The sequence below is a fragment of the Amblyomma americanum genome, chromosome 8 (assembly GCF_052857255.1).
Source record: "Amblyomma americanum isolate KBUSLIRL-KWMA chromosome 8, ASM5285725v1, whole genome shotgun sequence".
Classification (NCBI taxonomy): Eukaryota; Metazoa; Arthropoda; class Arachnida; order Ixodida; family Ixodidae; genus Amblyomma; species Amblyomma americanum.
The window spans coordinates 61,532,277-61,638,527 of NC_135504.1; the positions used below are offsets into that span (position 1 = coordinate 61,532,277).

The 106,251-nt window shown below is 46.7% G+C and overlaps 2 protein-coding genes across 3 annotated transcripts; both read right to left on the reverse strand.

Annotated features, from left to right (window-relative positions):
• Positions 1 to 6,469: 6,469 nt before the first annotated feature.
• Positions 6,470 to 45,147, reverse strand: LOC144101765 (angiotensin-converting enzyme-like). Of its 2 annotated transcripts, none has more exons than XM_077634953.1 (14): positions 45,014 to 45,147; positions 35,433 to 35,675; positions 27,304 to 27,462; positions 26,971 to 27,079; positions 26,173 to 26,316; positions 22,093 to 22,284; positions 20,633 to 20,730; positions 9,928 to 10,097; positions 9,254 to 9,378; positions 8,575 to 8,673; positions 8,213 to 8,357; positions 7,795 to 7,893; positions 7,607 to 7,729; positions 6,470 to 6,767 (listed from the first exon to the last, which is right to left on the reverse strand). In XM_077634953.1, the coding sequence occupies exons 2-14, from the start codon at positions 35,649 to 35,651 to the stop codon at positions 6,560 to 6,562; spliced, it is 1,890 nt and encodes a 629-aa protein (XP_077491079.1). In that variant the 5' UTR covers positions 35,652 to 35,675; positions 45,014 to 45,147; the 3' UTR covers positions 6,470 to 6,559. The 2 variants fall into 2 exon arrangements, with proteins under 2 accessions (XP_077491079.1, XP_077491080.1); XM_077634954.1 differs by lacking the exon at positions 45,014 to 45,147 and adding an exon at positions 44,892 to 44,996.
• Positions 45,148 to 60,387: 15,240 nt separating this feature from the next.
• Positions 60,388 to 89,642, reverse strand: LOC144102426 (ATP-binding cassette sub-family A member 17-like). Its single transcript, XM_077635704.1, has 13 exons — positions 89,571 to 89,642; positions 87,934 to 88,144; positions 83,983 to 84,235; positions 83,465 to 83,517; positions 81,746 to 82,232; positions 79,172 to 79,593; positions 77,291 to 77,416; positions 73,094 to 73,267; positions 69,715 to 70,181; positions 65,550 to 65,737; positions 65,025 to 65,198; positions 63,394 to 63,607; positions 60,388 to 60,700 (listed from the first exon to the last, which is right to left on the reverse strand). Exons 1-13 carry the CDS (start codon positions 89,640 to 89,642, stop codon positions 60,452 to 60,454), a joined length of 3,090 nt encoding a protein of 1,029 aa, XP_077491830.1. The 3' UTR covers positions 60,388 to 60,451.
• Positions 89,643 to 106,251: the final 16,609 nt, after the last annotated feature.

The following is a 106,251-nucleotide window of genomic DNA, read 5'->3' on the forward strand; positions in this document are numbered from 1 at the left end:
ACCCCTTTCTAACAACTATCCTGTCTCCTACTCACTTCTTCGTTTTTCCTTTTTCCTGGAGGCGAGGGTTAACCGTCTGTGGCCAACCACCCTGAGTTGCGTCATATTTGGTTATGGTTAAGGTGTACAGCTGGCGTAGGTAGGCCTTCCTTGCAAGTTCCTGTCCCGTCCCCTTGTTGGGCTCCATGGTGGGTGACTGGCACCATGACCAAAAAACTTAATTTTTTAAACCAGATCGCTCTCTCAAAAGAGGGTGGAACGAGGCAGATGAGTTATTTCAAAAAAGAAAAGTAACGTTTCCAAAATATCACGTGATTCACAGTGAAGAACAAGGTAAACAGGCAAGAATAATATCCCCCTTCCTTGTGTCAAAGTGCTTGACAGAAACATCAGGCTCTCAAAAATGGCCAGCGGCGATTTATTGCTCGAACTGTGCGACAATGTCCAACACTCTAAGCTCTCGAACCTAACGTCCATAGGAGAAATGCCTGTCTCCGTGACTCCCCATCGATCACTTAACACTGTCCGAGGCGTAATATCCGAAAATGATTTTGTTCACATCACGGAAAAAGAAACTCTCGAAAGGCTCACCGACGAAGACGGCATAGATGTCCACCGAATCAAAATCCGGAAGGACAATACGGAAATAGACACCAAACACTTGATCCTCACGTTCAACACCAGCACATTGCCCGACAGAATTGACGTGGGATATTTTAAAGTTAATGCCACACCATACGTACCCGACCCTCGCAGATGTTTCAATTGTCAAAGGTTCGGCCACGGCTCACAGAGTTGCCGTGGTCGCAAAACTTGCGCAAAATATGCTTGGAATGATCACCAGTCTGATGGATGTGACGCAGCCACACGCTGTGCAAATTGTGAAGGAGACCATGCTGCATACTTCAGGGCGTGTCCGTCGTCCTGGAAGAAAGAAAAAGAGATAATCACCAATTAGACAAAGGAAAACATTTCATTTAAAAAAGCGAGAAGGCGTTTTGCCCTTATATACACATTCTCCTTCACAGCAAAACAAAACTTCGTTGATGTGGTGCGCAGGGCCGTGGCACCAGACAGCAATCCGGCACCTGCCAAGGCCGCTTTCACAGAGCCTACGGCAGGGCCATCCACGCCTCAGGCAGGATCAGCAAAAACTGCCCTGTCATTGCCAAAGCCGGGAGCTCTGGTCCATGGGTCAGCATCCCGCAGGACCTTCCCCCGTCCGGAGAGGCCTGAAACTAACACAACCGCAGCTGCGCGGTCCTCCAGCACCTCCGGCGAGGTGATGCATATAACTCCCAGTCCGCCCGCTTTGCAGCGGCGGAACAGCTCTCTTGAGCGGAAAAAAGACAGGCCCCTCATAACGGACCCACCATCTAAGTAAATCATATTTCATTTGCTCTCAAAAGCATGAACATGGCTGTTTTAATTCAGTGGAATTGTAGAGGACTTATGCGGAATTACAGTGACATAACACATAATAATTTAGGGTCAATGTTATCCATAGTTTTATGTCTTCAGGAGACAAATCTTGGTCCACAACATGTGCATATCCTGAGACATAAAAATTTTAGACACGATCGAGAGCATGCAAATCGACTCTCGGGAGGCGTCGCGATTGTCGTTCAAAGCGGCATCCTTGCTCAAGAAATCAAGCTAAGTACAAGACTTGAGGCGGCTGCAGTCAGCATCGTCAGCTATAAAACACTAACAATCTGTTCCGTATACATTCCTCCACATTTTACATTAACAGTCCAGGATCTACAAGAACTGATAGATGAACTCCTAGAGCCATATCTGGTAGTTGGGATTTTAACGCTCACTCCCCTTTTTGGCGAAGCGAGCGCTGCGACTCTAGGTGGAAAACAATCGAATATATGTCTTTTAAACACGGAAAAGGCCACATACTGCTTTTCAACCTCGGGCAATATGAGCTGTTTAGATTTGTCTTTTAGTTCACCGTCTGTTTTTAACGATTTTAAAAGGAACGTTATCGACAACCCATATGGCAGCGGTCACCTTCCTCTATTAATAAGTTTGACATGTGCACCAGAAATCATCCCAACTAAACCCAACTAAACCCAGAAATCATCCCAACTAGAACATATAGTTTTAGAAAACCTCAGCATCGATGAGATAAAGGAAATGTTCCCGAATTGTATAATTACTGCCGCAAACTTAGCTATTACTCAGTCTTCAGGAGTGCTGGGGCAAAAACACAATGTGTGGTGGACAACGAAATTAAAGGAAACAAAAGACCAACAATATAGAGCTTGGGGCAAATTTCGCATGTACCCTACACATGAGAACCTCGTACGTTTTAAAAAGGCAAGAGCAAATGCTTCTTACATCCGTCGCAGTGCCAAGAAAGCCTCATGGCAGAGTTACATTCCATCTATAAGCTGTCAAATAACATAAAAAAATGTGGGAACAGGTTCGGAAATTAAATGGCAACTTCCCACTGTTCACGATTCCTCTTTTGACAACACCTGGCATACAAACAAGCACAAGGGAACAGGCAGGCATTTTGGGGGAACATTTCGCTCTAGTTTCTAGTTTATCTCAGTATACGCAGTCATTCCTGAAATACAAAAGTATTGCCAAAAAACAAAGACTTGCAACAAGTGGAGGTGCAAACCAACATTATAACAGTTTAATCACTCTCCAAGAAATCAACACTGTACTTTCAGCCGGCAAAAAAAAAAACAGCTCCAGGACCCGACCAGATACGCTATCAAATGCTTGCCCATCTTTCCCAGCCTGCCATAGAGGCACTCTTGAATTTCCTTAAGAATATATTCACAGAAGGAAAAATACCTGAAGAGTGGAAGAAAGCCGTCATGGTGCCATTCCTGAAACCTGGAAAACCACCGACTTCCCTAAGTAGCTATAGGCCGATAGCCCTCACAAGCTGTCTCGCGAAATCTTTTGAAAGTGTCCTTAATATAAGATTAACATTTGTCCTTGAATTCCGTGAACTTCTTGATGCCGATCAATGCGGTTATAAAAAGGAATGCTCAACAACAGACCATTTAGTTCGCCTCGAAAACACAATAAGAGAAGCTTTTATACACAAACAGCACTGTCGCCGTTTTCTTCGATATGGAGAAAGCGTATGATACCAGTTGGAGGTTTGGGATCCTCCGCGACCTGGGCTTCCTAAATATACACGGTAGGATGTTAAATTGCCTCACTGACTTCCTTTCCGACCGCTCATTTCAAGTACGCCTGGGTTCAATCCTGTCCAGGAGCTTTGTTCAAGAGAACGGGGTCCCCCACGGGTGTATTTTAAGCACAACAATTTTTATCGTAAAGGTGAATTCCATAAGTAAAATAATCCCAAAGTCCTTCCTGTATTCAGTGTACGTTGATGATCTTCAAATAGCCTGCACATCCTCAAACGTAGCAACATGAGAGACAAGTACAGTTGACAATGAACAAATTAGTCACATAGGCAGATCAGGACGGTTTCCAGTTTTCCACACAGAAAACAGTCACTATCCTTTTTCTCGCTGAAACGAGGCATAGAAGCTGACCCATTCATACACCTGAACGGAACACTGATACCCGTGTAAAATGAGCACAAATTTCTAGGGGTAACTTTTGACAAAATATCAAATTTCCTGCTCATATAAACGCACTGAAAAAGAAAACCTCCCGATCCCTAAACATAGAAGAACCTTGCTCACATGCTCGTACGTTTTAAAAATCCGTTCACTGCTCAGACACCTATGTTACCCAATAGTCATAAAGTGCCCATCTAGAACATTGTTTAACAATGAACCGCTCGCTATCAGGCCACTCCTCCTGCGTTTTGAAGAGATGTGGCAAAGCCTCGGCGTACTAGATACATTACCTGACATTGCTCGGAGACGAGATTCACTACCTCCTTGGTACAGTTTTCCTGCAATCTGTGATCTCACTCTTACTCAGTTCCATACAAAACAAGCTCCGCAACAATATATACTACAAGATTTCCTTGCAATGGAAGAAAAATACAGTAGTTTTACGCAGTTTTATACAGATGGTTCAAAAACGGACTTTTACGTAGGAAGCGCAGTCGTCCGAGGGAAGTCGGAGAAAACGGTACGACTTCCACAGTGCTCATCCATCTTCACTGCAGAATGTTACGCAGTGTGTGTGACCGTAGTAAAAATAGAAAACGAAAACCTCACCAACAGTATTATTTACAGATTCCCTCAGTATACTTACAGCCCTGCACTCTGGAAATGCTGGCTCTCCGATTCTTGGTGACATCATACACAATATAGTAACAGCCACAGCTCGAGGACAAAACATAAAATTCTGCTGGGTGCCAGTCATGTCGGAATAAGAGGCAACGAGTGGGCAGATTTCTGCGCTGATAAAGCTCGTGGCAAGGAAATAAAAAGTAAATACACCTTTTAAGGATTGCATAAACTTAGTACAGCGTAAATTAAGAGAAAAATCGCAGTCAGCATAGAACAGCGAAGTGAATAATAATCTACACATCACATTTTAGTGTCACGTGTGAAACTTGAAACAGCATGAAAAAAGTATGTTATTAAAGTTTATAATGAATGCATTCCTTTTCATCCAGCACTGCTCTTAGATGATAATGCCATTGTTAACATACCTTCCGTTTTTAGCGTTTTAAAAGAAGCAGGGGTACTTGAGAAACTGTAAGTTTCAACCACTTTCTCATTCCTGAGAAGGCTGAGGCTTTTTATTTGATTAGTTGGGTGCCTCAGAATCCTTGCCCAGCCAAGGATAGCCGCTGAGGCTACCTTCCCTTCTCTGGGGCTTTTACCATTAGCTACTTCCAGATTTCTTCTCTGTTTTTTATTAGGCAGTTCAATATTTTTAGGCCATCTACACCATCGACGATTTTTCATATTCCTAAACATTCTACAGAAAACCAATTCTATACCTTGAGCTTGGCGCATGATGGCCTTAGCTGCCTATTTGCCATAAAACCCAACACAACACAATAAGCTACACTTAGTAAAACCCATCATAGAAAAATGGAAGTCATGCTCACACCAAAAACGTTTCATCGAAGGTATTTTATGCCGTCTCCGTATTGGACACACACACTTAACTCATAACTTTCTAATGACAAAACAAGACAGACCTTTATGTGAGAAATGCGGAGATGAGCTCACAGTAAATCACATCCTATTCTCGTGCACACAACTCAAACGGCTAAGGAAACAATATTTTACTGTATTTTACAATACGGTTTATGCTTTTATATGAGGTTAGTTTAAGAAAGATGGAGGCAGTAATTGTCAACAGTCTGGGCGGATGCGTGACACCCCGAAGGAAGCATTGAAAGAGTTGAAAGCATGGAGCCGGAAAGGAGTGTGGGAGTAGGTACAAGGCGCGCAGTGGTATGTGGACGGCGCATGTACTTAACAGTTTTTGTTTTGTTTGAGTATTGCAGGGCGTTATTCAATAAAATTAAAAATGAAGCTCGCCTGCCTGCGCTATTTAAGTGTAACGGGATTTCACGAATTAAAAATGAGATAAAAGCGATAGATCCATACAGTCATTTTGCATTCCAGAAAACAAATTCATAAAACAAAGGAAATTGAAAAGTAGATTGGTAAATATGACTGCAGGGTTTTTGTTGCTGGGCTAGCTATTCACAATAGATTGTACCTGGTCTGTCATCTAAACTGTTCTTCAAGTTAAAATACGAAATTATTGTTAGAAGAGCGCCTTTTCCTGTATGCTGTTGTCAGCGGTGTAGCGCATCAGAGTAGAGGTACGACATGCTAACTACTAGGCTCGTTAGCTATTATTGAATAGGTTTAACTGTTACTGTTGCATGTCGCCAAATTGGTTTTTAGAATTTTGAAAACATAGTTACTTTCGGCGCGACCGATTTTGCCTATATCATGGCGAAATACATCCGCTTTCGAAAAGCTTGCAAGCAAATGAACCTCCGATGTACGTAACCTCTCGAAATAGCAAAATTTGTTAGGCCACAGCGCCGAGGGTAAATGCATTTGCAAAATTCCTAAAGCTGATATGAATATTACTGTGTGGCTACACTCCTACCAATAAGTAAGGAGACCAAACAAATAGTTAAAAATTAAAACTTAATTGCTAGTTAGCCACCCTATCAGTAACCCATCTTAGCTGTATTCTGATGCTGAAAGCAGTGTAGCGCATCAGAATACAGCTTAAGCACAATTAAAAATCGCAGTTAAAAAGCACAGTTTTAACTCAAAAAGCCTCTCTTTAAAATATGCCTAACATCTTGGGTGAAATCCTCGGTATACTGAAGATTATAAAGAGCCCGGGCTCACAGTTTGTTGGTCCTAGTGGCCTACACTGCGGGGATCTTGAAAGTGTCCAGAGAGGGCCCTTACCTCCTGAGGTGACCTGGTATGAATTTTCTGCTGCAGATTATAAATAATCTGCAATACTAGTTAAGTAAATATTCCCCAGTAATCTTAATGGGGCGAACACCTTTGAAGGATTTTGTTAGATGCTGAAAGAGTTTATTGTTTCCAAGTGGGAAGCCGCAGTGACCTCAAGCCTTTATTTTCCGGCATCTTTTTCGTGTTATTCATTTGTATCCCGTATGTTTTGGGCAGGCGGTTGGGTCGTTGCTCCTCCAGCCAATGTAGCGCCTCTTGTTGCGCTCTCGAAGCCATTTGTACAAAGGTTCAAAGTACTCGAGCAGCGGGCCAGCATCCATATCTCTTGTCTTTCCTCTGGTCAGTATGGCCAAGGCTTGAGGCCAGGGCTTTGAAGATCCTAGGGCCATCACACGTCTGCAACGAAAAAGTTAAATAAATGCATCATCCTTGTTACTTTTTTTCATTACATATAACCCAACCAAAGGAGCACACTCGTATCACCACTTTTTTGAAGCGAAAAGCTTCACTAAGCTAGGTAAAGTAGTCGCGTAGGCAGGACAATGACCTTGAGCATTCAGCCCTGCCACGTTAGGCGTTTATGACCATATGTGGTACAGTTATGGTGTCGACCCCTGACCTTGACACATAGCCTCTAGCTGACCTTTGACATTGGTTGACCTTTGACCTTAAGAACATCCGTTAGAGTGATGTGAAGCCACGTCATAAAATCCGATAGTGTCGTAAGACCATGTGATATCACGTCATAGCCACGTAATTGTGACTATATGTAGAACGGCTGTCGCGAGCGTGTAGCATAGCTTCCATGGACGAGGCTCAGACACTTAGCAAGCGTCTTTGCTTTTCGCTGAATTCAAGTGTTAGTCAAGTCAAGCGACTCTCAATTTTTTTTCGTAGTCCTACACTATCCTGCATGTTGTCCCACCTGAATCCATACAATATCTGGAGCTAGAGTTTTTACTCCATCTGTTAGGGTATTGCATAAATGGTCTTCGTGTAGCGGACATGCGTTGATTCTAACTCAGTTAACCCAAGCTTGGGTTTAATCTAACTGACCCTTTCGCGTCGTAGATATCCATCGCATTAAAGACACGCCTCTTAATTCGAATCTACGTAATTTGAAGTTATTTTTGGTCCACTTATGAACAGTTTATGGACAGTTTATTTTACTTGAACTATAATATATCGGCCAAATAAATTATTTCTTAATCCGGTAAGGACGTTTCGAAACCTACCCGAACAGCTTTCCCGCTGGTTTTGACTGGTAGAAATCACACTTGTACAGTGGGCCAACGTGCTTTGCTTCGTCACACAGAGCCTTGTAGAACTGAAACTGGAGTACTGTGCTCACGAAGTACCTGCATTCAAGGCAGGGAGCAGATCAGATAACTTTAGTTTTTCAGAAATGACAAAGAATACTTACCTTATGTAGGGGACGTCTGCGGATAAATGGAATTTTGCTGGTGGGTCAAAGTCCTCCTTAGAGCGACGTACGCCCGGGCAGATGCCTTGGTATTTAAGCCTGAAATGCATGCCCGGATTCACAGTTTTTCATTCATGTCAACCTCCGAGAAAAAGAAAAGAACTCTTGAACCGTTCGAGAGAGGAATACTCAATTTTGCAGGCCGTAACAGACTTCGGTCAGCATTATGGCGCACGCAAAGCGAGCAGCAGCCGCTCTGCATCGCCTCTTGACGTTTAGGTCACCTGTTACTGCAGCCGTGGTGTCTATGGGTTGTAATGCGTATAATCGATTGGTTTACTAGTAAATTGCAAAAATTATCGATAGGCTTTCATGTGTTCCAGTAGCGTATGCACAGTTTCAGTACATTTATACTTACAGCAGCTTCCACCAAGCTCTGTTGTAGTTTTGTGGTTGGTAGATTCCTTTGAATACATTCCACCTCCAAAGATCGTACACATAAGTGGAAGGGATGATGGCCACTTTATCGAGAGCAATACTGAAGAGGTAGTTAATATCCCTCTCTGAAAAAACATCATTCCAGGATGTGAAAATGACTTTCTACTGCAAATTCATGAGGCGAGCTATTCATAAACAAGTTTGAAATTTCCCTGTACCGCATAAAGAATTTTAGGCAAGAAACACAAACGCGTGGCTCCAAGAGCAGTTTTGTTATCAGAACTATATGCTGAATACATTTCAGATGAAAGCAAATAATAAGGAGAAATGATGTTTGCTTACCATAATCGTCCGATGGATCTTTCAGCAGACCTACTGCTCGGAGATGCTTGGGGGTAGACACAGATAGAGCAATTGTGTCTCCGATAGCCTCATGGAAGCCTGACAGAAGGTGAAAAATGTTTAGTGCTGTGTACTGTTGTTCTACTTTAGTATGACACTACGCACCTCGAATTTTTAGCTTTCAGTGCATTTTTTTGTAGGGTCCTTATGAGTAAAAGGCTTTTGGGTGAAGCCGTTTAATACTTAACTGAGAGCAGATGAGTGGACGTACTAATTTGTTGACATTTCGTCACCGCAACCTGATATAACCGAAGTGAAAAAGGAAAATTTTGGGCTTTTTGTACATGAGAAGGGGAATGATGGTTTTTCGTATTATACCGTTCAACATCGGTAAACGTTAGAAGTAGCTGATGGTCGTGTACACTGTTCAGGGAAGCTGTCACAGCCAGAATCTGTGTTTGAGAGAGTACTCTGTAGATGGTTTTCACCCACGTATGAGGTCCTGTTCATACTGTCTGTGTAGGTTGCCGCAAATAGCACTTACAAATATACCTACCATCGTGTTAATCGAACCGATTTAATTGATGTATTTAAACGCAACATGGCAGTTGTAATTCCTGTTTATACACAGAATGGGGAAACTCGAAAGTCTGCTTAGAACACTACTTAAAAGGCTTACCGGGGTTAGCACCGTCGCGGAACGAGATCGGCTGCTTAGCGTACTTTAGGAAGTATTCCACGTGGCCCATTTCATGGTGGACGGTCAGAAAGTCATCCATATTCACTTGAGTGCATTGCTTGATCCTGAACATACATACGTATATAAAATAGGGCATGGTATTCAAACCGACACAATAGAGATTTGTGCTCATGCTTTACGCTTATATATATCAAGGGTTTCGAGAACGGAGTTCTCGTCATCAGAACAGGCGAGTACAAGTCGGTTGATGATTTTAAGTTGTAGTGCGCGCGAGTCGTGCACACTCCGCACCCTAAGTCCACTTGAAGGAGAAAAAGGGGTCGTATACAAGACCACAACTAGTCCTTGCTACTATGATGACCCGGCAATAATGCAAAACAAAGGAAGGCCCATGTAAAATGAGGAAGGGCAAGAATAACTCTGAAAAAAAAGATTCATAATTAGATCGGGGTTGAAGGTGTAGGTGCCGATGCACGACGGCGAGAAAGAGGGAGAGATCGATATATGCAGAATTCCAATATTACTGTTGAGTTGCGTCAGTTTAGTTGTGAAGTTGATCTAAGACAAGGTACTGACTACTCAGCAAAACGACGAAATTTGTGTTTCCAAGAGTAATAATTTTATTTTTTAAGGCTAAGGTCTTCGCTTCATACCTCACGTCTTTGTCGACGTAGAAATCCCAGGCAGAAGGGTGGCACACGATGCTCCTGCCTTGGGGCTTTGTCAACACAGATCGATTCCAGAATGTTTCCGGCATTGGGGGAAGGCCCATTGACGTGAAAAAGTTTTCAGCCTGCTTGAATACATCCAGTACAGACATGTTCTGCAGATAGGATAGCAGGTTGCAAATGAATATTGGGTTTGCATAAAATATAGTGCACATTGAAAATTAAATAAAGTTTACAATACTGGTGAAACACACAAGTTCTAATATCCATTAGTTCAACTGCGTGCAGATCGATGCGCATAAAATGTTATAACCTTCAGAAGACGAAATTTATTGGTGTTTCTTCAACTATTTTTTTTAACTCTGGTTTTGCAGCAGATGTGAAACGATGATCTCAAGGCTTTGTGTCCTATTTTTACGCAGCTTTAGTGCGGGAGGTGGTGCCTGAAATAATCGTTTGAAACCTATAAAATTGTGGTTCTGCTAGCAGCGCCATTTAAGGCATCGGTTGCGTCCAAAAGTAGATGCAGTGCTACTCTACGGTCGAACCGCTATTGTTCAAACTGCTTGAGACTTTGGGTCGCGACGTATCCGTGCTGAAGTTTGGCGCACTGAGAGGCCGAAACGCGTGTGATAAATGGTGGCTTATCCCAAATGGCTACGAATCAATGTACCTGCGTCTTGTTCGCATATGTCAATTTTACCGCCTATGGAAGCAATGGAGATGTAGTGTTACATGACTAGCGCTGCTAGGAAATTCTGTTCAGTTTTTCAGTCTGTGGCTGATATTGTTGCGGGAAAGAATATATTTACAGTTATTTACAAAAACGAATGAACAGCAACGGGCGGCACTCAGAACACAGCCAGAGATGAGTTCTCGTCTTCTTCCTCGTCCACTCGTTCACTCGCTCAATGTCGTCGTCGTCGTCTACCCGCTGCAGGACCCCCGGCTGATGAAACGCCGTCTCGGCGTTAGAGTGGTGGCGTAGGAGCGTCGTGATAAGGTTTGAGGCGGCATACATGGACGACGTCGGTAGAGGGGCCAGAGGACGATGGCGAGGACGCAAGGGGAGCAATTTCATAGTTCACGTCGGTGACTCGGCGCACCACACGGTAAGGGCCACGGTAGTGAGAAAGGAGCTTCTCGGAGAGACCAACGCTGCGCGACGGCGTCCAGAGAAGGACGAGTGATCCGGGGTGATATTCGACGGCCCGGTGCCGGCGGTCGTAGGCGGACTTCTGGGAAGCTTGAGAGGCACGGAGCCGACTACGGGCTATTTGGCGAGCCAGCGTGGCCTGGGCGATGGCGTCCTGAGCGTAAGCAGTTGTGGGGACTGAAGAAGGCGGCATGAGTGTGTCCAAAGGCAATAGGGGGTGCCTACCAAACAAAAGGTAGAAAGGGGAATAGCCTGTTGTGTCATGCCGTGAAGAGTTGTACGCAAATGTCACATAAGGCAAGGCTGCGTCCCAATCGCGGTGGTCCGCTGAGACGTACATTGCTAACATATCGGTGAGCGTGCGGTTGAACCGTTCCGTAAGCCCGTTGGTTTGTGGATGGTAAGCTGTCGCGAGCTGGTGCTGCGTGGCACACGAACGAAGAATGTCATCAATCACTCTGGACAGAAAATAGCGACCGCGGTCGGTGAGCAGTTGACGAGGGGCGCCATGGTGAAGAATTACGTCTTGGAGAAGAAAATCGGCGACATCGGTAGCGCAGCCGGCGGGCAAAGCACGCGTGATGGCGTACCGACTCGTATAATCAGTTGCGACAGCGATCCACTTGTTACCGGAGAGGGACGTGGGAAAAGGGCCAAGAAGGTTGAGGCCAACACGGTGAAAAGGTTCCGGAGGTACGTCGATGGGTTGTAGAAGACCGGCAGGCAAAGTGGAGGGCCTTTTCCGGCGTTGACACAGGTCGCAAGCGGCAACGTAACGCTTTACGGAACGATACAGACCAGGCCAAAAGAAGCGGTGCCGCATTCGAGCGTACGTGCGGGACACACCAAGGTGGCCGGCTGTCGGCAGATCGTGGAATTCCTCAAGGACAGAAGAACGTAGATGTTGGGGTATGACGAGGAGCAGCGGAGGACCGTCGGAGCGTAGGTTGCGGCGATACAAAATGCCATTCTGGAGCACATAAAGTTGCAGAGACGGAGATCGGTTTGCAGAGCGGAGGCCATCAAAGATAGGTTGTAAAGATGAGTTGTTGCGCTGTTCGTTGGCGATATCGGTGAGAGCAGTGATGGCTAAGAGGCAGGGTAGGGTCTCAGCGTCTTCGAGGTCAGGTGGCTCCACAGGGTATCGGGATAAACAGTCAGCATCCTGGTGGTGACGACCGGACTTGTACACGACAGAGTATGTATACTCTTGAAGGCGCAAAGCCCAGCGACCAAGGCGACCGGTGGGATCTTTTAGTGAAGACAGCCAACAGAGAGCGTGGTGATCAGTGACGACAGTGAATGAGCGGCCGAACAGGTACGGGCGGAATTTAGCGACAGCCCAGACAAGGGCGAGACACTCGCGCTCAGTAATGGAGTAATTTTGCTCTGCGGCGGAAAGTAGGCGGCTGGCATAAGCGATGACGCGATTTTGGCCCTGTTGACGTTGGGCTAGCACGGCACCGATCCCATATCCGGAGCCGTCGGTGCGAATCTCTGTGGGAGACGACGGGTCAAATAGGGCTAAGATGGGCAGAGAGGTTAGCAAATGAACGAGGGAGGAAAATTAGTTTTCTTGAGCAGGGCCCCAGATAAAGGGGGTGTCGTTCTTAAGAAGGTCGGTGAGGGGGCGAGCGATGCCGGCGAAATCTTTGATAAAACGTCGAAAATACGAGCACAAGCCGACAAAGCTGCGCACATCTTTCGACGACCTAGGAAGAGGAAACTCCTTCACGGCTTGAATTTTGACTGGATCTGGGCGTACACCAGAAGCATCAACCAGGTGTCCGAGAATAGTGAGTTGGCGGCGACCGAATTTGCATTTCGATGAGTTCAGCTGGAGTCCGGCGTTACGAAACACTGTCAAAATACTGGAGAGGCGTTCGAGGTGCGTGGCAAAAGTAGGCGAGAAAACCACAACATCGTCTAGGTAGCAGAGGCAGGTAGACCACTTAAAGCCGCGAAGAAGGGAGTCCATCATTCGTTCAAAGGTAGCCGGCGCGTTACAGAGTCCGAATGGCATGACTTTAAATTGGTATAAGCCATCAGGCGTCACGAAGGCGGTCTTTTCACGGTCCTTTTCATCTACGGCAATTTGCCAGTAGCCCGATCGAAGATCAATTGAAGAGAAATATTTGGCGCCGTGGAGGCAATCTAATGCATCATCGATCCTCGGGAGAGGATATACGTCTTTTTTTGTGATGCGGTTTAGGTGCCGGTAATCAACGCAGAAGCGTCAGCTGCCGTCCTTCTTTTTTACCAGGACAACTGGAGAAGCCCAAGGGCTTGACGAGGGCTCGATGATGTCTTTTGCGAGCATCTTATCGACCTCTTGATTTATGACGGGGTGTTCAGCGCTGGACACGCGGTACGGACGTCTGTGGAGAGGAGCGGCATCACCGGTGTTTATCCGATGCGTCACCACAGAGGTACGAATCAAAACACGGGCATCAAAGTCGAAGATGTCGCGAAAAGATGATAAGAGGCACCTAAGATCGTGAGCTTGCATCGCTGGTAGGTCAGAACAGATCATGTCGGCGTAGTCATCCGTTGGTTTCTCTGGTGATGTTGCCGCAGGCAACAGGCATTGATGAGTGGAAGGTAAGCAGCTGTCCACCACTGATATGACACATTCGGCAGCAGGGCACAGCGTCGCGAGTGAGATGCCTTGCGGGAGCGGTTGGATAGACGAGCCAAAGTTCAGAACCAGAAGGTACGCACGGTTTGCCGACATTGTAAAGACAGTGTGCGCAAGCGCAATATTTCGCGTGAGGGCAACGTCAAGGTCCGGAGTGACTACGTCGTGGCCATCAGGGACAGGGGGAACAGATGAGAAAGAAATGTAAGTTGCGGCTTGAGGCGGTAGACGGACAAAGTCGACAGCACAAAGACGAGGTACAACTGGGGACGGCGACTCAGCAGAAAAAGGAAGGTCAAGCTGGACAACACTGGTGGCGCAGTTGATGAGGGCTGAATGCTCAGACAGGAAGTCGAGGCCAAGAATGACGTCATGAGGGCACTGGTCCAGAACAGAGAATAGAACGGATGTATGGCGGCTGGATATGGTCACACGGGCTGTGCATAGTACAACCACAGGAGGCGTTCCGCCGTCGGCAACGCGGAGAACGGCTGTGGGTGCAGGGGTCAGTACCTTTCTGAGGCGGCGTCGTAGGGTGGAACTCATGACGGACACGTGCGCGCCCGTGTCGATCAGGGCTCTCACAGGGACTCCATCGACATGAATAGCGAGCAAATTTTGGTGCGGGCGAAGGGCTAAGCGAGGATTTTGGGACTGTGGCTGTACTGCAGCATCACCTCCAGACACTGCAGCATCGTTTTCCGCTTGCGAGCGTCCGTAGGGGCCAGGAGAGGAGCGACGGCGTAGGGGCGAACGAGACTGCCGACGCAGGGGGGACGGGGAGCGGCTGGAGCGGGAAATCTGGCCGCCAACGGTAGCACTCTGCTGGGCTGGAGGGGGCGTGAAGTGGCGGGGCTGGTCATCGTTGCGGTGAGAGCTTAGATGACTGTATGTGCTACGACGAGACCAATAATTGCGACAGTGACGGGAGATGTGGCCAATGCGGTGGCAGAGGAAACAAATGGGTCTGTCGTCGGGTGTCCGCCAGTCGTTAGGGTTACGGCGACGTGGAGCGAAGTAGGAAGAAGGTCGTTCAGGAGCAATCGCAGTGATGTCGGGTGGTGATGAAGGACGCATAGGGCTGACGGGCTGGAGACCAAGGTTTGCAAGCTCTTGACGGACGACGGCTTGTACCATCAAGATGGTGGGCAAGTGGTTGTCGCCATCACGTAGAGGCAGGGAGACAGGGGACATAGCTTCGAGTTCGCGTCGAATGATGCGGGTCACATTTTCCTGGAGGCGCAGGAGTTTGCCGGTGCAGCAGGTCTTCACATGAGGAAGTCGCAGCCGTGTTGGGGAGGCGTGTGTACGGCTGACTAATACGTCTGCTTTTAGCTTCCTCGAAGCGGCGACATTCCTTAATAATGCCGTCGACTGTAGTGCAGTTCTTGCAGACGAGCAGGTTGAAGGCGTCGTCGGCGATCCCCTTCAACACGTGACCCACTTTGTCAGATTCGGGCATGTTATTGTGAACTTTGTGGCAGAGGGCCAACACGTCCTGAATGTAGGAAACAGGATTCCGTAGACGTTTGAGCTCTGGACGCAAGCTCCCTCTTAGCGGCGAGTGTTCGGCCGAGCGGCCGTCCAAACAGCTCGCGCAGTTTGTGCTTGCAGACGTCCCAGCTGGTCAAATCATCTTCGTGAGTCTCGTACCAGACGCGGGCGGTGTCTTTTAGATAGAAGATGACATTCGCGAGCATAACAGTCGGATCCCAGCAGTTGTACGTACTCACGCGTTCATACATGTTGATCCAGTCGTCCACGTCAACGTTGTCGGTGCCAGAAAATGTCCCAGGGTCACAAGGGGAAGAAAGAACGAGCGATGGCATTGCCGATTGTGATGTTTGCTGGGAGGCGTCTTGGGTCATGGTGAGCGAAGTCAGCTGGCGGCCGCTGCGGAGCTCCGTCTTCGGTAGGCGTAGAGGAAAGCCGCACCTCCACCAAATATGTTGGGGGAAAGAATATATTTACAGTTATTTACAAAAACGAATGAACACGTACGGGCGGCACTCAGAACACAGCCAGAGATGAGTTCTCGTCTTCTTCCTCGTTCACTCGCTCAATGTCGTCGTCCGGCGATTACATTGCTTTCTGTTCCGCAACTGACAGCGCATCGCTTCATCTCGACAACTGTGACGTCACATCACATGGCTCAGCAAGCCCCTTTAAAAGAGCGAGCAACATCGACTTTCTTCAGTGGGCAGGCCAGCAGCAGTATCGGCAACATGCTCAGCAACCATTTTTGTCTTGCTCTACAGGTTAGTAAAAACGTTTCCATGTACTGTTATCGTAGTGACAACCGGTTTCTGTTGCTGCTGCCCTGCCCACAGTGTTTCAAATGTATTCTGGCGCACATTGCTTTATTGCCTACTAACCTACTTCTTTCGGGCGATATTGAGACAAACCCGGGACCAACTGAGAAGCAATTGCTGTCGGAACTGCTAGACGGCCAAAAGAACTGAGTGCAAGGAACTATTGAAGGAATAATCGACGGTCAGAATGAAATAAAAGAGCAAATGGTTACACTAAACAACAGAATAGATGGCATTGAACAGCAGTTGTCCAAGCTAGGCACGCTGACAAAACAAGTAAGCGTAATAGAAAAAACAATAGCAGATTTTGACAGCCAGTTGTCCTTTCTGATGAATAAGGTGGACGACTTAGAAAACAGAAGCCGTCGCAATAATCTTATAATTTACGGTTTAGAAGAGTCAGGAAACGAGACGCTTGAAGAACTTGAAAACAAAGTGAAAGACGACATAATAATAAAGAAGATAGGTATAACACCTACAGGTATAGAAAGACTTCATAGGCTTGGGCGTCAATCCAGTGACAAATCTAGACCGGTTATCATAAAGTTTCTTGACTATAGGGAAAAGGCATCCATTTTACAAGCAGCCTACACTAAAAGGATCGTCGTACTCTATCTCGGAAGACTTCTCAAAGCGCGTGCGTGACTTGCGTAAACTTCTGTGGGACAGCGCAGCAGAAGAAAAAGCAAATGGCGCTAAGGTAAAGCTGGTCTTCGATAAAGTTAGCATTGATAGTGTTATGTTTGTTTGGGATGCCCAGAAAGGAGAGCGTGTCAGATTGGTCAATAAGAAAAATAACTGACAGAAAAAGCATGATCCTACATCCTTGAAAATCTTAAACATTAACTGCAGAAGTGTAATCAATAAAGTAACCGAGCTTGAAGGGCTCCTTTTTATTAACAATTCAGACATTCATTCATTCATTTTTTTTATTTGTTCTTCACAACATGACGTACACATTGTGAAAGGGGCCAAGAAGAAAAGCCGTTACATGATGCAATTTTCGACAGTGAATTCGTGCCTACTGGTTAGAATGTACTCCGGAAAGACCGTACTGGAAGAGGTGGCGGCGTCTGTATGATATACAAGAAATCATTACGAGTTTTAAGGATGCCTGACGTGCCTAATGTAGAGTGCATTTTCAGTAAAACATATTGTGGTACAATCAGGTACATTATAGGTGTGTTGTACAGGCCCCCTTCTTCTTCCATATCGGTTTTAAATGATTTAAAAACTTACATGAACACATATTTATAACCTGGCGATCGGATAATTCTAGCTGGCGACTTTAATCTGCCTAATATTGACTGGCGCACGATGTCCCTCAAAAACCATAACGACAAAACAGGTGATGCCATGTTGGACATAGCATTAGCATTTGATTTATCGCAACTTGTTGACGAGTATACCAGGGTACACGACAGCGCTAAATCTATACTGGACCTTTTCTTCGTAAGCGGATCTATTAGTACTAAAACAAAATGCAAAATAACCCCAGGAATCTCCGATCACCAGGCCGTGTTCCTTACCTTATCTGATGCCGCTATTGACAGGCATCCAAAGCTGTCATGTTTTCCCAACTTCTCACGCGCTGATGACACATCAATAATCAATACCTTATCCTTTCATTTTGATAGCTTTTCGAGGTCTACCGCAAATATAGACGATCTGTGGATTTCTTTCAAGGATCTGGTTATGATGTGTATTAGCCGTTTTGTGCCAATCATTGTTAAAAAGACAAAACGTGGCAATCCCTGGATTTCGCGCACTTCAATACAAATGCGCAGAAAATTAAAAAAGTTGAAAAAGAAAAGGCAAGCAGTTGTCCATCCTGAAGGCCTGCTGGATAAAATTTCCGCTCTGTCAAGTCAACTACGAGGACAAGTAGCACTTGATAAAGAAGATTATTTTGGCGATTTGTTGCCTAATTTTATAACTAGCTCACCTGAAAAATTTTGGCGTACAATCTCACCAGTATCTAGGGATTCCCATGCATTTGAAATCAATGGCACATTAACACATGACAGAAAAGTAATATCAACCGCCTTTAACGAAGACTTCAAATCCGTTTTTACTAATGATAATGGCATACAACCTGTGTTCGAAACATGCTTACCTCCGATGCCTGATCTAGTCATCAGTGAACAGGGTATAACTAAAATGCTTTTGAATCTTAACGTAAAAAAATCCCTTGGGCCTGATAAAATACCCAATGCATTCCTAACGAGGTATGCAGAATGGGTGTCCAAGTATTTGTTTATAATTTTTTCTAGGTCTCTAAACGAAGGACAGGTTCCGAGCGACTGGAGGACAGCCAGAGTCCAACCACTTCATAAAAATGGAAACAAACAGTACATTAATAATTACCGACCGATTTCATTAACATCGACAGCTTTCAAAATTATAGAACACATAATACACACCCACATTTCCCATTTTCTTGAACAACACAATTTTATTACAAATTTCCAACACGGATTCCGGAAAGGTTATTCTACTTGTACCCAATAAGTTCAGACTATACACGATTTTGCGAAAGCTATTAACAATGGTAGCCAAACAGATGCCATTTTTATGGATTTCGCCAAAGCATTTGATAAGGTCTCTCACAAAAAGCTGCTTTCCAAAATTAATAGCACACTCAGAAATAACAAAATCATTAATTGGATTTCAGCATATTTGAATAACCGTCAGCAATATGTCTCTTTTGGGGAACATTCCTCTCAAACTGTTTTTGTTGACTCTGGCGTCCCTCAGGGCTCAGTGCTTGGGCCACTCTTGTTTATCATTTACATTAACGACATCGTGAAAGACATTCCAGTTAATATTAAACTATACGCGGATGACTGTGTGCTATACTCCGAAATTAAAAATATGTCAGATCAGGTAAAACTTAATGAGGCTGTTCAGAAAATTAGTGCCTGGTGTGATGCATGGCAGATGCCTATCAACTTTCAAAAAACCGTGTATATGAGAATCACTCACAAGAAAAGTCCACTGATGTTCCAATATTCATTTGACAACAACATTCTTTCCGAAGTCTCACACTACAAATATCTAGGGCTATGGATTACTAACAACCTTGACTGGACTAAACACATTGATCAAACTGTAAATAATGCAGACCGTAAACTTTTTTTTCTTAGGCGTGCATTGAGACTTTTCACACCCCGAGTTCGGCTTCTAGCGTATAAATCGATTGTCCTTCCAATATTAGATTATGCCGCAATAATTTGATATCCATTCACCAAAACAAACGTAAATAAAATTGAAAAAATACAAAAGAAAGCAGTACGTTTTGTTTACAATAGCTATGGACGCACATCAGTAAGTGACCTCTTAAACAGGGCTGCTTTAATACATATAACCGAAAGGAATCGCGTTTCTCGACTAAAGTTCTTATACCAATTGTTCAAAGGTCATTTTAAAATTAACATTGATGGACTAATATCTTTCTCTTCAGGTTATTCTACAAGGCAACATCACAATCTTACAATCACCCCTTTCACCCAGCGTAATAACTGCTTTAAATATTCTTTTTTTCCGCGAACAGTAACGGAGTGGAATCAACGTAGTAACGACGAAGTCTTACAGCTATCTGTAACATCATTCATCGGCAACCTCAGTGCACAATAATGTCCTCTGTCATGCATTCCCGGTTCCCATTTTTGAACTGAATTTAATATTGTGATCGTTTTGGTGCTCTTTCTTCATTTATTTAATTCCCTGTTGACCATGTTCACTGATGACTTGATAGTAGTGTATTTATATGCCCCAAACCTTAGTGTACTTTTTTGTTGTGTTACGTCATTGAGCCTTTCATTTTTGCTGTTGTGTTTTGTTGCTTATTATTAATTTGTGGCCTTTGTACTTTTTTTTCTTAATATTTGTACTTACCTATTTTCTGTATGCTCACCCTGCGAAAAACCCTTCCTGGGATTGCAGTATTAATAAATAAATAAATAAATAAATAAATAAATAAATAAATAATTAAAGTCATCGGCGTATAGACGGATCTTTGAGGTTATACTGTCAGGCAAATCATTAATATAAAGTAAAAACAACAAAGGGCCAAGGACAGAGCCTTGGGGAACACCTGAGGTTACGTCAGCTTTCGAAGAATAGACGGAATTGAAGCGAACAGACTGGGAGCGGTGCGAGAGGAAATCGGCAATCCAGTCAACGAGTTGAGAGTTATTGAGAATGACTTTTAGTTTGCATTAAATACCACTGCGCGAAGTAAACACATCGGTGTGTTCGTGAAGGGAAAAGGCGGGGGAGGCTGACCAGAAATATGCTTAGCTTAAAACATTCGACGTTTTAATTCATTCAAACGTAACCAAAACAACATGTTTATGCGTAGGGTTCCCTTTCTGATTATCACACGTCTGCGCACTGCAGTGTGAAGACAGCAATAAGGCTTTGCAGTGGCTCAAAGGTTTTATAATAATCCCACTAAAAGGCCGCGTGACCTTGTGAATTTTTGCAAGTTAAGGTGAGTGAGAGCGTGTGTATCGGCAAGCTTCGAAAAAGTCTCCAGCGCATGTATGCTGCGATAGTATGACTTGAAAAAGCATTACTCGCCTTTTTTCTCATGGCATTCGTGACGTTGATTGCTTTTTTGTTTGGGTATGGTTGAGTGATGTCAATAATCGCTGTCCACGTTTGAGAGTGGATATGACCTGCGCCAAAGAAAATAGTACGAGAAACTCTTACGGGGTCTTTCTTACTAGCTTGAATCCTACTTTCGCGTATATCGTCATCCACAGCCGTGCAGTTCCTCGCACAGGCAGAACAATTTCCTTATTAAAACACCCTTAAGCGTAGGCGCGATCACCGTTCCTACTAAACAATTGAGGGGACGAAAGAATGTTAACAGCCCGTATTTCCTATGTGAGAAGTATGTTAATGGCAGCTGAGGCTCCAAAGTGATGGCCGTCACCGAATATAAATGAACTGCCTTTGCATTTAACCTTTAATGGCGTAAACAGTGTTAATGTATTTACCGAGTTTCAATTTACCTTAGAACATGCACTGGGATCGATTTATTAGCAGGGACGACAGGGATAGAGAATGAGTGAAAGAGGGTAAGACGGAAAGGTTGATCGGAAAGACACATCAGCTACTTGCAATGTGCACTCAGTGGTTAATACGGACATGCGTACGGTAGGTCTTCGTCACAGCTACCTGCAATATGCGGATCTGTCTTCTCTGCGTTCTGTCCTAGGTCGCTTGAAAATCGGTACTTAAAATCAATGTAAAAAGTGTTCTTTCTTGCAGGCTACATCTGAACCGCAAAGGCACTTCGAGTTTGGGAAGAAGTGAAACTTGGCCGCCCTCGTGGCCTATTCATGTCCACTTTTCCAAGAGACTGCGACTGTTTCAAAAGTTTATTCAGAGGCTTGGCTCGCCATCATAATTCAGCAGTGGAAACAGAGACACTTTCGGTACGGATCCTTGTGTGGTGCTTTGTCCACGGCAAGCCGTCGGTAAGCACGGGCGATATTGACCTGCTAGAGCTCGTCTCAAGGAGAAGAAAAAATTCACCACTACACCTATTTCTATTATGCCTACAATGCGATCGCATTAGCAGCTGTTAGTGTCCTTGCTTCTTGGGACGTCACATCCGGTCTGGTTGCGTCTCTTGCCTCATTTAAAAAAATTCTCTTGTTTGGTGACGTCACTTCCTTCTACTCAGTGGTAATGATCCCCTTTGGTGACGTCACACTCCCTCCAGCCAATGGCGAAACTTTTTCACCGACGCCAAATTTCGGCTCGCAGCGGATTGTAATGTTATTTCATTATTATATTGAGAGCAAGGTAATTGAATAATTATGATAAGTGATTTAAGGTTAAAAAAGGAGTAGATTGTTAATAGTTAGATATTTATAGGTAACGAGATACACAGCAGAATTGCGAGTAAGCCAGTGTAAAATAACTTGAAAAGCGTGTTTTGCTTCTGAATCTGTGAACTTTAAGTTAAAAAGGCGTCCCTCATAATAAATGATTCTACATCGTGCTCCGAAACACAAAAGTTCACGTACCAAGTATGTGTGCCGGGATAGGTCCATCTCTTGCTATCTTATCGCGGCCGTAAACTTTGCGCAGTTTGGAACGAACGTATGCGTGCAGTTGCTGGTAGAGTGGCTTCAGTTGCTTCCACAGTCTTCTGATTTTGTCCTCAAAGCAGTCGTCTTCGTACACATCCAGCCACATGCCACTGGCGTCACGGAACTCTGTTTAACAAAGGGTAAGAAGAAAGAAAATTGGCCGGAGTTTAACTCCGCTTAAACCGATGTGTGACGTGGGAAAGCGCGGTGACGTAAATGGGGACGCCCGAAGCGACACCATAGCAACGAGATCTCAAAGCTGTGAGCAACTTTTCCGGGGGTGGTCTGGACCAAAATTTTGGAATCGACGCGGGACAAATTTCGACGCTGCCATCGTGTCGGGCGCGGATAATTATGACTGAACATAGATTTTAGTCCAAAGCGGCCAAGGTCAAAGCAATGTGTTAGGCCAGGTCAAATTTTGGCAATGGGCCAAGCCAGATTTGGAGGTCATCATCGTGTCGGGCACAATCAATTATAGTTGGCGATATATTATGCCCCAAATCGGCCAAGGTCAACTTTCGGAGGGGTGGCCTGGGCCAAATTCTTGCCTCTTGGCGTCGCAGTTGCTATGGTAACGGGCGATGCACCAGCAAGATTTTTGTTCAGCTCAGAATCGTATGCTTGCTTTAGCACTAAAACATGCTTACGGTCAGTGCTATAACCTAATTGGAGGTTAACGAAAATGTGTAACCATTTCGTCTCCCTTTCAACAAAACTCAAAATACTATAGCATGAGCGTCGAAAATGCGACATATACACACGCATGCTCACGCCAATACACACACAGCGTCTTTCTTACCTCTTCCTGATATCGCTTTGACTTACATGTGTTTACATGGACCAGAAGTAGCAATGTGCGCTACATTGGCCTTGTACGTTGTGCGGCCGAGGATAGAGGTTCAGACACGGTGACCTCGTTGAGTAACGCCTGTTCATGCGGTTAATTGCCGTTACACATTTGCGCATTTAGAAGCCGCACTTCGCGTTTTAAGGATACCGGTCGCCGAGGCACGTTTTGGTGTAGTAATAGGCTCCTATGCATGCCAATTAATTTTTTTTTTACCGCGTACAGTTGTGCGGTCTCTGGACACATGCACCAGCCATCGATGGCGATGGCCGGTTCTCATGAGGCTTATTTCCATGCCTTCGCGAGTCAGCGTGCACAGTTTTCTAGCGTGCATAGTATTATGGCATTAAATGAACGGCCTCACTTTTTTTTTGCTTTTCATAATTCGACCAGTCTAACATCCCTGTCTCTATAATGCAAAACACTCTTTATTCTCATTACACTACCGTTGTATTACACCTTTATAAAATCCTGCACAATACAATTTCCTATACCGTGTGTTTGGCGCACGATAGCCTTAGATGCTTATGTGCCACTAAACCCAACACAACATATCTCATCCATGTGGGCGGAGTGTGACTTGCTAAACGACTGCTAAAAAAGCAGATCGTTAAACAAGCAGATCGATGGGTAAGTGACACGACGGTTAGTCTATTAGATAAAGAAATTAGATTTTCAAACTCCTTAACGTAACGTGTCGCACAATGATTGCGGTCCTGATGTTTGTCAGTGATGCTGCAATCTACCTTTTCTTGTAAATCTGTCATGTGTGCACAAGCTTGGTTTGATACTGAACGGTATAAATGTGATCGTTTCTGAAATAAAAGCAGTCGATAGTCCAGCGTCGTCCTGTGTTCCTGTTCTGTGTCTCCGTCATCTGCGCTGGTTTGCTTTCTTTCTGCAATCATGTACCGAATCGCCCAGCTCACCACTCTACTGCTGGTCCTGGTGAGTACCTAAAACATTTAATTTGCAACGCAGTACTCTTTTGTGCTTTAAATCCATACTATCGAATTATCTCTGCGTGTTCTTTTTGTGGAAACAGCCGTCACTTCAAAGTATACTTTAAATGTTTGCTTATAGACTCTCATGTCCAACTTTCTCGGACAACAATTTTTGAAAATTGCAAAACTGTAAGATACTTTTGCTCAAATATTGAAGGTAATCGTCCATTCTTGTGATATTCATTTAGGAAAATCTTTCTTTTAAAGCGTTTCCATAGATCATACCGAACAGTTAAACCTGCCACAGAACAGCAATGAGGGGAACGCTTTTGTCGATAGCGAAAACGTAAATAGAAAAAAAATCAAGACTGCCGTCGTGTGATTAGCGGGTATATTGACTGATATTGTGAAATCTTACATATATGAAAATGTTGCGATCATAGACAATTTCCCGTTCAAAATTTTTTTTTCCAGAATTTTTTGGTACGATTGCTTCTGTTCACATCAATATAAAGTGATTATGTAAATATTTTCTGCACTTTCTTACAGTGTTTGATCAATTGTTTTCAGCTACACGAAAAAAAATTGTTTGTGGTGTCCTCCTTCTGTGGTCATCCTTTTTGCACTACCTTTTTATTCCAAGTAGAGAACCGCAGCAGTAGATGACATAAGGTGGCGCGAAATACAAGCTGGCCTGAATTCACAGACAACCAACACCGAAATGCGTCGCTACCTACGCTCATGCGTTTTCTTCGACACTGCCGCCACCTCAGGCGTAAAGCGCCTGAGGTAGCAGCTGCAATCAAACCTGTGCCCGCAGGACTGGCCAGGAACCCAAGACATCTTAGCTTATAAATACTGACCTTAACGTCTTTATTTTACAATCATAAATCTTGAGCGTTTTATTGGGTGGATACTTCTTCACTGTACGTATATCTTGGATATTTTAGACTGGATAAGCGCCTATAAGCAGACTATAATCAATGCAGTGAAGCAAAGGGCAAAATGAAAACAAAAACTCAGGTGCAGTAATGCGAAAGCATTTCTTTTGCTGCGCATCCTTCCTCCCTCATACTCGTCCGCCATCACGCCTACGCGCGCGCCATCCACTGGACCAGCGCCGTACATTGCGAAGGGGGTTTTCAGTGGGTAACGCATGATGGCGATATATGACCGCACTTTTATTCAGTTCGTGCGGACTTGCTATGTCCACAGCTTTCGTCCACAGCGCCTGTACACAACTTCCGGTGACGCCACTCATCAGCCAAGAACTGCTTTCGCATTAATAATAAAAACTGGCATTTCGCCAAATTGGTGAGAAAGCCGGGCGCTCTAGCTCCTCATATTATGTCTGCTAACCATCTGTACTCTATTACGACAAATGCTGCTGCGCATCCCAGTCAATGAAAGCTCCCCAAGCTGGCCGTCTCTTGAAGGCAGAAAGAGCGGTAACAAGCCCAGCGCGAGTCATCTGTTTGCCACGCCAGCTCCGAAGACACGCCGAGACGCACTACTGTGAACAGGAACCGCAACAGCAGCAGCCGAACTCAGGTGGCGATATCGAGCGACACAACCAAAAAAATACGCGATTGCACTTATCTGCTTAAGAGCGGAAATGCTTTCCCGTTGTTTTTTTCTTCCTCCATTTTCTTTTCTTTTTATTATTTGAAATTTTGTTATATTTTGACTTGAAATAACATTTATTTTATTTTATTTCTGTTTTTATTATATATTTTTTTATACTAAGTAAACCTTTTCACGCATGTATATCGTTTTTCATCGAATCACTCACAAAAAACCTGCTTCAAACACAGCATTTATTTTCATTCATTCAATTTAATTAAATAATTACAATTCATCAACCAGACTTTTCCCATTTCAAGGTCTACTCACGGACTACCCATCACATTGAACTTTCGCACATTTATCTACACTTCTTGCTGACGCGACATAACCATGTAATGCTTTCGCATTGAAGCTGAAAACGTTTCTTGCTGCTTAAAACTCACAAGTTCAGACTCGATATCTTGCTAACCATGTATCTCTCGTACGCTCCCCAACAGCCACTAAAGCAAGCATTGGTTTGAAAGTATTCAGCCAGTAAATATTTTGGTATGGAAAAGTTGGCCTTGAGAAAAGGTGTTTTTTAAATCAGGCAGTCCTCACGATGTAGGAGCTTTCCCTTCCCGTCTAAAGCAGGGAAGCCATCTGACTTCTCACCATTTAGTCTTGCAGCCTCATTCTGGAGCTTGACGTAGCGAAGGAACTTTCCTCTCATGGGCTTCCCGGCAACCTTTCGCCACTCGTTCCACACGTGCAGTAGCTCGCTGTAATTCCTTGATTGTTTCAGGATGTTCTTGATCTCTGGTCGTTCATGTCCGCAGAAGTATAGTTGGCACATAATAGAAAAATATCTTACGGTAAGAAATGCATTGCGAACTGACTTTGTTTCGTTGAACTTAAAGGGACACTGAGGAGAAATTGAAGTGGGCTTGTATCGATAGAATAGCAGCTCCTGATCACAAAAACGCCACTCTTACTGAAAACAAAGCTCTTCTAATGTAGAAAATAGCAAGAACCAAAATACAGGTGTCGCCGCCACAGGCCAATCTCGCAAGTACAAGCGTGATGACTTCCTAGGACAAGAGGCGCCACCTTGGAGGAATTTTCCTTACTTCATGGACACCACGAATCTCTGAGGCTGGCAAAGGAAGGTTGCGCACCGCACCGCTAGCCATCAGAAATCACGGACTCTGCGTTTAGGTCACGTATCACGTCACTCCGTTCTGAGACGTCATAAGAGTTGCCGTGGCGTCATAGGAGTTCCCTGAGTTTGAATCAGAGCGGCGGGAAAAACTTTTTCATCTTCGAATCCAAATTTCTTTGAAATAAATGCATCTTTCGCGCCCGGACAAGCGGCAACAAAGCCATGAAATGCCGAACTATCAGATTTTGCTAACAAAAAAAATGATAGAGTTCTCCTCAGTGTCCCTTTAAGAAAGAATACTCAATTGTTACCTGGATTTAGAGACAAGTTGCACTTCCCAGTCTTCGCGGCCTTGCCTCGGAAAGGACACACTTTCGCAGAAGCATGGTTTTCTTGCATCTCGGCGATTAAATTGACTAACTGAAATACAAAAAAAAATGAACCAGGGTCCATAATGAACCCCTTAAGAGCATAATTTGTTTATAACGGCGCACGGCAGACCGCGAATGTCTCAAGTGCTGTCGTATCAGAAAAAAACGCTCAAGGACAGCGTGCAGCTCATCCCCCTCCCTTCCGCGCAGAATGCCTTAATCTTATGTGACCATAAGAAAGGAATTACTCAGTGACTGTTGCCCACTAGTCACCTTGTCTTGTTTCTCCGCACTCAAGATCGCCGTGCCAATCCTGGATAGCTTGCGGAATATTCTTTTCGTCGTTTGGTCCTTGAAGCGAGACCATTTAAACTGTGTGACGTTTCTCCAGATTTCTTTTTCCAGCTTCTTGACGGCGAGAGATTCCACAACCTGCAAGGAGTAGACGTATGAGAGGCGAGGTAGCAGTAAACAAAGGTTTTGAAGCGGGAAGCTTCACTACGCTAGTCAACACCGCGCTTCGCGCGAGAAGGCGTATGTCGGAGCACGAGTGACATCACGCACGGCGCAGGTGGCCGCCGCCGACTCCGTCGCCTGACCTTTCGCCGCTGCCGCGTGTGACGTCACGCGCGGCGCAGGTGGCCACTGCCACGCGCCGTAATGAAATCGGCAGGCGCTGCAGGATTTTTGCTGCAGGTTTGCCCAGCGCGCTTCGGGCACTCAGCCTTGTGCTGTACTCTCTCCGTCTGCTGGTCTTTGTTCGCTGACGCGGCTTTATAGATGGTTTCCACTTTTTACAATCCTGTTTGGAGAAAATTGAGGAAGGAAACAACTTCCTACTTGTCGCAGAAATAACCCCATCATGGACCTCATCGACGCGCCCCTTGACGACAGCGGCGCGAAACAGATAGGTGTCGCGACCAGCGGTGCAATAGATGCAGGCGATGCGCCAGTGCAGTGCCAGAAAGCAGGGTTGCCAGATTTGGCTACTTTACGCCAAATTGGCTACTTTCTGAGCCTCCTGGCGACGAAAATTTTAGGTTGGCTACTTGGCTACTTTCTGGCTACTTTTGCAAAAGTTTTGCCTAATCCAACGAATCCATTTACATGCTGTTCGGCGTGTTCCTTGTTGTAGAAAGACAGAATGTAAATATATCAACGGTGCAGCTGTAGTACGGCCAATTAGGCATGGTCACATTCCGTTGACAGATTAAGCGATTCTGTTTGTCGAATCGTCGTGGGAAGCAACCTTGACAGGCAGCAGCAAAATGGGGAAGGATGCTTGTTAAAAGCGAATATTCCGAAAGGAATGGCTGGATGACACAAAGCTGAAAGGTAAGAGTGCACTTTTGCAACAAAAGAAGTGCATTGTTGTTTATGCTGCAAATTTTCAAAGCACTTTAGATGTTTTAAAATCTTCCATGGCGTTTCATAATTTTTCAGAAAAATGCTTGTAAAATTTGCTGAACCAACGCCAATATATATTCGTTCAGTTTATGGTCGAGCAAGAACATATGGTGTCTACGGCTGACGGCACTCGTGGAGTTTTCCACGCACTCGTGCGGTGCCCCACGTTCGGCTGGAAGCCACTCGTGCCGTGCCGTACGTTCGGCTGGTACGAGCACAACACGAGTGCGCGCCACCGTGGAGACCGACGGTGGAGCGCGGTGCAATCACGTCGTGCAGCGCGCGCTAGCAGACGTCGAGGGAGGACGACGCTGTTGGCGCAGACAATTTCACTACACAGTGGCCGATAGGAAGCATCGAAGAAGAGGAAAAAACAGACGAAGCATCACAAGGGGGCGTATTCTAAAGAAATGTTGAATACTGTAGCGGCTGCAATGCATTTATTCGCGCTGCAAACACGCAGCGAACGGCCGGCGAGCTCTGTGCCTTGACCGTATGAAAAAAATTAAAGGTTTGTCAATATTTTTAGTGCGGCGAACACCAAATGCGGTTCATCTGGCATGCGTGCACTAATGACATCGTACTTTTTGTCAACGTGAGCATAGGTTAAAAGATATATCGATACAGTGACAATGTAGGGAGCTGAGATTAGATTGAGAATCGTCGGCAGATATTTTCGGAAGTTACTCTAGCTGCTCTAAAGCGTATGCATCGAAACAGGCAAGCTTAACGCCGTGGTGTTGTCTCTTACAAACCTGCTCAAGACCAATCGCAGTATTTCATGAGCATGGTCGTGGTTGCCGCATTGCCCACCGTCGCTATGAATGCCGGTCCTGCGTGCTGTTAGTGAATAGGTTGTTGCTAACTGTACAAATTGCTGACTGCAGTCGTTTGTCGGCCGCTCGTAAGAATGGCCTCTGAGATTTTCGAGAGTCTCGGAGGCCACGGTGAACAGAGGGCAGAAAGAGCAACGGCTCTCTGCGTATGTTTCGCACGTTCAGCTGAGGTGCAAGTGGACGTGCCACTCGTGTAGTATTTGACGTCACTTCCTAAGCACGAGCACGGAGGCAGTGCGGCTCAGCTGAAGACACCAATATATTTTAGGGAAATGACTTATTTGTATGGAAAGAAAGCTTACGTTTTCAATGTTTCTTTTTTTTTCAGACTGGATCGCTCTTGCTGAGCGCAATCAGTGCTTGGTCAGATGCAAATACTGCTGCTGTGAAGTGCGAGCTCACTATGCGGACCTCGTCAAGCACGCCGAAACAAAGAAGCACCGGAGTTTCGTTGCTCCGCCGAACCAACAGCGCCTTCGCGATGTCCTGGCACCTGCTGCAGTAGCTGATGAGGAGCAGAAGCGATGCGCACTCAAGATAGCTCTGTTCACGGCTTGTCACATGCCTATAAATTGCGTCAATGAACTCTCTGATATCCTACAAGGCGAGCTGCGACACAGTGTTCAATTGAACGCACTGATTTTCAACGTCATCGGGCCGCATTTTGAAGAAACCTTAAATCGTGACCTTGCCAGTAAGCCATTTTCAATACTGGTTGATGAGACAACTGATGTGTCAGTAAAAAAGCTTGTGTGCATATCAGTCCGCTATTGCAGCGAAATAGCCAATGCAGTGACAACTACATTTCTCGACCTGAAAGAAACAGAGGATGGACGGGCAGAGTCGCTCTACGAAACAGTAAAAAAACGTTCTCGATGACCATTCCTTGCACTTAAGTGATTGTGTTGGGTTGGCGACTGATGGAGCGAGTGCCATGTGAGGTCGACACAATTCCCTGTGGGAAAAAATGGAAAGCGAGAACCCATCGCTAACACTTGTCAAGTGAATTTGTCACTCCCTTGACCTTCTAGCCGCCAAAGCTGTGGAAGCAATGCCTTCTAATGTGATTTTCATGGTCAAAGAGACCCACAATTATTTTGCACATTGTAGCACGCGGCAGGCAGCCTACAGAAACCTCTACCGCGATGCTACAGCGACTGGCAATGAAGAACCCTTGAAGATTCTTTCTCCGTCAGGGACACGCTGGCTTGCCATCGCTGACTGCATTGAGCGCATACTTTCTCAGTTCGACACACTAAAGAGCCATTTCACCACTGTGCTGGACAGAGCCTACAACGTACGGCTTTTAAAGGAGATGTACTTGGATGCAAAAAACCGCGCGTGCCTAGTGTTCCTGCATCCGATTCTAGCCGACATCCGGCGAGTAAACAAACTTTTTCAAGGACAAAACGTTGACCCCCTCCGCTTGTTTGAGGAACTGGAAAAGCTTTTTAGGAGCCTGTTGATGAGAATCGTCAAGCCATACGTGCTGCGGCAACACGATAGCAACAGCCTGCTCAAGCTCGACGTTGAAAACCTTGAGTCCATCTTTTTAAACATTGAAGACGCCGACCTAGGACTAACATTTGCCGAATTCCTTCAAGAATCAAACTTGAGTGCTGAGGAGAAAGATGCTGTGAAGCACCGGTGCTTTTCTTTTCTCCGATTGTGCATATGTGACCTTCAAAAACGCCTGCCAAATGCTACCTCTCTGCTACAAAACTTGCGAGCCATCAGTCCGCAGTCCGTTCTAGGGCCGTATGGCATGAAAGCGCTCAAAGGATTGCAACTTGACACATTTGGTTGTTCCCAAAGCCAGCTTGAACGAGAGTTGAGGTACTTGAAGCAAGTGGAAGGCATTAGCTCTGAAGCAAACACCCTTGATTTCTGGACCAAAGTTTACAAGTACAGAGATCCATCTACCACCAATCCCATGGAACATCTTGCAAATGGAGCCATGAAGGTGCTTGTTTTGCCTATATCGAACGCCGACACGGAGCGAGTATTCTCAACCGTCGCATTGACCAAGACCGAACTGAGAAACAGAATGTCCGATGACCTTCTTGTATCCATTTTGAGGATAAAGTTTGGCCTACAGTTGAGGAATGTCACAAGTTCGGGATTCCCTATTCCACAAGAAATGATTGAGAAGGTGAACTCAAATATTTACGGCAGGCGTGAACATCGCATCTGAGTTGCCCGAGTGGTTGCAGTTTCGTCGTGTTCTCTTTTGTAGTCATTTTTTGGGACGTTCAACTCCATTGACATTTCACGCTTACATTTTTATATACATAATTTTCTAGTCATCGCACAGAAGCTTTTGATAAAAATGTGCGTTTATCTAGTCATTTATCGCACTGCTAAATAGCCGATTTTTCAGAAAGCTTTTCTACATGATTTAGTAGTTATAAGACGCATCTGGCGTTTGTTTCTTCACGAGCGTTGAAATAAAGTGAGCATTAAACGAATAATGCTTTTTAGTGGTCTTTTTGTGCTATTTTACTGCCCCGTGGCTACTTTTTGGCTGCTTTTTATTTCTCTGTCTCTGGTTGGCTACTTTCTGCCTACTGTTACCGTTCCTGTGGCGACTTTTCTTTTTTTTTGGACCTGGCAACCCTGCCAGAAAGCAAACAACAGCGACACATGTCATGGCGGATTCGCGCGTCGAAAAAAATGACTCCAAATCAGCATCCGACACAAAGGGCCCTGTAACCGCTCAGTCAGCGGCGCGTTGTGAACGTTCTACCAGCTGCCATACAAAATCCGTGCGCCGCCTATCAGATGCCCACCAAATTTTCTCCTGTGTAGCAAAATTGATCCCATCGTTATCAGCGGAGCCGGCTATCCTTTATATACTACACCGTTTTAACCTCCCTGTAAAGGAAGCTGCATCAAGGCACTCTAAGTTTGAATAGTCTAAGCGGCGTAAGGCCATGAAATGTTCCATTGCATTTCTCAGGTAGTTGCAAAAATTTGAGGTGCAGCTTTTGGCACGCGCTGGACAGATGACAGCACTCGCTTCCTCAAAGCGTGGTAACTTCAACATTCCTCGTTACTTGCAAAGCGTTTCTCTCCCGTAACGCCCTGCATAATGAGTAACATTACTCAGGACGAGAAAAATGAGGTAATCTTCTTTTCTTGACCTTATTGGACACTTGTTTTGTGCCTAGATTGATGAACCGTTGCGTCAGCAACGAGAGTCAGTGTCATAGCCAGAGGCTAGGCCCTTCTTTAAATTTTCTAGCTTTTTTTTGTAGACTGTGGAAGTGCGCGGCCAAGCCCAAAAAATTCAATTGTGAGCACGCAGGAACATTTGATTTGCGGTGCTGCTCGATTCTCACCCTTCTTTGTACTTAGTAAGACGCAGAGCATGGAGAAGCAAAGCTTGAAATGGGAATGTTCAAAAATATCTGAAAATAGATCCTATTCCAAAACTACATGATGGTCTGGCAACATCGGGCCCATGCCTTCCGGTTTTCATCTTGGTTTGGTCGAGCATGTGAGCCATATGCTGCCGTGCTTTCTTGATATCGGTGATGCTGTTATGAATCTCGGGAGTAGAACCTCAAAATCGAAGCTTCAGCCGTGCACTCCTTCCACTACTTATTTGCAGCCAAATGTAGGCCCCGTCTTTTCGTTTAGTCAGAGCCAACTTACTTCTACCAGATCCTCTGCTTCGCTTGAAGTGCGCTGCTGAAGATGGCAAGAATCGGCACCGGTAAGTGCGTTACGTAAAAAAAAGTGCCGTTGCCGTTATGCGCGCATTTACGCAGCTGTTCAGGCGTGGCGCTTTATCATCGCTCTTTTATTTCGAGTGGTTGAAAATACACCTGCTAGGGTAGCGAGCGGTTTGTGCTGCGTTGGCCTGGGGCAACTTCAGTGGAACTGCAAAATTTTGTGCGGTCTGGCTTTAGCGGCCCTGCAGTGTAGTCACGCAAGACGAGCTACGTAGTGTCCAATGTCCGAGACACATCCGCGCTTTTCAACGTAACCGCCACAGAGCCCTGCACAGTTGCCTTTTTTTTTTGTTTTGCTGTCTCAATTTGTAGTGCCACATTCTGAACAAGGTGTAAGGCACGCGTTGCCGATATTGCACTGTTAGTCGATATTACCAAGAGAAAAGCCGTCTTTAGTGGTCTGCAAGATGCAAGCAAACAAAGAAGCATTTTTTTTTTACATTTCCTTCCTTTGATGTCTTGACCTTCCATGCTGCCATGAAAAGAGGGGTTAACTTAAAGAACCTCCGTTCCTTGAACAATAGTCACGTGGATATCAATTGTATTAAGCCTGAACAGATATAACATTCCCACGTGAGCTTTTATACATGGTGCACATTACATCGCTAGCACGTATTACCGCGCATAAAATATATGTGGGTGTGATTGAACGACATTAGCGGAAAACAATGTTTGGCACCTTGCGACAACTTCACAGTGGAGGGATCTTTGCTGGAGCTGCTAGAAATAACTGAATACCGGAGAAATACTGCAAATCAACCAGTAGAGAACTAAGCTGTAATCAGCGCGTGGATATTTGAGTGCGCAGTACTATAAGTCACGGCTCGACCGATCGAGGTTCGGCTGGATGAATTGAGTGCGCATAGCCACGACTGGCCGGTAAATTATTGAAAGCTCTTGTTTGCGGCCAGACTATATGCTTAAGCAACACCGGCATGCGGCGGCTGGAGAAAATATGCCCCGTGCACTGTATTTCGTCGTTCGGGTGCTTGACGATATGTTTACTTGCGAGCGATTATGCGCTGCTGGAGAGTTACTAAGCGGACGAAACTGGGCCTCTTCTGATCAGAGAAAACAAGTAGTGTCGTCAGTGTCATTGAATGAAAAAAAAACCCTTATGAATAATCAGCGCAGAAACCTAAACCCGTAAACGGGTCTTTGCGATCACACATCATACCTAGCGTTGCAATTTGTGCCCTTAATACGTCGCACACAGTAAAACTAGTAAAGGATAAGCAGGAGCGTATACCTGATTGCCGCACGCGTCTTAGTACCCTCACAGACTGCGCAGCGCAGCGCAGCAGTGCATCGGAATGTCACATGACGCCGGGCGGCTGTTTCTTTCTCTCGACCGAACCAACTTGGCGGGCCTTATTTCTTAGAGCGCTAAGCGATGGCGCTGCGCATTTCGCGTATTGTCTGTTAACAGAATAAGAAAACAAAATTTGACTTATATTACGGTTCACATTTGCATCCACTGCGGTTTGCTTTAATAATAATAATAATTGGTTTTTGGTGAAAGGAAATGGCGCAGTATCTGTCTCATATATCGTTGGACACCTGAGCCGCGCCGTAAGGGAAGGGATAAAGGAGGGAGTGAAAGATGGACAGGAAGAAAGGGGTGCCGTAGTGGAGGGCTCCGGAATAATTTCGATCACCTGGGGATCTTTAACGTGCACTGACATCGCACAGCACACGGGCGCCTTAGCGTTTTTCCTCCATGAAAACGCTGATGTCAGTGCACGTTAAAGATCCCCAGGTGGTCGAAATTATTCCGGAGCCCTCCACTACGGCACCTCTTCTTCCTTTCTTCTTTCACACCCTTCTTTATCCTTTCCCTTACGGCGCGGTTCAGGTGTCCAACGATATATGAGACAGATACTGCGCCATTTCCTTTCCCCCCAAAACCAATTATTATTATTATTATTATTATTATTATTATTATTATTATTATTATTATTATTATTATTATTATTATTATTATTATTATTATTATTATTATCCATGAAAACGCAGCCGCCGCGGTCGGGTTCGAACCCGGAACTCCGGATCAGTAGTCGAGCGCCCTAACCACTGAGCCACCGCGGCGGGTACGGTTTGCTTTCTGGATTGCAAAAACAGCAATGAATTTAATATCATGTCATAATTATTTCACTCCTGCATTTTTGAACGCGACCACGGGACAGTCCTTGTACAACGCTTCCCAAGACTGTCTTGAAAGCCATTGACCGATTTCAAGACATTCGATTAAACATAATTTTATGCTTTGAAATGGCATTGTCCGCAAAAATTTCTTGCATTGTGCACTTTTTTAGAAGGGTCTGTGTGCATTTAGAAGTGAAAGGTGCCGTCAGCGCATGTCTCTAAATGCTGGCAAAACACAGGCCGAGAAAAACTTGATATAGAAGTAGTAATGGCTCACGCTTTGGTTCTTGTTGTACTCGGTGAGGTTGGTGACGTAGTTCCAGTCGGCAACTACTGCCCTATGCGCAGCAGCTGTTAGTGTGCGGTTGACGTAAGACGCGTAGTCTTTTGCCCTTGCTTCTTCAAAGCAGTGTTTGTTTGCGAAGGCATCAAGAGCTTCTGGTGCACAGATTACGATCAGCCAAACGAAACGAAGGCCCCATGAAGCCAGCGCCATTTGGGAAGGAGCAGCGCCTGCAGTCTGTGGCATGGAGCAAGATACAGAGCCTGATATTATTTTCATTCTGGTCCCAAAGAAATGTTAAACAGTGCTATTAATAGAAGCGGTAGCAACTCTATGTTATAATGGACAACTGTGTAAAATCACCCTATAAGACGAATACATGCTTCGCTTGTCGCCATTTAAAACTTAGAGTTCTTGCTCGATTATTAGGAAATGACATTGCGCTCTCTCCGGTAATGTGATCCCTTTATGTACTCTAAGGTGCAATGAGCCTCACAGAATGGTAGATTTGCAGCGTGGAGCGGCTCATATTACAAAAGTCTAATATGATTTTGTATTGGACACATATGACTTCATAAGGGACACATATAAAGACATATGTGTTCCTTATGAATTCACATGAGACACATATGTGTTTCCTCTGAAGCCAGATGTGTCCATATTTGGACCAATATCAGCCCTATTGAAAAATGGGCTTCACGGATCATATGAGTTATATGGGCGATATGGGCCATTTAAGAGGAATGGGGTTCATATGAGGCGCGCATTTTCTTAAAATATGGAAGCCGCGCCCAATTCTTCGGTGGGCGTTCGAAGCGAGCGGACGTGTTTTTTAGCTCTCTGCTCCTTCGGACGCTGGGCCTAAGGCTTCGCGGCGTTGCGGGGTTTCCCCATGGAGGCCACAGACACCGTGAACGAGCGAAGGCCTGTGTTCGGTGGTGACAATCAGCAACGCAGGGCAGGCCGCTCACGTACACGATCACGGAGACGAACGCCGTCCAGAGGAAGGTCGTCCAGCACCATTCGGCGAATGCAGGCCGAGATCGCTGATCTGCGGGACACGGTGAGGTGCCTGACGGTGGCGCTCATCACCACCTCGGAGAACCTTGAGTCCGTCATCGGGACCTTGGACGTGTCGCCGGCGGACCCACGCGTTCTAGCCTTGAGGGACGCCATGGCGCTCGCTCACCAGACGCAGAACTCCATGGCGGCTCCCTCCCCGCCATCTCTGGCCACCCCTGCGCTTCCTGCCGCCATTGCTGCTCCTGGGGAACCGGCTGTGATGCCCTCTCCCCCTGATGCTGCTGCTGCGGGCCCACCGCGGACACCTGCAGCCGAGGAGAGCATGTGCACCCCAATGGACGAGTCTGCTCTCCGGAAACGGCGACGCTAAACGGGGTCCGAGGAGGAGAGGGACTCGGAAACCAAAAGGGACATCGCGGTGGCCAAGCGGGAAGCTCGAAGGCCCCCCACCGTCACTGTTCCCTCTCCCTCCACACTCGAAGGAGCAGGGCCTTCCCAGCACGAGCCCCATGGAGCCCACCTCCAGCCTGCTGCTGATGCTGCTGCTGTTGCTGGTGGGGGACGGCGTCCGGAAGAAAAACGGGTGCGACCTCACCAAATCCCGCCGCACGAGACCAGGCTGCGGCTGGGGCTTCGTCTGCTGGCAGCGAGCGCGCCCAACTCCGCGGCGCGCCGCAGCAATGCCCCGCAGGCAGCGGCGACGCTGATGCTGGGGCCAGCCTGGTCCCGTGGCGCATTATCACTACCAAGGCGCAGCGGCGTCGGAGAGCTGCCCTGGAGCGAGCCGCGGCGGCCGTGGAGGTCCCGTCCAGCCTGGTGGGGACGGTGCTGTTTCGGCCGGCGAACCGGGGCACCGCCTTCACCAGGGAACAGGGCTGGGAGTTGGCCGAGGAGATCGGATCCCGCCCGGGCGTCCTCGCCGTCCGGGTAAACATGCGGCGGAATGTGGTGGCAGTGGACGCGGGGAGCAGCGATGCTCTCCAGGCCCTGCTAGCCACGGCCGTCATCCGCGGCGTGCCGGTCTGCGCCAAGGAGCCTCCTCCTCGGAATCAAAGCTCCGGCCTGGTCTTCGGTGTGGACGGGCGCAGGACGGCGGAGGAGCTGCTAGCGGCGGCGGAGTCAACGGTACCGATGGTGTCGGCGTCTCTGTCGGGCAGCACACTCGCTCTCCGTTTTGCGGCGCCGACACCCCCGGCGTTCATCACCATATTCAAGCGCAGGCTCGCGGTCCGCCCCTGCCGTCCCCGGCCGCTCCAGTGTGCCAAGTGCGCCAGCCTGGGGCATGCCACTGAGGTGTGTCGTGCTCCTGCCCGATGCACACGCTGCGGCGGGCCACACGAGCCTGGTACCTGCGCGAGCAAGCCCCGCTGCATTAACTGCGGGGGGCGGCACGCAGCCATTGACCCAGCGTGCCCGCACTGGCAGCGAGAGCGTCACGTGGCCACTTTAATGGCCACATCCATGGCCCCGATGTCCAGGCGGGTTGTCCGAGCCGCCGTCCAGGCTGAGACAGCGGCCCCAGCCCAGCAACATCAGCAGACGCCGCGCGCTCTTTCTTATGCGCAGGTCGTCAGGGGAACACCCCAGCAGCAGCAGCAGCAGACACAGAAGCAACGGCAGCGCCGGCAGCGGCAGCAGCGATCCGGTTGCCCGGCGTCCCGTAGAGCGCGGCCCGAGCCTGCGGCCGCTTCTCACGGCCAGCCCCCTGACGCACGGGACGCGGAGATCGCGCGCCTAAAGCTGGCGTTGCGCGCCCTCAGCGCACTTTTCCCGGAGGGCACCGATGGACACCGGGCTTGCTTAGAAGCAGCGGGTGCTCCCGCACAGATAAGCCAGCATGATGGCTAGCCGCCGGGCTCCCTCCCGCATACCATCCATCCTGCAGTGGAACGTGCGCTCACTTGCGGCGCGGTACGCCGAAATGCGAGTTCGCATCGCACAGGATTCGCCGGAAGTTATCGCGCTGCAGGAGACTTACGTACGTTCACATGACGGGGAGCCCCAGATGCGGCTACCTGGCTACATTGGCTACCACTCAGCCACCACGTGCGAGGAACCCACCTGTGCTGCAGTGCCCTGTTGTGTCACATCTCATCGCCCCGGGAAATCAAGGTGCGCGATATACGTGCGGCAGGACGTCCACCACACCCTCGTCGGCTCGGCGGCGGCGACATCTGACGCCCAGGAGTGCGTGGTGGTGACAGTGCGCGTCGGTGGTGTTGACACGTCGGTGGCCAGTGTTTATGTGCGTCCAGCTGTCGCGTGGAACGCGCTGTGTTTTCGTGCTGTGTCTTCGTGCTGTGCCCCGCGCCAAATCATCTGTGGTGATTTTAACGCCCACCATAGTGCGTGGGGCAGTGCGCGCCACTCCGCGCGGGGAGACGACCTGAGCGACGCAGCAACGCAGCTGGGACTCACCCCCTTGAACACCGGCGAGCCCACCTTTCGACGACGCGGAACAACCGGCTCCTGCATCGGCGTTGCCTTCGCATCCAGAGGCATCGAGGCGACATGGCGCCGATCACCATCTCTCTGGGGCTCGGATCATTACTCCATCCTAATTGAACCCACTGCGATGGAGGCGCGCCCCAAACGTGCCTACTCCATTACCAACTGGAGTGCGTTCAGGCGGGCGGTCGACGAGGCGGCGGCCACTGGCGCAGATTTCTTTTCAAGTCTAGTCCGAAGCGCTCTCGCAGCCACCCAACGAGCAGAGGTAAGGGCAGGGCAGCCCACACCTAATATGAAGCTGCTCAATCTGCGCGAGAAGAGAGATCGCGCAGAGCGACGGGCGCGGCGGACTGACAGAGCAGCCGACTGGACTGTCTACAACCGCTTGGACGCAGCAGCGCGCCGCCACGCTAACAAGCTATACCGCCGGCAGTGGGCTTCACTATGCCAAAGGATGGAGGAAGATGTCAGCTCGCGGAGACTGTTTCACACCCTGCGGCGCATCACCGAACCACAGGCAAACCGTCAACCACTGGCCGCCCTTGCAATCTCCAGCGGGCTCAGCTTTGTAGAATTGGCAGAGCGGTTTGCCGATCGGTTCGCGCCGCCCAGCCCCGCAAACGCCGCTAACATAGCTGCTCCTGAGAGCCCCAGAAGCGACGCCAGTCCCTCGCCCGTCGCCTCGGAAGGTCCATGTGATGCGCCGTTCACCGCGGCGGAATTGAACAATGTGCTGCAACGCTGCCGCCACCGCTCGGCGCCCGGACCGGACGGGGTGACATACCAAATGCTGCGAAACCTGGATGCGCAGCAACGACAGATCCTCCTGCAGCAGATCAACCTGGTGTGGGAACGCGGGGAGCTACCGGATGATTGGCGAACCGCGGTCGTTTGTCCCATCCGAAAGGCAGGGCGCCCACCTACGGAGCTGAGCGGATACCGGCCAGTGGCATTAACATCGGCGGCAGGTAAGCTCATGGAGCATATGGCGTTGCAGCGTCTGAACGAGCGGGCTTCGGAGGCTGATTTGTTTGACGAGCGGCAGACGGGTTTCTGTGGGATGCGGTGCACGGCTGATTCTATATCGGACGTTGTTACAGCGCTGGAGCATGCCAGGGCAGCAGGCCAGGTTGCGCTGCTGCTGCTACTGGACGTCTCGGGCGCTTTTGACAACGTTGACCGCGCACCAATTCTCGCGGTGCTTGAGGGGGCCGGTGTGAGCGGGCGCCTTTTGCGATACGTTCATGGCTTCCTGAGCGGGCGCACCATGCGCGTACGAGTAGGGGGTAAGCTCTCCCAAGCCTCGCCCGGTCGACATGGGCGTGCCGCAGGGCTCTGTCCTATCACCATTTCTGTTTAATGTGGCCATGTCGGTGGTGCCGGCCTCCCTCCCCACGAGCGGGCGACACCATGTGTACATGTCCATATATGCAGACGACATAGCTCTGTGGTGCCGGGGACCACCGGGTGAGGCGTTCCGCGTGCGGGGGTGCCTTCAGGGAGCCCTGACCGCAATCGATGCCAGCTTGCGCGGCCTTGGTCTGTCGCTGAGCGCGGACAAATCGGTGGCCATGGCCTGCGTTTCGCGCTCGCGCGCGTACCTTGCGCCACTGTCACTGGACGGGACTCCGATTCCTTGGCGTAAATCGGTGCGGTACCTTGGCCTGGACATCGACTGGCGCCTTTCCTTCCGCCCCGCGGCGACCAAGGCCTGTCTGCAGATGAAGAGGATCACCGCCGCCGTGCACAAGCTCACCGCTCGAGGCCAGGGCATCTCCCAGCAAGCCGCGCTGCGTCTATACAATGCCGCAGCTTTGGGGGCGGTGCTCTATGCGCTGCCGCTCGTCACGGTGCGCAAGCCGTGCTGGAAGAAGCTCGAGCTTCAGCACCGCAAGTCCCTGCGCGTGTGCCTAGGCCTGCCCAAAAACTCGCAGTGCGCCGCAACATTGGCCGAGGCAGGAGCGTGGCCCCTTGAGCTTCAAGCAGCGCGCAGGGCACTGAATCACATCGACCGGCTTCACCGCGCACCGGACGGCGGCTCGCTGCTGCAGCGTATGCGCTCGCACCCGCGCTCACGAATGGGCGCGGCGCTGCTCGAGTATGAGCAATTGACCCAAGGCCCACCCCCCTACGGCTCCTGCGCGCCCTGGCCTGCTGCCTCGGAGGTACAGCGAGAGATCGTCGGCATCGCGGGAAAGCGGAGCACACGCCTCTGCGCTGTGCAGCAGCTGGCCAGAGCCGTCATACACGAGGAGCTCCAGGACCATCTCCTCGTGTATACCGACGGCTCAGTGGCCCGCGACAGCTGCTCCCTTGCTGCGGCGGCCACCATCCCCGCCCTGCGACTGCACAGCCAGCAACACGCAACCTTCCTGGGCTCCTCCACCACGGCGGAGTTGATGGGGATCCGGCTCGGGCTGGACCTGCTGCTCACCCTCGGCCCTCCGCCGCCCAGGAGTGCTCTGCTGTGCGACTCCCGCGCCACCCTCAGCCGCCTGCAATCTAACGGCCGCGGTACCCCACTAGTGCGGGAAATTCGCTCGCGCATCGAGCGCCTCGCGGAGAGAGGTTGTGCCGTGCGTGCACAGTGGGTGCCCGGTCACTGCGGCATCGCCGGCAACGAAGAAGCTGACGACCTCGCGACCGCTGCACACCAACTACCTGCCAGCGATCTGCCCCTTGCGCTGGAGGACGTGCGTGCGGCCATTCACGACCATCTCCGAAAGCTGCACCCCGACCCACCACGCATCGCGGGAGGTGAGCGCATCGACAGTGTCACCGGCTGTCGCGCACTTACACGGTCGCAACGTGCAATGATCCTCCGCGCGCGCATTGGCTGCGTGTGGCCCGGGGAACGACGGGTGCGTCACGGAATCGCGACGAGTGATGTGTGTGACGGATGCGGTGCAGTGGAAACACTAGAACATCTGCTCCTTCGCTGCTCCGCGTTCGCCGATGCTCGTCGCGATATGCTCGCGGCCTATAGGGCGCAGGGCATACTACCAGACTCCATCAACACGCTATTGTGGCCGCAGGGCAGTGCGCGCACTCGTGAGCGAACTTTGGTGAGCCTCTGTGCATTCCTCGATCACACGGTTTGTCGTCCCGTCTGTTCTCCGTCAGGTAGTTACACACAGTGACCGAACGCTCCGCGAGGTCTACCTTGAACGATTAATAACTGGACGCCCCACTCCAGTTGTAACCTACACAGTGCTGTGCGCGTGTGTGATTTAATTCCTCTTAAATGAACTAATCACGCGCACAACCTGGACACATTACTTATTGTGTAAATAGTTTGCACATATTACTTCTCCCCCTGTCCTCTATTCCTGTCCCCTCACCTCTTTCATTTCATTTCTCCATTCTGCCTGCTGTCCTTTATTTCCGCTGCCGCAGCTCAGGTGCTTCAGTATCGATGGCAGATGCCGGGGCTAGCAAAAATCTTTTCCTTCCTTTTTACTATTATTTTTAATAAAACCACTACCACCAGCCGCGCCCATACGATTCAAATTTACGTGGTAACTCGCGGGTACACCTGTAAAATTAAGAAAATGCGATTTAAAAAAAAACGTCAAAAAATCGCGCCAGGATCTGGTATCGAAACACCCACCTGCTGACTATCAGCTGAGCACGCAAACTGCTAAACCACGCCAAGTACTGGGAAACAACTTATTTTCTCATCTCTACAGCAACTGCGCATTTTCGCACTTCTATGTTTTTACGAAGTGAAGACAGTGCAGTCGTAGCTATAGCTGCTTGCCTTGCAAATGAGCTGAATATTGTTGCAGGCTATCAGCAGGTGTCACCAATGTCCTGCATCTTTATTAAGCATCGGTTGTCGTAGAACCGTCTAACAATGTCAATTTCTTAATGCTAGCTCTCATGTTGTCCCCTCGCAACGTACGTAATTCTTGCTACACACATAGCTATCTGGTTCATAAATTCCTGGCATAACGTGTTATTTAGCCTCACATGCGGCCAGCGTAGGAGCGGCGGGGAGAATACACTTAAGACTAAGCATTTAGAGGCAAGCAAATACAGAAGGAACCATCGAATTAACCATCATCCTCTTACACGAGCCATTGTGGCAGGGTGCATACAAAGATTGAGGTGATGTAAATATCGTCACAATAAGAAAATTGATCAAAAATGTGATTCAAGTTCCGTTAAGCGAACAAGAAATGTTGGCACATATGCCCGTGTGGCCTGATACCACCTCCCATAGCAACTAAACATGCTCCCCTATGCCCCATAAGATATGATATTGGTTGCCATATAGAACATATATGGATTAATGTGTGTCTAATAAGGCTTGATAATGTGTTCCTTAGGAATTCATATAGGACATCAATCTCTTCAGATGTATGTGTCCTATATGAATTAATATATCCCATAATAATTCATGTGTCTCATATACATTTATATTTTTCTATATGAATTCATATGTGTCCGATATAAAATCATATGGAATTTTTTCAATAGGGGCTGCTTATTGGACATATGGGAGCAAGTATATTTGATATGTGTGGTTATATGAGGCCATACGGGCGTATGTACTTGACCTGGATATCGATATGTAAAAAAATGATGTACCCTGCCACCATGGCGTGATTACCAGCCAGTGGTTCATTCCATGGTTCTTGTGTATTTCCGTGCCTCTGAATGCTTACTCGGGAGTGCATTCCCGACGCCGCTCCTCCTGAGGCCGGATTGAAAGCTAGCATAGAGAAATTGATATTATCAGATGCTTCTACCACAACCGATGCTTATACTGCTGAAGGTGCGAGGCATTGGTCAGACTTACGAATAGTCCGCAAAAATATTGAGTACACTTGCAAGGCAAGCAGGTACAGTTCGGACTGCGCTGTGTTCACTTATTCAAAACATACAAAGTTCGAAAATGCGTATTTTCCCATAGGCATGAGTCTCTCTTCATAGAGCAGTGTACTCTGGGGGGGGGGGGGGGTGAATGCTGCGCTGGATCGAATTCTTGCCTGGCAGCGTTTACTCAGCGCATGTGTGTCTCTCCCGGAATTTTGATATGCGTGCAAAGTGAGAGCAGTATGTTGGTGTGTGGTGTGATTGTGTCTGATTGGCTGCGGGATGCCACCTTGTTAAGTCGGGCTCGAAGCCTTTCATGGTGGGTGTACTTCCATGCAATAAAGAAAAAAAATAAAAATGCGTCTTCGCCCAGTTCTGGATGTGGCTTACTGGTTAGCGTGCCCAGCTGTGAATGGGAAGGCCGGTGGTTTCGAAACGCGATTCTGGCGCTGTTTCTTTCTCGTTTTTTTATTGCATTATACTTATTTTACCGCTGTATCCTCGAGTTACCACATAAATTCCAATCGTAATACCATAACTCCCAAATTTTCAAAAAAATGCACACCACATATGAACTGTATTCCCCATATGACCCTTGTCGCAGTTATGGTGCATTTGGCCCATACCACCCATATCTAATAACACCGTATCCATATCGTGTTTTTTCAGTAGGGCTACTTCATTGTGAATGAATTTCTGAGCGATTGATTGAAAACCTTGCGTCCCCGCCGATTTATTAGCTTTTATAAAACTTCTGCTCGACGTTATTTTAATACAGCATTTTTCCTGAGGGCTACTAATGCACATAAATCGCAGTCTCCGCGTCAGCAGATAAATATAACTTGTGAAGGCACCTTTGCACGAAAGTGTTGCCACGACGTAATTATTACAAAAAAGGCAGGTGAAGTTAATACACGGAGGGGGCGAAAGCAGTGCCGATCCTAAGCAGCCACTATTCAATGCGTTTTATATTCACAACGTTACATGACGCTGCAGTTCTACTGTTTCTTTTGGTCAACTTGAGCGTGCTGCAATCGCCTGATTGGCAGTTCTCATATTGAAACTAAAATTACCAACAGAACCTTGATAGTAAGCAAAGTAAGACTTCCCGTATTCATAATTACGGTCGCACCTGATGAAAAAAACAGTCATGCCCACCTTACGAGTTTATGCCGGGGACAAGATTTAAGCTCTCAGATGCAGGTTGCATTTCAGCACAAGGTAGTAGGCGTGCGCTTTTATGATTATATGAAATCGTTTCGAATCTGCTAGCCACTTACCACCTGCAAGGTTTATTCTCCTGCCCAGTGTTTTCCTCTGTCTCCAAGACACACTATAACATCGCTTCTCCCTCCCTATAAGTGTAGAACACAGTCCGCTGCTGTTGCCCAACCACGTAAGCAATGTCCGCAATAAAGCCACAATTGTTCAACCCCGTGCCCAGTTGTCAGCAAAGGTTGGACAGCGCGAGTCAACAATAGGCATGCTTTCGCAGCCACAGAAAAGCGGTATAGTCCTGCCGATTTGGCCAACGTCTCTGTTCGCACTGCCGTGTCATTCTTTTCTTTTCTGTCCCATGTACGACGAGGACAGGGCTATTGTGAGGTCTCTCTGTGCAACATATGCAGAAATTCTCAGAGGAGCCCCCATATTTCTTCAAGCGCGTCGCCAGTGGGAATCCTTAGCGCTATATACTCAAACGAAAAAGACAATTTGTTTACCGTGCTCGAAAACATCATTTTGGTTCTTCCAGCAGCAGTGCACGGAACAAAAACTTGACAGTTGAGGCAAAAACCACCCACAGAAATGTTTTCATGTTTATTACGCGAGAGCTGGTCGGTAGTTCTAGCGCCTGGAATATTAAGGCACAGATTTTCTTAGTGCCCCGCATATGGCCGTTGTGTGTTTATCGGTCTCTATGTTAATATCAAGCCTGCTTTCGTCGCAGACTGCTAGCCTGTGTCTGTGTTATATGCATATATTTTATCCAACAAAACCACACATCTTGGCACGGTCGTAATATAAACGTAGACCAACGTTTGAAACGATTTATTTGATGTTATGTTCTGACGGAGTCCGTTCCACGGTCGAAACGTGAACAAAATCCTTTCAAACGTTGGTCAACATTTTTAGTGGTGTGTGTGTGTGTGTGTGTGTGTGTGTGTGTGTGTGTGTGTACACACACTGTTGACACATGGTGGAAAAACAATGGTCACTCTGACGAAGGCTGGAATGTTAGAATAAAGTTGTTTTTCCACCGCGTGTCTTATCCCCTCTCTCTCTCTCTCACACACACGCACACACACACACACACGCACACACACGGACGTACAATTTTCCCACTGTATTTCAGGTGACAATTCAACTGTCTGCGAGAGGCTGCTTTAGATGAGCCACCCGGGTCGCTGTCCCACCGATGGTATTCAATACCTGCCATAGAAGAGCAGTGGTGCATCGCTTGACCGCTGCACCACTGCTGCGCCAGGAGTGGTATGAGGACTCTCAACGATCTATCAATGGGAATGACCAATATGGGCATTAACCCATTATCGCTCTCCGAACGACTTCCATCCGTGACCATTGGATCTTAACATCGAAACCGAAGTGAAAACCAAATTTATATTGAACCTAATCTGAATTTCTCTTAACGACGCCATCTGACTACAACAGACTCTCAGAGAGGTAATGAGTGAGTGCAACAAAAGGCCAGCACATACACCCCAGAAATGCCGCGAGGTGCAACACTGTTGTGAGCGGCTACCTCATGTTAGCTTTGGCAGCGTTCCACACAATGTGTGGCGTTCATTACAGCCGACAGTACAGTACCTTCAGCACGCACTCCACTCCGAAAATCTTCCAAGTAACCAGGGTTTCAAACAAACCGACAGACCCTTATTCTGACGCCAGCACAATTGTACAGTAGAACCTCTGCGATATGAACCCGATTGATACGAATTTCGCGATGATACAAATTCGCGAAATTCCCCGGCCAGAGTGCATTTTCCAAGATGTGCGGAATTTTGGATGTTCCGAACTCTCTCCCTCGCCTCTAAGTATGAACGAATGTGCGAGCTGCGACCGCACCCTCGAGCACTAGGCGCTGCCCGCACATCGCCGACGTTGTGGTCGCCAATCGCGCATTATGCATGGTAAGTGGCTGTACAGCAGTGAATAAATCCCGTTAGACTTGAACAGATTTGTGTGAATGCATTTTTCATGCTTCCACATAAGAATTTTGTTCGTTTTGATGATACACAATTTCGGACTATAGGAATTTTTTCGAGACCCCGAGATTTGTATCACAGAGATTCTACTGTATATGTAAACCATGTTTCATTACATTTTATGCATATAGAGCTAACAGTTTCATACACACCTTGGCTTACAAATATGAGCCAGACTTAAAATCAACCGTGAAAGCAGCAAGAATGCCGCAACCAGCACAGCCTGCAGGTCTCACTGCAACATGGTTCAAAACCAAAATGCAACATGGTTTAAACCCAAAAGGCGATAGTACAAGTGCTGGCCACAGGAGATAAACTCAATGTTTCCACGACAGTCAGAGGCAGGAACCGAACCAAGTCACCCACTTTGCAAAACAAAGTACTAGAAACCATACAGTCCCACGCGGTTCCAGACTCGCTTAGTAACAGCAGTTGAAGGAACCCCCGACGCCTCAGAGAACCACAGCTCTCCTCAATGCGAAGACATGCAGTTACAACGCGTCATAGTTCAGATCCTTAAGGCATATGCGGGCCTGCAAAGCAATGAAACTGCCACCGCACCCTGAAGACGCTGTAAACCGACCAACAAATGTGAGGTAATCATTCCATCGTGCACATTAGGCGCACAAAAAAAGCCACAAAAAATTGCCAGCACATGTATAAACCTTGCAATTCATCCTGTCCGTCACCTAACTAAAAAAAATGCAACCTGCTTGCTCCTAGTGCGCAAGACTGCCTCTGCCAGCAAGGCAAACGGCAGGAGGATGTGGCGCTTCGCATAAAACAATGCTCCGTGGCGGTCTCTTCTTTCACTCCCTCCTTTATCCCTTCCCTTAAGGCGCGGTTCAGGTGTCCAACGATATATGAGACAGATACTGCGCCATTTCCTTTCCACCAAAAACCAATTATTATTATTATTATTAACGACGCAAACCGGCCATCTGTTTTGTCTCTATATTTTTGTTAATGACACTTTTCATGTGATGTTCGCTCTCCCTTTCTGTTATTTCGCCATAGTGTTGATAGATGGTTTTCATGCTGTGGCTTGCCTTTTGTTTCTTTGCGTATTGTGCAGGCCTGCGGTGATGTCGTTTTACAGTACCGCGGAAGTCGCTTTCCTGGTATGGCATTGTTATTGGGTAGCGATGCCCACAGGATCTTCTACAAATCTTCCAATGGCTGAGGCGCTGTTTTTAACAATGTATCGTGCCCAAGTTGCTCAATCTGCTGCGCTAGTCAAGTTCAGAGATTCTTTGTTCTGTCTCGTTTTTGTTCCACATTTCAAATTGTTCCCCACCTGATGTTTCCTTCGTTCTTTTAGTTCTTTTGTTGTGAGACTGGCCCTTAACAATGAATCTTTACCAACTTGACCACCTTGCTTTTGTGCACAGGCATTAGACTTGCAGTTGTTTATTTTATAAGCACGGCGTTTTCATTTCATAGCTTGTACAACACTGTAAAACGTTGCTGGTGGTTTAGCTCTGGTTATCCCTGGTTGAAAGCGAAAAGCTTCATCTGCCTGGCTACGTTTGTGGTGGAGCGACTGGCGGTTTTCAACTTTCATTTTCCTTCGCTTACGGTGTGATGCGGGTGTCCACAGACATATGTGACAGGCGTAATTTGCTTTCCTTAAAACCAATTTTCATCTCTTTTTCTTTCCATTACGCGCGCGGTTCAGGTGTCGGTCCCCACGGCAGGCGTCGCATCAATCGCACCTAGCGTTCCGCTGAGCGTATCAAAGTGCACCGGCGTTTTATGCAGAACCCAGTTTCATGACCTGTGCACGCAACGCCGGCAGACGCATTCCCGCTTGACCGGAGGTCAAGGTCAAAGTCAAAGGTCAAAACCGAGACAGTTGGTGTAACAGCCGCTGATGTCATTGCTGTAGCTGACGTCATGCGTCGAACCTCACTACCACCAATTATGCTCATGGTTTGACCTCTACCTACATTCAAGGTGAAACTTGTGGCTCCGCTGACTGGTTGAAAAAGCTGGCGTAGTAAAGCTTTTCGTTGAAAACTTGCGAGGGCTCACAGTGTTGCAAAAAAGAAATGAAAAATAAGTTTGCTCTGAAAGTGTGTTGGAAAGCACGTAACACTTTCATTGAGGCTGATGTTGAAAATATTGAGAAGTTTAATCGGCCATATTTCCAATATGGCACTGGCGTATCAGAAATTTTGTTCGAAGGGGGGGGGGGGGGTTCATGTTGCAATGCGGCCTCCTCATAGAATTTGTGGAGGGATTAAACGCAACAATAATAAATGCTTTGCCATTGCCATTGATAATGTCATTGTGTATTCGATGACTCTACGCACTGTCTAGACAAGTGAAATATGTATTTATTAAAATAAAATAATGTATTCGTTTGTCTTAAAAATCATGGCTTACAAGATTACAAGGCATAAAACGGAGCAGGGGACAAGACACAAGAGAGAAGCAAACAAGTCTCCTGTGTCTTGTCCCCTTGCTGCTCAGTTTTATGCCTGGTAATCATGTCATACCAACTATCCCCTTATCGTTCACTCGTGGCAGACATAACTGATACCAATGCTTCCATGTTTTTGCGTATTTAATAAGTGAAGAAAATATCACACGAAGTCTAGAACTATATCGGTCCGGAACCAGCAAAGCAGTGCATGCCGCTGATATGAAAAACGTAAAGGCCATGAAATTAGCAAGTAGAGGACAACTATTTTAATGAATGTTTGTATGTTTGTCGTTCAAGAACCTTCACATGCTTGTGCATATGCAACGGCCAGGGAAAAATCTCAATGACGCTGTCCTTCGTTCCAGTGTACTGCGCAGCAGCAGCTGTCACCGGTCATGTATTGCGAGTAATTGCACCGAAATTTTAGTCGCAACAGGGAGCCATCGATAGTCTCTTGAAAGTTTGTGCTAAGATGGGGCCCCTTGCGTTACATGACTCCAGGTGCATGGGCGTTGCCACGAAATCCAACCCGAGTTTGCAATGTTCGCGCCAAAATGTCTTTTATAGTCTGAAAAAGACACTGTAGGTGACAAAATCCAGAATGACTTCCGCCGGTGGTTGTTTTGGTCAGCGGTGTCTGACAGCTCGAAAAAAACTCGGGAAGGGGAAGGGGGGGGGGGGGCTTCCCCGCTTTGGCTACGCCCCTGGACCCCGGGGAGAGGCAAAAGGAGGTAGGCAAAGCATGCCTCCCGACGAGGCCTACACCTCGGCTTACACATGAGGACACCATGATAACTAAACGGCAAATTACAAATAGGATAAAAAAAATTACTTTACAGGAAAATAACAGCATACTTAGGGTAGGAAACCTAATCCAGAATATAGTGTGAGTCTGCAGAGAACACCCTTTCCCTCTCCGCTGATGTACTGCGGGTGAGAGAAGGAAGATGAGTGGGGATGGAGTGAAGAGTGAATTATAGAGGAAAGGATAGAAGAAAGAGAAGTGTATCTAACACCAGCGGCCATTCAACTACACCTTGGCCAATCCCCCCACGTGGATATGTGCCATATATCTGGGGTGAAGAAGAAGAAGAAGACCAGCGGCCTCAGCTGAGGGAGTGTTCCAGCCATCAGGGGCTTTAATTTCCTTTTTTTCTTTGTTTGTTTTCCTCTTTCTTCAGTACTTGTCCTGTAGTGGTAATCATGTCTGGATTTCGTTTATTTCTTTTGGCCCAGTTCCAGTACCTAAGGAGCAATGCGGGAAAAAATTTTGATCAGCAATTTGGTGACACTGTAAAGTAGCGTATTCTCTGTCCAATATCCTTGACGCGCTTGTCAGCCGTTATAAGGTGGGTGTTTGCGTGTATTGGCCTTGACCCCCTAGAAGCCATTGCGCCTAGAGCCTTCCTGGCTCCATAGTTTACTTCGGGGGTCAAGTCCATTTGAGTCGTAGGAATTGCCGGTAATTTTGTCTTGCCTGCCAACACTTGTTTACTTTTTATTATTTCTTGTGTCCTATTTATAAAGTCAGGCAGTAGTTTTTTTACTTAGTTTGTTCGTAATATTTGTCTACTTTTTGTTATTTCTTTTGTTCTGTTTATAATGTTGGGCCCTACTTTTTTACTTGGTTCCTGATATTTGTCTATTTTTTATTTCTGGTTTCCCATATATATTGTTGAGCCCTAGTTTTTACTTAGTTGATTCCTTATTGTGTTAGTTGAATAACACTTGTCTAAGTAATGATCAAAGCCTGTTATGTCTTTTCAACGTTTACATTGTGCTCTATTGCTTTGAGCAAATTTTGCAGTTTAAAAAGTGAAGAAACCGACTGTGTCCTGAAACTGCCTGTGGTAGGTAATGGTCTGCTTGGAAGTGAGGTGGGGTGAAATTTAAATTTTTATCCATTGATACGTACATGTGTTTTTCCTTTCGTTATTACACTGTTCGTTCCGTTTGCTTTCTGTTTGAGTTCTAAGTAGTTGTTTGATTCACTGGTTGGCAATTGGAAGTTGAGTTACTTTTCTTCCCTTGCTGTTGTTTTCGCAAGTTCGTCTGCTTTTTCGTGTCCTTTGATTCGACTATGGCCTGTTACATACGACAAAGTTATGTTTTCTTTATTGAGTTCTTTCAAGTTCGCTTTATTTCCCGTATGAACGGATTTATATTAATTCAATTTTTAAAGCTTTAAGCGTAGATGGACTATCAGGAAAGAGCTGATGTTTGTGGTTGTTGTTCTAAGCTAAGAAGTCTACTGTTTTATCGATGGCTGTTACTTCTGCTTCCAACTTACTAGCGTAAATAGGCAAACAAAACTGTTTGATGATATGTCCCGTTCTGTTGCATATTATGTATCCTGCTCCTGTTGAATGAACTATTTTTGAGCCATCTCTGTATATTGTGAGCTCTGTTAACAGATTATATTCTTCAATATAATTAGAGAGGTTTTTGGCTTGGGTGACACTGCCAAAGATCGTATTTGCAGGTTATTTCTCTGCCTGTATATTTTTTTGCTCTTTATTAAAATTGTTTTTCTCCTATTATTATTCTACATTTTCTATTTAACTTCGAGTGTAGAAGTGTACTGCCGGAATTTTAGCTACAATTTTTAATGTTCGCTGTGATTCTATATGCTTTCGTTATTTATGGCAATGAGATTCCTTGAATTCATTTTAATTTGTTTTTAATTTCTGCCTTAGGGCTATACCCTACTGGGGCTGCGTAGGCTGTGATTCTTTCTATTGATCGTGTGTTGATTTTTTTTAGTTGTTACTTTCATTCCTGCAGTGCTTCCAGTGAATCTGGCTAATTGGTACTTAATGCTTAAAGTTTTTCTTTAATGTATTGAATGTTAGGTATATTCGAAAGTTCGGAAACTACTCCAAGGAGTTTATGTTCAGAGACTTGCTGGATCTTACGGTTGTTCACTTTAAGAATAGCTGAATGGGTTGTTTAGTTCTTGCCTATTAATAGATAATTTGATTTGTCCGCGTTGAAACTTAGACCAATACTTTCTCCCCAGTTCTGAATAGAGGTAAGCATGCTTCCAGCCTTGTTTTCTGCATCTGCTCTGGATTTAAACGTTAATAAAATTATATTGCCTCCAAACTCTTGCAGGTCTCTTCCTTGTGGAAGTTTTATGCTGAAAATGTCAGAAATAAGAATATTCCAAAAAAGGTGATCAAGAGTGAGCTTTGGGGTCCGCCGCTCTTAATATCTTTTGCTATTTGGATGTGTGTGTCGTCGTCAATTATTTTTCCTATTCTTCGAAATGGAATCCGTCCTTTGCATCAGATTTCTTGGAGATTGATATTGTGTGAGTGCACTTAAAACTAGAGGATGTTATGTTGTAAGTCGAAATAATTTCTGTAAAACAGTTTATTTACATGAAGTGATAGATTCTGTCTTTAATTAGCTTTTCTAATATTCTTGCTATTATTGAATTTAGGGCAATTATACGAAAATTAACGGCTCCCTCCTTATCTCTTGCCCCTTGCTTTGGAATGAGGATTATTCTTGTTTCTTTCACCCGCCGCGGTGGCTAAGTGGTTAGGGCGCTCGGCTACTGATCTTGAGTTCCTTGGTTCGAACCCGTCTGCGGCGGCTGCGTTTCGATAGAGGCAAAACGCTAAGGCGTCCGTGTGCTGTGTGATGTCAGTGCACGTTCAAGGCCCCCAGGTGGTCGAAATTATTCCGGAGACCTCTACTGCGGCACCTCTTTCTTCCATTCTTCTTTCAATCCCTCTTTTATCCCTTCCCTTACGGCGCGGTTCAGGTGTCCTGCGATATGTGAGGCAGGTACTGCGCCATTTGATTTCCCCCAAAACCAGTTTTGATTTTTCTTGATTCTTTCCACTTCTTAGGAAAACAGCAAACTTTTAAGACATGCATTGAAAAAAAAAACTTGAGGAACCCACTATGTAGTTTATACTGGATTTGAATGAAAACTGTTTAACCTGTCAGGACTAGTTGCTGCATTCATTCCTTGTGATTTGATGGTGATTACAATCTCTTCCTGTGTACGAGGCAAATTGTGCTCGTAACATGACCGTCTTTGATTGTTTCACTTATGTTTTCTTTCTCCAAGTATGCACTGTACGGTTTCCTCAACTTATCCTGTTTTCCGTCCATTCTTTTTGACAATGTTTTCTATAACAAATGGTATCTTTAGTGTCTTCCTTGATATTTTGAACGGCAAAGTGAAGGGGTTTCACCCACCTGTTGTGCAAAGATCGTTCCAACTTTTATTCTTTGCTTCAGTGAGCATGTTGTACATTAAGTGCTTTTCATAAGATTCCTTTTTTCAAGACTTCTCTGATAGTACCTCTGGCTTTCTGATACCATTCTTCTTTGTGATTTTATTTTGTTCCTTTCTGTTGCTAAGTCTAGGCTGCAATAGAGATTTGTTTGTTTCTTTGTTTGGGTTTGGTTTTCAACTTTTTCAGTAGCTCATGAATTTTTGTAGAGTTGCACAGATATTTCTGTTGCTTGTGGGGCATATATTGCATGTTCTCCTGCAAACCACTTTCAGAATTTAAGTTTTCAAGTATCTTTTGGAATGCTGCCAGTGTGATTTGATACTGTAACGTTGTCTGACAGTTGGAGACCCCAATTCTAAAATATCTATGATAGCTTTCTATGATAGATAAAATATCTATGATAGAGATTTATTTGCTATTAAATCTGTCCACACTTGAGCTCTGCTTGTTTTAAAAGTTGGAGGCGATTCCTTATTTGAAGCTATTATCAGGTTTTTTTAGTGTTAATTCAAAAACACCATCAGCTCTTTCCCATGTTTGATCGCTTCCCCATATTACATTTTTGGAGCTGGTATCCAACTAGCATAATTTCTTCTTGAGAATATGTGTCTATATTTCGTCAATTTCCTTCGGAATGTGAGATCTGTTCGCTTCCAGGGCAGTTGGTATTGATTATTGGTAATGATTTTTCTCCTTTGCTTACTTTTGGTGTAACGAGCTTACTGTCACACAGAGAGGAAACATTTGCACTTGGTCATTACGTACCACTAGTGCACACGTAGGGAATTTTTGGTAGGTATGACTTTTTGCTTAAAGAGAAATGAAATTCATTCTTAATTTAAGTGGTAGGGTTTTTGGACCACGAAAATATCATGATGGTTCTCCTGGTGAAAGTCTTTTAGTGATTGGTCTGGGGCCTTGATTGACATCTGATTGTACCTGATTTTTTGAGTTTTTAGTGTGTGGCTTGTTGAAGGTTGATGCATTTGTAGCGCTTGTTGCTTTTTCTTTAGGTTACTGAAATACGTGTCGCAGCAGAAAGAGTTAACAGAGTGATTTGCTTCTTTTGGTGATATTCCTTCTTTGGTGCAGATCATGCAGTTTGAGCCTCCCCGGCATCGGTCAGTGCTGTATCCTCGCTCTGAACAGTTCTCGCATCGCTGCGGTAACTTGCATACTCTGTGCTGTGGTCGTGTAGGCTAGGGCATTTCGAGCATCCGACAATACGGATGCTGTAGTTCGGGCAGCGCGTCTAGCCAATTTTTAGGGTTTTTTTTTGTACACACTTCTTTGTACCCTGCCTTACTCAGGGCGAGGATTGCTGTTCCGTTCTTTCCACTCCAAGTTGGTTTCAACTTGAAGTCTTCTGTTGTGCATTTCAGGTCGTTTTAAGTCTGATGATCAGTTGTGCTAGTACATCGCTTGATGTCTAACTCAATTCCAACAACTTTGATGTCCATTCGACGGCATTTTGGAACTTTGATTTCCAGGTTCTGGATCTCTTCGCACTCTTCTTTCCTGTCTTTGAGTCTCCAGAGGGTTTGGGTGTGACGGCTTGATGGCCACTATATCTCCACCTGCTCTTATGGTTGTTTCTCGTATGCCAGGGGCCAAAGGGTCGACGTTGTCCTTTATCACTTTCATGATTTTGTCTCGCTTCATTGATATAGCCATGATTATTAGCGCTTTCGTCTCCGTTGGTCTGTGTGGTGGTTCTTTTTTTCCCTTGGAGTGCCTGAGCCTAGGTCGAGGTTGCCGCAGGAACTGGTTTTCGTGAGTAGCCTTCATAGTGAAAGTCTTCACTTTCGTCACCTCAATAAGGATGTAGTTGACTTGCTCCCCTACTTCCTCATTTCTACTGGTCAGTGTGGAGATCATGACAAGTGCTGAATATATTGCCTCGTCAATTTTGCCGGTCTTAGACAGGATGTTTGAAGTTCGCTTTTTTTGCCATCCAATCCATGCGTTCTTCTTTGTCCGTCTACTCAATTTTGTTTGGCGAAGAGCTTCTTGAAGGTTCTTGTTCTGCTGCGTTTTCACAGTCTTGCTCGTTGACGCTGCACACACCTGTATCATCGTCCTATGCAGACGTTTCTTTCATGCTCTGGTTTTGCCTTCTGTTTTCATTCTTTGCATTTGCTTTTTTGCACTTGGTCTCCAAAAAAGCATTTTTCGTGGGTTTGTCTTGTTCAGTGCGAAGTTCCTGGTCCCAGTCTGACTCTGTTTCTGTTGCATTTTGATACATTTTCTCCATTTTCCTCCGAACGTTTCAAGCGTCCAGCCAGTTTGCTTCTTCAAGGAGTTAAAGCCTCTCTTTCTGCCTCCTGCAGAACATTCAACCGGAGTCTGGCTCCTGCGCAGTGAGTAGGCGTACCGTTAGTAGGCTTGTGATGACAAAAGATACTGTACTTTTTTCTTCACAAAGTTATAAAGGATGTTGTTTCTCTTGCTTTTTCCTTTAATTCGAGTGGTCTGACGTTTTTATATCTAAAGGTGTTCAGCAGTTACGCCCACTTCCTTACCCGAAGTTGCTCTCTAAAGTTGGCTTCCTGTTCTTCCTGTGGGTCTTTGACGTTATTTTCTCGTGGCGCTGTTTCGGAACTCGTATGTTTTTATACGACCTTTGGGACGTTTTCCCAACTAAAGGAACAATTTTTCGTTTTTTTGGTCGGTTTCTAGGTCACGGTCTGGCAACACCGTACTAGAACCTTTGCTTTTGAGTCACCACTAAGTTTTCTTGAAAACAGAGTGCCGTGCACATAAAGCAGCTAGCCCTTGTAGTCCTTATTTTTACCTTTAAGTACTATGTGGTTCCTGTGGCCTCAAAAGTTGACAACGAAGAGGAGATTTTAATCGATGCTTTTTTTTTTCTACGCTAAATACTGCGTTTAGAATAAATATCTTTGTGTCGCTAGATTTCTTGATGTTTTTTTGCACGTGGGACTTGTTTAGAGGCTGCTGCAGTTGTTGTTCAGCGGCGGAAAAGGTAAATTAACGCGGCTATGTGCTAGCTGCTCACCGACTTAAAACACTTATGTTTCTATTCGACCTTAGTTACGCTAACATGTCACAGTGGCTACCAAATGTCAATATTAGTTGCATCTCAGTTAATTCTCATCCGCTTTCGATGCTTTTGGTGTCAAAATGATCGGCGGAACATCGCGGAAGAGAAGCGTGGAAGGAAAACTTGCGACTCGCAGGCTTTGTAGTCTTCCAGTAGAAAAAACGACCCCCATGTATGAGGGTGGGGCATAATAAAAGAATGAAAAATATTAGCCCCGCCTTCACCGCTTTCGTACATTTAGCTCGGAATGAAACGCAGAAGGGTGCTCCTAAAGTAAAACAAAACATTTAACTTGTATACATTTACCCGCTTTGTATAACTAACCAGATTCTTGTGTCTAGATAAAGGGTCTACCAAAGTATATATTAGTAAACCGATGCTAAAAGAATGTGTCGCTACAAAGTAGAAAGAATAGGATATAGGTGTTCGCGGTTCATTCCCTTACCCGCTGTACAATGCTGCTGGCTGAGACTTGGCCACCCAACTCTGCTCGGATCTTCCCCTCTTGGCTATGGCCAACTTGGGCAACCGAACTGCAGCCGACCAAAGACCTAACCCAGACCACGGTGCGGTGTACACACACCCCTCAGCCACGAATACGCACCGTCATTCACAGGTTACTGCGACATTGGTGCTTGATCAGGGGCAGTTCTGTGGCCGTGGCCGACATGCGTGGCGGCTTCCGCAGGGCCACCAACTATAGCGCTGATCACTTTTCGTATCTTGACGGTAAGCGCCTGGTATGGTCTTTTAGCCCAACCCATCGCCTACCTTACCGCGTGGATTTTGAATGGTCATTGTAATGCGCCATGTGATGAAAAATAGATGAACTGGAGTATTGTCCACATTTTCTAATAATAACTCTGCCCAAAGTTATAGCCGGTTTGCGTTGTAGGCCGGCTGGTGACCAATTCGAATAAAGCCGAATGGACCCTACAGAGCGACAACACAACCGAGTATCTTTTGGAATTATTATTCAGGCCCCGTTGACAGATATGTGCTTTTGGCGCGCGCATCAAAAGCAGTACAATTACGTAAAGGGAAGAGGAAATTAATTTAGAGAATTAAGCATTGAAAAACAGGCACACGTGCGCTGAGAGCCGCTCTAAACATGTCTTTTCTTTTTCTATCGCTCTTCACATTCGTCCTTCGTGATTTTACAATTTCCGCGTCCACTGTTGCTGTCTTTATTTTATTCAGCCGGGACCGCGGTCGTGCGGTCTACTACCGTCACTTGCCCTCACGCTCAAGTTTACCGCGAGGTCAAGGATTTTAACTCCCTACTCGTTTCTGTCCTTAAATTCACGGAACTGAATCACTGCTAGCCTTCCCGGATGGAGCAAATACCTTTCCAGGAACTGTTGCCTAAATAAACATGAAAATCACTGGTAGTTTCGGATTGTTAAGAACGAAGTATTGTGCGAAAGAATGGTTTTTTGCAGGGCATGCGTTACACTGGATGTACGAGGCTTTGTGGCTCAAGCGTTACCGCTCGAGAATCATGTTGCAACCGCTTGTGAACAATACGTTAAGCACGTTGCAACGCTTTGTCGACCGGAGCAGCAAACGCGACAGAGGCCTGCGCAGTCAAGCATCGGTCGGTCTACGCCATTGCACAGCGATCGTTTTTTTGTACGTGGTATCCACAGCCACGTATCTGAAAGCGCGATTGAGTTTCCACTGACCTAGGCAGCCAGTTATGACATTTTCCTTTCCTGAAAATGGATTTAGTCAATTTATACGTGGTGTGTGGTGTGTGTGTGTGTGTGTGTGTGTGTGTGTGTGTGTGTGTGTGTGTGTGTGTGTGTGTGTGTGTGTTGTGTGTGTGTGTGTGTGTGTGTGTGTGTGTGTGCGTGTGTGTGTGTGTGTGTGTGTGTGTGTGTGTGTGTTCATGCATGCGTAAAAGACGTTATTGGCATGCTATTAGTTTAGAGAACATCTTTTTTGTGTTTAAATTGTCCTTATCTTGACCACACGAATTTTTATAGCACTCCTTCGTGGGGCCCTAAAAGGTCCGCAGCATGTTTTTAAACAAGGAAATAAACAGAAACATGAAGTTCGGAAAGCCCATTGCCTGGGCTGAATAGCGTCTGATTTCATTACCTCACACTGCCGATATTCTGGGTGTTTTTAAAGCGAAAGCTTTAGTAACTAGCCTAGGGGCGCCGATTTCTCTCGCTCTGCACGAATGACCTTGAACAGGAGGAGCGGAGATGCGTAGGTAACCACGTGGCGATTGGTCCCTCCGCCAACTGGTTGTTGACAACCTGATATGGGGGTCCATTTGCCACCCAGGTAGCTCCCCAAGACGACATGTGGGTCACCTATGTCACGACCTTGTGGTGTCATCCCAAACTGCCCACCGAAGTTAGATCGGTCACGAGAGGTTGCATGGTGTGTTCCCTTCTCAGTGCCCGTCACGCTCAGGCCTTAGCTATAGCACTAGTACAAATCGGAATAAGCCTGTATTGCTGGGCGCTAGCCACAACACAATGTAAGCGTTTTAAGGACCGCCTTCCCCCATCTTAAATAAAGATGTACTGTTGGGGAAAGTACTGGCCAAGACGCGCAGCCGCCGACTCGCCTCACGGCGTCACCCGTTACATCTATGGGCCCAGAAAGGCGTGTCCATTTCGCGCGCCAAGGGGTGCTCGCCTGAGGCGCCCGCTCTGCCTCCTTTGCCGCTCGTCGCGAGCATCAGCCCAAACGTCCAATGCAGAGACGACGGGCGAGGATTAGGCGATGCCGCTAGCCATACCATCGCCACCACCATATGCAGCCCAGCCGCATCACAGGGACCATGTTCTGCCATCTTGTCGCACAATGACAGGACAGTTTAGGTACCCAAGACAAAAAAGGCGGTTATAAAGCGCGTAAGGCATGCAGGACATGTCTTCGTGCTCCAGTATTATTCGGAGGCGATCCGGGGGAGCTGCCAGGGCAACAGCCCGCTTAAACAGCGTGCACTGCGCGTGTGGAGGGATCAATCCTAGCGCAGAATGCAATCCCGGAGCTTCTGCATGGACCCGCCGCGGTGGCTCAGTGGTTAGGCCGCTCGACTACTTATCCGGAGTTCCCGGGTTCGAACCCGACCGCGGCGGCTGCGTTTTTATGGAGGAAGAACGCTAAGGCGCCCGTGTGCTGTGCGATGTCAGTGCACGTTAAAGATCCCCAGGTGGTCGAAATTATTCCGGAACCCTCCACTACGGCACCTCTTTCTTCATTTCTTCCTTCGCTCCTTCCTTTATCCCTTCCCTTAGGGCGCAGTTCAGGTGTCCAACGATATATGAGACAGATACTGCGCTATTTCGTTTTCCCTAATACCAATTATTATTATTATTATTATTATTATTATTATTATTATTATTATTATTCTGCATGGCGGGCATGACTGTTATACGTTGACAACTTGCGAAAGAAAAGGGGTACTATTTTGTGCACGACTTTTATTCACGGCCGCTCACATTACATTCATTTTATTGTGCTCATCCCATTCGCAGCAGCAAGGCGAATGTGCCAAGGCTCTTAATTGGACTAGTTGATTACTATAATTTGACATAGTGGCTAGCGCACAAGGAAGACGCACTTGTCCTGTCGGAATTCCTTTTGCGTGCGTCTTGCATGTGCGCTAGACACTATGTCGAAGGCCAAGCTGATGGAAAATTCAGAAACTATAGAGGCATCTAGCTATTTGTTATCTCTAGTTTTCCTTGAGTAGTGTTCGTATAGCAGCGAGTTTCTGAACATCATTTCTTGGGGTTATTTTTGTCTCCAGCCTCTCCGGCGGCTGGAGGGATCGGTGCAGCAGGTGATATGAGGGCTTGTACTGGTCGTTCGGGGTGATGCGCGGCATTTGCGAAGGAAATGAAGATCTGCTCGAGGCCGTAGTCTCCCACGATGGCGTTGCTGAGCGCAAAATCTTTCTCGAGCTGAACCACCTTCCGAAAGAGGGCGCTCCAAGGGACGCGCTTGGCAAGCCGGAATGTGAAGACGCCCTGAAGAAGTGAAAGAGATAGGAAGGCAAAAAATATGACCACGACGACGATGCCACGTGAGGTTTCTGAATTTGTGCGCGACAACTGATTAACCTGTGTGGGGCCATTTCCGAGCTCGTCGAGATGTTCGACCCTCTTTAGTGCGAGAGCAAAAACTGATATATGTTATTCATGCTTGAAAATGGAAACGAGTTTTCGTAACTTACTTTGTTGTCGAAGCTTTACCCAGAACTAAAATGTACTATTTATTGAGTAGAGGTCTAGTGTACACGCAGAACGCACTTTGAGGCCATTCAAAACATGAGCGACGAAAGACTCAAGAGCTTATTTTGCTTTGTTAAGGCGGATGCTTAGGCAGGTTAGAACATTATATTTAAGAGTAAAAAAATAACACAAACACGGCACGAGATTCCACTTTCTTTTTAAGTGTTTTCTTTATTGTTGTGTATTTTTGTTGTTTAGATGTCTTTCCAGCTATACCGGGTGTCCCAGCTACCTGGAGCTGGGAGTTAAAAAACAAATTAGAGACAGGGGAGTGAAAGCAGTTGAATATTGATGACAGTCGTCTTGCGCAGCAGAGGCATTTTTTGTTTCGCAATGAATTATTCGTTTAATTAATTGTAATTATCTTAAAATAAATATTGACGTTAGACAATAATTTGCATTTGAAGAGTTGTCGAGCACCTTCAGAAACCCACATTCCATCATTTACAATAAGGAAACCCTCACGTGCGTCTTTTTTCCCAGCTGCAAAGAAAGCCCGCGAAATACAAAATAAACCACGTGACTAGCGCATTTGCGCGCCACGATCGTGCTGCTTTCAAGCGTGGTTTTAGCAAACGAAATCGCTTGTCGCCTTGACTCGACGGCCCCTCACCAACGGCAGGCTGATATGTTGGCAGTGGTTTCTCGCCTGCGTCATTTGCCTCCGCCATATATCAGCCTGCCGTTGGTGCGGGGCCGTCGAGTCAAGGCGACAAGCGATTTCGTTTGCTCAAACCACGCTTCAGAGCAGCACGATCGTGGTGCGAAAATGCGTTAGTCACGTGGTTTATTTTGTATTTCGCGGGCTTTCATTGCAGCTGGGAAAAAGACACACGTGAGGGTTTTCTTATTGTAAATAATGGAATACGGGTTTCTGAAGGTGCTCGACAAATCTTCAAATGCAGTTCGCTGTCTAAAGTAAATATTTATTAACTTCTGTAATTAAACTTCATTGAACTGTTAGTTAATTGCGAAACAAAAATAGCCTCTGGTGCGCAAGATGGCTGTCATCAGTCACTCGCCTGTCTATAATAATAATAATTTATTTTTTAACCCTTGGCTCAAGTTCCCTTGGACACTCGGTATATATTTCGCTTCTGGCGGAGTAAAAACGAGGTGCTGGTCAGCCCAAATGTGTGGTCGTGTTCTTTCTTGTCCCGTGTTTTTGATAGTAAAGCATGCCCGTTATCTGTATCCCTTTTATCTGCAGGTGGAATCAGGTAATAAGTGAGCGCAAGAAGCAAAGCTTGCGTCAAAATTAGTCGCTTACATGCTTCTTAAAAAGATAGATCAATACATTCTTATGCCTACAAATAAGGATTCTATATTTTCAATGTGACTTGCTTATGTGTGCTCTTACAACAGATGAGGAAATATTCATACGATTGTGGATCCTAGAACGCACCATGGTTTTATCGCTGAACTAAAAAAAACTTGTAGCCGATTTCCCTTTCGTTAACGTTCCTTTTTGGCCTGTTCAGGCTCTATCTTCAAACATTCCCTGTCTCAAATCGATGACCAGAATTTATAAACTTCCTCAAGAGTTCAAAAAATTCAATTTCTTTTAGGAATATAATTATTGGCTTTGTGGTTAAACCATCAATCAGAACTTGTGTAATGCATAATGAAGTGAAATAAAATTAAGCATTACTGTGTCAGAAAAGCGACGAAGTGGGAATAGCACAAATCCCAGAAAAGACAAAGTAGCTGCTCCAGCGGCGACAAACGAGTACAGAAAAATGTTGATTTTAAAAACAAAAATAAAGCGCGCTGGCGCTGCATTACAAACATGCGTAATTGCATGCACAGAAGAAAGCGTCGCCTGGAAGCCCGAGTACAAAAGCGAATGATTGGCAGGAATGAAGGTACAACGCAACAAACCACTGCTGAGCGATATCAGAACTTGAACTCTTTGGAGTACAACGTCTACGATTGTCAAAATAAAAAACACATCTCCTATAGGCAGCCAGCCTCGCAACTTTTGCTGAAAAAAAATGGAGGGGACACTTAAGCTCCGCCTTAAGTATATGATGCGATAGCCTAATGGGATAATTCCTTAACATGCAGAATTTACAACTTTACATTCATACATCTCTGGCAGCCCTCATACCACTCCTGTCTCAGAGCTGCAGCTGTTAAGCGATAAGCCACCGCCCTGTGATGGCAGGTGCTGCTACCGGTGGTTCTTGTGCGCCCCAGGTTGCTGTTCTTGTGCGACCTATCATTAATTTAACCGCCGCCTTCCGTGGTGGTCAGTTCGCTCACTATCCGGTGGGCAGGTTGTGATGGCGCCGCAAGGTCACGTGATATACGTGGCCCACCTGCCTCCTAGGTTGTTTCTCGGGGGGGGGGGGGGAGCGGAGACGCCGGATTTTCTGCGACGCGAGTTCCTTGAAGCTATCGCATTAATTATCCATTTTGCTTCGCACCTCGTTAACTGTGGCGAGCCGGATTCCGGGGAACCGCTTGGTCACTTCTTGGGTGAAGACACGGCGCTTGTCTTCGTCCTCCTCGTCGAGAGCGAACTCAATGCGGTGACCTCCGCCGTATTTGTCCTTGAGCTGCTGCAGGGTACCGAGGCACATCATGCGCCCGGCCACCATGATGGTGATCCGGTCGCAGGCACTCTCGCACTCCTCCATGCTGCAACCAGAGAGGGAGAGAAAGAGTAATCCGTGCCGTTAATTATTTCTGGGCTTCCCCGTCAGGATCACCTCATCTGCAATTTTCAACGTTTCTCTATGTCCAGCACCCACGCAGTAAGTAATTTCCCAAGTGAACCAGCTAGTCACGTCACCGTACTATGGAGATTTGCACATAGTGTGGCTTTGTAAACTGAAGGATGTCCACGGTTGGGAGGGTCGAATGGCTGTCGTCTAGGTACAATTAATCTAATAGATATCACAAAAAGTTCAACTGGCAAACAAGTAGGCAGTTGCTTAAGGTGCCTTACACATACTGCACTTAGCAATAACGCCACTTGCACAGCATTTACGCAGACGCTTTCTACGCTTTTTTTCAATTAAAAGTCTGAAGGACGGTACACGTAAAAGATAAAACTATATTTTGTTCTGGTCGAGCAATTCACACACAATTACTCTCGTGAAGCCGCCGCGGTGGCTGAATGGTTATGGCGCTGGGTTGCTGATTCCAAAGACGCGGGTTCGTTCCCGACCGCGGCGGTCGCATTTCGATGGACGTGAAATGGTCGAGGCCCGTGTACTGTGCGATGTGCACTACGGCCTCAGTCGCTTTGGGACGTTGAACCACCATAAACCAAACAAACAGCTAACGTCATGACTTACCCTATTCTTGAATTGGCGCATCGCTAGAAAGGGTAAATAAGAGAACAGTGTGTGGTGCCCGATACACGTTTTGATTACACTGAAAATGTTCAGGAGCATATCCGTCACCAAGTTTTGCAAGAACACCATGGGAGGGACTCCAGACAATGACAACTGCACTTCGGATGGAATTAACTACGACTACGAAGAGAGAGAGAGAGAAAGACGGAAAGGCAGGGAGGTTAACTAGGCAGCGCCCGTTATGCTACCCTACACGTGGGAAGGGGAACGGAGGGAGAGATAGAAAAGGAAGAGAATAAAGGGATATGATCATTTTTTCACGTGTCCGTTGGCCATTACTTGTTGGGTACACAGGGCACACACTGACTGTTCACAATCTTGCACTCAGTCCTGAGTCCTTCAAGAACTTTAAAAGTGCCTTCAAAGCTGTCCTCTGCGATGAAGGCTTACTCCAAGGACCCAGAATCTTGGCTTCAGTAAGGGGCCGAGGATCTAAACGGCGGAGTGTTGCAGCCAGGAGTGCACGCTCACGCTGAAACCGAGGGCAGTTACAAAGAAGGTGTTCTATAGTTCCGGCGCACCCACACATCTCACATGCAGGAAAGTCTGCCATTGCAATTAAGTGGCGGTAGGCATTTGTGAACGACTACGAAGAGTGTGTGCGTCACCTGTAGCCTAAGCTTGCGTGTGTCCTCCAACGCCACCTCAAGCCATTGCAGTGTACCTGTAACGTCCTCTGGTAGTAATGCACTTACTTGTGTGAGGTAAGAACGAATGACGTCTGGGTGTTCTTCTTAATGACGCCGATGCCGCGAATTATCTTGCTTCTGGAAACTGCGTCCACACCCGTGAAGGGCTCATCGAGCAAGATCAGTGGTGGCAGGCCCAGGAGTGCCATGGCGGTAGAAAGCTTGCGCCGGGTCCCACCACTGCGAAGGCGTCAACAAAATACGACACGACGAGACGATAGCCTCAAAGCTAGTCTCCTTTAATCCTTTTCTATAATATAAACTATATGAAAGCTATAGCACACTTTCATATTGAATATAGCGGCGCGAAATTCTGCTATTGAAGAGAGCAGATCTGCGACATCATTACGAAAGGCGCGTCGTCGAAAATAGCCGCTGCCGACCGTCTCGAAGCAACTTACAAGTATCTTGACATGAACACGTTTTCTTAATGTTGTTGCCCAATACAGAGATGGTTAGAGGGACTCTGTTTACTCAGGCCGAAGCAGCTATGCAGGTGCTCTTGCTAAGAGAGCAAGCTGTGTTAGTTACCTGTACACCGCGCTCTTTTCTGTGGCGTCCTCCTTCACGTCGACGACAGACAGCACGCTGTCCACAATGGCCTTGAGGTCGGCTTCTGGAATTCCTCGCAGACGCCCAATGAGGAACAGCTGCTCGTAGGCGTTCATTCTGTCCAGCAGACCTTCCGCCTGGGAGCAGTAGCCAATGTGGGATTGCCACTGCACCCAGAGATTGTAGTCATTTTAAAAGAGAAATAGAGACGAATAATACGAGCAAGTAGATCTGGGGATCGCTAGTTCAAAATTTTAAATCGCTCATATCAAGAACAGAGCTTCGGTAAGACCATAGTTGCAGCGCGTTTACCATGTGTTCCATCTAAAGGTAAACAAGCTTTTAAAAAACACGGAATGTCGTAGCCGCGTGAGACCAACTGATGGTTGTTTAGAGTCGTGTGACCTAGTCTGCAGTATTTTTTGCGTCCTTCAAATTTAATTAGTTAAGCTTAATTAGCTAACTTTTTAACCATTACCCTGGAGAACATAGTGTCAATGGAAAAATTGTAGATCGCCTTGAAAAACAGTTGACTGCAACGTTTGCACCAATATACCGTTAACATAAAGTAGTTTTTTTTCGGCCAAACCCTACCTAGCACAATAAAAGAGGCGTCCAAGTGACAATGGTGCCATTTAAACGTCCCAAGACGCGTGGTAGAGAACAAAATCCACTTTTACTGAAGTGGCCCCGATGAGCCTTTGCGTGCACATTGGGGCAGAGATGTGACCCTGCAGCTGGTCACGTGATAGCTTTCTTTTAGGGCCAATAGCCGAAGCTACGTAAATCGTACCTTGATGGAAACAGCCCAGTTATCGGTTTTTGAGACGATCTACAACGTTTACATTGACACTTTGTTCCCCAATTCAATAATTAAAAAGTTAGATAATTGGACTTAACTAGTTAATTAACTTTGAAGAACGAAAAAAATACAGCAGAGTAGGTCACGCGACTCTAAACAACCTTCATTTAATTTCACGCGGCTAGGACATTGCGTGTTTTTTACAAGCTCGATTACTTTTAGCTGGGAAACCAAGTGTACTTCTCAAATATACTGCTGCCGCGGTGGCTCGGTGGTTAAGGCGCTCGGCTGCTGACCCGAAAGACGCGGATTCGACCGCGGCTGCGGCGGTCAAATTTCATTCTTATCGGCAGGTTTGTCTCTCGGTCTGGTATGGGGAACTTGCGCTGAAATTTGCGGTGCCGATTACAGCACCATAACATACTGCCTAACGAGAAGAGCAAGCAGTTTTGGGTAGTACTATTAGTACTTTTCCGCGCCACCTTCAGGAGCTTGTTGGCGTGAGCCTCCGCGCTCTGTCGAAGGCGCACGTGCCGTGCATCAGCTATCTGGGCTACGCCGAGCGAAGCTAGGCAATGAATGCTGTCAGCCAAACGCGGGTATCTAATCGCGCAGAATGTGCTCTCGCGTTTGCAGCGGCCCAAGCGGCTGACAAAAGCAGTTTTGAGTCACCGAATGGAACAATTGCAAGGTCACCTTGGCAGCACAGGTTCCCCATAGTGGGATTTATACGCGTAATGGGGAGTGCGTTGCTTTCTTTCATTTTAGTTCGGCTGAGACAGACGACGCCAGGCTTTGGAAAAGGGCGGTAATGACACACAAGACGGCTACAAGCGCACAAAGCGAATCTTTAGGCTTAGAGAACTTATCAGAAATACACGCCGTGCTGCTATCTGCCCAGCAGCGTCTTGGCGCCGAGGCAACTTTGCCGAACTAGCCGCTGCCGCCAGTATGCGTTGGCACTTTCGTCCAAACACGCCGTGCCGTTACTGGCGGGCTGAATGGTCCGCATCGCAAACGGAACGGACGGAGCAGAACTAAGGATTGATCTAATAAGAGCTAAAACGCTAAGAAAGCTTTTACAGGGAAGGGGAACTCGATTTTCGACAAGACACAAGGAAGGTTAGTTACGATACGAGCGCGGCTTGCAGCTGCCAAGGTTGTCAATAATTATGTTCTGCGGATGAAATGTGAGCGCTTGACCATGCCTTCAAAACTGCAACAAAATGAGACAAGAAAAATGGCATGTTTGACATTAGAAAATGACATGACAGGCATTCAGAAATGACAACAAAAATGAGAAAATTTACAAAAAAAAAAACAGGCTATTCAAAGGTCGTGACGCGACTTTCAAAATATCGCCTCTCTGTATGCTGCGTCACGCATAATGTTTTAACTGAACTTTACAGCTGCTAGCAGCACTTCTCCGGTCTGCACCATTACATAGGTGATTGAACGTATCTCACCAGCTGGACCCCAGCTTGCTCTCCTAACACTTCCTTTCTTACATCGACACGATGTATATTTAGGCCATTTCAAATCAAATGAAATCAAATTTTATTCCGCAACAAAAAGGTTACGAGGAGGGCAGGCAAAAGCTGTGCGAAACAGCTTGAGGAGCCCTGACCCCCTAGCACACGGGGCAGCATAGAAGCGGGCGGCTAAGGAAGAACACTTGGACAAAACACATACATGAGTTAGGTAAAATATTCTAAGAAAGCACCAAGGAACGAGGGGAAAAAAGTTCAGTGTATGACATCATTATACAAACATTTCATGCAGTTCTTTTAGTGATATACCAGATATGTCAATGTTAGTTTCTTTTACTACGCGATTTAGAAGTGTGGGAAGTAGAAATTTCAGCATTTGATGTCCATAACTGGTTCTGGATTTGGCGACGTACCACACTTCGGGATGGCGAACATTTTAAAACAGGGAAGTTTTCCGCTAGCCTTGCTAAGCTTGTTATGGCATCATTATATTTTGTAAACAGAGTTTACACAAACGACATAGCTTGTAGTCATACATTGATGTAACGTGAATTATGTGGTGAAATCTAGTCTGACGAAAACTCGTCTGGTCGGGAAGAAGATTCATGAATGAAGTAAAAGGAACGCCGACCAAAAGGTTGTTGTTTAAAACGAAGACGTTTCGGCTTCCATACGGAAGCCTTGATCACTGGGCCGAAAGCCCAAAGCACAAAGCTTAAGTACGTCGCAGTAATCGCCCCAAGCATCTTGCGTACGTAGGCGGGAGATTGCCTGCGTTGTGGTTAAGGGTTTTGTCTGTAGCTTGGATTATCAGGGCTTGGGCTTTCGGCCCAATGATCAAGGCTTCCGTATGAAAGCCGAAACGTCTTCGTTTTAAACAACAACCTTTTGGTCGGCGTTCCTTTTACTTCATTCATGAATTATGTGGTGCTTCTTGAATAAACCTGCAGTGATAAGGGACTTTACAGGCGAGGCGTAAAGATCTTTTTTGTAAGACGGAAAGTTTACTAATATTTCCAGCTGTTGTTGTTGACCACACAAGAAACGCGTAACTTAATAAAGAAGAAAATAAAGAATTATATATGAGCATGTTAACAGACGTAGGGAAGTAGTAGCAGTGAGGGCGCATAATGCCGGTTGTCCTGGATAGTTTACTAATAATATAGTTCACGTGATGATCCTATGTCATGTTTTGTGAAAAGTATACGCCCAGTAATTTAAAGTCTTACCACTTCAATTTCAGTGTTATTTAACAAAATAACACTGAAAATAACACTGAAATAACACTGAATTGATTGAGAAAGAGTGGCATTGGCCTATCTCGGCTATGCCAAGATGTACAGTACTCACGGATTGAAATAGGACATTCGGAGCGCGTGGCCGTCGCTTCATGGAGCGCCGCCCGTAGATACTCATGGAATCAAGGTGGTGCATTGTGGTATGGCGCGAGGGGGAGAACATCTACAAAGCAGAATTGTTCGTTCCAGTAGCCAACGAGCTGGCCTGTTGTTTACCAGATGCCTGCGTGGCACTGCAAGGCTGGCGCTCCGAATGTCCTATTTCAATCCGTGAGTACTGTACGTAGTGTAAGTTAAGGCGCGCGGCTTCTCCTCTGACGTCACGCCAGATGGCGAGGAGGTCACCGTGGCTGGTCACGTGGTTCGTCACGCGGTTGGTCGCGTGGTACGGTGCGACCACGGTGGAAATTCGAGCACAGCGGAACTGCGAGTTCATGGCCAATGCAGCTTTCGCTACAAAACAGCCTCGCTGCAGTATGCCTCCAGCAGACAGCTGATGAAATGCCTGATAGAGATGCTGTAGAAAAGGCGAAATGATACGTCCTAGCACTTACTTCACGCGGGTTCTTCGTAAGTGCTCCGTTAGGGGTGTAGGCCTCGCCGTACGAGACTGCGCTGAGTCCAGCCAACATCTGGAAAGTGCTCGTCTTGCCCGCACCGTTGACGCCCAGCAACCCCAAGCACTCGCACGGCCGAAGCGCCAGGTAGACACCCCTGACGGCGTGCTGCGCGTCGTAGCTCTTGTGAAGGTTCCACGCAACGAGCGCGTGGGCGGCGAACTGCCCATTCTCGCGCAGCCTGTTCACGAGCTGCTTCTCGTCTTCCACATTCTGGTCGGGCGCCGGTTCCTCGATGGTCGCCAATGCTGCGTCGCTCCTCTCCAAGATGAAGCCAGAGGCCAGCATGCTCGCCCAGGCAAAAAAGAACGCTCCCTGGAAGAGGGAATACGCCAGTTCGTAGCCGATGCCTTTCCCGTCGAACGAGAAAGGCGAGGAGGCGTCGCAGCCGGCCTTCGAACTATCTGGAAAGAAAATGGGGGAAGAAAAGAAGCGAAGGTTAAGCACGCGCATTCCGATTGCCTGTTTTGCGTTTTATTGGAAATAGGTTTCGAAGGAGAGTGACTGGAGCAAATATTTCGAAACAAGGAATAGTTAGAAGACAATACTCAATAAGGAAATGTTCCTGTACTCCTACGAAAACGTTAAATCCTACCAGGCAACAATGCTTCAAATATTGTCTCCAATACGACTCTTTTCGTTTCTTTAATAATATAGAACTCAGTGATGCATTATAGTTTTTCTTTGTGCTGTTTATTACTTTGAGATTTTTATGCTTGTTTTTCGCTCATTTATTCGTGCCGTTAGACTTATGGTAAAAATGAAGAAAAAAGAAATCTTTATTCATGGGTCTAAATTGGGTTCAATATGGGCAGTCCCTGAGGACGAAAGTTCATTTTTTATCTCCGTTATGAAAAAAAAAATGAACTTTCGTCCTCAGGGACTGCCCATATTTGACCCGGGTTCGAACCCGACCGCGGCGGCTGCGTTTTTATGGAGAAAAAACGCTGAGGCGCTCGTGTGCTGTTCGATGTCAGTGCACGTTAAAGATCCCCAGGTGGTCGAAATTATTCCGGAGCCCTCCACTACGGCACCTCTCTCTTCCTTTCTTCTTTCACTCCCTCCTTTATCCCTTCCCTTACGGCGCGGCTCAGGTGTCCAACGTTATATGAGACAGAATTATTATTATTACTCTCCGTTAGCCTCTCCAACACCGACATGGAATCGGTGCCGGTTCTACGAACGCAAGCCCAATTCGGGCAGCCACATGATCCGTACAGGTGTCCAATGTGGCTGTTTAGGGGCAGCCCTAGGTCCAGTTGTTCCCACTGGACCCTCGGGCCCAACAACAATCAATAACGTTCTGCAAGTCAGCCCGGTCTTAGCAGTCCACCTGACAGTTTCATGCCAGCTCTGGGGCATGCGGGCAGTGTGAGTGCCCTGCAGCGACTACATGCTGGGCATAGTGATGGCAGCCCATATGTGTGTTTCTAAACAATGAAGTTTGAATGTCCGCATGTAGTTCAGCGACCTCCTAGTAAGGCCTTCAATGCTCAACATGGTCTGGTCATTTTGCGCAATTTACATGAGTGCGAGAGCGTAACCATGTGACTTTTACAATCAAGGAAGGACGCTGAGAATTGTCATACCAATCGCCGACAGGAGCAGGTTATAAGCATGTACAAGACAAACCGGTGAATTGAATAAAGACATGCAGACAGCATGCATTCACTTTCTCGTACGCTTATTTGATTCCTCAAGGGTCTCGTCTGAGACATTACAAGGCCTTACGTGTGAGACATTACAAGACCTTACGTGTGAGACATTACATTACATTACATTGTAATGTCTCGAGTGAGACATTACAAGGCCTTACGTGTGAGACATTACAAGTGATCGTTACAAGGCAAAAAAAAAAGAAGTAGAAATCACAGGGAACTTTTATCGATGAGCCGGTTGAATGTTACTGGGTTGATGATGGTGGCAACTTTGGTGGGCAGGCCATTCCAGTATCGTGCAGTGCGCAGGAAGGATGACGGCTGAAAAGTTGTGGTATGGGCTTGTGGGGGATGCACTGAAGCGTCCGATGCGATGGGCTCTTCGGTGTGTTCCGCCAGCTAATGCTAATGTGGAACCGACTCCTGCATTGCATCGGCAGCCTCATTTGGGCTTTCCCTTTTTTTTCTGGATGGAGGCCACATTTATGTTACATCAGCCCTCATGTCACGACAAGAGCGATAAGGTGGCTTGCGGGCACGGCAATTTGGAGCCTCATCATAGCCCATGTGGGACCTACAGCGATTTTGTGCGGGCAGCCCTTAGTGGGCTTGCCGATGTTTCTAGCGCACACAACCTACGTTTATGTTGCACTTGTCTTCAGAAAACCGACAAGAGATCAATACGGGCATCATGCACGGCGCCCATTTGCCGCCCCGCTACGGCCGATGTGGGACCTAAAGCAGTTCTATTTGGGCAGCCCCAAGTGTGCTAGCAGTTTTTTCAGCACAGAGCCCACATTTGTGTTGCATCTGCTCCCATCTACCCTACAAGGGACCGATGTCGGAAGCATGCAGGCACGCCCGTTTTCCCGGCCCGCTACAGGCGATGCGGGACCTACAGCAGTTCTATTTGGGCAGCCCCAAGTGTGCTAGCACAGTTTTTTTCAGAACAGAGCCCACATTTGTGTTGCATCTGCTCCCATCTACCCTACAAGGGACCGATGTCGGAAGCATTCAGGCACGCCCGTTTTCCCGGCCCACTACGGCCGATGTGGGACCTACAGCAATTCTATTTGGCAGCCCCAAGTGTGCTAGCACAGTTTTTTCAGCACAGAGCCCACATTTGTATTGCATCTGCTCTCATATGCCCTACAAGGGACCGATGTCGGAAGCATTCAGGCTCGCTCGTTTTCCAGGCCCGCCACAGGCTATGTGGGAGCAACACAGTGGTTTAGTGCGGACAGCCCAATTTTGGTTTGACGACGTTTTCGCAGATAGAGCCCACATTTACGTTGCATCTGCTCTGAAGTGCGTTACAAGAGACAGATTTGGCCTGGATTCAGGAAACTGGTTTGCGTTAGAACTAACGATGCCGGTTCGGGACTCCGACGTAGGTGTTAGAGCAGTTGTCGCAGCCCCCCTTGCCCAAATGGTACCCACAGGGGTCATACCTGGACGGGCAGGTTTGTAATCGCGTTCTGGTGAGACGAGTCCAACAAATTCAAAGTGTGTTACCAAGGTCTTGTTAAGGCGTCGAAATAAGTGCAGCACGATGTCTTACTGCTCGGAGACACATCCTAAAATCACACATCTTTATTGTCCGCACGGCAAATAAATGTTCCCGCGATGGTGTAGGACTGAAAGAAGTAAATCTTTACCTTTGGCGTCGGTATCCCGGAGAAATTTGCAGTACTCGGCAGTGACGTCAAATACAGAGATTTTGGCGAGGCAGGTCAAAACACCGAACGGCGGGAACAGCATCCAAAACCATGCATGCCCCCCTCTTCCTGTCATTCGTTTGTAAGCTCCAGGTACTGTAGAGAAGATGAATCCTGTGGGGGAAGACAGCTTGTATTAGCGCGAGTGCAACTTATAAGCATGTCTTATAGCTCATCGCGCCCACGAAACAAACGACGCCCTCATAACTTCTTAGCGGTCATATGAGAATACGTATAGTTTGGCTGAATTTGGTAGATCATACAAATGATGTGTCCTGGTCAAATGGATATCATAAATTATACATGATGTCCTTTCAGCTGCTTTTGCATTGCTGTCGAGTAGCATCTGGCACTCGCGTAAAGCCGCCTGATATTTGGGGCTAAACCCTGGCTCAGTTGCGCCGTTAGAAAGCAAGACTACTGCAATCTCTAACACAACATAACCTCCTCTCAGAAAAGCGAATATTCAATTTGTTAGCATTATTCACGATGTGTAGAAGGCATGGGTGTTCCACATAACTAAACAAAACATTGCATCTGTAAGCGCAGCAGTTCTGTCACGCTGGCCTTCCTGTGCGCTCCACGGCGCAGGTGTCAATGCCCTTAGAAACTTGCGACATAGTTTAATGGCGCGTACTGATTCTAATATATTGTTACGGCCGTAGGCATTTCTACCCGTTACAATATATACGCTACAATACGTATTTAAGAAAAATTTAGAAATGCACGTATGGTGAAGCTTGAGAAATTTGGCCGTTATTTTACCGCTGCGAAAGGACGTTACAAATTGCATGAGCACGACGGAGAATGCAGGGAAGCCCGCGCCGAAGCCCTGCACAAGCTTTACGGCGACAGTTCATAGGTAGCCTACATGGATGTGGCAGGGTGCTCGTCGGGCTCCCACATGATCCTTGCCGTCGCTAACAATCAGGCCCGATGACTCGCATCAGGCTCCATCACCACAGACTCATCCGATATTGCAGAGGACGCGACCATTGTGCTCGCTCTCATCTCAACCTCTGCCGCCAAAATTATCCCAAGCTCAAAATCCGCCCTAACCAATTTCGCCAAAAAGCCTGGTATCCCGCACCGTGGCTCGGCTTCGATGTTTCTGGCACCCCACCCTGCCCGTAACCCTTGTCCGGACCTCCGCACACGCACGCCTCACTGGTGATGAGGAGGTTCACTTTCTCGCCCGCGGTCTCACTTTCCGGGGCGGAGTTGGACGCCCTCCGCCATCCTAGGAGCGTCTGCTTGCCTTCAGAGATATCGTTATCTACTTTATCCTTATCCACGTTTACGCGCTGCCGACTCTCTCCCTAACTTGAACCCAGGCCTCCCACTGGCGCCGACTCCAGATCCGTACAGCTCCGTACCCTATTCTCCTATTCTCCTTCACGCCCGCTACCCTAATCAGTTCCTGTCCTCCTGTAAGCTCTCTTGGAAACCAGGAGACTTTCTCCACTTCACATGCCTTTCCTGCCCACACCAATATGCCCAACCACGGCGGAGTCATACTAGGAGATTGTTCTGGCCAGCTCCGCTGCTGCTGAGCAGCGCCGGATAATTACTGGCGCCCTGAAGCGGATATGCCTCCAACGGCTGTCATTTTGCTTTTAAGGGTAGCCCCCTAAGCGTTGCCTGGTGCCATGTAAGGAGGGGGCTGGGTTTGCCCCCTCCCCCCCCAAATGCATTGCTTGGCATTGCAGTAAATCTTTTCACCACCACCACTGCGCGATTCAAGTGCCCGCCTAGAAAGTAAGCTAGGAATGCTCCTTCTATCTCCTGAAAAATCAAGACTTTGCAGAGACAGTGTTGAGTTCGAGAACCCGTCGGGGTGGCTCAGTTGTTAGCGAGCTCGGTTACTGGGCCGGAGTTCCCGTGTTTGAGCCTGGCCGTGTTTCGATGGAGGCGAAACGCAAAAGGCGCCCGTGTTCTGTGCGATGTCAGTGCGGGTTAAAGATCCCCAGGCGGTCGAAATTATTCCGCAGCCCCCAATACAGCACATCCTTCTTCTTTTCTTCTCTCACTCCCTCCTTTATCCCATCCCTTTAGATATCCACTGGGATGTGAGACAGAAACTACGTCATTTCATTTGTTCTAAAACCATGCACTTTTCAATATTTTTCAATTCCAAGAATCGCTTTTCTCTCAAGGCGCGGTTGAGGTGCCCACCGGCGAAGTGAACCAGTTATGCGCCTCTCGCGTCCTGAAGTCCAGCAGACGGTCTAGACCACTTCTAGCAACGCGGTCAAAAACTTTAAATAAGGCTTGACTGGGAACTAGTCAGCCTAATTTGTCTCAGCCATGTGGGCTCTGAACTGTGCCTGAAAGGACTGAAAGTGCTAGTTCATGATCCAGAACTACGCTCTGAATCAGGTTTGCGTCTATGGCCATGTAAAGCGCTTGCTAACCCCGTCCTACAGTGTACTCACAAACAGCGCTCCTTCTGTCTCGGCTGCTGCAGTCCCGTTTGAACCTTCCCGTTTATTTTTTTTGCCACCACGTGCATGGTTCAAGTGTCCACCTTCAAATGGAGCCAGTTATGCGCCTTTCCTTTGGTCAAATCCAGGGGGTCTCGGCTTAGACTGGAAAATGGACAATCTTATTTTCTTCGTGCAAGCGGGCTCTCGAGTCCGTGCAGTGCGCATGGAACGCGGTCGAACATAGACCGCAAGCGGAGCAGTAGTAGTAGTAAAAACGTTTATTTTTTTCCGTAAGAGAATAGTTAGGGCGTAGGGGGTGAAGGAGAGATAGATTTGGAGCTTTTGTGGTCTGTCCTTCCTAGTCTAGCGTCCCGTTTTTTTAATTGGTTTTTGGTGGAAAGGAAATGGCGCAGTATATGTCTCATATATCGTTGGACACCTGAACCACGCCGTAAGGGAAGGGATAAAGGAGGGAGTGAGAGAAGAGAGAAACAAATAGGTCCGTAGTGGAGGGCTCCGGAATAATTTCGACCACCTGAGGATCCTTAACGTGCACTGACATCGCACAGCACACGGGCGCCTTAGCGTTTTTCCTCCATAAAAACGCAGCCGCCGCGGTCGGGTTCAAACCCGGGAACTCCGGATCAGTAGTCGAGCGCCCTACTGATCCGGAGTTCCCATCTCTTCCGCCGCTTTGGCCCTCGTCACTAGCATAACCTGTGTTCTCGGGTCGAAGTCGGTCAGGAGGGCCTCCCACTGCTCTAGACTAGGGCTAGCTATCTGGGTAGTAAAGGGCTTTTTTCGTAGCCCTAGGTGACGTCGTACGACTTGGCGTAGCTCCACACCAAACGCACTCTTTCACCTATCTATTCGGCCACATTTTATAGTATATGGCTCGGCTTGGGCGGCTGTCTGTTTGCAGTGGTGTGAGCGTGGTGGCCCGCTCTCTGAACGCCTCAGGGTAGAGACGCTCAACCAGACATTGATTTGGTTTGGTCGGCTGTCGCTGATTAACACGCAAAGTCGTAAGCTTAGATCCCCTAACTGTTCCTTCTACAATACCTTTCTAAAGGTTATTAAATGGTAGCCGAGTTGTAAAGAGATTTTTTTTTAGTGAAACCCAGTAAAATATAGATGGACTCGCTAATATGTGCGGTCTTGACTTGAGGACGAATAGGACGTCCGTGCTGAAATATCTGGGAGCTGAAACAGTACCTAGGATTAGAGGTGCCTCTTTGAACAGATCAATGGGACGCCCCAAAGCGGTCGCGGTATTTGAGCGTCGCCAGTGTGCTCTAGGAGGGGTAGTGCGTTAACAGTTCACTTTTGGTTTCGCGGACATCGAAACAATCATTTTGCGGAAAAGAACCAACGCTTTGAAATCATTATCATCATCATCATAATCAGCCTGACGGCACCCGCTGCAGGGCAAAGGCCTCTCCAATGTTCCTCCAACTAACCCGGTCCTTTGCCAGCTGCGGCCACCGTATCTCCGCAGACTTCTTAACCTCCTCCGCCACCTAACTTTCTGCAGCATTGCAGTCAGGCGTAGAGAACTCATCTCGCCAGCAGAATTTCAATAGTTTTCCCCGTTGGGGTTTTACGCAGGGTTAATCCGACACAATGTTGTATTCTAGAACAGAGGCAAAGCCGGACTCGCATACGCGGCACAGAAATGTACCGGCCAAGCCAGCCAAAAACCTGCACTCACCGTAGACGTAGACCACCTGAATGATGGTCGCAATTCCTCCTCCAGCTGATTCTGCTCTCTCTGCCGTTACGTAAGCGTAGAAAATGGCTGCTGGTGCGAGGCATAGGAAAGCTATGTAAAAATATACTGAAAAAGAGAGGAAACAATAGAATTCACGAGTATATATCAGTTCGAATAATAAAAGCTCGTGCTGCTTTGAGCTAAAAAGGTGTAGATACTAGCTACGGGTACTGAATATGAGTGAATGTTCTTGATTTCAGTGCGCGCTCCGCCTTTCAGAAAGATAGATATCTCGAAAACGGCAGAAGAAAAGAGGTGGAGGAATGGTGGCATTTGCTATAGTATTGCAATATAAGATACGAAGTTCTGACCGAAATATGAAGAGCTCACCTCCGGAAAGGTTCGTAGAATTCATTTCCAATGGAGACGTACGGCATGCCTGCTAGCCCGCGGCGAAGCCCTCTCATGCACTTCACTGTCCTCACCGTTTCGCCGAGACATACCCCCTTTTCCAAAGGTAACCGAACAAGATGTTTTACAGGGCGCCGTAAAGGCTTGCGGCGCCCCTCAAGACTCAGAGGTGTCAGATCGTGAGGAAAAGGGTTCACCTTACTTTACCTTAATTTACAGAGCTGAAGGGCTGCATAAGCGCTTCGCTACGGGCTAAGCAACAAACCTATGTTGCCCGGTTACTTTTGGTAATGACGGTACCTCCTTTGTCTCTCAGCAATGTGCCAAACAAACAGTGTTGGGAGAAAAGCAGGCCCTCCCGACGTTCTGCTCCCTTTGTCGTTGGATCAACTTAGGTCCCCTGTAGATCTCTCTTGAATATTAGGAGACACGTCACGGCGTTGCGGGATCCGCGGGAAGGTGGGGAAAGCTTCATCTTCGCAACGTGACGAGCTCAGTTGGTTTTGAACAGGCAAAGCGAGTTCACGTGGCGGATAGTGTTCGCCTGTTTAGTTGCTACGTTAAGGAAGGAATGGAGATCATTCTAACAGCGCACACGGTGACATTCTGCGTTAAAGTGAGGAAGTGCTCTACCGAGTCGCTCGACATGATCAAGATAGCATACGGCAATGATGCAGTGTGTAGATCGCGAGTGCTGGAATGGCACAAAGCATTTACACACGGCAGAAAAGACATCCAATACGAGAAACGGTCCGGACGCCTGTCAACGGCGGTTACGGACAATAATTTTGACATAGTTGGTGTTTCATTGAGCGCTGATCAGCGCTGAAGCCTCCGCATTACTGAAGATGGGCTAGACTGAAAAAAACGTGATAGTGAAATTTTCAGTGAACACTTTCAAATGCGCAAGATGTGCGCTAAATTTGAGACAAAAATTTCAACCCTGTGCAAATGGAGACCAGTAGGAATGTTTCTGCCGACTTGCGCAATAAGTCAACGATAATAGGAACTTTCAAGGGCTAGTTATTAGTGGCAATGAAGGGTGAGTGTTTTAGTTTGACCCAGATACAAAAGGACAGAGCCGAATGAAACTCGTAGAGGCAGGCGCCATACAAAAAAGACGAGAGGTCTGGTGTCGGCGAATACAGAAGGCCAGTAGGACATAGTTGTGGGAGTTATACATTCTAATTGTTTACGCGCTTTTGTATGGCTAATTCGAACTCTTAAATGCTTCATTCTTCCCTGATTAAAAGACAAAGACGTCTGAGAAACAGAGATCACAAACTCTAGTTGCTGGGAGCATACGAAGAACAGCAGGGTGGGGCCCAAGGTTGTACACCGAATCACCTTATAGCGGTTAGTTTGGCTAGTTGACAGTCGCTTGCTCTATTCATTGTCGCTAGCAGAATAAAAACGCACACGCGACACAAAGAGAACAAACGAGTGACGTTAATAGCAGGCAATACTCACTCGCAGTAGAGACTGGGTACGAAGAGAACACGAAGTGCACAATACACCAGGCTGCCATTACGACCACGTAGCAGACGAAGTCGAATAGAAAGTGTGACAGGATGAAGACGCTGCCTGGTATGCCGGTCATCAGCTGCATCTGTCTCGACCCGCTCAGCCGTTCTGCCACGGGATACACTACGAAGGAGGCGAAAGCCAGGGTGTAGGACAACGCAGGAACCAGGGCCCAATAATACACGACTTCCTCGTGGACGAGATTTTGGAACAAGATGCGGATGTCGACCGGCGGCTCGACGACCGCCACTGTGGTGTCGATACGGGCTTCCGCGTGTCCCGTGGAAGCGCGCAGCTCTGCCGTGTGCAGCAAATTGATTAGGACCGGCAGCGCTGCGGAGCTGGTCGGGTTGTATATGCCTCGCACGCTGTGTATAGAGAGAATGAACAGTAAGTAAGCAGCCACCTCCTCAATAATCGCCCTCTCAATGAATATAGAACCTTCCATTAGGCCTGGGCTAGTTGGTTTGTTGTTTGACAGATCAACACAGCGCTATGGAACACGGACACAAGAAGACACACAAGATAGGACGGGCGCTGTACGTTCAATGAGGATTTTGGTCTGGGCTAGTTGGTTCATTCTTCGGCAGATAAACACAGTGCTATGGAACACGGACACAAGAAGACACGCAAGACTGGACGGGCGCTGTACGTTCAATGAGGATTTTGGTCTGGGCTAGTTGGTTCATTGTTTGACAGATCAACACAGCGCTATGGAACACGGACACACGAATACATGCAAGACAGGACGGGCGCTGTACGTTCGATGAGAGTTTTGGTCTGGGCTAGTTGGTTCATTATTTGACAGACCAACACAGCGCTATGGAACGCGAACGCAAGAAGACACGCAAGGCAGGACGGGCGCTGTACGTTCAATGAGGATTTTGGTCTGGGATAGTTGGTTCATTGTTTGACAGATCAACACAGCGCTATGAAACACGAACACAAGAAGAAGACATGCAGGACAGGACAGCGCCCGTCCTGTCCTGCATGTCTTCTTCTTGTGTTCGCGGTCCACATCGCTGCGTTGATCGGTCAATGAATGACCCCGTGACTGCTGTAATACACTTGTTTCTTCCCAAAGAGAGTTTATTAGAGGGGGCAAGAATTGCACAACACACGAGTTCTGAATGTTATTGAAGCATTTCAGTAACTAGTATGTTGACACACATTTGTGAGGCTGTATCTTAGGCGTACCCAAGACACGTATTCACAGCTGTCTGTTGTAATGGTATGGGCGAGTACTGTAATAGATACGAGGATTATGCCCACAATGCTTCTCCATACAATTCACAGTAAGTGCAGCTACGTTGCCCCTTACCCTCGCTAAAATGATATTGGCTGAAAAACTGAGTTTGGCATAACGTTGAATTTGGTAATTCACGTCAGTGATATCGGTGCCGTGTTCCGATATTGCGATAAAACCATGGATACATGCCGGAGGCGATGCAGTAGCTTGATGCAATGTTAACACAAATTACGTATTCGGAGAAAGTCCCTGCATGTCCCTCCCCTTTAATTGTGGAATATTAAAATGTGTACATGTCATTGTAGTAACATTTTGAAAGGTACCAATATTCGATGTGGGATATTATGTCCTCTGCGTGTGAGAACACCATGTAAGGAATTAACACATTGAAAGTTATTACAAAAAAGAAACATAATCGGAAGTTGTTCGATCTTGGGAAAGGTATTTTTTGGTCCTCATTTAGCCTATTGCGTTGTGCCTTGATGAACGACCTGTCCACGGTTAGAGTGGGTGGATTTAAGTCGGAAGTGCGCTTTGGAACAGTCGAAATAATGGGCGTGACAGGAAAGCTGGACAGATTCAAGAACCCATGAACGCTGCTAAATCTAACATCCATAAAACATTTATAGCATCTAATACGAAATCTAACGCCATCAGCATAACTGCTCGTACTGCTGAACGAGCGCCTCTCCAAACCCTCCATTACCCACCGCTCTGCCCTCTGCAGCCAGTTTTCAACCTCTACCACCCCAAACTCCCCTCGCAGCCAACTTTTCACTCTTCTACACAGATAACTTTTAGTCGCCCCCTCCTATGCTTGCCTTCTAATTGATTCATTGATTGATTTATAGAATGTTCTTTATTTTCAGTTTTTAGCTTTGAGAGAAAGCTAACCTTAACCTCCGAATTCCAACCGCAGCCACTGCCCGAGTTTAATTTCCGTGAGCCACGAATCCGACTTATCATTCGTCGGCCATTTCTGCTGCTTCTCCTTGATCCCTGTCACATAAAATTATGCGTGGCGTGATCATTATCTTTATCAATGCGCTAGTCAATCAGCACTGATCACTAGTCGTACCTTTAAGGTAAGCAGAATTTAATTCTAAATCATTCTTAGTCTAGCCCACTTACTGATACATGCATGTAGCACTGAAACTTTGCGTTCTATGTCGTACTTGTCATCCTCAGTCATGAACCCTTGCTCTCATGGCTCTTAACAATTGCTCGCAACAGCGTTTGCCCAGTTGTGTGTCCACCTCCGAAGAACTTACACGCCTGCATCGTATGCGACCGCGAAGGGATAGGTCCTCATGTAGCGGCTGAAGTCATTCGCGGCAGCTTTTCCAAGCTCAGCCTTGACCTCCCGCACCGACCGGGCGCTGCTGCCGTCGGACTCGAGAAGCACTCGAAAATGGCGACTCTCATTTCCCGAAGGCGAAGATGGCTCCTGCAGGAAGACCGGTGCCCCCGGGAACTGCTCCTTGAGTCGAAGCGGAATCTCTGTGAGGCTACCGTTGGAATCTGGTTCGCCGTAGCTGCCGCCAGCTCTCGCCACCGCTTTTTGGTGCCATTCTTCCATAGGCGACTGTATAAACATCATTATCAGGAGGAGGCTGAAGATGGGCGCGGCGAAAGTGAGGAACAGATGCCCCCAGCTGCGCCTCAGGCACAGGAAGCGCTTGACGAAGAGCGCGCGGGACGAACGCAGGAAGGTCTGTTCTTTCTGGATCGGAATGCAGATCCTGGTCATCTGCTCCTCTGTAATCGGTAGACACAAACGACTTCAAAACGTGCCATAATAAAATAAAATATTTGACCATTTGACCAAACGGACTGCCTAAAATATTACATCAGAGGAGCTGTCAGCCATTAAAGCTCGAAGAAGCGGGAAATCAGCATAGTTCGATTTGGTGCCGTGAGGTATACTGTAGTACTATATGGTGCGGTATCCTGTGCATGATGCGGTATTGCACGGTATTGTATGATATATTATGGTTCCCAGGGTTTAACACTCCCATGCTGCACGAGCTGTCAAAGACGTCTTAGTGAGCGGCTCCAAATTGTGGCATTAAAAACGGCCTCTCCATGGGAAGACCAGTGACCACGACGGCAGCATTTAACGGTCTCCACGGGATGATGATGGGATTGCAGGGTGTGTAGTATAGTATAATATTGTATAGAGTGTGGCGTTGAGTGTGCTGAGTTGCACATGAACTACACAACATTTCAAAACAAATAAGAGCAGGCCCAGGATGGATGCGAGCTTTGTCTTCAGATCTGACAGGCAATCTCATTTGCTGTGCACTGGAGCTTCGTCGACGCCTACAGAGTAGTTTGTGGAAACGAATTGTTCTCACAGACGAGAATAGGGCGTAAACAGGAGCATAGTGCGTGCATGCCGATTTCACTCTTTTTGGTTTTCCAGAGACGGCTGCAGCGTGCGGCACCACTTTCGGTTCCACCCACTATTCCTAAAGAACCTCCACACGAAAAAGTAGCGCGATGAGCAGCAGAGGGGCTTACAGTTTATGACACTTACGAAGTCAACCATAGGGCGCGTTTTGATGGAAGCTAAGCTCGAAACACACCACTTTGCTATGCGGTATTATTGCATCAGAAAAATCCTGATCTAACTCAATCAGCAGCCCTCCACTATGGCGTCCCCCATAACCCATATGCCGGTTAGCGACGTTAAACCCCTCAATTTACAGTTGCTTTCAGTTTGAACACTCGACCGAGGACATTCTCACATTTCTGCGAAACAAGACTCTGGCGTGAACTGAGAAGCAATTTAGATATTGCTGCCTATTCATAAAAGAACGCACTCGTGTTCTGAGGAGGAAAATTTCTTTTTCCGTTACGTTCTCACAAATTTCTTCAGCGATTAACAAAACTGCTGATACCTTTCGTTCAGTATTTCCTCCAACGCGCAAGGCCTGGCTGCTACTCAGGCACATCTCGCCTCAAATAGAGTAATTCGCAGCGCTCACCTTCAACGGCTCCAACCTGCCGCTTTCCACCTGGAGCCCAGTCCATTATAATTCTGAAACGAAGCAGTCAGGTAAAAGGAGGGCAAACGCGGCCGAAATTTGCCAATGATTGTTGCCCTTTACTTTCACGGATATCAACTATACTATACCGTTCACAATATTTTTCAGAATAAGGAGCAGGTCTTGGGCTCGCAATAGTCCGGAAGCGTCATTACGTGATTACACGGTCGTTTTGCAACAACGGGTGCACTGCTCCAATATCTCCACTGAAAGTCTCCATAAGGCGAGTCCCATATTCTGTATATTTCCATACGGATTATATAAACTGACTATGGAGTCGGTATGGACTTCATGAAAACCGGGTATGGGATTGCTTTCTGCTATGCCTAATTTTACGTGAAACATGACATCAGATTTAAAGAATTACCTGCGCGTTTTAATGCTCAAGATCAGTTTATGAAAGCAGGGGTGAGCGAGCACTGCATGTAATATTGATCACTGCTCTAAGGGTATCTTACTTCATATAGACATCCATCAATGAAGCCGCCGTTACTCCCATGCTTGCGATGCCGAGCTTCGCGGCCGACATCTCCAGCGCCTCGAACACATCGGGAAAATTGCTGTGGTCCTGAGTCCGGAGAGCGATGCTCACTTCGTCCAGGGTCTCACCCTCAACGTCGGCTGTGGGTGCCGCCTTCCGAACCGTAGATAACACGCCTTTCAGATCGAACTGTTTGCCTGTCTTGACGATGGTGAGCTTGTAGCCGCCGCCTGCGCATATATTTATCGGTTTAACCCATGTAGGCTTTAGACTGGCGCGCCTATTTCACCGCTATGCCGAGATACAGCCTAACCCGAAATCCCATTCAGCAATAACCAAAATATATAACTTAGTCACGGCATACTACATAGCAGGAAAAAATGTATAGGAACAGAAGTCACAGTAAGAACACTAACACCATAAATAAAAAAAAATTGAAAATTGGTTTTTGGGGAACGGAAATGGCGCAGTATCTTTCACACATATCGGCGGAACCCGAACCGCGCCGTAAGGGAAGGGATAAAGGGGGTTGTTTAAGAAGAAAGGAAGAAAGAGGTGCCGTAGTGAATGGCTCCGGAATAATTTCGATCACCTGGGGATGTTTAACGTGCACTGACATCGCACAGCACACGGGCGCCTTGCCACGCTGCCACGCTTGGCTACATTAGCCTTCGATAAGCAATATGTATCACGTGCGCCGCCCCAAGTCCATTACTTGCTCTTTATGCGCCACTTAATTTCGTTGCACTTTGGCTAGCTTTTGTGGCTCACGAAACAATGTTTTACATTTTGTGCATTAGCACCTGCGCTATTTTGGCTGGATATTAGGCAATTGCTAATTATTTTTTTTTGCTATTACCTTTTGTGGTATTACACAGATATCACTTGGCGCGCAGCGTTGGATCAGCCGGTGAAGCGCGCTTGCTTTGAGCGCCTCTTTCCCTCTCTCCCCACTCGCCGCTCTCTTAGAGGTGTTGCTGTGCCCGCCCTCAGCCTCCGCCAATGCAGATTTTCTCTTTCGACGAAGGCGGTTCTCGCGGTCGGCTCACTACAGCCGTCGGAGGCGTCAGTCACCGTCCAACCACGCAGAGACACAAGCTGCTTTTTCCGTGACACTACTTACGCAGAAAAGGTAATTGTGAAACGGTGAGATGGGACGTATAATCACATCGTATGTTCGTCGCCAGAATTTAACCGGGCTTTATCCAGACCCTCATTGCAAAATACCTGCAATACTTGTAATCTTCAGCAGCACCCTTACTACGTCCACTCCACGGCAAAGGTCACTCGCATATACCAATAAATAACCTTATTCAATGCACGGAGCGGTCACATTGTCCCACTATATGGAAGCTATTAAAATCATTATATCTCGCAGACCTATCTTTATTGTAACTAGTTCCATGGCTGCAGTAAACAGTAAAGTAGCCACGTCGATGTATTCTCTTGTCTGATGGAAGTACAATCGTAGCACTCTAATTGCAATTGCCTTAGTCCAATATATTCTGCAAAAAGACCAATTCGCTACTACGCTAAAAAGTGTAAATGTGGCAGTGTCTTAACGCAGTTAATCCGAGCAGGCGTGCGAAGGCATTTGGTTAACCTGGTTGGCTCCTGGTTTTGCTTTGACGGGTCATCGGCACGTCTGGCGACGATATTAGACTCAGGTTGAGCTCTGATCGAGGTTGTGCTGATCTGACCTGTTCGTGCGCAGATGATACTTCGTGAAGGTGAAGATGTGCATCCGCAGCGCGAAATTGTCTCCCAGTTTAACACGAGGCACGATCGGCTACGGCGATAGCATAGTGCCCCCGTGCAGTGGCCAGCGAAGCTGATCTGCTCGCGCCGCTGCGGGTTCCAAACCCAGTCGCGGCAATAGTTACTGTTTGTCTATATGGGCTTACCCGAGTTACTCCGAGGCTTCACACAGGATTCTTGTTTCGCACCTAGTGCTATAACTAGCCCTATGCTGCACCAGTGGCGGCTACCCTATGCACCTAACTTTGGCAATCTTATCTTCGCTCTAGGTCTTTTGGTCACCCTCCAGTTGGATACAGCTGGAGCTGGCGCGACGCTCCTCCGGACTAACCCGAGCATACCCGAGTTACTCCGAGGCTTCACACACGATTTTTGTTTTGCACCTAGTGCTATAATTAGCCCTATGGTGCACCAGTGGCGGCTACCCTATGCACCTAACTTTGGCAATCTTATCTTCGCTCTAGGTCTTTTGGTCACCCTCCAGTTAGATACAGCTGGAGCTGGCGCGACGCTCCTCCGGACTAACCCGAGCATACCCGAGTTACTCTGAGGCTTCACACAGAATTCTTGTTTCGCACCTAGTACTATAACTAGCCCTATGCTACACCAGTGCCGGCTACCCTATGCGCCTAACTTTGGCAATCTTATCTTTGCTCTAGGTCTTTTGGTCACCCTCCAGTTGGATACAGCTGGAGCTGGCGCGACGCTCCTCCGGACTAACCCGAGAATACCCGAGTTACTCCGAGGCTTCAGACAGGATTTTTGTTTTGCACCTAGTACTATAACTAGCCCTGCTGCACCAGTGGCGGCTACACTATGCATCTAAATTTGGCAATCTTATTTTTGCTCTAGGTCTCTTGGTCACCGTCCAGTTGGATGCAGCTGGAGCTGGCGCGACGCTCCTCCGGACTAACTCGAGCTTACCCGAGTTACTCTGAGGCTTCAGACAGGATTTTTGTTTTGCACCTAGTACTATAACTAGCCCTATGCTGCACCAGTGGCGGCTACACTATGCATCGAAATTTGGCAATCTTATTTTTGCTCTAGGTCTCTTGATGTCTTATTGTCCAAGAAACACACAAATGAATATGACACACTTCTTCATTTTCGTCTCTTTCATACATCACTAGGTGTACCAAACTGCCCTGTTTCGTATGGATTTGAGCGTGAGCTTTTTAATAATTTTCCAAGGTCACCAGTAGCTCAACCGAAAGGAATGCGCGGCCTTTGAAATAGGCCGTTGAAAAATAGAGGTATGAACCCACAGCAGTGACTGAATGCCTTTGGCGTTCGGCAGATGATCCCAAGGACACCGGTACGATTCCGGCCGCGGTGGTCACAATTTGATGGAGAGGATACACCAAAACATTATTCGTGTCCTGACCTTTGTCAGCGCGTGTTGAGGGTTGATACAGGTCTTTAGGGTTAGGTTGTAAAATCGTGGAACAAATAATTTTTCAGTTTCTTCACATTCAGATTCGCGAGGTTATTTTCCACTGTTAAGGGAACCCAGGTTATCAAATCTAATCTGGTGGCTTCCAATATGGCGTCTCGTCTAACCCATTTACAGCTTCGCGGGGTTAATGTCCATAAATTACAACACTAGAAGTAATATTTACGCTAATTCACCTCTATCTATTTCACCGCATTTACTCGCCGCGGTGGCATAGTGGTTACCGTGCTCGACTACTGTCCCGAAAGACGAGCGCATGATCCCGCCGGTGGCGGTTGCATTTATATGGAGTCTAAAGGCTCCAATACCGTATGCTGTCAAATATCAGAACCCCAGGCTGCAAAAATTATACGCAGCATTCTACTATGACGCCTCTCGTAGGTTGAGTCGGTTTGGAACGTTATACATGTTGTATGTGTGATTTATTTCTGCATTCAATTTAGTTTATTGTTTGTGACTTGCCTTTGAAAATGTGTACTTGGTAACTGGCTATGAATTTCACGTGACTGAAGCGTATATACCGGCATCATCGTCTAATAAAGGACTTTGGTCCCCCGTCTGCCACTCGACTCGGAAGCTCGTCTCCGTTCGCTTCAGGGGCCCTTCGCCCATAGCCCTCACCACAAAACCCAATAAACCAAACGATATCTGCACTCAGCCGGAACTCGCGACAGGTACAAGTAAGCACTGCCTAAGAAATCTCCAAAGGCCGCGTACCGCACGCCCTGTTGAGGAATGCCTTCGATCCGCTGCAGATGACTTGTCCCTGAGCCATGACGACAATCTGGTCCGCAATGGCCTCTGCCTCAGCCATGCTGTGGGTGGAGACGAGAACGCTCGTGCTCTTGGCTGCCCTGCGCACTGCGGTCCACACCTTGTGCCTCGTCTCCGGGTCCAGTCCCGTGGTCGGCTCGTCCAGGATAAGCAGCTGCACCGCGGAGGAAGAATGTTTTAAACTCGGAGCTGCTCCTTGCTGACGCTGACAAGCGAAAGGCCCGTATTTTGTTTCTTTTTTTTTACACGTGAGATCTTAACGACGACGCAGCTGAGCCAAAGTTTTAAAGAAAACTAAAAACTGAAACCGGTATCCAGCTGAGGGACGTATATATGGATTTGCGGTTTTGTAAAACCGAAACCGATACATGCGACTTGTCTGGTATCTCTAGAAGATCTCTCTCGTCCCACGGGACACAACCAGTGTTTTTTTTAGAAGATCTGACGCCTACTGGGAAGTAGAAGTTCGTTTGTTACTGGTTGAAAACAACACGCACGTGCAGCCGCAGGTGCCACCCAGTTCACGAGGCGCCAAATGCTTTTGCAAAAGATCAAGTGTGTGCTTTACAACTGCCTCTATGCGTCCCGTGCGCATCATTAACATCAGCTGTGTATGGAGAATAGTAGCTGGCGGTTTATTTTCAACCATTGCAGCTGGAGGAGCAGGGCCGCGCATGCCCAGAGGTACTGTGTGAAAAAGCGCTATAGCGGTGAATCACACCTGCTGACAACGTGCGTGAAGTCGATGTCGCTAGGCATCGTTTACATTGGCGGCCTGCGGTGTTCGCTGGACACGTACTCAAGAAAAAAGTTAAAAATAGTAAAATGCCAAAAAAGTACGCAACCGCCTGCCTAGACGTTAAAAGTAGCCGAAAATAGCACCAAGCCACCAAAGCACGTCACGAATAGCACAAACGTCGCCAGAAATTTGTAAATTGTTTAGGGTGCGAAAGTAACACTCGGGTCGTATTCTATAAGGTGTCCATTTTCCATTGTTCATTTCGCGTCCATTCGGTTCTCTGTGGTCACTCAGATATATCCACGGCTTTCAAGGGTCTGCGGCAAGCAACCCATCTATTGGGTGGTTGGCGACTGGACCTTCTTCCGGTCGCCAACCACCCAGTGGTGAACCATGGTCACAATACGACAGCAGAAGGCTGGATAGCGGCAGGTTGGCGACCTCGCCGCCGTGGCTGATTGAGCATTTATTTACCGATTTACTGGTGTGGTCTTGGCTGCTGATATTATGACTAAATTGAGCGTAAACTAATGTTGTATTTTAATTGTCGATTCGGAGCAAGGTTTCTGGCTCCAGGAGACTGAAGAACGTGTTCCATATGTTAAATTGGCTTCAGATCCTGAGTTCCGATTGGACCGCAACGAATAACTTGCTCCTTCACGTATTCGAAGAGTGCTCCTGGTCGACACTTGGAATACGCCATCAGTGAAACATCGCAAAATAAGGCACCTTATCTCTTCTAAGGCTACTGTCTCCGGCAAGGAAACTGCGGACACTGCTAAGCTACCTTGCCAGTTTGCGGACAGTCTCGCCAAAAAGCCGCTTTGGAAGCGTTGCTCACCTTGGGCTTCCCGAGCAGGGAGATGGCTACGCACAGCCGACGCATCATTCCTCCGGACAGCTCGCCGGGCATGCTGTTGGCTCTGTCTCCCAGCTGCACCGTTGCCATGGCACTTTTGACATTCTCAACGAGCTCTTCGGTCTTGACACCCTTCAGCTTCAGAAACATAACCAAACCAAAAGAACAATATGATATCACTTAGTTCAGACAGCCGATGTATATGTTGCATTGAGGACGATGTACTACAAGCAGTTTTGAAAGCCACTTTTTAGCTGTGTACCCGCGGTTTGAATGTTTCAAGGAAATGGAAAACAGGAGATTTTGGAAGCATTTTCCATGCTCACTGACAAATCTCACTGAGATTTCTTTGACGCTTGTAAAGAAAAGGATTATCTAAAAAGATCGTAGACTTGCGTGCCTGCTAGATGAGATAAATGAAAAACACGTATTTGCTGTATTATCCTGTTTTCTGGGGTGCCTTCCTGCCTCCGGGTAGAATTCCTTTTTGCTTAGCGCAGAAAAGTGTTCAAAAATTTTGCTCTTCAATAGAAATTAGACCGCCAGCGTTCGCGGTGTCTGCTTGCGCTTCACCCTTCACTCTCCTCGCTATAGTGCCATAACACAGAGTAGAAAAGAAGGTGCGCGGAGATTTTTGCCGATGGCAATGGAGCAGGGGTGTTTCCTTCTAGGCAGCTGACAGCTACTCATACTAGGCACCAAACTTTCAAGGATTGTTATGTTTAGCTTTAATAAATTCATCCACATGAGCCGCATGTGGGCATTTATAGGTGAGAGTTTTCTGTGAACAGAAAAAATGGGTGCTGACATTCAGTTACTACTTGAAGGCTTGCTCTTGTAAACTTGAAAAGTGAGCGAAGTATTACACAGCCAGAGAAACTGCTCGACTGAACTACAGTATTGAACTGAAATTTGAAGAAAATAATAACACTTGGCCCATTTTTCCTGAAAGACACGAGCTTCAATCCTAAATAGCGCACAGATATAACCGCCCGAAGCGAGCTTGCAGCGCTTATGGAAAAAAAAAAACTGTTGCAGTTATCAGTTCATGATCGGAATATGCGCGCATGGCATAAATTTGTAGAATATACACACCGTATAATGTTTGTGGCCACTGATGGCGCAGAAATTATTTTCATAAAGGTGCGTAAAGTAAAATATGCCCACAGATTGCTACACAGGCTAATCATTTTCGGAAAATATTACTGACTAAATGTATAGAAAAGGCATCTGAGCTTCTACAAGTCACCTAAAAATTCACTTAGGAATAAGGGTCTGACTTTTTGCACTTCTGTCCAGATAGTACCCATACCGATCCGAAGTAAGCTAGGTTCTCGAAGCACGTCAGGTCCTCGAAGATGATGTCGGTCTGGTGGCAGAAGCTGACCATCTTGCGAACTTCGTCCCGCTGAGTTGTCACATTGAACTCGCAGACCTTGGCAAGGCCAGTTGTCGGGCTTTGCGTTCCTGCGCGTATCAGCCAATGCAATGTTATTGAAGCCGAATGCACGTGGTGAAGGAACAAAGGTTGCAATGCAAAAGGGCGAAAATTATTGGGAATTTTAGGACACCGACCTTATAAAATGCCCAATTGGCTTATACGGAAACGAGAACAGATGACACGAAAGAACATACGGAGCTTATGCATGGTCGCTAAAATTAATGACATCGGCGAGTAATTACGGTACACCGAGTAAGAGGCTTAGAGAATATAGAAAACCATGAACTAGGTTTCACTACAAAGATGATTGACAATGTTCTGACTCGAGAAGTTGCAGGCGCTGTGACGGTGGCCACAATCTATGTTTTTTTAGAAGATTACTTCTGAACGCTAAGTACAAGACAACAGGCAAGAGTAGGTATACCCACATATTCCTTATGTTCTGCGCGTCAAAGGTGATAAAAAGGCTCGAAAAGGGCTCGAATCTACACCTAAACACTCCTGGAACATCAAGATCAACAAACGTAGTAGTCATCTTGAAAAAATATTTTTAATGCTAAAATATGTCGACAAACCATTTTGTTGCAAGAGGCGCTGCCGCTTCTTCGCAAACCATTTCTGTGTGCCCATTTTAGAGAGGATTGAATAAAGAAACCTTAGAGAAAGTCTATATTGAAGCTATCGTGTACAATATATCGCACACTTCGACTTGCTCTAGGGCTTCTTATAGAGTACTCTCTTTAGGTCTGCGGGTCGATCTTTCATGCACTAGTGTTTCAATGTGAACACGCAAAACATGGGCCAGGGTGCGTCTGCGGTACCTAGCACAATAGTCGTACCATATTTCTTTAAACGGTAAAAAGCCGATCACCATCCTACCGGCTCCGTGCGCTCCATATACAGACTGCTGGACCACCGCGGTGGCTCAGTGGCTATGGCGCTCGGCAGCTGACCCGAAGGACGTGGGTTCGATCCCAGCCGCGGCAGTCGAATTTCGATGGAGGCGAAATGGTAGAGGCCCCGTAGTGTGCGATGTCAGTGAGCGTTAAAGAGCCCCAGGTGGTCGAAATTTCCGGAGCCCTTCACTACAGCGTGTCTCACGGCTGGAGTCGCTTTGGAACGTTAAACCCCAATAAACCAGTATTTAGACTACTAAGCGGTAACGTAGCGCTACAATCCGTTAACTGTGTTACTGGTAGCGATGTTCAGCAGCGCTACATACTGTGTGTTTGGCAGCGGTAGCGGCGCTCTTGGGAGGTGGAATTTAGTCTCACATATCTAATAATGGAAATTATGGGGCCATCAGTGCTCACCGTGGGAAAGGCAAAAATTAATTCGATTTGAACGTTGCCACCAAACAATTTTGCATCTTATTGCTTTCATAAGTAGTTTGGCTGTGCGGTACCGGCACCACATCTAAGTACTGCCACCAACTCTCTTGGTGGGACGAGCTTGGTCGAAAATGAAGCGCATATTTCGAGCAGATGAACACCGCTGCGTCTGGTGACGTCGAATGTGCCCACAAGGCTCTTGCATAGTTTAAACGTAATCATAAATGGCGACGGAAGCATGAAGAGGAAGAAGAAAATTTGGCTTCGCAGCCTAACCTGTATTGCGGGATGATGTGGATATTAAGCGCTATGCTACTCATGCAGATTTAATTTTTTATTGCGTTGTATTCTTTAGTACTGGACTCTCATTGGGGTGAATATAATGATATTAATATGAGATCATGAAATACATTCCCAGTCATTCGCATGCTTATTTGCAGTTGGCGGAGCACGGTGCGCTGGAGAGGTGAGAAGAACTGGATGTGATTCCAACAGCTGTTTCTCCTAAGTCAGTGTGGCTGACGGCATTTTTTAGTATATTGTATTACACAGCTTAACATGTCTTTTTATCCCTCGCACTTACCTGTCAGGATGCTCAGGAGAGTGGACTTTCCTGCGCCATTGTGTCCTAGAAGCACTGTCACCCTTGATTGGTAAATTCTGAGATCGAGGCCGTTCAGGACGCATTTATTTCCGAATACCTGGCGCAAATGATTAGTGAAGAAGTTCAGTGTTATTTGGTTTCTTCCCAATAGCAGCGCTCAGCGTTACCTCGTTTTTTTTTGTTTTCAAGAAAAAAAATACAGCAGCACAGTTTGTGCATACTTATGGCGACATTCGGGCGTTCATTACTCCGTATTTTTAGTTGTAATTTTATTCTTATAGCCTAATTCTTCTCCCTCCCGGCAATTCGCAACTTGGCATTAAAAACTTGAATATTGCAGAAACTAAGCTGGCAAGTTAGAGCAATCAAAGTTAAAACGTCACTGTCATGCCCGTGCAGAATACAGTCGTTTTTTTTTCTCACTGCGCAGCTTGGTACGCTACTGGTTCGACGTGATTATGATGGCGACCCTGCTCGATAGCATGATGACCATCCCGAATACATTTGTTGCTATGTGTATCGTACTACTGTGGTACTAGTTGCGCGTAGTATCCTCTGACGATCACAACCTTCTCTTTTACCAAATATTAAAATAATCTCTGCATCTTTTATATGCGGTCTAACGCACAAATAGAGCCTCATACAAAAAATGTACAGGCTAAGGAATTTGCTTCTAAGGCATGCAGTCAAGATGTGCTTGGAATTCACGAATATTTCAAACATCTGTTTCGTCAAAGCCCCTGGCACTTTCCAGGGATGTCAACTGCAGACAACGAGCCGCTTCATGTGGCAGAGAAGCAGACCCCTTGTGCTTTATATCGTAGCAAAGGCTATAAGCACGAGTTCATCTGAAGTGTAGCTTTATGGGCAATTTACTTCTTGCACATATGCCTTGGACACAGTAGGCTCGACAGACATCTCAAGTAGTTGTCCGCACAAGTGCGGTATTTTGCTTGCGTCAACAGGGCCCGTATAAAATGACGACGACGGAGTCATCACACTACTGTTGTAGTACTATGCTGGCAGTGAGTCCGACTACGATTCTGGGGAGGAAGCCTTGCTGTTAAGAATTTGTGGTATATGACCATGCGATCTAAGTAACATGAAAGTGTGCCCTGATATGGGTGCAATAAGTCTATATCCCAGACGTGGCGTTAACCTGTCGATTTTTGGCTTCTTAAAATGAGTGGCGAGATGGTGTAGTGAAATACAGGAAATCGGGATGTTTCGGTGTGCATTTGCACAAGGCGGGATTCAATAGCCTCCAAACCTCTTGCTCTATCGAAATTTTGCCGTGACCAGCACCCGCACAGACCGCACAAGGCGGGAAAAGTTTATACAAGCGGCTTTACAGACACACTGCCATATTTAGATTTTGTTCACAAGCTTCTTTTTCAGGTTTCTTTATTGCCCAAGGAGAAGCATTCTTTTTAAGCACTTATTTTAAGCACTTTTTAAGCACTTTTTAAGCACTTAATAATGGGATCATACAAAGAGCCTGGTTTGATTCGGATCTAAATATCCAGGTTGTAAAATTTGTAATATCGAGGTATTTTTTATTTATATTTACTGGCCTCCGTGGAAGCGTTTTGTAGGAAGGATTTAATACAAAAACCCGCATTTAACAACAGTGAGATATATATCGTGTGTGTTTAAGATGGGATTCAGTTTATGAAATGTCCTAACATAATACGCGTCACTCTGTCTTGACTCTGAACTTCGGTAGTCACTGGAAGGCGGTCGAAGCAAATGCTTGGCCAGCACGCGGTTGGTCCTAAACTGGCCTCCCCACCTTGGTAAGGTTGTGGGCGACGACAATCGGAGGAACATCGTCAGGGAGCTCCTCAAATCGATCCGCCTGCGTGGACTTGGGGTGGACTTTCACCACGCTCTCCGACTGAGGCATCCAGTAGCTTGGCTGTCGAAAGAAAAGTTACAAGCTTTCCAACCATTGATGTGCGAATATAAACAAAGGTGGTGATCTATCTACTTCCGCCACTTTTGTTGAAACAATCAGATATATACACTAGCTTGGAGGACAAACCAAGGAAACTAAAGATATCTGAAATAAAAAACCACAAGGGAGTCGACTTTTATTGCAGTGATGCAGGCCTAGGCAGAAAACAAGTTCCAGATGTTAGGAGGGATTTCATAGCCACGTTGCCACGCGGGACGCACTGTCGAACTTTTATTTCGCATGAGTCGGTGAGGAAAAGGAAGGGCCGAATGAAGAAAAGGAGAAAACCGAAGGAAGCAAAGAATATAAGGAAATGAAAAATCGAAAGGCATACAAAGAAAGTAGGCAAAGAAAAAACAGCAAGCGAGAAAAGCAATCAAGCAAACATGCAAAGCAAAAAAAAAAGCTGTCAAGCAAAGCCAGGAAAAATCAAGCAACAAACAAAGCAAAGAAAAAGCAAGGAAACGAGAGCGAACAAGTTGCCCAAGCAAAGTAAGCACGCAGTCAGCAAGAAGCAAAAGCAAGCAGCAAAGCAAGGAAGCAAATCAAGCAACAAACGAACGAAGGAGGGAAGAGAGGAGGCAACCCTCATACCGTCTATGATGTAAGCGAAGGTTTAACTTTTAGCTTCCGCTTAAGGTTGTATATGACAGACACTAGTGTCTCTGATAAGGCAAGAAACCTGTCAGCCGCTGACTGAAAGTAATGCGTGCACTGTAACGCGCCAGTGTCAAAAGGCGAAAAGAAAGAAAGGATTTGTACGGACTTCATGGCAACTGGTGCGGGCCTTCCAGAACGCCTGCTCAAACATTTGCCACCAACAAGCTCTATAAGAACTGTGCAGGTCGCCTACTTGACACCCGTGAGATAGGTTATTTAGTAGTAAGTGGTTGCTAAGGCAATGACGCCCCCGTTGGGAGCCGAGCCTACAATCTCCGCATAGAGCAGAAGCTGGCTATATCGATAGAAAGTGCGAGCAGTCTACGGTTTTCACTTCCACCGCATTTCACGAGGCCCATGGATGTAGTAATATGCAACCGTATTAGTAGGTACCCAGTCAAGGCAACTGACTTATTTGTAATGCCCAAACAAGGCCCGCAGCTGTTCAGGGTCAGGTGGCTCCGCGAGGGGCGGGGGTGACAATGCCGATGCATGCTCTACAGGTCCTGCTTCATTTTCCTGTCATGCAGCTCCTGCGCTGCTATTTCTTTGCCAGCATTAGATGATCTTGCGTTTCATGGTTAATTTTACTGCTACCCAGATGTATCACCGCGAATGGCATGTAACACTGAAAAACGTTAGAGCAACAGGGCTGAACAAACACAGACAAGCAGAGACATTCGCAAGGGTTTTTTTATGTAACGCCTAGGATCTGTATCTTATTCCTTCAGCGGGGGCGTTTCCCTAAGCAACATGCTTTTTGCAACATTTGCCCAGCAACATGCTTCACCGGCTTTTGACAAAATTGGTTCTCATGCAGTCAGTAAATACTGAACAAATAAATACGGCCACAAGGGAGGAAAAAACTTGTTTCATCTCAAAATATTTACAGTGCCAACTCTGCTCCTCACTCTACTTTTAGAGAAATGCTCACTACAACACTTCATCCGAATTATTCAAGTGAATATTTTTTCCTCTTGCGGTCACTTACATAATAAAGAGAATAGATATTAATGGCCTAATTTTCCCTGAATTACTGCCACGTTTCACTCGGTCACGTCCTGGTGAAGATCGTCCCTTTTTAACACAATAGCTCCAAAGACCCATTTATCCAGAAGATCCGGCTTCGGCGCTGTTGGCGCTGTGAGCGAAAAATCACGAGCTTGGCTCTGGCAGGTGGTGCCCAGAGAGCAACCTATGAGGCTTCTTGGCCACCTAGGTCACATGACCTTGCAACGTACACACCGGATTACCCGCAAACTGCCCACCGCGGCAGGTGACAGTTGAATTAGTGATTGGTCGCTCGGGAAGAATAACTTGAGCCGCACAAGGCCCAGCACTGGGAACACCTGCCATCGCAGGGCTGTGGCGCATCGCTTAACCACTGCACCACTGCGCCAGGAGGGGTATGAGGACTGCCGGGATCTATCAAAGTAGAGAATTACCTTTTGCACATATGGGAATTAACCCATTACGCTATCGCGTCATACCCTTAAGGCAGAGCTCCTCTAATTTTCCCAGAATTCTTCATTGTTTTCCCGTTCGTAGCTCACCATGAACAAAAAGAAGGGGCTTTGCTTTATTGCGGAAGCCCACGGAAGAACCCTTGACAGGTACCACGTTAGGAACAGCATGGCCAAATCGGACAATACCATGCCGGTCCAGATTTCTATGATTGTGACGTTGTCGCGTTCCAGAACCCTCCTGGTGACCACGCTCCAATCTGCGCTCCCTGCGATGTCCGGGAACCAGCCAGTTATTCTGGGCGAAAATTGCGTGCAAGAAAGCTTTCAACCGCTTTCATAGCGATGCCCATCTCGAAGAATGTATCTGCATCAATTTCTATTATTGATCTTGCTAAGAAAGTCAGCTCTTCGATGAAAGCTTTTTTTCGGATGACAGTGGACTTTACGTGCAGAAATGGTAGAGAGTCGAAGAAACTAGACTTATAAAATGCATTCGAAAGCGCGCAATATCTATCTTATGACCCGTAACATTAATGCATTAAAATAAGGCGATCAGTTGTTCATGAACAATGATAAAGCTTCTTATCTTGGCGGTTCTTTACATAAGATCTTCTTCAAGCGAACGTAGTATAAATACACTGAAATAGAATACGATAATAAAACTAAAATTTCAGCACCGTTCCTTTCTCTGGTGTTTCTCTGTTTATGCGCTTCACTCTCGGTTTTTTTATTCATTGAGTACTATATCGCTGCATTTACAAAAGTGCCGCCCAAGCAAACAAATAGCAGGCAGTACTACAATGAACGGTTTGTTATCAGCAAAGAGCAAAAGCCTCTCTGGTTCACTTGTAAAAGCTCACTTTTTAGGAGGTGCGAGACCAAGGAATGTGTGTACTCGGCGGTCATTAAGATGTTACAGAACATACAGAAGGAATGATGCTCCAAAACGTACACGTAAGAACTTCTCGACGCCTCTATATGTGGGCCAGAAAGGAAATTACGTAATTATGGAATAGAATAACACTACCGTGCCGTAAGACTACAAAATAGTTAGTGGTCTGTTCAATGTCATGAGTGCGGCCGCTCTCCGCGTTCTTGGACGACATTAAATATCAAAGAATAAGCATACGAGAGATTGCGATGTCTTTCATGTTGCAGCGGAGGTTGTTTACGTTTGTTTTCAAACGAAATACATGAAGGGTGATTTTTTTACAGAGGAGCACAAAATTGCGTGCATAGTGTCTGAGTGGTTTAGAAATATGCCATCGCAATAGCAGGATTTTTAGATAAACCCCTTAGGGAATGTGAAACCACTTTCTCAATCGGAGATGCGCATGTAGATATAAAGCCAAAAATGAAGCAACTGTTGCATTTTCCAGAACGCTTCACTATTACGAAACTTTTAAAACGCAGAAAATGATCATCAAACGGAATTTTGTGTTACGTGCAGCGGCAGCCACACGTGATGTGGGGAAGGCACCGACCTTCGAAGTCCTTGGCCAGAAAGAGTATCCTCAGGACTGATACCATTCCTCGGAGAGGATGTAGGCTGTCAAAGAGCTTCTCCTTTCTGGGCTTCAAAATGTATGCCGCTACCGATGGCGACTGTCCACTGCTTTCTACTCCCATGATGTAAATCAGCACACCGAAGATGAGGCCCATCCAGCCTAGTGTGACAGAGGAAGGGGAGACGGGAGAGAATTCCAGGTCAGTATGACGTGAATAACGACAACACTTCCAGGCAGAGGCAAAAGGACGATGTCACGATCTGCCGACAAGAGCTGTTTCGCCAATTATATCTTCGCAGTTTCCGCAATTGTTTTTTTTACTTATTTATTTGAAGTTTTGAAACATCCTTTTTACTGCCTTATATTTCCGTTTATGATTTTATGCCAGGTGGTACCCGAATTGTATTTCGGAATCTAGCACTGATACGCTTTTTACCCCCTAATCATGTGCTGTGCTTTCCAAATTAAGCACGGGATTCAGGTACCCTCAAAGAACATGAACCCTCTTTACCATGCTTTGCACGGGCTGCAGGCTACCCGAAATTAATATTTTAATAATATTTCACATCAGGTTCTTTATACCCTCATGCTATTAAACTTTCGTCTCGGGTTGCTGCTTTCTTCAGCACAGAAGGTAAAATCTTGATAGATAACTGTTGAGCAGTAAATCTTCTTTTGAGACGATCACCTTTATTAGGGAGCGTAAAAATAGTTTTGCTTCCTCTGCCTCTAAAAGAAAAGTCTAGACTATAGTAAACATGATGTAAGAAGCTTTTTAACTTTGGAATGGCTGCAAACAAAAGCAAAGCAACAGTACGATTTATATGTGTTTCCGAAATAAAGAGATGCCTAGATTGATGACCGGAGTTTGACGGAACGACTGAATAGGGCCACATCAGAGTTTCTTATGGAACCCACAAGCACCGACGGCACCCGATGGCGAATGTAACCACTACTTCCTTACTCCGGCGGCTCAAGCAAATGCGTTGCTGTGCTATGAATGGCAGCTTGCAATATCCCTCAAGAGGAAAGTATCAAACGGCTGTATCTTAAGGGTAGTCACCTACGGGCTAGAACCGCGAAGGCCAACGAAAAATGGTCAACTTAAATTGAGGGCAACGCAGCGAACTATGGAAAAGAAAATTATATTTATAACCATTAAAGATAGGAGAAGGGCGGAGTCAGTATGGGAACAAAGACCGGTTTACGACTTCCTAGTCGAAATCAAGAGGAAGAAATCGGCTTGGGCAGGGCATTTCATGCGAAGGCAAGATACCCGAATGTCGTTAAGGGTAACGAAGTGTAATGCTACTATACTGGGCCAGAAGGCAGGGGTGTTTATTTCCTCTCACGAAACCGTGCTTGGCTCTCTTATCCGGAGTTGCAGTGGTACTGCAAAGCAAACAGCTGTTGCAGTACGTTTCACCATTTCTCCGCGTTTTGACTGCGCGGCTACATACGCACTTACATCCCTTATGGCCGCATTTTGTTGCTCATTAATGTACAAAGTGCGGAAATGGGGAGGTGCTGCTTTAAGACACGACGGGAAGTGGATATTGACAGTGGACCCCGCCTATACACCGATATGAAATGTTAACGAGAACCAAAGCGTATGCGGTAATGAATAGATTTGTAACAAGCAATGCATTTACTGTTGAATATTTGAATATGATGAGAGATTCTGTATTTGTTTCCGTATCGCTGACGGTGGATTGTAGGCTAGACAAGAGTTCTGGCGAAGAACAAAAATAGAAACAAGAAATGCAAATAAAATGTGCAGGTGGTCATATGATATCACGGGAAAAAACTGTGTTAGCAGTATTGGTCCTACAGGTGCAGATATCACTAAACGCAGCGTGCTGCTGAAGTAAGAACTGTGTTCAATGCAGCGTTGCTGCGTGCCAAGGAAAAAGGTGGCACCTTCAAGCTGATCATGCTTTGAATTTGCTGCGGGAAAATTAGCACTTTTGAACAAATATGGTGATATTTCTGGCGGCGCTTTGGGCGTAGCGGCTGCCGGCGTGTTCGAATCTCTAAAAGCAGTGTGTCTTTAGCTTTTGTAGCCGCCAGGTGTGTGCACAGTCATGCTAGTTACCAATAGCGGCCGAAATAGCCGACTTTCCGGTGCTGCGTCCTGTTGGTATAGTGGCATAGCTCTTTCTTCCACTCCAATTTTCCCATAGGGTGGTGCGGCGCCAATGGGCCTCTGCAAAACTGCTCTGTCAGCCGCTTGGGCCGCTGCAAACGCGAGAACACATTCGGCGCGATCATATACCCGCGTTTGGCTGACAGCATTCATTGCCTAGCTTCTCTCGGCGTAGCCCAGATAACTGACGCACGCCACGTACGCCTTCGACAGAGCGCGGAGGCTCACGCCAATAAGCGCCTGAAGGTGGTGCGGAAAAGTACTAAGAGTACTACCCAAAACTGCTTGATCTTCTCGCTAGGCAGTGTTATGGCGCTGCAATCGGCACCGCAACCCACTTCAGCGCAAGTTCCCCTTTGCTCATGGTTCCTTTGCTGAATCCAGCGTTGGCTGCGGCAGCTACAACGAGAGTAGCTGTACAGTGATCTTGTTGATTTATTCAGCTGCAGTTTCTCGAAGGTGTTAGATGCCACTGGTTGTGCGCAAAGCGTACCTGCGCACAAATGAAGATGAAGCCTTAACGTCATTGCAACACCTACGTGAAGCGGGCCACTAGGCTCATCGGCACCTGGTACGGCGGCTCAGTGCGTCGTCAAGAATGCTGTTGCTGTTCTTCTCAGTGTGCCTTCTACTTGTGAAGCTACCGCGTGTTGCCGGAATATCACTTGCTAATGTAAAAAGTCATAGGCCAGTGCTAAATATAGCTCGTGTTCCCGTCGTGAGCATAAGCCGTGCTGCTTGCGTGCTGACACTCGTCCGCCCGAGGGTGTTAGCGAGGCAAGCTGAACTGACAATAGCGGTTCAAATTTTGCCTAAGAAGGTATGCGCTCAACTGCCACGCTCACGAGTTGAGGCTTCAGCTCGGTTTGCGTGCATACGCGCGTCTCTGCATCAACTAGTAGCGCATGACACCTCTCGTTGCCTCTGCGGAAGCCAGCACCGGCTTCAGTCCAGGAACTGTGCGCAGTAGCACTAAACGACAACTGCGCAGCCGCGTTGCAAAGCAAAAGTAACGCCGTTAAACATACCAGAGGCAGCAACGGCATGCCAGGCGTTTCGCATACGCTTGGTCACTAGCATGAAGGCGTACACCCCTGCAGCTACAAAAAGTGAAAACACGCAGATTTTCAAAGGCACCAAGATGCTAACAGCTGCTTTAGCCGAAGCGACGCCATAAACATCCCCGCTTTCGTTCAAAAGCTACACTTGGACGACGGGTGATACCAAGGCATGAGGCGATGTGTAAAGGTCTCCGATGAAGAAGGGGTGCCTATGCCCGCGAGCATTTGAGGTTCCTTGGCGGTGAGCTAGGCAGTGTTTACCCTGGATGCGCGCTCTATTCGGTTATGCATGCCACTGTACATTTTGCTTTTACATTAGTCGCCGTCTCATTCCATTCTTAAATTGCATTTCGATGTTGCTGTTCCGTTCCGCTGCTTCTAGGGCTTCAGGTGGAAGGAGGTTTGTAGATGGTAGTGGCGCATTGGCGGTGGACGTTCAAAACATTTTGGCGGATGTATTTGGTTGGAGGGAGCTTTTCGAGGGTGGTAGTAGGTAGCGAGTGGAGGCACATAGGTAGAAAATGCATTTAGACCGCTTTGTGCTCTCCTGGGAAGTACAAAGAAAAGCTGGCGCTTGTACCGGTCTCAAGCCAAAGCTACTGAGCTTCCAACTTTGGCTCGTTGCACCGAGCGCAGGATCGAGGGATTCGGCCCGGCAAATAATTCTTGGGTGCGCATCTCGAAGCAGAATGTTTTAACTTCCGTGCGCTATATGACTGAAAGCTGGTTGAAGGTCCGAAATTAATCAAGAGGCCTGCCCTACGGCGTCCCTTATAGCCCAGGTGAGTCTTCAAGACGTTAAATTCTACACTCTTTGCCCGCTAAAATGAGCCGACCCAATAGCCAACAAATATAAGCTTAATTAAATATTTCTTCACTCAGTCATTCACAAAATATCGCTGTAGGTAACTTCAAGAAACATTCTCGGAAGCACGTTAGCATTCGTGAGGTAAGATGAGAGTAATTCAGTAAGAGAAGCAGGAATTCAAATTTCACTTTTCGGAAGCACATTAGCATTCGTGACGTAAGGTGAGAGTAATTCAGTAAGATAAGCAGTAATTCAAATTTCAAACGTCTGGCTACACAGTTTTAAGGCTGTAATATTTCATTGCAGCAGAAATCAGCTGTCGGCAGGCGGGCTGGTTACGTTCAAAAACCAGAAAAGGAGAACACATTTTGATGGCTCTCTAGTACAGTATCGCACTTTGTTGCTTACCCCTCGGAAATGTCCAGACAGCCATGGTGACCATGAGTGAGTGACCAACGTGAAAGAAGGTGAAAGAAGCCACTAGAAGGCTGAGGTCTATGCCCTCAGCATGTAGCTTCCCTCCCAGCACTGCATTACTCGTGGGGAAGATGACAATAGCGCACTCGGACATTGCAAACACCATTGCCGTGGAGAAGTGGCCGAGAAAGAATTCTCTCTCCGAAAGACCCATGACGCCTTGGAAATCCTGCAGAAAGAACAGAATGCGATAAATTGCACTTGCCTTTAGGTATACGGTAAGAAAGCATTTCTTCTCGAAATGCTTTATTTGATGGGCGGTTCCCTATGTACATTTTTTGCTGTCGGTAGTTCTAACCTTGACTGAGCTACTTGGGAGGTTGACAGAGAGACGACCAGAAGAGAACGAGCGCTAAACTTCCAACTGTTTCATTATTGAGACGGGATAGGCTTTAAAAGGAAATGGGGGAGGAGGTGTCACACGCAATCATGATTATTTTCGTAATAAATAGGCGTATTTTTTTCTGGTCAGTTTGATGGACGGGCTGTTCACATATTCTTCGTTCATTGTCATCATCGAGAAGGCTTCGTTTATTTCTCTTATTTTCATCTCCTTCGATTTCTTGATTGTGCTTGTTTCGCTGACAACGGTTTGCATGTTTCCTTCTTATCTTTGTTTTCCTTCTTGTCTTTGTGTTTTGGGGGGCATTTTGCGACGCTCACTCAGCCTCTCATTCAGGCGTCTACCTGTCTGTTCAACCTACTTCTTCTTGCATGTTAGGGGAATATTGTATATAACGCATTGCACTCATTCAACATATGGCTTCTTGTGCTTGACGCCACACGTGCTTTTCATCTTGCGCATATCGTCGCGTGAATTCACAATCTCGCAGAGCCCTCTCAAATTCCAGGGGTCCGACAGCATAACAGGAATTTCGATGTGAAAGAGTGTGCACGTGCGGCTCAACAACTGGACGGACATTATCTTTCTCTTGTCTTTTATTATTCTACCTCCTCTTTTTCCTTTTCTGATTTTTTTAGAATGCTTTTTGCGATTGTTGAGAGGAATTTCTCATTCTGTCTGCTCGTTTCTACCTTTGTGCTTGAATTTTGAGCTTTGTGCAACTTTCTGAGAACAGGATTTCTTGACACTCTTTTAGGCAACACATTGCGACACCTCTTTTGATAATCTTGAAGTGCCCGCAATGAAACTTCATGACGTCTTTTTCACTTCTTGTCTTGTACACCCCTCATGTATGTGTCATTTATCTCTATATGGATGTCAAGAACTTGAAGGCAAAAATTGTTGGGGACTTCGCAGGTGAATTCTTGACCGTCGAAAGCATTGCGCCATATTTGCAGGATTTTCTCATTGTTGAAGCTTTGTCGCTGCTCTAGAGGCAGAGTAATCACAGTGTCATCGACGTATCTAAAGCCAGCCTCGATTTTAGGCCCTCTAGCAGTTGTGAAAGATTTATATTGCCCCTGGCCATGAACAAGTTTGACGGAACCAGGACAAGACAGGACCCGATGCTGACGCCTTCGTTTTGGAGCTGTACTTTGTTTTCGTATTTAATGTACAAAGTTTTTCTGTATAAGGCAAGCAGGCTGAGCAACCCAGAGACAGTCATGCCGCAAAGGATCTGGAACCGTATGTTGCCAAACAGTACGGTAACATGCGGCAACCGTATGGATTTTTTTGCCCTTAACCTTTTGGCAATCGTTTTTGCAATTAATTTTCTAAGTCTTGCCTGCTCGATGGGAGTGATGAAAACACAACAAAAAAGATTTTGCTACATATCGTAAGAATGAACCATTATCTTTAATGGCTCCATATCAGTCCCTTACAATTTAGAATATTGAAAATGTCCAAGAATGTTGGACATGAGTCGAGGTACACAAGGAACAGGGCAGGCTTGTCCGTTGTTAATGCTGTCCGTCATGATTTTAATGACATATATGAAATGAAGGCCACAAGAAAGTAATCTAGATTATAATCCACTCGTACGAATTGCACAAAGTGGTCGTAGAGCACAGGCTCCTGGGCTTAATGTCTTCGGAAGATATTGTAGTATCAGCTGATAGCCAGGAAGATTTGGGTACTGTGGTTAATACTTGTGAAGAGCGAGACGTTCTAGGTTTTACTTGTATTGCCAATAAGTCAAGTTTGATGATGTTTAATGATTCCTCAGATCAAATGCTTTCAATAGAAGGATATCATACGCCCAGGCTGCCAGAACACACATACCTCGATATATTGTTAAATAAATTTCAGCCTTACAAGGAAAAGCACGTAAAAACTGCTAGGGAGAAAGCGCATAGAGATGTTGCGATAATGAGGCATAGATCATTACGGAGGTACAGCAGGTTGGCAGTACTGCCAGAAGTGTGGAAAGAAATATGATTCCAGGGATTGCGGTCTCGTGCCTAAGGGTAGAGGTTCAGTCGGTGCAAGAAATGAAGCGAGAGCTGTTGACAGGTTAGTACTAGCTGCATAAAAAAACACAAAAATGAAGTAGTGCAGGCGGATTGGCGCTGAGCATCTTTCGAAGTGCGGGAAGCTCAGAGCAATATGAAGAACACCTGAGCAAATTGGACGATAACAGTTGGGCAACTAAGGTATTTAAATTTTTGCACAGAAAGAGCTTAAGTCAGAGCAGCGAAAAGGTCTAGAAAATGAAACAGCAAGTATGAAAAAAAGCAGGAGACAAAATAAAGTGCTTTAAACTAGACACAAAAACTGAGAGGGTAAGAACTGGAAGAACTGAAAGAAGTAAAAGCAGACTTTAGACCTCCATAGCAAATATAAAATACGTATCTGGACAAAATGGATCTATAACTTAAGAGGCAGCTCCCTAATCGTTGTAACGAGATGAGGGTGCCTTAGAAGGCGAAACTAAAGGCAAAAATTTAAGCATGATGATGACTGATCGGTAGTGTGTGGTAGGTCCATAGAAACAATGAAACACGTTTTACTAGATGATGGTAATGTCCGTACAGATGTCTATACATGCGCAGTCAGTTTCTCTGAGGCGCTAGGATTTAAAGATAACAAGGCAAACGTGACTGAATCTGCGGTAGACGTTAGAAAAAGCGATTGGAAGATTGGTGCTTAAAAAGCAGGGCGGTATCTAGGGGCGCTACTTCAGGATTAAAATAGGTCAAACGTAAAGTCAATAACACTTATATCTAAAGAAAAACGGCAAATATATAGACAATATGTTTATATTTCGCGCACAGGTAGAGAACTATGAGGGAAGAAAA

What these genes read in the sequence shown, in the direction of transcription:
- LOC144101765 (XM_077634953.1), bottom strand. Translation starts at nt 35,651, where the DNA reads ATGGCGCTGGCTTCATGGGGCCTTCGTTTCGTTTGGCTGATCGTAATC. An exon ending in AGTACAACAAGAACCAAAGC is followed by an intron (nt 27,463 to 35,432) that starts GTGAGCCATTAC and finishes TACTCCTTGCAG; the next exon opens with GTTGTGGAATCTCTCGCCGT. An exon ending in CAACTTGTCTCTAAATCCAG is followed by an intron (nt 26,317 to 26,970) that starts GTAACAATTGAG and finishes ATGAACGACCAG; the next exon opens with AGATCAAGAACATCCTGAAA.
- LOC144102426 (XM_077635704.1), bottom strand. Translation starts at nt 89,642, where the DNA reads ATGCCCGGCGAGCTGTCCGGAGGAATGATGCGTCGGCTGTGCGTAGCC. An exon ending in ATTCCTCAACAGGGCGTGCG is followed by an intron (nt 84,236 to 87,933) that starts GTACGCGGCCTT and finishes ATATATGCGCAG; the next exon opens with GCGGCGGCTACAAGCTCACC. An exon ending in TTCGTTCTTACCTCACACAA is followed by an intron (nt 63,608 to 65,024) that starts GTAAGTGCATTA and finishes CTCTGGTTGCAG; the next exon opens with CATGGAGGAGTGCGAGAGTG.